General features: G+C 40.8%; 5 protein-coding genes across 9 annotated transcripts; 3 read left to right on the top strand and 2 right to left on the bottom strand.

The window, feature by feature from the left end:
• Window positions 1-12,156: 12,156 nt before the first annotated feature.
• On the bottom strand, window positions 12,157-26,170 carry galm (galactose mutarotase). Of its 3 annotated transcripts, none has more exons than XM_076742581.1 (9): window positions 26,083-26,170; window positions 25,574-25,767; window positions 24,219-24,373; window positions 21,604-21,717; window positions 21,102-21,194; window positions 18,397-18,478; window positions 13,400-13,550; window positions 13,118-13,292; window positions 12,157-12,584 (listed from the first exon to the last, which is right to left on the bottom strand). In XM_076742581.1, the coding sequence occupies exons 2-9, from the start codon at window positions 25,758-25,760 to the stop codon at window positions 12,507-12,509; spliced, it is 1,035 nt and encodes a 344-aa protein (XP_076598696.1). In that variant the 5' UTR covers window positions 25,761-25,767; window positions 26,083-26,170; the 3' UTR covers window positions 12,157-12,506. The 3 variants fall into 3 exon arrangements, with proteins under 3 accessions (XP_076598696.1, XP_076598697.1, XP_076598698.1); XM_076742582.1 differs by having other exon boundaries at window positions 25,574-25,761; window positions 26,083-26,155; XM_076742583.1 differs by having other exon boundaries at window positions 25,574-25,761; window positions 25,973-26,122.
• A 3,633-nt stretch (window positions 26,171-29,803) lies between these two features.
• Window positions 29,804-53,190, bottom strand: LOC143327920 (rap1 GTPase-GDP dissociation stimulator 1). The gene is made up of 14 exons (XM_076742580.1): window positions 52,854-53,190; window positions 47,322-47,426; window positions 43,098-43,220; window positions 41,339-41,464; window positions 40,898-41,026; window positions 40,245-40,370; window positions 38,381-38,524; window positions 37,174-37,305; window positions 36,011-36,145; window positions 35,517-35,642; window positions 34,634-34,773; window positions 33,751-33,877; window positions 33,070-33,198; window positions 29,804-32,034 (listed from the first exon to the last, which is right to left on the bottom strand). The coding sequence occupies exons 1-14, from the start codon at window positions 52,864-52,866 to the stop codon at window positions 31,907-31,909; spliced, it is 1,683 nt and encodes a 560-aa protein (XP_076598695.1). The 5' UTR covers window positions 52,867-53,190; the 3' UTR covers window positions 29,804-31,906.
• Window positions 53,191-58,729: 5,539 nt separating this feature from the next.
• Window positions 58,730-61,378, top strand: LOC143328535 (calcium homeostasis modulator protein 2-like). Its single transcript, XM_076743719.1, has 2 exons — window positions 58,730-59,281; window positions 60,123-61,378. Exons 1-2 carry the CDS (start codon window positions 58,730-58,732, stop codon window positions 60,534-60,536), a joined length of 966 nt encoding a protein of 321 aa, XP_076599834.1. The 3' UTR covers window positions 60,537-61,378.
• A 2,878-nt stretch (window positions 61,379-64,256) lies between these two features.
• Window positions 64,257-95,217, top strand: ncapd3 (non-SMC condensin II complex, subunit D3). Its single transcript, XM_076743340.1, has 34 exons — window positions 64,257-64,329; window positions 65,659-65,828; window positions 67,025-67,187; window positions 67,977-68,143; window positions 68,528-68,698; window positions 68,793-68,854; window positions 68,937-69,024; window positions 69,320-69,453; window positions 71,067-71,139; window positions 71,373-71,498; window positions 75,909-76,161; window positions 76,478-76,516; window positions 79,515-79,607; window positions 80,446-80,519; window positions 80,674-80,808; window positions 81,054-81,274; window positions 81,496-81,687; window positions 81,772-81,869; window positions 81,995-82,104; window positions 82,788-82,895; window positions 84,296-84,410; window positions 85,627-85,722; window positions 85,887-86,125; window positions 88,446-88,525; window positions 88,839-88,976; window positions 89,708-89,841; window positions 90,110-90,318; window positions 90,758-90,868; window positions 92,522-92,689; window positions 93,321-93,442; window positions 93,708-93,772; window positions 94,192-94,239; window positions 94,921-94,983; window positions 95,165-95,217. The coding sequence occupies exons 1-34, from the start codon at window positions 64,263-64,265 to the stop codon at window positions 95,215-95,217; spliced, it is 4,185 nt and encodes a 1,394-aa protein (XP_076599455.1). The 5' UTR covers window positions 64,257-64,262.
• A 13,942-nt stretch (window positions 95,218-109,159) lies between these two features.
• LOC143328377 (uncharacterized) lies at window positions 109,160-117,869 on the top strand. 3 transcript variants are annotated; one of them, XR_013077810.1, is made up of 5 exons: window positions 109,188-109,597; window positions 111,210-111,433; window positions 114,838-114,997; window positions 115,941-116,267; window positions 117,221-117,289. XR_013077810.1 is itself a non-coding variant. In XM_076743481.1 (4 exons), the coding sequence occupies exons 1-4, from the start codon at window positions 109,315-109,317 to the stop codon at window positions 117,409-117,411; spliced, it is 858 nt and encodes a 285-aa protein (XP_076599596.1). In that variant the 5' UTR covers window positions 109,160-109,314; the 3' UTR covers window positions 117,412-117,869. The 3 variants fall into 3 exon arrangements, 2 of the variants coding, with proteins under 2 accessions (XP_076599596.1, XP_076599595.1); XM_076743481.1 differs by lacking the exon at window positions 115,941-116,267 and having other exon boundaries at window positions 109,160-109,597; window positions 117,221-117,869; XM_076743480.1 differs by having other exon boundaries at window positions 115,941-117,869.
• The last annotated feature ends 12,312 nt before the right edge of the window (window positions 117,870-130,181 follow it).

The following is a 130,181-nucleotide window of genomic DNA, read 5'->3' as shown; positions in this document are numbered from 1 at the left end:
AATCTTATTTGGGGGGATTTTGATTGTGCCTTTGATCGTTATTTGGACAAATCCTCACAGATAAATCCCAACACAGCAGAACTGCTTAAAGAATTTGCCACCAAAACAAACTTGGTGGATAATTGGAGAATACTAAAGCCCACAGGATGAGAATACTCATTTGTCTTGCCGGTACATTGTAATCTCAGATCGCACTGCCCTGTCTTTCACAGTTAATCAACAGTTGATTTTCACAGTTACTGTTCACATCGCATACAATACTAACATGCATACAATTTCACAGTCTGGTGATCCTGTAAGCTTGTGCATCTAAAAGGCTTTTTGTTGTAAACATCAAACTGACAATAGACCTTTCTCAAGCAGATGTTTTGACAAGACACAACAGGAATATTAATTATTAACCTTAATAAAGGCAGCATTCCAGTCAAGTACATGCTGGCTCACTGAGGTGGCTTACAGAGGCAACCAAAGAAAAAGAACCATAACTAATGTTATTAATAACACCAGTTAGCTTTTAGTGTTCCTCCTTTGACAAGTTAAGCGTCTGCTATGTGAAATTTGAAGCAAAAGTGCTATACCTAAAGGTCAATATTCATGACTATTTCCTGTTACATCAATGCAACAGATCACCAAAATTATATCTGTGCATCGATACTAACTAATCACCACTAATGACAAACTTATAGCTAAGTTACTCTCAAATAACTGCAACTTTATTAACACCACTGACTTCAGAAAGAGAAATCAAAATGTCTCACTGAAGTTGGAAGACTTTGTTCTTTATGTGGACTTTCTGATGCTGTCTGACCACCATTTTTACAATTTATTGGATATTTTTCTTTTTGTGGCCAGAATTAATCTCAAGTTCTATGACGTTGTTGAAGGGCACTTGTTCAGCAGTGCATCAACAACAAGTTAAAAAAAACAAAAAACAAAACATAGGTGATGTGAAATGCACAGTATGTGATTTTACCTCTGCCCTGTATTCTGAAGTTGAGAAACCTGCAAACATCTCAGCTGTACATTGTGGTCAAAGTTGTTCAGCAACTGTCAACAAAGATGATGAACATGATAAACATAACTGACATAGTCATGGTGCTTGAGGAAGTATTCAAATAATAAACTCAAATAAAATTAGCATTACCTCTCTATAGAAGTACTAAATTACAAGTGAAAGCCCTACATGTAAGATTTTACTTAAGTAAAAGTACAAAAGTATTATCAACAAACTTTACTCAAAGCACCAAATGTAAGAGGACTCATTAAGCAGAATGGTCCTTTTCAGTGTTTATATTATTGATGTAATACTTTCGTGTTGTAGCTGGTCGAGATGGAGCTAAGCTTTACTACTACTGTTGGGTATTTAAAGTATAATGAAAACACACAATCATTTGTATGTTTTCCTACCTCTACTTGCTCCATGTTGGATTTGTTTGCATGTTTGGACTGCCTGCTATGATTAGGATTTTGACGCTTGCCTGTCTCACCATCCTTTTGTAGTCTGCATTTTGGTCTTACTTGTTTTTTCCCTGTATTGTACTTGCACAAGAGTGACAGCTTTCTTTTATCTCTCATATTGGCTTCTTCTTAACTTTACACTTACAATATAGACGTTTTCTAAAAACTACATAGTTCCACTGTTTAAGGAAATTACTGAGGTTTCATTAAAGTGAAACTCTATATTAGTGAGCTATTTTAAAGATGTATGGCTTCAGCAGGAATCAGTGGGGTTGGAACTGAGAGCCACAGACAGGGTAGAGGAGTCAGAAAGTATTGTGAGATGGATATTGTTGCTTTGAGTTTTCATTAGATTTGACAACAAGAGCAGTGTTGAATACTGTTGGCCTATTCAATATCCTTTTAAAGCCCTTAGAACTAACTGACATGCAGTATAATATTAAGAGTTTGTTTGTTATTTAAAGCAGGATACTAATCATGATGAGTGAACTGGTTTTGATGTGTAAAAATTGGAGGAGTGCCCCTTTAAAAAATTGTTTGACACAACCATTCGAGAAATCTTGCAAGCTTGAAATGTGTCAGTGATGCAATATACTGGCTCAAATAACACATTTGTGTGACAGTGGTGTGAAAGTCACAAGGTTGCAGCCTCCCAACAAGCCTCTATGTGTGTGTGTGTGGGGGGGTGTGTGTGTGTGGGGGGGGGGGGGTCGGTTGTGTGTGTGTGGGGCCTGGAAGTGAAGTCAGAACGGAATAATGCAATATAGCAGTCATTTCCTGTTCCTCTCTGTCTGACACACTTAATCTGCCTCTGTGTCTGGTCTTTTACAGGTTGCCTGTTTTCACAGTGACGCTGTGATTCAGATCCGCTTTCAGGCAGCTTGGCCTGTTGGACTACAGGGAAAGAAAGATGAGACTATTCAAATGATCCTTTCACTTAATAAGTGTGATTCACACATGCAAATTTACAAACATTCATACACACAAACATTAACAATGGGTGAGGAGTAGATAGGAAATGATGTCAGCAATATCTATCAGCTTACATGTCTTGGTTTTTTTTTCTTCTTCTTTTTTTTGTTTCTGGCAGAAAGCCAGCCAGTGTTGAGCACTAAAGCAGTGTCTAGATGCTATGTCAGCATCCAAAAGAGAGAAAAGAGATTATAGTAATGGTTTTTAATAGACATATTACTAATAATAAAGTAGTATATAATACTGTCAAGACAAGAGAGCACAGAGACTTCTGGGAAGAAGTTAAGTTAGTAACATGCATTAATGGGACTTGAATGCATACAGATGGAGACGAGGAGAGAGGAGCTCAGTGTAACATGGGACAGTCACTGGTAGTGTAAAAGTACAGCAGCATAACAGGGGCTGGTCCAAGAATGGAAGATTAGAGGAGCTTAGTATATGAAAGCTCTGCATCCCATTCTGCTTTTGGAGAATTTAGGAACCATAAGTAAGCCTGCATTCTATGAGCACAGTGTTCTAGTGGGGTAATAAGGTGCTATGAGCTCTTTAAGATATGATGATGCCTGATCATTTAGGGCTTTGTAGGTTAGAAGTATTTTAAATTTTATTCTACTATTACAGGGAGCCAGTGCAGTGAGACTAGTATGGCAGAATTGTGGTCTCTCTTTCTAGTTTTTGTCATAACACATGCCACAGTGTTCTGGATCAGCTGACGCGTCTTTAGCATCTTAGAAATGTGGAATTGCGATAAACCAGCCCAGAACTAACAAATCCATGGAGAAGTTTTTCTGCACGTTAAGAGGCAAGATGTGCCTGATTTTTTGTAAAGTTATGTGTGAAAAAACCAATCCTTGAAATTTGTATTATGTGGGAGTCAAAGGACATACCTTGGAAAGATAACTCCCAGATTCCTTACAGTGGTGCTGGCCAAACACTGCAACTTTTTTAGTTTGTCTGAGTTTATCAGCAGAAAATTACAGGTCATCCGGGTCTTTAGAGTGAAGTGGAGTGTTTCATGATAATATTTCCTAAACAAAGCATATATAGGGTGAACTGTATCAGTCCAAGCACAGAACTTTTTGAAGCTCCATGATGGAAGAATCATCATTAACATATTCAAACAGAAATCAATCTGATAAGTAGGACTTAAACCATCTTCATGTGGTTCATTTAATTCCAATTAAATCTTCTAGTCTCTGTAATAGAATGTGATAGCCAACGGTGTTGAATGCAGCACTAAGATCTAACAAGAAAAGTAGAGATGCAGTTAGAGGGTTCTTTGTAACTGATTGGTGACTGCTTTCTCAAGGATTTTAGAGAAAAAGTGGAGGTTAACTATCTATAATTGGCTAAAATATGCTATCATTAAAGAAGCTCATTGCTTGTGAGGACTGTAGGAGTACATGGCTCAGTCGAGTTTTGACTCTCTGTCAGCCTGCAGTGTCAAAAGAAATCTGGGGTTGCTCATATTTACTTTAACGATGAGTAATAGGCTGCCCTGGCATTGTGGAGGGAAGTCCTACAGTTTATGTTTTAAGACTATCTAGTCAGGCTAATTGAAATTGATCCATATTGGTGGAATGCCATCTCCTTTCAGGTTTTTGTGATGTTTGCTTTAATCAAATATTCAGTTCAACTTGCTAGTTAGTGAACAGAGAATGCAGTTGCATAAAGATACCATTTGCAAAAAATACTACTCCACACAAGAGGGTGGGAAAGGGGCAATTTGAGTGACTCAGCAACTTCCTCAATGCCTCCCAAATCTCTGAATATGCACCAGTCAATAGCAGTGCTTTACCGGAGCACTGACTGCAAAGTCCCACTCACTGAACCGAAACATAGCAAAATGTTCAGTTCAACTTGTGAACTAGTGAACAGAGAATGGTCTTTTGTGAAGAGTAAACCAATGAGCTGAGAATTTAGTTGGTGGAAGATAACATTTGCAAACTGAGGTCCTACCCTCTTATGTACAGTCACTCAATGAGTGTTGTTAGTGTGAACTGAATCAGTTACTCAGTGAGTTCCTGCACCTTCGCTCACAACTGAGACCTCAATTTGAACTGAGACATGACAGGATCTCACTCAAAAGATTACATACATACATGTGCTTGTTTTTGCAGCCTCCCATTGACCACTCTAACCAACAGCCACAAAGCAATAACAGCTGTGTGTCATACTCCAGCACCTCTTTAACCTCAGCCTACACCTGAAGAAGGTCCTGATATTGTTAAAGACATCCTGCCTGGTTCCTGTACCAAGAAGGACCGCCCCAGTGCTGCCAGGGACTACAGTTAGTGCTGACCTCACACATCATGAAGGCTTTCGAAAGAGTCTGGATTCCATCCGGCCACTGGTCAAGCCATCAATGGACCCCCACCAGTTCCCATACCAACCAGATAAAAGTGGATGATGCCATCATACCATATCTGTTCCATCATGCCTACACCCACCTGGAAAAGCCAAGCAGCACAACCAGAATCATGTTCTTTGATTTTTCCAGCGCCCCTCTTTCTTACTGTGCGTTGAGCAGTTTGTACTGCAACAGAGTAATTTCCCTTCAGAAATCAATAAAGTTTTCTAAATCTGAATCTGAATATTTTCAGTGCAACACTTACACTACGAGGAGATGGCTTCCAGCACAACACTGTTGTTCATGGATACACAGTAGCTACAGGCCATGCTTCTTCATCTCTTCTGCAGAAAATGATTTCGACTTTAGCAGGGCACAGGGCAACTCCGTGATAAAGTATGTACATAAACTGGACAATGTTACATGTAGATTGCTAACTACTGGTCCCTTGAGTTCTTGAGCAAGTATTTTATGCACCATCACTGCCATGACTATAAAACAACAGAAAACCGTACTGTTTCAGACTGTTGATCATGGCAATGTGCTCTGAGTCCCAAAAGTAAAACTGAAGCAGATTTTTGGTGGACACTTAAATATAAAGAGTAATGTGCCAAAGACATAACAATTTGAACAATTATTGTCAGGCATTAGTGTCTATAGACAAAATTATAACATGGGTGGTGGTGTTACAATCTATTTTAAAGAAGGCAGAGTAAGCAAATTGATTTGATAGTCTGGAATGCGTTGGAGAAAGTGTTGGAGTAAATCACTGAAATGTCATTTAATGTAATTGTACTGTATCAACAACCAATTGGAAAGGGTGTGTTTTTTGATAATTTATCTGATGTTCTCAAAAAATGTAATGGCAAATAAGTGCTGTTAATGGGAAATTTCAATGTGAACTGGTTTGATAAAACAAGCAGAAAGAAGTAAAAGGACAATGCTAGTAAGTTTCCATTGATTTAGATGATAGAGAATCCAACAAGAATAAGATCTGCAACAACCTTGTTGAATTTAATGTTCAGAAATATAGTTGATCTTATATCAAAAACATATGACCAGACAAAGGCTAAACATGTGCCTCTCTCAGTGCAGCCATCCAGGACACAGGTCTGTGGCTCCACTTGTCCAAGGCTCTCCTCCTGCTTGACACCTAACCATCAGTTGTACTGTACCGAAGTGGTGGTCTGTGGTTGCAAGAGAAACTTGGGCGGGGCTGCCTCACCACTTAACCTAAGCCTCTCCAACAACTTCAGGGCCCTAACTGATGACCCAGTTGACTGAATTGTCCCCAGCCAGGATCCACCTCCAAAAACTGTGCCAGCGGACCATTGGTGCTAGCAGTGTTATGGTGGCTTGCCATTCCACTGTGAAGCCAAATCAGTGGCCTTCATCCTAGACAGCAACAAGCAAAATTGGCTCTCAAGGCCGGATGGGGTATTGGTGCCATTTCATTGTTCAGGTTTTTGTTTTTACATGTGGTCCTCTCTTTAATTGCCCAGGTCCCAACATTGATCATTTGGGATTATTGTTACACCCCGTGCAGACTTCCGGTCGTGCATCAACAATACACGCAGTTAAAACAGACAAAAAAAAAAAAGAGAAACCATTTAACTACGAAACCTACTGAAATCAAAGTAAAATGACCAAATGAAAATGATTTGAGCTAGTCAACAAAGCTTGGCAGGCAAAAAGGGTCCGCTTCTGAAACATGACTGGTGGGGATTGGAGACACATGGAGGACAGAGCAAAGTCACAAATAAACATGCAGTGGAAATTTAGATGGGAGAAACAGAGCACTATCTCATGTTTGTGGTGAACCTGCACAAATTCTAAAACCATTGCAAAATTGAGCCCAACTGAACCTGTTAACCTTGGATGTGCATTCTTGTATGTGTATGTAGTATTATGTAGTAATGTCAAAGACATGTCATCAGTATATAGGCCTATATTTACTGTTAAATCATACAATTAATGTTTATTATATGTACTGGATCTGATTTCTATACACACTTCGCAATTGTAATAATCCATTTTCCCCACCACATCAAAAATTGGCTTGTTTTCATGGACACTGAACCTGATCTGAATCTAAGCAAGTATGCAATAATGTACCAACTTAAGGGTTGTATAAATGTGTAAACGCACCCTTAGGATTTTTTTACTTCTGAACTGTTTAGTGTGGTTCAGACGGGATGAATAAAGTCACATGGCACAGTATGACTTTGCTTTCACCTCTAAGTTCATGCAGCCTGTTGATACAGGTGGGAAATAATTTAAGTGACCTTTCAGTCCATATTATTCAATGCTTACACTCACTATTTCATTTGAAGTATCTAGTCTGAACAGGAAAGAGTGAGAGGAAATGGACCAACTGAACTGAACTACAAGTGGGATGCCCAGTGGGGCTAAATATAAAAGTTTCTGTCTATAAGGGGGCACAGCCAGGACTGGATGATAAATTATTTTTAACCTTTACTTGACAGCACAAATTTGATCTGGCAAAAGTATTTGTGTATAAGTCAACTTAATTACCAAGCTCAACTCACTTGCAGCTGTCACTCTATACCCTACAGTGCACAACTGTGCACTAAGCTTTGAGTTGGTGTCAGTTGGTTTAGGTTTACAAGTTGACAAACACAAACTAAACCAAAATACTTAAGCAATGAAGGTTATCAGTTATTGTGAATCACGAACAGCAGCATGCCACTCTCCTCTCTTCTTTCTGTCATCTGGATGAGAGCCAGGGCTCTCTTTTTGAGAAACTCACTCATCATACTCACACAGACACACACACATTCACACCTGAGGCTGCCCAGTACAATCACAGACTGAGCAGTGAGCAGAGTTCAAGGCCTCTCTTATGGACACCACAGTATTGGTAAATTTCCATTACCTTTTGGCCACTACTGCATTAAGGTTACAATTCTGGTTACAGTAATAGGCCTCAGTCACATGGTTTGATGATGTCTACTGTGTTATTGTTTTACAAAATTCTGTTGTTCAAATTATTCATTCAATACAACTAGTAATTCAAAAGTAACAAAATTAGTTACTATGCAAGACCAATAAAAGTTCTTGTTTTAGATGCATGCATTACATGAGTTTTGTCCTTTTTAATATGGAACATTGCTTTGAACATCATGCTGATTTTGTTATATGTGGTTTTGCATATATTTGTTACATAATGATATTCTGTAAATCAATGACAGAGAAATGTTTTTATTGATATTGTGATATTGGTTCTGTCCACCTGATGTATTTGCCCTGCAATCGATGTGCAGCTCCTTGGTTGCGACATGCTCCTCTACAGTCACCATCTGTTTGAAAACATTGTCTGTTTGCTGTTGCTGGACAGGCAGTGTGGCAGTGTTGCCATATTGGTTTGATGTTTTCCAGCCCAATAACTGCTTGCATAGAGGTTTCAGTTACAATGATGAAACGGATTTGTAAAACCACTACAGCTCATGTGTGTTTATAGGATAAGCCTGAGGTTGGTCGTGCTGACGATCTCCTATCAGCGAAATGAATTCTGTTCTATCAAACCTGTGCTGAGTGATTGTATGTGTTTGCATCACTAAGGAATGCAATTAATTAGTAATTTTATCAACAACTTCAATTCCAAATGAGGAAAAACTTGTGCTGTTTTAAATTCTATATATGTCAAACAGGATTAGCAAAATGATCACATTCTGTTTTCTTTTTGTCTGGTAATGCAGCATAGACATAGACCATTGTATTTTGGAGGGTTGACCATACTTCATCAACAGACTGGCTGACTAGCTCTTGTTTGTAAAATAATGTGGAAATTAAGAATTGAACCATTTATCATTGCAGACATTGACTTGTTTTGTTCAGTGTGAACTCTGTTAATTGGGAAAAACCATGTACTGTTGCTAATTTTAAATAAAATCTTGCTTCCACCACAGTTTGCTTCCATTACAATTTCACATGACTCATTCATAGCCGCACTCTGTTTCTCTTTCTTTGTTATGTCTTTCTTTGTTGTTCTTTGTCTCTTTGTTATAGAGTGCAGCCAAAAACCAGGTTCTCTCTCCCCTCACATCATTCCTCATTTTCAATATTATTTTTAAGGCATGTGTTGTTCTTTGTAGAGATGTACACTGACATTTTGGCACTGATTGGTGTACATAATCACTTTATTCTACAGCAATTTACAGTGCAACAGCACTGTAAGTCAATACTCATGTATTATTAAAGATTGTCAGCACTAAGGAGCAGGTAGCACAACACACACACACACACACACACACACACACACACACACACACACACACACACACACACACACACTGTATTGCACCGCAACATCTCTAAAGAAATGTACAATAAAAAGGTTTTAGTCACTCCAGTGTAGTTCTATTCTGACTGAAATCACAATCAAATTTCATTATCACGTCTGACAGTGAATCACTACTGTCAAACACAACATTCTGTCACTACTATCAAATTGAAATAAAAGTTCTGCTGCCAAATAATTTTCAGTGCCAAGGTGCCATCATTATAATTAAATTTAATGAGAATTTGAAATTTGCATCATGCGACTTAAAAGGGACATTGTAAACTGAGTTTTAAGGCCCACTGAAATGACACAGTCATCCCTTCTTGTAGTCAAAAATAATGTCAATATGTTTTTAGAATGTATTTGAAATAGTTTCGTACTGCTATTAAAGGAAGAAAGTCTGAGGGGAAATATGAGAAATGTTTCTTTTCATCTCAGCTGGCTCGAAGGACATGGTGTGTGTTTGACTGACTGCAGCTGGTAGACAAAGTAAACAAACGTGTGCTCTCGCACACGTTTGTTTACTTTGCGTTTGGACAGACACCATGTATTTAGTGGTATTGAGGAGTCATAGATATTTACAAGTAGATGCCACATTGGCTGCTGCTGTTCATTGGAGAGATGTGTCAACATAGCCACCATATTGGTGAGAGGAATCCTTGGCTCCCAAAGCATGTAAGTCTATGGAGGCAGAAGGTCTATCCACAGTATCAATTATCACAACTTTTTTCACTCATAATTGAATTTTAAGCCAAATCTAAACCACATTTGGTGTGTTACAAATGGCAGATATGTCTTCATGATACAGTATTCTTAAAATGCAAAATGCATACCAAAATACTTCATCTTATGTACAGCTAGATAAGTTTATTTTTAGTATCAGCAAATGTCTTCATCTACTGTGAGCTTTTTTATATATTGTTTACTGTAGTGTTAGGATATGTCTGTTTTTTATTCTTTGGGGCTGTGCACTTGACTGTTTACTTTAGTGTCAGAAATGTCTTGTGTCATTGCGGGATAGTGGGAAACTTAATTTCGATTCCTTTGTTTGTCTGGGACATGTGAAGAATTGACAATAAAGCTGACTTTGACTTTGTAACAACAAGTTTTATGCATATTATGAACTTGACCAACATAGTTAGTCGTCAAGTTCATTCCTTTTCCTTTAATGTTCAAAAAACACTTACAACTTTTACTTACATGTGCATACTCATTACACAACATGCTCTGACTGTCTTTCTTTGTTTTAGTGTGTCATCTGCTTTTTTGTTTCTTCTGTCACTAGTCTCGATCGAACGTGTTCGCCTACCAGTGTACAACTGGTGAGACTAGTGATATGCTTTCTACTCTTTTTTGGACTTTTTAAAACTACACCAAGAGATCCATTCAGAGATGGCTTGATTCTGTATGTCACCCCGTAGACTGCAAGTTCCTACACAATGTATTTTCTGGAGACCGGGAATGGGCAAATGAACTGAATCTGTTTTTCAACAGATTTGATTCTACCCCTGTTCCTCCCCCCACCCACCAGATCCCAGACCTGATGGTGTTACTTCACCACACCCCCTCGTTCTCCCCTGGAGCATCCCTGATACCAGCAGCACCCTCCTCACACCACGTAACCTCCCTCCACTCCACATCAGAGACTACAGACTCTGATGTGGAGCCCCCTCCCCCGACCTCTCCATAACTGCACATCAGGTGAGGAAGGAGCTCAGGAGGATGAAGGCAAGGAAAGCTACAGGCCCAGATGACATCAGCTCCAGAATGCTCAGGAACTGTGCAGATCAACACAAATCAACCATCACTGCTCATTAGGGAGCTGGAAGGAGTTGGAGTAGACTGCCACCTGGCTGTGTGGACCATCAACTACCTCACCAACAGACCACAGTGTGTGAGGCTTCGTGACTGTGTGTCCGATGTGGTAGTTCGCAGAATGGGGGCTCTGCCGGGTACAGTGCTCAGTCCTTTCCTCTTCACCCTCCACATACTGGACTTTAGATACGTACAACACAGCTGTACAAGTTCTCTGATGATACAGCCATTGTTGAATGTATATCAATGGAGAATAAACTGGATTACAGGGAGGTCATCACCAACTTTGTCGAATAGTGTGAACTGAAACACCTGCACATAAACGCCAGCAAGACAAAGGAGATGGTGATAGACTTCTGCAGGAAAGTGCCACAGATCACGTCCACAGAACTCCAGCATCATTTAATGTATCACTGCACTGATGTTGTTTCACATCACATCACAAACCTGTTTTGCATTACTGCATTGATATCTACTACATCCGTGCAAATATCTTGTGCAATATTACATATTTTTAACTATGCTTATGTAATTTTTCTACTGTGCAATAGTACAAAAAACTGTATTTTATTATCCATGTCTTAACATGTGCAACTCAAACTCTATTAACTCTATTTGTATACTCTCTTTGTACATAATGTACATATATATATAGATATATATCCCATTTATTCTTGCTATTATTGTGCCTGATGCCACAAAATAGAGCTACTTTATGGAAATAAACAAACTAAACTGAACTACCTGAGAGGCTGGCATTGTCAGCGTTCCTCCTTCTGTGTCTGTGAAAACATTAGCAATGGAAATCAGAGGCCTGCTTGAATTTCAGCTGCAGTTTCATGATGCCAGCTGTCTCACACTCAACTCCACACAGTCGCTGTTTGATGGAGGTGAGTTTTCTGTTCTTTTCTTCAGTTCTGGGGCACACAAGTGAGGCTCACAACCGTTTTATGAAATCTCAGCTGTTAAAAGCCTCTCTGAGTGATAGATAAGAGGTTGCCATAGCAACATGTCCTGTCTCTTGGCAGAGTAGCGGGATGCCCTCTCACCCACACCTGCCCCCTCACCTAATGTTCTAGTTCAGCCTGTGTAAAGAATCACACATAATACAAAGTTAAATAACATATAAAACGTGTACAGCGTCTGACTACTCTGATTCTTAATACTACATAAACAGATGAATGAACTACAATCAGTCAGTCGACAGGGAGCAATCTTATGGTAGAACGAACACATGAAACAAATGGCAATAACCAGCTTGAGTGAGTTAACTCTTTATTACATTTTTGTTTGATGTAAGAGGATCATAAATCACATTATAACTGACAGTGTTTGGTCAGGTTGGACTATGAGCTTCATGCCACAGGTTGTAACTATTCTGCCTGCACAGCCCATAAGAATACTGTGCAGGAAAGTTCTTCAGATTTAAAGATCTACATCAAATTACCTAGTCAGGAATTAAACTTTCACTGAAAGGCAGTAGCTGCTCAACTGTATGGTCCATGATTCTACACTGTATATTGTGAAAATTCATTATTGAATTCATTAATGGACTTCATTTTCTGTGTAGTGATCATCTTTCCTGCCCTTCTGCTGGTAGAGGTCAGATCACACTGTGGTGAAGGTGAATCGAGTGATGTGCCGGTACTCCTCCCCAGGACGCAGAAGACAGTCAGGAAATGATGCCTGAAGACACACACACACGCACGTGCACACACACAGTAGGCTCAGTGGTACTCAGTGTTGGGGTACTGCATTACAAAGTAACTCTGAGTTAGAGTACTCATATTTCTTTTTTGTTGTAACAAGTAACCCATTAGTTTTGCAATTCAAGTAATCACTTATGTCGTTTGTGAAAGACAGACAGAAATTGGCACCAAAATCCAGGAAAGTCCAGAGATGACTTAAGGAGAAAAGACACCTGAAACCATGAAAATTGACACTTGATTTTGAAGGCTTTAGTTTTAAAGAACCTTTTTCTCCTCCAGGATGTTTTGAGTTTGTTCATGGACTTTAATCTGGATTAAAAGAAATTACTGACATTACCTTACTTTGCTTGTTTTTCCACTTATATTCCATAAAACTTTTTCAGATGAGCAATCTGTTTTTTCATTTTTGGTCGTGCAAAAGTACAAAAGAGTTACCTTTTTCCGTCAGTAAACAACATACACTCATACAACAACTTTGAATGAGTGAGTTTCTATCCATCATTCTCTTACCTGGTTGACAGCATCAGGCCAATTCTGTGTCTCCAGACAGAAGGAGCTGTGCTTTCTGTACCTAGTCCCACCCTTTCCCACCATAGAGCCATCCAGAAAGTTGGCAGTATAGAACTGGACACCTGGTTGGCTGGTAGAAACCTCGAGGACACGTCCACTAGCTGGGTGACACACTCTGTGAAGAAGACGGAAATTTTCCTGCTATGTTATATTGAAGACAATGGTATGTGTGTTGTGTGTGTGTGACTGTGTGTAGTGTGTCTAAGAGAAAATGCAGCAAACCTGGCAGCATGCCTTTCTGTCCAGGCGTCCCCGGGTGATGACAGACAGAAGTTGTGGTCAAATCCTGGACTTGGAACTTCCTTCAGCTGGGGGCCAATCACAACAGGCTTCCTGAGGTCAAAGGGTGTGCCTTCCACTCCTCTGATCTCTCCTATGGATAGATAAGGCTATTGATTGGTGATTGTGTATCACTGAACAAAGGTTAGATAATGAGGCACAGGCCATTCTCAGAAAAAAGGTGAAGGAAAACAAATCATCTAAGAAATCTCAGCAACATCTCACATCATCAGCTGTGGTTTACTGTACATCCATGTCTGTCATCCATATCCAGTGAAGGTATTAATAAAAGGTATTAAGTGCATTTTGTGACGAAATGGAAGTTCTCACTATATTGACATGTATGATTCCAGTGAATCATTTCTAGTGAGAGACATGCTGTCTTCACTTAGGGACTATTTTTCCAGAGGAGTACAGAGGACTGACAGAGAGCTTCATCACATGGTGCAACGACAGTCAGATGAAACTCAACATCAGCACAACCAATCAGCTTGTGGTGGACTACAACTCTTCAAACATGGATGCTCCACACACATCTTCAACCTGGTAACACAGAAGATCTGTAAAATCAGCACAGTTTCAAGGTGACACCCAAGATTAGTGTCATCAATTCAGTATCTGACCAAATGTGAAATATGGTCACCTTCTATTCCTCAGTTGTTTGTTGAATAATGACCAGAAAAGTGTTTTACTTTACTTTTCATTACTTTAGAAACAAAGGCTTTTAGAAATATAGCGTAGCATGTAATTGCCATTACATGTGTCTGAAAATAGTAAAAATACTGTTACACAATATCTTGGTCATACACTGCAAGAGTATACAGTAAACAGGACTTCCACAGACAGTGTATAATTTATAGCTGCTCTGACTGGCTGATTATCACACTATTATATGCAGCATCCAGGAGAGTACACGTGTTTAAGTGTTCTATTTCTCTGACAGATTACTAATCTGTGCTCTATCTAACACCCATAATTCAACTGAGCGTTCCTTTTGTCCTGTGTCTGTTGCAACCAGTATCACTGAGTACACCCCAGAACAAAAAGGCTGGGTAATAATCTACTGACTTTCAGTGGCATTGTAAGGTGATGTTTGATCCGATCATGTCATTGGTTTAAATTGGTGTTGTCCAAATGAAAGTTTCAAAGCAAGCTGTAATTAAAACAACAGGTTCCACCGTTTCATCATCTACAGTTTGAATAAGACTGATGCAGTGCTCTTCCCACTGTCTCTCTGATCCTGTATGTGCATGAGCAGATGGATGTAGAGTATGTGGGATTTATCACTGTTGCGTGGTGTGAAAAATCCCAAGCTTCTGGTGGTTATGTTACACCAATTTAAAAAGGTATTCTATGCATGTTTTGATCTATGAGGCCTCAGGTAAGGATTCGGGTCTTGACCAACCCCACTGAGCAGCAGCTGCCCTGGGAGCAGCCTCAGCTCTAAAGAGCCTTATGTTGTGTGGTGGTCTTTTAGGCGACACTGTCTTATGACTGGAACACACAGTTCAGCACATAGGATCTATGACTGTCTACACTATGCTTCCCAATTTTGAAAACAATGTTTCATGTGAAAACCATGTGCTGATCAAATCATTATTTAATGGTTGCTATGTTTACTGACAAAATACACATAAATACAGTTTGAACAGCGTGTGATCAAATGTGTGTGTTTAAAATGTGTCACACAGCCCTCATCTGTGGTTATGTTACATACTCTGCCTGGTGTCAGTTTAGCCTCCTGCTCTCGGACATGTTACCCTACATGTTAACATTCCCAAGCTGTTGCACTGCAGTGACAAAATCCATCTTTTAATAATCACTGTGATGTCTGACAAAATCAACATGAATACAGGTTAACGACAACAGCTCTGCTGTGCCTTCAGCTCCCACCAAGCAGAGAAAGTGAGAGGTGAGTGAAGGTTATCTTCTGACTGAAAGTTCATATTTATACCCATTCCAAGAAGCTGCATGTTTGGCTGAGGGCTGAAACTGGCTTGGTGTGGACACACTCTGCGATAATACTATCCCATCTGTCACCCTCAAACTATCTTCCGGCAGAGGATTGGACAGAAAGAGCTGATGCTGGGGAAACAGGCAGGACCAGCTTGTCGAGACTTAAGTGCAGCCCTCTACATTTAACTGTGCATGACACAGAAATTGATTGTATAGTTTTAAGTCTTGTCAGGCCTTGAGGTGGATTTCCATTCCAACAGATTTTGTCATTAGCTGCTCTGTCTCCAAGGGAAACCAAAGCTAATTGCAGAGTAATGAGAATGTTTGCCTGACAGAGCATGAAGGAACACACTCCCACACAAAAGCTCAAGTGTTCATGCTTCCACACTCCTGCATTACCAGTTGCATGATGGCAAACACACACAAAAATTAAAGATTAAATTGTACACAGCACACAGTAAAGATAGATTCCACACACACACACACACACACACACACACACACACACACACACACACACACACGCACAGTAAATAAGGGCGAAACTAACACTTATCTCGAACTGCAACAAAGACAATAGGTCTGACCTGTGGAAATAGCAACAGAGGCAGGGACACAAAGACAAATAGAAAGACTGCAGCACAGAGAACACAAAGAGCTGCCTGCTGTGGAGCTGAAGGAAAAGAGCATGCTGGAGGAGGACAAAGTTAAGATAAAAAAAGAAAGATGAAGAGGAAACACTATGTCTTTAAAGAAATGTTGTCCAGCTGGTGCTAAGTTTCTATCTATTAAAATCATATGAATACTAAACTTTTAAATTCCCCAACTGAGCAAACCCAAAGTGAAATGCAGAAAATCAAAACACCTGCTCCAAATGGCTACAGCTCTGGAAACCATTTTGGAAATGCATGTCTCCTGTTCATCAGTATTGTACAGAATCAAATTATCAGGAAACATAGCACCACACATGAATACTGCCCTCAATTCATGCACCTACAGCTCACGTGATGAAAAAAGCAGCATTTGACAAGAGGTTTCTGCATTATAGTTAGGGCTGGCTCAGGCTTGCTCTGGACCAGCCCCTAGTTATGCTGCTATAGCATTAGACTGTCGGAGGACCTCCAAAGACACACCGAGCTCCTCTGTCCTTCTCTCCCTCTCCACCTGCACGCTTTCATGTCCTACCACAGTGTGTTACTAACTTAGCTTCTTCCCCGGAGTCTCTGTGCTTTATCGTCTCGCAGGTTCCCATGGATAGTGGCTGAATCTGGACTGTGGATTACATCTACGTCTCCTGCCATGGCCCTGCCTGACATCCACTGCAACTGCTAATTCTGTTATTAGATCCACTGTCATTTTTACTGTGACTACATTTCTGTCTGTCTCTCTCTGTCTGTCTGTCTGTCTCTCTCTCTCTCTTGCTCTCTCTCTCTAACCCAACCACTCAAATCAGAAGGCCGCTCACCCAGAGCCTGGTTCTGCCTGAGGTTTCTGTCTGTTAAAAGGAAGTTTTTCCTCACCACTGTCACCAAATGCTTGCTCATGAGGGAATTGTTGGGTCTAGATAAAAGAGCCCGGACAGTACCAGCTCTATATGGAAAGTGTCCTAAGACAACTTCTGTTGTGATTTGGCGCTATACAAAGAAAACTGAATTGAATTGAATTGAGTTTCTGTTCAGTTTATCAGTTCATTGGTTCAGTATGGTGGTCTTTTAGGCGACACTGCCTTATGACTGGAACACACAGTTTAACTGTCTACACTATGCTTCCCAATTTTGAAAACAATGTTTCATGTGAAAACCATGTGCTGATCAAATCATTATTTAATGGTTGCTATGTTTACTGACAAAATACACATAAATACAGTTTTAACAGTGTGTGATCAAATGTGTGTGTTTAAAATGTGTCACACAGCCCTCATCTGTGGTTATGTTACATACTCTGCCTGGTGTCAGTTTAGCCTCCTGCTCTCGGACATGTTACCCTACATGTTAACATTCCCAAGCTGTTGCACTGCAGTGACAAAATCCATCTTTTAATAATCACTGTGATGTCTGACAAAATCAACATGAATACAGGTTAACGACAACAGCTCTGCTGTGCCTTCAGCTTCCACCAAGCAGAGAAAGTGAGAGGTGAGTGAAGGTTATCTTCTGACTGAAAGTTCACAGTTATACCCATTCCAAGAAGCTGCATGTTTGGCTGAGGGCTGAAACTGGCTTGGTGTGGACACAGTCTGCGATAATACTATCCCATCTGTCACCCTCAAACTATCTTCTGGCAGAGGATTGGACAGAAAGAGCTGATGCTGGGGAAACAGGCAGGACCAGCTTGTCGAGACTTAAGTACAGCCCTCTACATTTAACTGCATGATCAGTTCATTGTTAAGTCCAAGTAAACATTTGTGCTGAATATGAAGGAATTCCTTCACGGCTTTCCTGAGAAATCGTGTTCATGAGAATGTTGCTGGCCTGGAGGCATAAAAACAAATTCTGGGCCTTGACAGAACTGGCTCACTCGCAAGGGTTTGGCCCTGGATGGGGCAATAAGTACCTGCAACAAGCCGGCACCATCCTAAGGGTCTAGCAGGCCCAATCCAGCTGACCCCTGTGAGAGCCCGAGAACCACTGCAGTCCATTATCTGGTGTTTTCACACACGTGCACCCTAACCACTCTTAGCAACTATAACTGGCATGCATATTATGATTATTATATATCTACTTTTTTATTTGATATCTATTTTCTTTTATTTTTCTTTTGTTGTGTTTTGTCTAGTTTTCTCTTGTTTCTTCTGACTGAATGGACTCATTATGGTATATGTTCTTTAGAAGCCCTTCCCTCTATCTAATTCTATGGATTGTATGACTCTATCTCTGCCTGTCTGACAGTCACCAGAGTGCTTTCAAACTCAATTAAAAATACAGTACTTCCTGTTACTGGGTTCATTTTGTTGTGACAGAACACATGTGATGTAAATCTTTTACCTTTAGGAATGGATGTGTCATCCACAGGCAAGTAGGACTGAGCACTGATGGACACTTGATGATCGTAGATGTCTGCTGAACCCTACACACACACACACACACACACACACACACACACACACACACACACACACACACTTCAGTTCATCTGCCAATTCATCCATCCACCCATCCATCTATCCATTCAACACTTTTGCCCTGAGCAACATATTTTTACTGCTTATTTCAATGAAACATGATACGGATGTTCATATGCAGTAAAGGAGTCAGAACATCCCTGCAAGATGACAGTGGCAGAGATGCATCTCACAAGCCCAAGTACAGCATCTACTGTATATATCTATGGCGTTACATGTACCAGCAGGTCAACCTCAACATGGAGTCTGGTAGCTGCTAAGTGAAAACTCTCCTGTTGTGCATCATTTAGTATGTTTGAATTATGAATGCTTGCCAAGTGTTAAGTGCCACATCACTAACTTAGCAAGGATTCATCACATTCAACAGCTACCAGACACCAGGCAGCTGTTTGAAGTTTGTTATCTCTTTGTGTTCTAATTCATAATTGTAGACTACCAGATGTAACGCTATGTGATCACATTAAATGATTCCCTCGAATCTCTGCTTACATGATTGGCTGAAATGTAAGGAGCCATCTGATTGGCTACAGAAAATTCTGTGATGAAATATGCATTTGTGGATCAAGCTACGTCTGCTGCGGTGAAGTACACACATGACAAGCAGTTTGCAAATGCAGGTTCAACAGTCTGTACATAAATGTAACAATATCCAAATATGTCTTTCACAAAAACTGCAATTTAAAAAAATGTTTTTGTGGATTGTGGATTTCTGACATTTATTTAAAACAAGAAAAGCAAAGGCAAATCCAGCAAGAAATCAAATAAGAGAACACAAACGCTCATTCCATATGAATGACGAAAGGTGTGATAATACTATACTGAACCCTGGGACACTAATCACGCCACTTACATCGAACCCCAAAATAGCCCCAAAACCACTGCTAGGCCGAGGGCCAGAAGAAATACTGGTACCCCCAAACCTGATAATCCAGACATCATTCTGACTGGGGACTGAAAATCTAACTATGGCTCACATATCTGTCAGGGAGCCAACAGGGCTGTTGCCTCCTCTCTACACATTCATGTCAAAGTAAGAGTATCATTCACACTGAATCGTTAGCCATTCTGTAGGAAAACTGGTTCTGAGGTCTTGAAAAAATATTTTTGCCTGCTACTGGAGAAACTGAGGAACTGTCATTTGCAATATGTATTAATTTCAGACCTCATTCCAACCTTGGGGAAAGAAATTGAAGACTTTAGCAGACTCCTTGCCTTGAATACACGGGTGCCATTGCTGTGCCTTAATTGTTGGGTAAAGTTTATTGACAATTTTAATATCTTTTAGAACTCTCAAGACCACTTTAAGCCTGATGGGATACATCCAAACATCAGTGGTTGCAGACAGACCGCCAGCCTACATCATGCTCTTGGAATACCATCCCAAAACATGAATGCACAGATAAGTGTGAGTGCCCCCTGACCCGATCCTTTGCTACACACCATTCAAGGTGGTTGTCTCTGTCCCAGTCAAGAATCCAACAGAGCACCCTGCACCACTGCAAGGCTCTGCAGAGAGTGATATGGTCGCCTGAACGTACTATAGGGGGTGCACTTCCCAGCCTACAAGACATTTCTTTTGACATGGGAGAAGTCTGTCTTCAAGGTAGGGGTGGACGATATGGCCTTAAATAATATCACAATATTTCAGGGTATTAGGGTATGTAATAATGATGAATACAGAGTACAACTTTCCAAAGACTTGGCGATGCTATGCTAAGCCAGTGTACTGAGTGTGCTTGGTTTAAATCTCACCACAGCGGTTGAGCTCTCCTCACGCTCTTGGGGTGTTTCTGCTCGAGGTGGTGAAATATGTTTGTTGTATTGCCTGCTTCTGTTGGTACAGTCTTATTGCACCTCTTGCATATGACCAATGTTTGTTGTACATCTCATCTTTTCTAACCAAACCACTTCCACACTACTGTAGTTATTCCCTTTTTGGAATTAACTCCTCCACTGCTGAACCGGCAGCAATGTTACTTTTGCTTCCAGCCATGCTTGTCGTTGATGTGATAACAGTATGATGTCCTTATGCTAACAAGCTGGCATACTGCCATTATTATGATCAGAATTTTTTTAATTCACATTAAAAATTCTACAAATATTATGGTGAATGATACGGCATAACACTGAACTTTCACCCAGGAGACGACTGTTCATTTATGTCATCTCTTTATCTATTGATCTATTGTTTTTTCACAATTTTTCATCTCTTGTTGTTTAAATTGTTTGAATTAAATTTTGTTATGTTGTATATATTTTGCATTGTTGATATTTTCTACTACAAACTCAATTCCAAAAAGGATGGGATGTCATGTAAAACCCAATTAAAGACACAATGCAATCATCTGCCAAGAACGGTGTTTTAAGTTTTATGAAGTGTTTTTGTTTACCTATATACAATCACGTATGATACCCTTTTCATATCCAATCATGATACTATCACCGGTTACCAATAAAACTGTTTATCTGTGAAACGTTCATATCTATTTTTCCTTCTGTATGTCTTCCACCTTTGCTACAACAGCACTGATATATTAGATGATCATACAGCTGATCACGTGCCCTTACCTGTCCAGCCAGGTTGAAGTAGGAATGGTTGGTGAGGTTGATGGGGGTGGTTTTGGTAGACCGGGCTCGGTATTCAGCAGTTAGTGTTTCCCCCTAAATACACAATTTAAATCTTACTGAACTGACATCTGCAAACCATTTAGTCATATGTAAAACAGTGGAGTAAACAGTTTTTGTTTAATTAAGCCTAAAAATGTTCTCAAATTTCAGTGAAACAATTCAACAACTAACAACAAAGTCAACATGATGTGGGGGATACACTTAATCATGGAAAAAAGAGTAAATAATGTAATTATTCAACATCTATCCATCCTGGGACCTATTTCATCCAACGTTGCTTGATTTTAACCACTAGTTGTTGGCTTCCAGAGCTCTGTGAGCTCTGACCAAACAGGTGATTGGTGAGCCAAAACTCTTTAGTCTGATCATTGCACCCAAAAACAAGGATGCTACAAAGGTGATTAGCGACAGAGCTGTCAAGTTATGAATCAAGTGTATTTACCTGTAAGGTGTAGGAGACAGAGACCTGAACCTCTCCTGGATAACCCTGGTCTCCATCTGGACTCGTAAGACTCAGTTGTACACCACCTTCCACTGCTGAAGCAAGCCAGACAGCCTGAGGAGACACTTACATATAGCATTATACAGTAAACACTGGATCCACACCTGCAAATCTGAACGTGCAAACTTCACACCCAGCTGGGAATCAAACCCAGGACCTTCTGTCTGTGAGGCATTAATGCTAACTACTGAGCTATCACACTGACTGTGCTATACAATGTGAATATGGGCTGAATAAAGCTTGTGACTGGATTTTTTTAGACTCTCAAAGATCAATATTGATATCAGCCTCAATCATTCTGTATTAGATGAGTGCTTGTGAGAGCGTAGCCAAAGAGGAATTTTAGTTCCATGTGTGAATAGAGACTGTATAGTGACTACTAATTTATTTCAGTTTCCATGTTTCAACAGGAACCTTTTCTTCCTCTACTTCAAGGTTCCCTAATAAAGCCAAACCAGTCCCACCACCAGCGCAGAGCTATTCTGCTGTCAGTTGCTCATGTGGACACTGAATACCTGCAGTCTGTTGCATTTCTCTCTGCTTTTCAGCCATGGCTTAAAATGATGTGCATGAGGTCACCTCAAGCAGTGCAATAATAAAGTTTTGGCCTCATGAGACAGCTTGATCTAAATTAGATTGATGATTAGAAGCCAGTGGAATTGTGCCACTCATATGTGAACAGCTAAATGCATGGTGCAAAACACACACACACACACACACACACACACACACACACACACACACACACACAGTCCTCAGAGTATACTAGGTGTAGAGTGTTTATCTGTGTGTGTGTGTGTGTGTGTGTGTGTGTGTGTCGTGTAGTTGATGATACAGCTCACTGGATTCTCAGTAATTGGTCAGTGCTGTGTACAGTGTAGCCCTCAGGCTGAATGAGGAGATGACAGCTTTAAAAACAAACCAATAATTAGAGCCCCACTGATGCACTTCGTTTAACCATTTAAACTGTGCGTTGCAGAAAAAGACAGCAGACATCTGTTGAATATGTCATTTTGGCATCAGTGACATGTATGTAGAATGGCATTAACACTTGGAATCTTGGTTGCTGTCTTTTCTTTCACTGCTTCATTTTTTTTTTTAAAGCCATGCTTTTGGAATGGCATTTTTGGCCTATTGATTGGTCAGTCCACAACTTCGGTCCGGATTTAAATACCTCAAGAGCTACTGGATGGCAGTCACGGTCTAAAGGGGATGAATTCATCCAATGTTAGTGATCCCCTGACTTCTCCTTTCACACCACCAGCAGATAAAAATGTTCTCATATCTGGTGAATATCTCAACATCGACAAGATAGATTGGAACACAATCTGGTACAGGCCTGGGGTGGGCTGTATACTGGTTTTGTCACCAGAGTCACGTTCTGCCATGACATGGATTTTGCAACACCTTCATTATTGTGATAAATATCTTAGCATATTAAAAATAATGTGCTTTACTGTGCCTGCAATAACACGCAGGTAGAGGGCTATGAGTGGACTCATAGAACTGGAGTTACATCTGCTCACTACTATTTTTGCTATGAAACTGACTGAAACTGACTAATATTACCAGCAACACATGCCAACTTCTCTGTTGTTGGCTGTAAGAACCAACACAAAAGTCTTCATCTACTCCCACCACCTGAGGAAGTGAAGACCCAGTGGATCCAATGGCCCCACAACAACAACTGGAAAAAATGTTGTTATATTTCAGTTCTTCATATGTGTATGCTAAGAATTTTACTTTGGACTGCTTTGAGGGCCTATACAAAGCAGGATTCACTTGTAAGGATTCAACCTGTAAGTTTGCAATTTTATGTTGCTTTTCTATTTGTTTGCTGGTTAGTCTGTTGAATTTGGTGTTAGCATGCACCCTGGCTACTGTGGCTAGTAGCATCTGGTGTAGACCCACACACTGGAGCAACGTTGGAGCATTTCATATTGAGAGAAAGTGCAAGCGCTGAGCCTCATTTGAAGCCAATTAAATAGAGTAGCAGGTTGGATGAGGGAAAATATTTTTTCATGTTGCTTTTTGTGTTGTCTCACATTGCCAGAGCTAAACTTATCTCCACAACTTATACTGCAACATAAGCTCAGCTGGTTTTGTCGTTGCAGGAAAGTCTGGTCTGCTGTGAGCTGCCTCAGTATGTGAGTCTGTTGCTGCTGTATAAAAATGTAGTTGATAGACATGCCCTGTGGCATAGTGGCTGTTGTTCCTAAATAATATATTGGGGGTTTTCTGCCAAATAGATGCTGTTGAGATACCTTAACTTACCCCTTATCTAAATGAATCAAATTACATTTATTAATTTATTGCTATTACATTTGGTAGTAACATTCGTGTTCCTCTCAGGATGAAGAATTTAGCATTTGACACGCATAAGTCTGACATCCATTACGGCCATCTGCTGGACTGACCCTCCCTATGCAGGTATTGTCAAGGCATGTGTGAAAAGGTGAAGCTGCATGTGTGAATAGTGAAAATCGCAAGCAGTGTCTGAAAGGCTATGCCAGTAATTTACTGGGCACTATGTGTGAAAGAGGCTTAAGTCTTACCTTATTGAAGCCCCGCAGCCCTCCATGCAGTGCATTAGGTCCATTGTTGATATCTAGTTGGTACTCTTTTCCCTCCACTACAAAGCGTCCCCGTGCAATCCTGTTGGCCACGCGGCCCACCACAGCTCCCAGGTACCGCTTATCTGACACATAACCTGACAACACAAAGCAACACAACACTGGTTATTCTGATTCCCCTTCACCAGCGTAATGCCTCCCTTATATTCACCTCACTTACTCTCCCTCAGCTCTTTGCAGAAGCATCTCCCACTACTGTCAAACTACTATCAAATTCAAGTTCATATACTATCACCATGAAGGATACATGAATTTATGCGGTGCACGCTAAGGTGCTAATCATTAACATGCTCAAGGGCAGCCTAAAATGCTTATACTGAAATTCAAAACCAAACAAATGCATTGTCTGAATACTATCAGATATGCAGTCCTATGTCAAACATAATCAGTTTTAACAAAGCAATACATTATTTCTGTGATTTGATTGCTATCATCAATGGAATCTTTTTCTATATGTAAAACAATAAAAACAAAATACAACCTCAGGCTAACTAAAGAGGAAACTTTGCCCCTCCAAAATCTGTCATCTTAGCCCCTATTTGCACAGGAAAAGCAAATTTTTACTTTTTACTTGAAATGACTGATGTTATCCCTGGATACGATGTCATGGCTCTGCGTAACATCCGTTTCCTGAACAACAAGAGCAATGAGCCTGGATCCAAAATGCTGTCAAAACTATCATTTCTAATTGCCAAGGCAGCCTCCATAATTCTCCACCAGAAAAGAGGCAGACAAAAGCAGGAAGAAAACTAAAATCACCAAGATGCCCATTTACTCGAGACTAAAATGATCACATGACCTCTGCCTTTGGCAGAGTGTGGTCAGTAGGTAATATGCAGGGAATCTTTACAAATTACAGACACAGATCACAAACAACCTCCACAATTATTCTAAATTACCAGAGGTCTCAGGACAAAGCTGCCCCATGTAAATAGGGCTTTACGCTTACCATGAAGAGTGATGCAAACATTTTGTGTTTACACTCTGAAAGCCACATGTGAGGATCCCATTTATACAAAAGTTACGCAATTTGTACATTTCAGTTTTGAAATGAGAGAATTTTCCCTCAAATCTTTTACTGTGTGGAGCAGCCCTGCAAAACATCCCCACAAAGTGTTCAGTGTCTGGCCCAAGTTATGTGCTCGACTCAGATACAGCTACGACAAACAGAAGTCAATTATCATCTCGTTCTGAAATCTGACCATTTCATTTCTTTTGACTCTTTTTATGCAGTTTATGGCTGTAAGTGGAAAAAAAACTATTATTTTCCTTCTTACCCTCCAGGTCATCGTAGCCCAGGACTATGTCTTCCATCTGACCGTCCTTATCTCTGCTGTACACAGACCTGATGATGGCTCCCAGAGTAAGAACCTCCACCCGCACCTGGGGGGACTGCAGGACCCACAGGTCGACAGTGCCCAGGCCGGACACCTCTCCCCACTGCTGATGGCTCACCTGAGTCATCCTGGATCTCACAACCACAAACAGGGCAGAATGGAACAGGACATCACGTCATCATCACGGTTAAAATGTTTCTTCTACACTCCCATCCTTCAGCAAAAGTCACAGCCGTGTTAGCCAACAGGGTTATTCTGTGAATTTCCAGTGCACACAGGTGCATACACTGTCGATGTATTCGAGTATCACACACACACAAACAAACAAACACACTTAACCTTTGGAACAGTCCAGTGCTGCTGTGTTAAAGTTGCTCGTTGACCGGTGTTAACTGACCAACGAATTGCAGCGATCAGCTGCAACAACTGACGTTCGCACAGTGTCTCACCTCAACACTGTCGTACAACTTTCTTGTTGTTGTATTCTTCTTCTTCCTGTTCTCCTTCTTCCTCTTCTTCTTCTCCTCCTCCTCCTCCCTCCTCTTCTTCTTCTTCTTCTTCTTCGCAAACCAACGTAAACGGTGTTTTCCGCCACCTACTGTATCGGACTGTGTGGATTCCTGACAGTAAACATGAACACAGATTGGCTCTAAAACCCCTTGTCCGCCTCTGGTAGACTACTATATATTTTCAGTGAATGATAATGTTATCACTACTGTTATCACTTCATTATCCTGTAATCAAATACTAATTTGCAGAAGGCTAAAGTGATACTCCACCACAAATCTACCATAAGATCATAAGATCAGCTTAATTTATAGCAGCTATAAATCAGTAGCAGCTGATTACTGCATATACATTTGATGAACTTCAGACAACAGCTTGCTAGCTTGTCTGCATTTTTCTATTATTGTATTAACACTCTGTCTCTGCCATATAATAATATAAATGGACTGTACATGGCGCTTTTCTAGTCTGACGACCACTTAAAGCGTTTTTACAACACAAGTCTGCGTTCACCCACTCACACACACATTCGTACTGCAGCTAAGCCACCTGCTCATTACGAGCGTTTTCCATTCACACACACTCACACACCGATGGCACAGCATCGGGGGCAGTTTTGGGGTTCAGTATCTTGCCCAAAGATACGTCGACATGTGGACTGCCGAGACCAGGGATCAAACCGCCGACCTCTTGAGCCACAGGATATATGCTTGTTCACTTAAATATACCCTATATCTGACGGACTGAATAACTGCTGTAGACTAAATTTGACACATCTTATTTTTGAAAAGCTACTTGATCCAAATGACTGTCATTATATTGCTTACATCATTCGGTGACGGTTGTGGCTCAGGAGGTAGAGCGGTCGTCCACTTATTAGGAGGTCGGTGGTTCAATCCCAGGCCTCGGAGGTCTACATGTTGAAGTATCCTTGGGCAAGACACTGAACCCCACAACTGCCCCTGATGCTGTGCCATTGGTGCGTGAATTCGTACGTACGTCGCTTTGGAAGAAAGTGACTGCCAAATGACTAGTTGTAATTGAATAATTTGACAAGTGTCATAATTGATCATTTATTTAAGCACATTATTTCATTTAGTACAATTCAAGGATTGGGTTAACTAGTTCCTACATTAAGTGACTACAGTTAGGTGGTCAGAATCAGATACCTGGTTGAAAGTGAAATGCTGTCAACATCCCTGCATTATATGAATGAAAAGACAAAAGGACATTTAAATTCAGCACTTAGTTTATTTATGTAGTACTTGTGATGGAAATGTACACATCACTTACATATTATGCTTCACTTGTGATTTTGAGAGAAGCCACAGGTAAGAGAGACAAAACTGGAGGGCAGCAGGAGAGAAGGTTAAAATTGGGAGGGTTGACAGGTCTGACAGGGAGAATGTGATTCTGTAAACTGAAGTGACAGTGTCATCTAGAGAGAAAACAGATCACTCCATAAGAGTTGTTGGAACACCAGAAACACTCACTCACTAGTGGTTATGCAGTGAGGTTACAGACTGGAGGTTATTCACTCACAAAAGATCTTTCTGCTGAATCCAGACACCAGCTTGCAGAGAGCACTTTTACCAGACAACAGAGTTTTTCAATAGTAGTAGAGTAGGATAAGAGTAATAAGGATAAAGGTTAAGTATCTTAACAAATGACTACAGGTCAGCAAAATTTGTTTTCGTTTGTTTCAAAATGTAAGAGTTTGACTTTGACTTAAAACTAAAAATTTGGTGAATTTGGTTGAAACCTGCAACATCACTGCCAGATGCAACTAAATCATCCACACTGGACATTTAAACAAGTTATTGTTTTTTATCTGACTTTTGATATTTTAATCTGTATTTGACATTGTGCAAAATAAACAATAAAACATGAAACAATGCCACGCACACAGCACACAACCAAGCCAATATGAACAGCAGGGAACAACACCAACAGCACCAATAGCAGTGGTGCTCTAACAAATCAATATCTATAAAACCAGTTAGGTTGATGAGATACCCCAAAATGAACAGACTCACTGGCTAAATTAAAAGGGAAATTAGCTCACAAATGACTGGATCCTATCATCTTAAAAATAAAATGTAATGCTCCCTTCCACTCACTGTGCGCCAATGCACAAGGTGAGATTCAAACTCCTCCCACTTACTGCTGTAAAGACCACAAAAAAGATTCAGTTGATTTCTGCTACAGTATGACGTCTTTTCATCTTAACTTAAAGAAAAGATCAAAGGTTAAATGAAACACACAGCACTAGTTAGTTGAAGACGTTACCTGCTTAATAAGCTAGCATCTTCAGTCAAGCTAAGTAAAAAGGGGAAGAGGTTAACATCTATGAAACCAGTTAGTAAGAAATGTGGCTTACTCATGAGGGCATGCAAAGAGGAAACCACACACAATCCTCAGGGACACAAAAGACCTGCACCCTACTGATACAGTGGTGGAGTTCTAAACAGGTGGGGTCCTTACAGCCTTGAATGATGACATGGTGAGTAAGGCAGAGAAGAGGAGGCATGTTCACTCAGATACATTGCAGATGGTGAGCGAGCCGTCTGAGGTCAGTCAGTGATTTTGATGATATATGGTCTTAAGGATAGGTAGATAGGGAAGGTATCATTCATGGTAAAGACCCTTTGATGGTAGGTTGAAACGTATCGCCCCTCATTGTTCCATGTTATTGTATGGAAAATTACTCACACCATGCACACACCATGAGATCAGAACATAACTATAGGAACTTGGGATACTATTTACTTTGTGACCTTTTAACAAAACACTATGATGTCATTGATCCACTCAGCTCACTGTTTGCTGACCTACTAACACACCAGTTGTTCCTCTTCTGTGGCAATGCTAAAACAATAGTTGCTCAAGGTGTGTTTGCTGTCACCTCATCATCATGGTTAAAATGTTTCTTCTACACTCCCATCCTTCAGCAAAAGTCACATCCGCACATCCGCCAACAGGGTTATTAGAGATATTCTGAGCACAACTTGCTTTTAGGCTACGACTAATTGACTGTCTGACTATGTAGAGGCTATATAGACTTCACTGTCTGTGAATTTCCAGTGCACTTACAGGTGCATACACTATTGATATATTCGAGTATCCAACAAATACATTCACTCACACTCACCCATACACACACAAACACACTTAACCTTTGGAACAGTCCAGTGCTGGTGTGTTAACTGCTCGTTGACTGGTGTTAACTGTACAGAAGGTGGACTACTGACCAACGTATCGCAGCAATCAGCTGCAACAACTGACGTTCACACAGTCTCTCACCTCAACACAGTTGTACAACTCAGTGGTGTTTGGGGAAGATATGAAGACAACTGGTTAAAAACAATGTCGGAATGTGGAAGAAAGAAAGGGAAAAAGAAAACATGTGAGATGTTTTTGTTATCTTAGGCGTTCACTGCTGTTTATCTCAGAACTTTGACAGTGGCAGACTGAAAGCAGTGCCAATGTGTCCTGAGATCACAGTTGGTTGAAGTGGCATGTTAAGAAGTGGAGGAGATCAGGAGTAAGGACTGAAGGAATGTGGTAGGGACAGGTTTGATGGAATGAGTGACAGGACAGCAGGGATTCATTCCCTGCACAAGTGTTAACCTCATGCATTACGATATAAGCATCTCATTAATGTGTGGCTCAGTGACCAACTTTATTTAAAGGCATTTTCAATCATATCATGAGCTGACAAAAATGAACTATTATTCATCTATGTGTCACCCATATCCTATTACCTACAGTATATCAGTATATTAAAGAATATTACAGAGAAAATACATTTTGACACCAATTGGGGAAGACACAACTTCATTCTCATCTCTCTAGAACAAAGCTCAGAAAATATCACATATTTCCTCCCTGAAAAAAAAAGCAGATTTGTACACGTCAAGTGATCTCTAGTGATGTATACACAATAAATGTCAGATATTACAGATATTACATGGGACATTATAGCAAAACTGTTGCCTCATGTACATTGCCAGATGACTGACTCTCTGTTATATAGAACACACATGCTCACCCGTTCCCTATGATTACCCAGCTATAAATGCAGACTGGATTGCTTAGAGCACTGTTGTACACTTGTATTTGAATTGTGGTACACTGTATATACAGATGGTTGCAGTTCAGCATGTTGGGCAAGTGGCTTCTTCACATTGTGCTTCTAGAATTCCTCTGTCAGATAGAAAACTTGCTTTGTAGACTCATCCAATACACTATAAAGGTTCTAGTACTGGGCCACGCCATTCAGATTCATTGCTTGTTAATGTGGCTCCATTAATAATCTCAACCAGGTTTCAGCCTGTCAAAAAATCCCCAGTCTCAAATTTTACACCACTGATTTGCAGAGATACTGAGAAGGCAAGCATGAAGCGCAGTAGTTTTATATCAACTATCTTAACCGGCCATTGCATTTGTAATTGGAGTCATAACAATTAAAATTTGTTCAAAATATTTTAGGTCAAACAAGATTGCTGCACAATGCCATATGTCACTCGTTTCATGAAAATGTTACTCTGCAGAAATTATTTAATTTTACTTAGCATTACTCCTTGAGTTCATGGTCATTGTACACCTTGGAAAATGCTTCTTGCTGTTAGTTTTGTTACTTCATATTCTGGGTGCAGTTTTAGTAGTATTTTAGGTCATTTCAGATTTTTTTAAACTCCAGAAATAACATACTTGCAGCTGAGCTTATATCAAAGGAATAAACATCTGCACTGAAAGCTGTCCTTCACTGTATGCTTCATTGCTAACATGGGCTTTCATTGCATAAGGTCCATCATATAATTTCCATTATTATTCAAGGATAAGGGTCATTCCATATCAAATCAATATCATTTTTTTAACTGTATGTACATGCTATTTAACACAAAAAAAGAAAGATTTTCACTGAATTTTGAAACTTGCCTTGTCAAAGTGCCATGATGTGGTAAATCATAACAAAAACACCCATTTTGCACTTTTTTCCATTTCCAAAGGCTGGAAATGAAAAATTTCATGGCTCTTGGATTTACAAATTCAGCAAAAATATTTCATACAACTAATATAATTGTTTTTTGGTGTCAAATAATGATTGATGTCAGTCCGTCTCTCCATCCACCCACCTACCACTTTGGTCCAGAGCAAGATACCAGAGCAGTAACTACTGGATAGACAGTAAAATTTGATAGATATTTCCAGATTCCACAGAATGATCATATTTTGCTTTTCTCCTTGACCTCTTCTTTTAGATACATTGCAAAGGAAAATTTGTTAGTTTGCAGAGCCCTTGACCTTTCCTCTAATTTACTGTACGAATAAATCTTGAATAAAAGACATTTACAAATCTAACGGACAGGCTACATTTATGTTCCCCAGACTCAAAGCCTTTCCATTTTATACACTTTGTGAACTTTCCTCTATGTCCAGTCTCAGTCCAACAGGGCATCTTTGTACATTGGATTATAGGATCATCACATATCTGGTAGATTAGATACTTTTGGTAAGGCTTTAAGCTCTGAAAATCTCTCATTGTGCTGTTTATTCTTTCTGTAACTGTTGCAGCCGCTCAGGACCATAGAGTCTTAGTCTTGCTTGTCTTTTATTAGGAATTGTTGCCACTAAACAGGTGACATTTTCAGGGGCCAGTTCAATATTTAGCAGTGGAGTAAGATCATTTGAATGAAAGTATGCCATTGGATAAGGTGGACAAATCCACACAGCAGACGAGATCCTTTGTTGTTGCATGCTGGTTTAGCTGGTGTCTCCGAGAATGGCCAGTATGGAGCTGGCCTGTGAGGCAAGTTTACTGCTGCTATGATCTGTCAGTTTACTGAGGCTTTCCTTTATATTCACAGAGTTCAACTGCTCCTTCATTACACCTAGAGGATGGAAAGAAGATGGGAGAGGTGTGAGATGAATTTAACTAATGCTGGAGGTAAACATGAGCAGACAAGATATATTCAGGTCCAGTGTATTCTCTGAACATCTCTGTGCATGAATGTCACTATTGGTGGCAACTGTGTGTTTTGTGTAACTTTTCCACCTGTCTCTTAAAATGGGAAACATAAAATGAGCTACTGAAAGAGAAGAAAAAGAAACAGGATTGATGGCCATTATTTAATGCATTAGTGCAATTCAGCTGGCCATAGGAAGACCCAGTGTCTCAAAACTCTTGTAACATGTCTTCCTAAAGTGGAAGTGGCACACAGCTCAGACCTCATAGCTGACTACTGAAGTTGCTCAAATGACTGAAACTGCAGTCCTTCTAATGATCACTGGATGCCAGCTCCAAAGAGACATCGACTGTACTGAAATCTGTGTAAAAAGTTGCAACTTCTTTCTCAAGATGCAAACAGAAATTTTGATGTCTCAATAGTTAATCTCAATACCTCCATATTTGTGGTCACTTTATGTATCATAGCTTCATTATTTAAGTTGAAAGAGGTAAAGTATGATGGCTGCTGCTGGAACCAAAGCACCTTAACGTATTTTTTCTTGTCATATGGCACACATGTTTGGGCCACTTTGGTGCTGGAAAAAAAGTCCAGGTGTGTTGTTTCTAAAATAAATGCTGATAGGCAAAGAAAGGGGACTTAAAGTCCAAGCTGTTAGCAAGATAAAAAATCTGCAATGAGTCATCCTTGTGAAGTCACTTCACTTTGTCACTGTGCCCTACCTGCTGTATGACCACAGCCACTCTGATAATCTGAGATTCTGGGCTGGAAGCTGAATGGTACATGAACATAATGTGCAACTACAAAGCACAAAACACGCATATTGCACAGATGTTTTGGGCATGGATCTGGTTCCACTGACCCTCCCTTTAAAGTTTTTCTCACAGTCAGCAACAACATCTTGAAATTTGCAGTGGAACAGAATTTCTGTGAATGTGTGTTGTAAAATCAAACACATACCAGAGTTAGCCAGGCTGCAGATGAGACCTAAAGCACTGAACTTGACTTCGACCACCCCCACAGGATCCTCCAATATCTTCTTCAGCATGGGCAACAACTCCGCATCACTGAACGTATCCCTCATAGACTCTGTAGTGTTCATACACACCCACAAACACACAACATATAGGTAAACATGCATGGAAATGCATGCATTTCTAAATGACAGCAGTGGAACATGCAACCCATTGGGTGTTATACATGTTTAATATTGTTTGTTTTTTGTCATGGGCTAATAAAAAACCCTGGTTTGTTTGAGGTTTAAACACAGTTTGCAAATGAGTGAATATTGCATAGGATTGCAAAAACTGTTGCAAGCAACGTAGAGCACATTAACAGTTAAAACTTTGGTCCTCTGACATGAGGAGTCTATGGAGTAACAACATGGCTCATATTTATCAATCATCTCAGAGTGGTAAAATCAGTGCTAATTGGCCAGCAATTCTCAGACGGATGCATATTTTGGTCCCACTTCTTTGGTATTTAGAGGAGCAGCAGAGCTGGATAGAGGATAGACACGTGCATACTTCTCGACCTTGCTGCGAGTCCACATTTAGTTCTAGCCAAACTTTGTAAGCAAAATTCTGAAATATGTGATAAATTCAGGGCCAGAACTTTACATTATCTTCGAAATTGCTTTACCAATGTCAATGGCAGATGCTATTGCCAAGGAAACCAGGGCCTCGTTCTGCATGATGACGTGTTCGCTTGTTGCCATGGAGATAAGGTGCCGAACCCCAGCTGCTTTGACTACAGCACTGACAACTTCCTGTCAGAGAGAGGAAATCAGCCCATTACAGATATTCAGTGTGTGAGCATATATGTATATAGTTGTCAGTGTTGGGCAAGTTTTTATTTCAATATATAATATATTACATATTACTAGTTATATTACGACGATCACTATTAGAGCCTCTGCATAACCTGGTCCCTATGACAGTGGTAGCTTACCTTATGTTTTCAGCTGCGTCTCATGGGTGTAACAGCGACCCCTTATGTTTATTTATGCTTCAAGTCTGTTTTTTTTGACAATCCGCTCATACCCGCGGGGTTGATGCCTAATGCAAAGTTACTATAATAAGGATACATATAATTATTTACATTTTGCTACTGAGACAGAGCAGAGTGTGCTGCTCTGTGGACAGAGACAGCGACGCACAGACATACACATACTTCTTTTGAATCAAGTTTGCTGAAAGTTGGAGCCATAGTAAGTGCCCAGTTTTCCCATCATGTTGTGCTGGAAGGGGTAGTTTTGCTAACCACTAAACGCTTAACAGCTTGTAACCCGTAATGTCATATATGAATTGTAATAATATTACTAAAATCTTATCAGTAACTCATTATATTGCTTTGTTACTTCAAAAAAGGTTATTACTGTAGCATGCTGCGTTTGTAATGTGTTGTCCCCAACACTGACTGTCACTTGTTAAACTCCAACAGACTGGGTATGAATCTCAAGGAGAAAGAAACTGTAACTTTTAGTTCAAACTTCTGGTAACTTTCAGAGAATAAATGCACTCACGGGGCTGCGGCTGTGTCTGATGAGGGCAGCTAATAGGCGACTGGCTTCTCCTCTGACTCCTGCATGGTCTTTGGCTTCACACCACTCCATGACCCGAGCCAGCAGCACAGCATCTCTCCCTAACACCAAGGCTGCCTCCTCTGACACATACAGCATAGCAGAGAAAAGGAAAATACATTTACAGAACATTAAAAGGAAAGGTGTGAAATGGTCACATGTTGTCGCTGAGTTGTACTGGAGAAAAAAAATACATGTGAAAAATGTTAATGAGGATGGTGCTTGAGGGAATGTATTAGAATCAAATGGATTTGTGCCCCTGCAAAACCAGTTTGCACTGGACAAATGCCTCTGGGAACTTGTGATGGGCATTTTTCACAACTTTCTGGTATTTCTGGTACAGAGTAAATATAACTAATATAACAGACTAAATAATTTATTGATTAAGCTAAGGCTAAGGCAAAGAGAGTCATAGACAGTCAAGGTGTCATATCTTGGTAATCTGGCTATGAAATGTTCACTATTCTTCGTGGATTTGAGATTACAATTAAGTACTAATATTAAATAGAAGAAGAAGAACTTTATTAATCACACGCATGCACATGCCATGCTTTTTAAAGAACACAACAAACACATCATGCACATTCTTCAGTGAGATGAATTCCTCCGTGTTTGACCCATCCTGGTAAGTCCTTCTTCCGCGGCAGACCAGGAGCGGTGGGCTGCCAGCCGACAGCGGCTCCCAGGGACCCAGTTCCTTTCTCGTTACTATTGGTCAGGTGGTGAGGTGCCAATCGAACCCGGACCTTCTAGCTGTGAGCTGTGTACCACCTGAATGCCGTTAGTTTCATGCATGCTTTACTGCTTACTTAACACTTCTGCTCACCTTGTCCATCCACCATCATGCGTAGTGTACCCAGTAGTTTGAACTGAACTGGTGGCATGTCAGAGCGCAGCAGGGTCTTTATCCTCTCAGTCACGCCGTCCTCCAGCATCCGCACTTTGTTGGTGGCTGGAAGACACAGACATCATACTGATGCACTTCCCATGTGTCTCCCATGTGTCCATGTAAGTGGTGTCTGTGTTTGCTTGCTCTATATGGTTTATAAGGGCAAAACACATATGGGCCCATTTTAGCACCCATTTTAAATAAAATTTTAATTCTCTATAAGCCTTTAGAACTATGTTCACAGTTTGTTGATTTTTCATGAATCACCCATGTGAAGTATTTTCTTAGAGATTTGCCTATAGAACAGTTTTTGAAAATGGCTCAGTGAGTGTTCTTGGTGTGAGCATGTATATGACTGTCCTTTAAAAGGTAAGGCTCAGTGTTAAACTTTCAATGGAACCATATTTCTACTGCTTTGCTTTAATCAGTACCAGGAATGGCCAGGTTTCTGAGTGCGCTCAGTCCAGCATGTTGAACAGACACATCTCCTTCGTCGACATGCTGCTCCAACAAGGTCAGGATGTGAGGAACCACACCGAGGTCCAGCATTTTCACACAGTTACTGTCTGAAAAAAACACAGCAGGCCAACAAAGATACCTTCAAAACCAGATTCAAGTATTAGAACATTACTTAAATTACTTTGTGTAGCCATGTAAATGTCCAATTTCATTAGCACAACTGGTTGATGAGCAGAGAGCCTGAAGCCCCTGGAGTTCTGAGGCCCAGGGCAGTTACTTGCATTGCCTAGTTATTGATCCAGAAAGAAAGCATTGTTTACATCAGTGGGAAAATCTCCCTTCCAGTCTGAAATGAAGACATTTCTTCTACAAGAAGCTAGGGACTCCATACATAATATCACTTATTTCCAAAGTGGTGACTTCGTATGAAGATATTTAGTCTGCAATATTTGTTTGACCAATTGGGAAACAAGTTATAAAAACAACACTGAAATATACACACAGTACATTTTATAAGTTGATATGGTGAACATTGTTAGCAAACAGTTACTTATTTACACATCTAGCATACACTGAGCAAGATTAGGATTCATTCAGTGTTTGTGTCCACCCAATGAATGTAAGTCCTGTATTCACTTTTTTATCTCAGTTTTTACTCCTTTGACAACTCCTGAGGGAAATATCTTCCTCTGTGTCTGTATACTGTTCGGTGATGAGCAGGTAGTGTATAGTGGGTTTACCAGAGCTATTCATTGAAAAGATCAGCCTTCTGTGAATGATGATTTGATAGCAGTGAGACAGAATCAAATCAATAAAGCCAAGGGATGGCAAATATCAAAACAATGAGCTCAAGAAGCCAGAAAGCTTTCTAGAGCTGGATATATTGCAGAGTTAGTGATAACTCTCTCTGGTTTCATCTCTATGAGTGACACCTTTAACATCACACAGTCATTTGATCCATTCATATAATGAAAATACTGGTTATAGCTGCTATGAAGATAAGTACTATACATAGGTGCATTTGCTTCATTGACAAATGTCAATCATCGAATGGCAAGTAATCTCTTCAGGAACCTAAGGGTGACATCACAGAGATTCCTTTATAGTCTACGTTCTTTTCTAACAAATATCTCACCGTTCCTGGCGAAGTTGGCAATGGCCAGCGCTCCGGACAGCTGCAGCTGGGTGTTGGGGCTCTGCAGCCAGGACAGAACATCCTGATACACCCGACCTGATCCCTCACCAAAACACTTCTGCATAGATTCATCTGAGACACACACACACACACACACACACACATCATGTGAGGTTTACATCACTTTAGGGCAGTGATTCTCAACTGGTGGGTCATGACCCAAAAGTGGGTCATGGACCCGTTTTCAGTGGGTCAGGGGCCTTTGCCATGCCATGTGCTTTTATTTTGAAGGGTATTTTTTTAGAGAAAATACAGAGTGCAGAGTGCAGTCTTTTTTCCTTGATTTGGGGCATGGCTTGTCATTAAGGGGTGATGGTAGGTCCCAAAGCCAGACCAGTTGAGAAGCACTGCTTTAGGGGACATTACAAACACTTACGTCCATTTCCTAGAGAATTACCATAGCCACTACTTGCCTAACCCTAGCCTTAAACTAAATCTAACCTTACCCTGACCTTAATCTAAACCTAACCTTAAGCCAAGTCTTCACCCTAAAATCTAACAATTTACATCACCGGGACTTGCATTGTCCCCCATAAGGAAGGTGAGTCCCCATTTATATCCCCACAACGTTAGTAATACATGGCCACACCTACACCTACACACACTCTCTCTCTCTCTCTGTCTGTCTCTCTCTGTCTGTGACACTGCTGCTCAGAAAGGTCACACTATCTAGATAAATAAAGCTGAAAGGTGCTGTTATACTGTAAACTACAGCTGCTTGGTTATGTCATGGCTAGCCCGCTCCCTCAGTGCTATTATATATCTTCTTCTGTACCTTTGCTTAGATTACAGTTGGATAGGCAGCACCACATTTATCGTGTATACAGTCTGAGCACAATGATAGAGGACAAGACAACAGACAGTAAACTCTGGCCTATCAGAGATGAATATGCACACTAAATTGCATGCACAAATTCTTCTGATTACCCTGATTATCAGACCTGTCACACCACATTCAGCACATTCATTTTGGAGTGCGGGACAATTTCTGAGATTAAACAGAAAGTTTGACCAGCTGACTGAGGTGAAAGACAGACACAAAGAATAATAAGACAAAATAAATGGATACCTACACTGACACAAAGTAGCTGCTTTATACAAAAACACATTCAGAGATGTCCCACAAGTTTTCATTTGCATAACTCACCTCCTAAAAGCAGGGACACTATGAGGTTGGAGGCGATTTTGATGCTGCAGAGGTCGTGGGGGTCAGAACCTCCCTGCAGGCCCCGAATCATCTCTGATAAAGCCTCTGGTACTTCTGACTCTGCGAACTGCAGCTTCAGCATATCTGGTGGTACAGCACAACTTGGTAAGCTTTACTATAGATGATTTCATTGATTTATTTTACCATTATTACAACACTGTCTTTCAATACAATTCCAAAATCTACATCCCTATGAAAGAAAATAAAAACAAAGGTTCTGACTTTATATAATACATGGTATTGAGCACTATTTAATGTTTAAAAATCTGACATTATACAAGTAGAGGGTCGGCGTATGGGTCGATCGACTGGAACTAGTCTCCTCATAGGGGCTATTTGGCCATAGTTCATTCTGGGTACTCTTTGATTGTATAGTGTTTCTGGTCATGGCTGAATTGTCCATTCTCCCTTAAATCCCCTTCTTTGCATACTCTAATCAGACACAAACAGCCTTGCAGCTGCACTGTGACCAGTGATTGCCTTTGATTTATCATTAAGAAAAGTTGCCATAAATATGATTCTAGCTTTTTGTGTCATGTGTTATTGAAAAGCTTTAGCTACTGCTTGTTAAATGATGAGAAAACTGATGTTTTATTGTTTTAATTTGAGTTATACTTTCCTCTCGTATTTTCATCAAACCTGTTTTTTTATTCTTTTGGGGTTTTTTTCTTGGCTGCATTTGAGAAACATGTATAGATGTGTTTATATATTTTCATAAAATTATAGAGGATTCAGTGATTTTTGGTCAAAAGACTGTCTGCAGTCCACTGCCAGATGGAATCACTGTCTTTGCTGATGAAGCTACAGCATAGTCACATTTTATGATAATTATGTGCTGGTGATCAGTGACTGCTCTCTTACCTCTGATAATCAGAATTGTGCATTAATTTATTTAGCACTGGACAACTAGGAAATCCTCTATTGGGTTATTATTTATGTGTCTATTTGTCATGCTGTGCCCCAGTCTTTCCCCTTGTGTTCCTTATATTTTCCCCTTTTCTGCATCTCCTGTCTGTCTCTCTGTCTCCCTCTCTGCCAGTGTGTCTGTGTAAGACAGGTGTGCTGAAGCCAGAGCGGCTGCATCCCATCCTTTAATCAAGCCTTATTCAAAGACTCAGCTCTGCCACTTCCACCTTCCCAGATTGTAGTCTACGCTACGTTACGGTTGCTACACTTTGAGCTTGCTCTTTAGAAGTTTTACTATTCGGCATCCAGTTACTGTCTATTCTCTTGGACTAATCCTATTTCTCCTCTTCTTGCAGTTCTGTCCACTCTTTTGCAGCCCCTGTCTCCCCTCTCAGATTGAAATAGTTTTTTAGAGTTTTGTCTCTGTAAATGATTTCTTGATTTTCATTGCGAGTCATCCAAAACGTGACAAAGAATTGGTCTCAAAACTTCAAGTACATGTTCCAAAAATCATGGAAATTTCTAACACTTCCATAAAGCAGTCCTGATCAGTGGTTCATAATCTATTTATAATTAGCATGTTCTTGGGTAGGCTGAGGCTGGTCTGACTTGTCCAAATCATCCTTTGTTCATGGACTGTAAGCTACTTCCATCTGGTCATTGCTTTAGGGCTCCAGCTGTAAGGACTAAAGACTTGGCTGTAGACTGAATTTCTCATATGGGACACACATGGGGAAATCTCTGATGGCTCATCATAAAGCCTGACTTTCTTAAACCAATCATGAGAGATTTAAAAATGGATCTAGGATGAATATCAAGTCATGCTTAATGAAACCAGAGATTCATCAGTAAGTCCTCCCTTTCTAGCCTCCTTGCTGAAGCACACTGCAGGTCTTACCACTCTCGCCCAGCGAGCTCAATATTTCTAGGATGACATGTCGGCGTTCAGCATCTGGCGCCCGTTTCAGCTGAAATGTCAGTACGTCTGCCACATCCAGCTCTGCCAGAGCATCCCGCGCAGAGTCTGCAAACACAGGGGTCTATAACTATAGACAGTGTTGGTGGTAACTAATTATCCTGACTACCAGTTTGAGTCATCACACATCTGACCTCTACAGCTAATTCCACACAGTAGTTCTTTGGAATGATGAATTTCCCCTCTCCTTGTGAGAAGGGTTTCACTTTAAACATTTTATATTCCACAAAAAATGAGTTGGAGAAGCACCAAAGAATGACTTCAGTCTGTATTTGTTCATTCTTCACACTGATTTCTCTCATCACTGTACACAAGCAGTTTAAAAATGACACAGTATCAGAAGGTGTGTGTCAGCATTCACTGTACATTGGTACCTGTGAGCAATTTAGAGTATATTTTATTTCACTGATGAAAGAAACCCAGTAGAGCATATGTTGAACATGTACACACAACACAGAATTAAAAGGGCAACCGTGTAGCTGTGAAGAAAACCTCTAAATTTGGAAATAATGTGATTTAAAGCACAGCTAATTAATAATCAATTAATATGATAAATACAATTATTAAACAATCACCCATGTCAGCCAGGTTACAGAGGGCCAGCAGGCAGACGTTGACCAGGGGGTCGTTCTCTGGATACTCCCTTATTATGCACAGCAGTCTGGGGATTACACCACTCTGGACTAACTGGTCCTGTTGGTATGCTGGATGAGAGGTCAGACAGAGAGAATGGAAGTGATCAAGAATAAAGTGACACACATAAACACAATGTTTTATTATTGTGTCATTTGTTTTTAACTTTGTATTTAGTGTGTATGTATTTGTGTCTCAAAGGACTTAAACTTTAAGGTCATTGTTTCATTTCAACATCATGTCTCACTGGTTTACTGTCATAATCAAATAACTTATGTGGAAATGATAATCCCATGCCATCAAATACAACAGAGCAATACTGAAAAATAATTTTACTAAAGACTGATTTTCTGTCTCTCCATCTCTGTAGCCAACCAACTCACAGTTGTCAAAGCAGATGCGTCCGATGGCCCTGCCGGTATTCAGCAGCATCTCCTGGTTATTGCTGTTAAGATGGGGAACCAGCACTTTGACCAGGCCTGCCTCAATGCACGGCTCCCTGACTGCAGCTACAACACACACAAACAAGGATAAAATTTTACGTCTTGAACTCTAGTCCTTTGAACATCTGTAGTGAATGTGACCACACCCAGCAGTGATGTAGCATGATACTATAGAGCCATGCTACTGTATGTCACTGGAAAAAAAGTATGGAAAAAGCATATTGTTGCCACAAGATGGCGTGGAAAGCCAGATACACTGGGTGTAGTTACAGTTAGCAGTTACAGTTTCAGTTGCTGTTAGCCACTAGTATAGAATTTGAAAATATCTGACATTGGTGCCCAGCATAATATTAAAAAAGATATAAAGGTAAAAGATAATTTTATATACATACATTCAACATTTCTCTGTAAATCAGAGTGTGACTTCTGAAAAGGCCAACTTCTCTGTGTATAGCAATAGCACCATGAACCTTAGTTAGTCGAGGGACAAAGAAGGGACAACTATTTTTTCAATCCAATTACTTACAAAAAGCATATTATTTGTGACTTAACTGATGAGAGCATCCAGCTGTGTTTCAGTCAAACAAACTTTGATGAGAAGTCATTGAAGTGCTCAGAAAAATGAAAATTTGAACATTTACAATTCCATGACAACATGTCATAACCCATCTGTTGAGGAAGACCATGCGATATGATTGAAAGCCCTTGACTGGCCACTAAATGGACGTTTTGTCAACAATATTGAGGTAGTAAAGTGCTGTGGTGATAGGAGAAAGCCCTAATGGCCAGTGCTGTAGTGGTGCTTGAAGAAGTGGGTATACTCTTTATTTATGCCTTTTTTTTTTTTTTTTTTTTTTTTTTTTTTAAGCAACCTGTCCAGCAAAGGATAGATGGCCTGACATGTAGAACTACTTTTGCATATTTACTTCACCCAAAAATGTGCCAGTAGTATTTGCACATTGTCACTTAACTTCTACTGCTTGACTTAAGGGAGTAACGATCATTATGAAATTAACATTCGCCACAGAAAGACGGAGGGTCAGCAACAGATCCACAAGCAGGAACGGGAAATGAGCTATTGTTAGCTGAGCTGCTGGCTAATAGCACCGACGTAGCATTGTTTTTTCTGAAAGCAGATTGTTGTTTGAGTTTTTCGCTTCATATTTGCTTCATTTCCTTCTTTCTGTCATTAATTTAATTATTGACTTTGTGACCCAACAGGACAAGCAGATAGACCACATAGGCAACATGTATTTTCCTAGGATGGCATTGGCAATGTATGACCCGCCCTACTCTGTCTCTGATTGGGTTACCCTTACATTCTTATCCAACCAACCAACAACAAGTACAACAAGTAGTAGCCAATCAGAGGCAGAGTAAGGTGGGTCATGCCTTTGCCATCCTAGGAAAAAACAATTGCAGCAGGCTACTAAATGGTGCGCATCAGAGGGGATTTGTAAGAGGGTTATGCAATGCCAACTGAAAGATAAGGGGGTATACGCTGTATACCTGCGTATACCCTGCACTACACCACTGCTAATGGCTATGAAACAGATATCATGCTGGTGTGGTAATCCTCTAAAATATTCTAAATAATAATTTTTCTGCTATATTTTATTATCTGTTGCTGAAACAAATCTTACCTTGTTTTATATTTTCCAAAAACACAACAACTGATCTCAACTACAGCATATCCTACCTTCACGGGCCATCTCTGCAACTACCAGAGCCACCTGACAGTTCAGGTTGCTTTTACCACGCAGGGCCTGAGCTAGTGTGGGTAGAATCCCACTTCTTGCAATCTCAACAGCAGCATCTTTCTCTGTGGGCACACAAAGTCACTTGTTTAGAATCAAAACAATGGCAGAATATCTAATCACAGAATACACAAGAATTATGTGAAGTTAGTTTTGGCTAATGTTTCTTAATGTACACAGTATGTGATTCAGACTGATGACTTCTAGCGTTTGCATTAAATGCGATACTGTCACAGATATTTTTTTAATGGCCTCCTGGCCTTCTTTCCACTGCCACCATCGGTTTCATTTTCACCCAACATATGTGACAGTTGTGCCACCCTTAGCCTGAATATCCAATTTGCACACAAAATCCAGGGTAATACATTGCACCCCTCAGACATGCACCTTGTAACATACACTGTATGTGATGGCAATTTTAGATGTTGGTCATGTGTATGAAAAAGGATCCAAGTTTCTTTAAGGGTTCTTCTCCTGACATTGATTGAACCTCTAAAAACTTAGATCTGTTCATCAAAATCACATATTTAGTGTTTCCATGAAAAAAAGTCCCCTCATGCCTTAAAATGGCTCAGCTGTAACTCTGCACCTTTGACTTCATTTGGTATGCATGGATGTATGAATATTCAAATACTGCATTGCTTGCCTGCAGCTGAGCATACCTGCTCACCTTCGACTCTGCTCATCAAACACACAAACCTCTGCTTATTTTCTGTTCTGCTAGCTACTGTAGCAAAGCTACTGGCTATTGGTCTCACCAATGCTCCAACCATTTTTCAGGCTCTCATAAATGACATTCTCAGAGACTTCATAAACAGGTTCTATCTGGACAACATCCTGATTTTCTCTTGTTCAGCCAAGGAACATGAGACTCATGCCCAGCAGGTGCTCACCTGCCTGCTGGAAACTGTATGTGAAGGCTGAGAAGTGTGAGTTTCATGCTAAATCTATTTCCTTCCTTTCATCATCCAGGAAGGAAGCCTAAAAGCCAACCCCAAGAAGGTGAAAGCGGTGGAGCAGTGGCTTGTCCTGGAGACCGAAAAGGAGTTGCAGTGATTTCTGTGTTATGCAAATTTCTATCAAAGGTTTGTCCTGGACTACAGTAAGATTGTCGCCCCACTAACTAAGCTAACTTCTTCCACAGTGAAGTTTAGCTGCTCAGCTGTCATGAAGTTCACGGACTCACTCGATGTAACTTCACGCTCGTTTTATTCAGGAGCTACAACACAGCTAATAGCCAACATGTCAACACAACTGTTGCTATTTCACTAGTCACAACGATGATAGCCCCCACTTCTCTGAGCCCACAATACACACAGTGACATCTTGTGGTGTAATGCAATATAACATCCTACAACTAAATCACATCACATCACATCAGCTGAGGCAGATAAGATCTTTCAACAAAATCAAGGGGCTTTTCACCTCAGCCCTGGTACTTGTACAGCCTGACCCTCACAAACAATTTATTGTTGAGGTGGATGCCTCAGATACCGGGGTAGGGGCAGTGCTGTCTCAACTGGCAGGTTCAGAGAACCGCTTGTACCCCTGTGCTTTCTTTTTTGCTCATCTCTCCCCCACAGATAAGAAATTACAACGTGGGAAACCGGGAGCTGTTCTACAGACCTGGATCCCAGAACACAAAACCCAACGTTCTCTCTCGTCAGTTCTCCCTGTCTGTGCCTGAGACCTCCCGGATACCATCCTACCTGCTGATCAGGTAGTGTCAGCTCTCAATTGAAGGTGTGGTTCGGCAGGCCCAACGACAGCACCTGGACCTAGGTAACGGACCCCCAATAAACTTTTTGTCCCTTCCATCAGTCTGTTCTCAGGTTCATCATTGGTTACATTCCACTCATCTCACCTGTCATCCCAGAGCCAACTGCATCTCCCTATTGTGTCGACACTTCTGGTGGCCATCTCTGGAGGCAGACACCAGTGAGTATGTCGCCACCTGTATGCCGCCACTGGCTGGCCTCCTCCATCCTCTGCCTGTCCCTGGAAGACCCTGGTCCCACATTGCTTTGGATTCTGTCATTGGTTTGCCTCCATCTAAAGGTAATACTGTCACACTCACCATTGTCGACCGCTTCTCTAAGGCTGCACACTTCATTGCCCTTCACAAACTTCCATCTGCCTTTGAAACCACTGAACTATTAACCCAACATGTCATCTGATCCCCACGGACATTGTTTCTGACTGACCCCAATTCTTATCACAGGTCTGGACCTCAGGAAGGCTTTTGCCAAAGCCTTGGGGGCAATGATCAGTTTAACTTCTGGTTATCATCCCCAGTCCAATGGCCAGACAGTGAAAGCGAGTCAAGACCTGGAAACCACTCACCGTTGTCTCACCACAGAGAAACCTGCTAACTGGAGCTCTCCTCCGCTAGATCGAATATTCACACAACTCATTTACTTCCTCCGCTAATGATCTCTCTTCCTTTGAGGTCTCCCTCGACTATCAACCCCCAGCCCCAAATGGTGAACCGACGATCTACTGATCGTCACAGGAACCCAGCCCCTCCCTACAGGTCAGGTCAGTCTGTTTGGTTTTCCACTAAGAATATCCCTTTACGGACTGAGTCACGTAAACTTTCCCCCAGATATATCGGTCCATTTCCCATTGTTAAAGTAATCAATCCTCAAGCTGTTGCCCTCAGCCTCCCTGCCTCCATGAAGATTCATCCCACTTTCCAGGTCCCTCAGTTGAAACCTGTGTCCACCAGTACCCTTTGCCCTTCGTCCGAACCCCCTCCACCACCCCAGCTCATCACAGGGGGTCCTGCCTTCATGGTTCGCCAGTTGATTGACGCCAGGTGGCGAGGCAGGGGTTGCTAAAAGCTGGTGGATTGGGAGGGGTATGGTCCTGAGGAGCACTCTTGGGTGCCACCACATAACACCACATCAGTTTGATACAAGATCAGAGAATTTCAACTACCCGTCATGCAACTTGACAGAGACTCCACTGAGTGAATGAATGCTCTTAAAGCAAGCAGGAAAATGCTTGGCAGCTTTCTCTGTGCACTGTGACTTCTTAACAGTAAACACAAGCAATCCAGATTGTTACTCCAACATCAACAAGGTGGTGAAATTGTCTTTAACGCTGCCTTTGAGCAGTGCAACATGTGAGAGGGGATTCTCATGTCTCAACACCAAACAGGAGTTTTTGAGCATTCCACAGCTTTGCCTATTTTTTGTTGACCCTTTTGTTGTTTGAAATGTGTTGCTGGCATTAAATTCACAATAAGCGTACAATTACAAAAATCACTGAAGTTTATGCAGTAAAACATGATTATTGTCTTTGTACTGTTTTCAATAGATTATATGTCAGAAAATTCAATCTGTCCCCATTCTGTTTTATGTATGTTATGTTTGACACCGTGTCGCTATTTTTTTTTTTTTTTTTTGGAATGAGACTTGTAGGAAATGAAGACATTGAGGAGAAAATTCATGAGTGGGACGGTAGATAAGATAAGTGAGAATCAGGGGTGAATGGCCTTTGTGCTTCTGATGGTCATAAATAAGCCACCAAGATAGTCATTCAACTGGAAAAAAAAAAAAAAAAGAAAAAAAAAAGAAAATTCATCACTTCATATTATTTTCCATGAGAAAGAAGTAGAACTGGAAGCATTATCAAACATTTATGCTCTACAATCCCGTTTGAGTTCCAAACCACATCATTTTAACAGGTAAACAGGGCTAACAGTGTTGTATGTTCCATATCTGCAAAGGGCTTACTATACAGGCACATTACTATGACATTTGCTGAGCACATTTATGTGCCCCACAACACTCTTTTTATTTTATTGATTCTGTAAACTGTGCGGCCTTTGTGATGACAGTAATATTTTTTACTAGTAATAAATATGACATACTTACACAGTGAAAAAGGCTGAGCTGTAGCTGAGTAATATAGCATGATGAACATCCAGTGAAGAAAAACTATCATGGCCTATTTTGTTTAACTCGCATATTAGAGATGAACTGTTGGAGGTAGTTTACCATTTGATGACCAGATCTGGGATGGGATGACAAACCAGAGTAAATTGATGGATGGGTAGAAGGTAGGTTTGTGTGTGTGTGCGTGTGTGTGTGTGTGCGTGTGTGTGTGTGTGTGTGTGTGTGTGTGTGTGTGTGTGTGTGTGTGTGTGTTACATGACTTACTCTTTTCCAGCAGAGCCGCCAGCACTGTGTCCAAATGTGGCCTGAGCTCCTCCTCAATCAGCTCTGTACTCACACTGATAGCCTTTAGTGCCTCGCTCAGGGAGTCTGCAACACACACACACACACACACACACACACACACACACACACACACACACAAACACACACACACACCAAACATACACCACCACGATTAATAACAATAAAAATTAAGATTATGCCCGCTTCAAAAGTCTTCCTTATCCCAACTTAATAAAACCATAAATAAACAAAACTAACAAAAAGTAAAACACATTAAGAGGAGGCACATGGGGAGCAGAAAATTGTATTTGTGTATCAGAGTGATACTGAGAAGTTACTGAAGACATTAAAAGTCAGCTGATAGCCTGTGAATCTGTGACTCAGACAGTGATTGTGAAACATGAATGAAACAGCTGATGCCAATCAGCTATTGCAAGTGCAACTTTAGCACTCTGCCTACACTAATGCTACACTCAGTAAAAAAAATGGCAACTGTCCAGTTTGCCAACAATGGAAGTCCATGGTACTGGTTAGCAGTCCGAAAGGAATCTGAAGCGTTGTTATTATGAATAGAAAATCCTCTATTAAATGATGGATAAGCCAATGTATTCCGACTCTCAGGTTATCCTGATGGAGGCTCAAAACTGAAGTCAAAACGACTTTGGCCTCTCCTGTACAGAGAGGGCCAAAGTCATCTCCACCTGCTAAGAAGACTGAGGTCCTTTGAAGTATATTGGGCACTGTTATTTTATGACTCTGTGGTGGCATCCGCAGTTTTCTATGCAGTGGTCTGCTGGGTCTTTGGAAGCTCAGAGAGGGACAGAAAAGACTAAACAAACTGATCAGGAGAGCTGGCTCTGCCCTGGACTGCCCTCTGGACACCATCGAGGAGGTGGGTGAGAGAAGTATGTTAGCCAAGACATCAATCATAGACAGCCCATCCCACCCCCTGCATGGAGGTACAGTGGGGGGCTTAAGCAGCTCCTTCAGTAGCACTGCTGCATCCACTCTGCTAGAAGGAACACTACCACAGGTCCTTCATTCCCACTGCGGTCAGACTGTCCAACTCTAGTTTTGTCTAATGCAGCACTGTATTCACATACTTATTGCTCTGCACTGTTTTTGCACTGTGTGATTCATGGTTTTCATCACCATGCCATTACATCTCATGTAATATCTAGTGCAATATTAATTTTTTTCTTCAATATTACATTCCTGTCTCTTGTATCAAGTCTATGCATATACATATTTTTCTTATATATACTGCTTTTTAACCAGTGTGCAATAGTGAAAACCACTGTCATTGAACCATGTGCAAGTCTAAACCCATGTGCAATTTTCCATTCCCTGCACATTTGTTTTTTATTTTTTCCATTACCAGTAATATTTTATACACTGCTGCATACTTTTTATCCAGTGTGCAATACTGAAAAACACTGTACTCCCTTGTATAGAATGTATATATACAGAGTTTAGATTTTTATTTATTTATTTTGTATTTTATTCCTTTCTCTGTCTTTTTATACTTTTTGATATTACTGCTGCTGCCTGTAACATCCAGATTTCCCCTATGGGGGATTAATAAAGTTTTATCTCATCTTATCTTATTTTATCTTAAAACCCTTCAATTGTTAGTAAGCTGGACAATCACTATATTTTTCATTGTCACTTGACTACTGACCCTTTCTTCAAAGAACACCTGTTTTGTTTTCCTCAGTATAATCAATAGCCAGCCAAGAGTTTTCATTGCTTTACCTAAACATTACCTTAACCATGATTTATTGGCCATAAACATGATCTTTCCTCAACCTTAACCATACTCTATTTGCCATGGGCAGAAAAAGAAATAGAATGCAACAATATAATAAATTAACATAATTTGGGATTTTGTAGAATTGTCCGATATCAATGTTCTTATTAGTAAAAGGGCTGAATAAACTGATCATAGTCATTTTGTCCCAGTTGCCATTTAACCTGAGACAGCTTCAATACTTCTTCCACTGCTAGCATGGAATATAGCTCAGCATAGATCTGCCACATAAACAAATACTCATACAACACAATGCATTACATACAAACACACACACACACACACACACACACACACACACACACACACACATTTGTAATTCTATCCTTGTGAGGACACTCAATGATATAATGCATTCCTTGGCCCCTTACCCCTGCCTTAATCATCACAACTAAATGCCTAACCCCCACCCCTACTGTAATCCAAACCTAAACCTAATTCTAAGGAGGTGGAGCAGTCATCCACTCAGGAGGCGGAGCAGTCGTCCACTTATCAGAAGGTCAGTGGTTCTATCCCTGGCCTCAGCAGTCTACAAGTTGAAGTACTTGTGCAAGATTCTGAACCCCAAATTGTATTGTGTGTGAATGGCTAATGCTGGTAATGAGACTTGTGTTGTAAAAGGCACTTTGAGTGATGGTCAGACTAGACAAGCGCTATATAAAACAATCCATTGACCATTTACCTTGAAACCAACACTTAATCCTCAAACAAAATGTTCTTTCTTTCCAAAAATGTCTTCACTCACAAGGTCTAAAACTCAAACTGTTTCAACTGTTGACAAAGGTAGCTGTTCAAGTACACACACACACACACACACACACACACACACGCACACACTCACACACACACACACACACACACACACACACACACACACACACACACACACAGTGAGGAGAGACCTGCAGATGGTAATCACCTCAGCTAATCCCTTTTAAGTAGAATGAAAATAGCCCGAGTGGAGGGGGATATCAGGCTGATAGCCACACAGCCTAATATGCCAGGATCTAACCCTCATGTCCGTCTATGTGTGCGTGTGCCAATGTGCATCTTTCCATGTGCCTCCGTGTGTTTGACAAGAGAGCAGGTCAGCAATTTACTAATGAGTTCCACAGAGTGCCGCGAGGGAGTCCCCAGGGTACTTATTACAGATGCTTCATCATCACTGCATGTGCATTTACTTTAACATATATTTATGCATAGAGTCTCACAATACCTGAAATGACTTTACAATCAATTCAATAGAAAAGTCCAACAATAAATCCCATCATTGTGAAGCTTATGGTATTTAGTGTTTCCTTGTGCTTAGACTGGATTAGAGAGTTGTTGATGATCATCATTTTTTAAAGCTGTACATTTATGATGCTACCTATAGAAACTCATTCCTCAGACCAGCAAGATGAATAAGCCTGGTCTCATTCCCAGAGCATCAAATACCAATGCTTTGTCCTGCCCCTCGGCAATGCACTGGGCTTTCTACTAACTCCACTGTAAACCCATTCGTGGCAAAATGAGATGCTCAGAGCAAGGTGAGGTAGTGTAAAGAGCAGGAAAGTCCACACACGGAACAAGGTGGGGTGGATGGATGGGTCAAACAAACACACAACCTTCACCCAGGAGACCGGGCTCTAAAGTGAAAGTGAACATTCTTTTTCCTTTATCTAGCCGAGTAGTTTTGGTGTCTGTGGCCCATACACAGTCACCTTTTTTCAGCTCTGGAAACCCAAGGACAGGCTGACTTCTGTTGTACCCCTATTTGACACTAGTGTGTCAAAGTTCATCTTTGTTCATTTTTGAGGCCATGTTTGCTGTTATTTTTGAGTGGGACTGTATTACACTGTTCTTTTTTTGTCTACCAGTCTACAAACATCAGCTTCAGGTAGAATTGTAAGATGGACAAGAGGGAATTTCAAGAAGACAGTAATGAAAGATGGCACGTTATGTGAGTTTGTCCCACAAAAAAATATGGATAATAAGGATTTAATGGTCTCTTTTACATGAATTATAGGATAAGATTGTTTGGTTTTGTTGAATCAGGTCTGTAACCTGAACACTTAGTGGCTGTATTCAGTAATGTGAATGATGACCTATGTCCTGAACATCAAAGCAATTCTCTGTGATTTCTTGTTTTGAATGCTGAATAATGGCTCATGTATGCCCCCTGTATGTGCACAAATAGATCCATCTATTTCAAACAACGTAACATGCCCACATACTTGAATGTGCTTATATTGGGATAGATATTAAGGGGCAGCTCTGAGTCAAAAGTTTCTGAGAACAACAAACATTGCGATAGTGAGGGAGGTTGTAATAATGTACCTCTTAAGAAAGAGGCAAAAGTGGAGTCATCGTGTCTTATAGTCATCTCGTGTGAACTGTTGGTTGCACTGCCCAGCACAATTTCCAGTAGTACTGCTCCACTTAGTGCGTATCCCTAAGCTCTCAGAAACCATGCACAAATACAGAGAGGGCTCCATCTGTATCTGTTTAGGTATCTAACATTAAGCATAAATGAGAGTAAGCCCTTGCTGGCCTTTAAAGTTTTAAAAATGTAATAATAATAATAATAATTATAATAATAATTCTTATCTATCTGAATGTTGTGTTCTCTTTCTCTTCTTGAGTTTGTGGGGTTTACTCGGGTAATACAATATAAATTATGATTTTTCATGTCATTTGCACTCATCTTAAAATCATTTTTTACTTTTTTTGTCTTTTGTTATCTTTTTAGGACTGCACTGCAACATATAAAGAAAGATATTGCAGCTGATCCTCAGAGATTCAGGGAAGAGCACTAGAGAGAGGGGCTGAGAGGAAGAGGACCGGAGAAAGAAAACAGCATCAGATGAAAAATAATTATCTATGAGTGTGAAATCAAATGAGGGGATAGTGTGATAGTTTTTTCACTTTATATACTTGATCTGTAATGATTGTTTCATACATATTCCATGGCACATTTAATCATTTTGTTCGCAAATATTGTGAAAGAAATTGATCATTTACTTTTTGGAAACGTTTATGAGTTAGAAAAAGTACATTAAAATAGTTAAATTATGAATTAAATTAAATCAATGAAAATAAGCCAATTAATATAAGCAAAAGAATGATATTGTGTTGTACAAATGTTGTCTGTTTGGTTTCTAATTAATGTAACATTGTCCAAAATATAAAAATCTATAAATATAAATAGAAAATACTGTATATATAAGTATAAATATTAAAATTTAATCCCAGGCAATGTTTTTGATAATACATGACACACTATTGATTCAGTGTCAGTCATGATTGAAAATCTGTTTATCCAACGACAATGCAACATTGGACATAAGGAGACAATTTGGTTTCAATGTCAGGCATCAATGTAGATTCAATACATCTGCCTGACAATATTTCACTGCTGATGAAATAGACTATCTATCTATCTATCTATCTATCTATCTATCTATCTATCTATCTATCTATCTATCTATCTATCTATCTATCTATCTATCTAATGCTCTCAAACACACAGTCAAACACATGTTCATATTCTCTGATGTGTGATGTCTAAAATCACATAACCACAGCTGGTTTTATGCGTCATAATTCGTATGAAACCCAACACACATATACATAAACATACATATGCACACACACACACACACACAAACACACACACACACACATACACCCAAGGGGGTGTTAAATATGTAGCTACTCACCGGTATCTGTCATGGCTGCTGGTCGGCAGGCTCTCTGCTGGCTGGCCCACTGCCTCTGCCTGTTAGCACTGTACGTGTATGTGTGTGTATGTGTGTGTGTGTGTGGCTAGCAGAGGAGCTACCCTCCCCTCTTAAGGTCAGGTGTACCCTAACTGTCTCTCACTCCGTTTGTTTTTTCTTCTCACTCTTGTTCCCTCAATCCCATTATCCAGCTCTCCCTCCTTCCCTCCCTCTCTCTATATATAAATCTCTCTCTCTCCCTACACCCTCCCTGCCCTCACTGCGCTTGCGTTTTCTCCCTGCTCATTTGCTCTCTTCCCATCTTACTCTCTCTCTCTCTCTCTCTCTCTCTCTCTCTCTCTCTCTCTCTCTCCTGCTCTCAAATTCAAATAAACTTTATTGTTCAGACAAGGGTATGTCTAAACTTCTACTGTATATAATGTAAATTAAAAAAATTGTTTGATTTTTTTTTTTTAAATATAAACCATTAGTAATGCACATATAAAATATTCTACTGGGTGGTGAATTTTTCTCACTCATTTTCAAAAAGCCTTCTTTCAAACCACTGGAAAAACCTAAAAGATTCTGTAACGAACTGGCTCAGGGATTGTGACGAGGGAGTCACTTGAAGAGTAATTTATTAAAACTAAGGTTAACACAAATGAATAATGAGGCGTAGAAGACAGTGATACCGACAATGCAAGCAGTGCGTGGATGCATGAAATGAGGCATTGTGGTGCAAAAACAAAACAAGGTGATCCCAGGTGGTTGCCAGCTTAGGAAGGGAGCGACAGTGACATATTGGCCAGCTTTTATAGCTTAAGGGCCCAGGTGAGCTTAATCAGATGACAACCCTCCCATGTCAGCCAATTGCCTGCTGAGGTCAGCCAGGCCAGTCTCCACAACAGTGGTGCTACAATATAGCATTACCCTCTAACACCAAATGTTTTTTCCCATCGAGCCTCTGCCTCTGCCTCTGCACCCTGCAGCACACAGATCTTTGCACTCATCACACAGTCAAGTGGTAACATGGATGCCTGATAAAACTGCAGCTCACTTGTTAGAAAGCTTCCTTTTGAGCCTAGTAACAGACACCAGGGGTCAGCTTGGCAGGCAGGTACTGGTTGCATGTACTCAGAGACTGGGAGTTACATCCAGGAAGCTATTTCTTCTATGAATGTGCTTCGCCCTCTATTGGTAAACACTGGAGGCAAAGGATATTAGGGATGTGATGTACTGCCTGCTGGGCCCGTATCTATGAATACAGCAACTCAAACCCAACTGCTGACTGAGCAAAAAGAGTTTTTGTGGCCGGGCCACTGATCACTGCCCACACAGTCCCAAACACCTGCCTAACCACACACCCTCTGGTTTAAAACTGAAAATGACCTGAATGCAAATCTGAATTGGATAGTGCTCCACAGATATTGCACCAAGCACAGAGTAGTGTTAATTTCATAAACAAAAACTTTGACGAAGTTTGTTTGTCAACAACCTTTTTTAGTAAGACAAGTCATAAATGAGACAATACCTACGCCATTAAACACAAACTGACAATATCAACATGCAATATTGCTGATGAAAGAAGAGTGTAAAATGTAGTTTAAAAAAGAAAAAATGTACTAAAATTTACGAAAACCCCTTTTTTCCAGGTGGCACGGCGATACAGTGGCAACACTGTTGCCTCACAGCTAGAAGGTCCCAGGTTTGATTCTCGTCTGGGGAGCTGTGGGAGCTGGGGGTAATGTTCTCTCTGTGTTCACCTGGGATATCCTCCATAAAATGAAGCCCCCACTAAAAACAAGCAAGAAGATCACCACCTGACCAATGGTGACGTAAAGAACTGGGTCCCTGGGCACTGTCGTCGGCTGGCAGCCCACCACTCCTGATCCACCGTGGAGGAATGAAGGACTGACCAAGGATGGTCTAAATGCGGAGAAATAATTTCACATGAAGCATGGTGTGTGCATGTAGCGTGCATTGTGTTGTGTGTTGTGATGAATAAAGTATGTCTCTTCTTCTGATTATTTACATTGACAAGAAGAGGAGACAGTGCTTTCTTCGATGCAGAAGTTCAGTTTCCTGTGTTGTGCACATAGCAGGACTACACCAGCACAGCACAGGACTCTGTGACTGTGTGTGAGAGGGAGCGTGTTATGGTTTCTCAGGTTAAAGGACCCAAGACGCCACTTTCAGACAGAAGACAGGAGGCAGATGAAAAGTTAACCGTTTTAATGAATGTCCAGGGAATGTGCAAACAGATGAATCCAGATGAGACAGAGTGTCAGATCCAGATCCAGAGATTCCTTAGAGGGAAAAGGCTGGCAGGGTGCAGTCGAGGACAGGTGAGGATTTTGTTCCTGAGCACACACACAAATGAGTCAGAAAGGCAGATTGCAGACAGCAGCAAAAAACCAAAACAAAGTACTGGTAGACTGACTGGCTGAAATGCTGGTGCTTATTTACTGTGAAGGCAGGTGAGTCTCGATGAGCACAGCTGTGCTCCGGAGGAGAGGAGACCAGACCCAACCTGTCAGCCACGCCCTACAGTGAGGGGCGAGACACACAGGGGAGAGACAGACAGAAAACAAAGGGAGAGGAAAACACAGGGACTCAATTGGGAAAAGGAAGGGAGAATGCAGGTCTCCACAGTAGGGAGTCTCAGTTTTATTATTAATAGAGTCAACAGTATAGGGACCCAAGGAAGAGGGAGATAATTTCTTGAAGTGAGTTTTGAGGGGGATATTTTTTGAAGTAAGACAAACTTTCTTACCTTGTTTGTACTCAGAAGACTTTCTGTGTTGGCGATCCGCTTATTCTCCTGTGCCAATTGGATTACTGCCAGACAAGCCTCTTTCCAGATTCTCCAACAGCAGCAGAGATGGAGCTGAAAGGATGGGATGGAGATCTCCTCCATCCTCGACTGGGAAAACGCCTCAAACAGGGATATGCCTGTGGCTGACCAGTGAGAAAGTCGTGAGCTTATTCTATACATGGGAGATGGCTACACCAGTAAATGAGATTGGAGGCTGAGACACACCTTAAGACTGACTCCAGGTCCTGATTGGTCCTTTCTAACTGGCCATTGGTTTGGGGATGGAAACCCAAGGACAGGCTGACTGACGCCCCCCGTGCCTGGCAGTACTTCCTGCAGACTTGACAGATGAATTGTGGCCCTCTGTCAGAGACTGTATCTACTGGGATGCGATGCAGACGGAACACGTGAACCATCATCTCCACAGTCTCGGCAGAGGTGAACTTGGACAGAGCAGCAGAGTGACCATCTTTAGAGAAACGGTCAACAATGGTTAGTATTACTGTGTTGCCCTGGGATGGAGGTATGCTGGTGATGAAGTCCAGGGCAGTATGTGACCTGGGACAACCTGGAACAGGTAATGGTGTGAGGAGACCAGGAGGTGCCTGATGATAAGTCTTCCCTTGAGTGCAGACTGAGCAGGCATTGACATGCTGTGTGTGGTTGAGTGTTGTTTGAGCACCCTCAAGGTCTGATTGGTGCCGGAGTGGCAGGTGAACCGGCACGTGTGGGCCCATTGCAGCACCTTGGAGACGTTTGGATGCATTCTCTCACATAACCACCACCACTGCGCATGAAGAGGAGAAGGATTTGGGCTCGGGACTGGTCTCATTCGCACTCTTCTGGCAGGAGAGGGTGTCAGGTTTGACATTTCTGGACCCATGTCAATAGGTGACGACAAAATTGAACAGGCTGAAGAACAGGGACTACTGTGCCTGGCAGGAGTTTACTCGTTTTACTGATTGGATGTAGGTTCTCACGATCAGTTCAGACCACAAAGGGTTACTCAGAACCCTCCAACTGACGCAACTCCTCTAGTGCCATCTTAACGACTAGCAGTTCCCTGTCATTGACATCACAGTTTCCTAGAGAAAAAAAGCACAGGGATGAACTTATGATGTCATCCAGGTACACAAACACAACACAAACACAAAGGGGTTAAGGTAGTCTTGCAGAACATCATTGATCCCGTTCACCACTGGCGAAGGCAATACCCCTTTGTTGGCTGGTGGAGCTCCTCTGGAGAGGTAGGAGTGCATCTTGAATGAGATCGACCATAAATTCAATTCAATTCAATTCAATTTTATTTGTATAGCACCAAATCACAACAAAAGTTGTCTCCAGACACTTTCCATATAGAGCTGGTACAAGCCAAGCTCTTTTTTTACAGAGACCCAACAGCGAAGGAGAGAAGGACAGAGGAGCTCGGTGTAAAACAGACTGTATGTTAGAGAGTTTAGGCATAAATATTAGCATAACATTATGTGGCAGAGATATAACTAATGCCAGCAGTACCTGAGGCAGCAGCAGGATCCTCACAACATGGCGATGTAAACAAAGTGATGAAAATCTGAATATAATTTCTGTTTTTACAATTTCTGGCTGTGATAAATGGTATAATTTTGGCACTTGCTTGAAAAACACATGCCTTTCAAACCTGCTGGTGGATTGTGGTGTTTAAAGGGTTGAACACTGCATTCAGATGCTGAACATGAGCTTACCATGTGTCACTAAACACCACAACATCATCTGAATAGCAGGAACATCTCTCAGCCCAAAAGGCATTACAGAATACCTTTCAAAAGGTATGACAGTCAAATTTTGTAACACCATTAACCTTGCGGAAATTTTAACAAAATCTATCTAACATACCAGCCTTATCTACCAAAAGACATTGTGAGGGCAGGCTAGAGCATGCTGGTTCTGCTATCCCACCTTTGGTTACGTTTTGGCCAGCTGGTTTAAACATTGTTTAATAGGAACATACCCCACATCTGTGTCATGTTCAATCAGGCTGGTGCATGATGGAGTATCAGAGAAGAGAGACAAGTGACAATTCAGCAACTTTACTAGATTTGCCCACTGAATGTCTTAAAGATAATTCAACTGACGGTCTAGATGATGTAGGTACTCAGAAATATTAAGTCTTTCTGGAAGAATAGGCTACATGGAACATCAAATTTTTCTGAAGCAAGACTCCAATTGTGACTATTGATCTTATAAAGGCCTGCAATTGAAAGTCACAATCTTTATCTTACCTTTTAAGTCTACATGCAGACAAGCTGGCAAAGCTACCAAAAATTGCCAGTTGATGTCTAAGACTGTCTTTACTTGTCATGTGACCTTGCCTTGCAGGTTGTGGCAGCCTCCATTCGTGTTCGTGTGATTCATACAGGCTTTCAGTTCCGGGCTGCCCCGTATTGTTGAAAGCTCTGCTCTGTGGTCTGCAGCACATGTTTTCACTTACAGAACTTTTTTTCCACTGGGGAGGAAACTAGAGGGCACTTCCTGACTATGAGTCATCACTGGTTTCCAGACTGCTAACACAGACTCAAAGTGCACGCGAAAAGAAGAACCTCTCTTTTCAGTCCTACATGTATGAAGTTGATGCTTTGGATTCAACATATTTCCAAAGTTTTTTTCTGTGATGTCAGTGCGCTGGATGTTTAGAATGGATTTTAAAAGCTGAATCACATGTCCCACCTCAGGACACTGGCAGCGCGTGAGTTTGCATGACTGTGTTCTATAACACACCATTTGTTTTCAATCAGAGGGTGTAATTCATTTGTAAAAGAAGCTAAGTCTGACTCTTTTTAACTGTCTCTGGCTTCTTTTCTTACACCTAATTTTTGTAAGCAAACGGAATCCATTGATTACAAAAGAGTTATTCACACTTCAGACTTCTCTGATAATGAAAGCAGTGTGTTTGTTTGAAACAGAAATTTCTGAAGCACGTCTCTAATTTATATCTCATTTCTTTCTCTCTCTGTAGCCTGACACTGCTGTAAACCAAACTCACAGCACTTCAGTATTATTTTCAGTAAAGACACAGCATCCCAACATGGCTGCTTTTGCACTCGTCACAGAGAACTTCAAGTTTTTGTCCCTCTTCTTCAAGAGTAAAGATGTAATGATCTTCAATGGTCTGATCGCTCTGGGCACTGTGGCCAGCCAGACTGCATACAACATTTTTGCTTTTAAGTGTCCATGTTCCTCTGGGAGGAACTACCGCTATGGCCTGGCTACCATTGGTGTTCCAGCACTGGCATTTTTTCTTGTAGGAATAATAATGAACAAGAGCACATGGGACCTGGTGTCAGAGTGTCGGCTCAGGAAATGCCGGAAGCTGTCGGGAGCTGCAGCCTTTGCGCTGCTGGGAACCATCATCGGTCGAGCTGTGGTGGCTCCACTAACTTGGGCAGTTATCTCCCTGCTGCAGGGCCAGGCATACACATGTGCCTTCAGTGAATTTGTTGACACCAGCACACTGGAGGGCTTCCCCTCAGATCAAAAGTCAGAGGTCATGGCGAAATTCCCCTGTCAAGGAAGTGTTCCAGTGGAGCTGCAAGGCTTCTGGGCTCAAATTGAGCGACAATTGCAATATGAATCTCAGGTAGTGGAGTACTTTGTTTTGTTTTTCCAGAACTGTCTTAATACTATTATTATTATTATTGTTGTTGTTGTTCTTCTTCTTCTTATTATTATTATTATTACCAAACATTTATTATTTATTATCATCGTACATTTTACCTAATGTCAACAAATCCCATGTGTAGAGCCAAAGCAACAATGAATGCATCCTAAGTATTATCATATATTTAATTCCTCTGTGTAGTAGAGCTTTGTGGTTCTCTGAAAATTCTTAAAATAGTGTTACACTTTGTGACATGTTCCTTCATTACAGTGAACATGCCACTGTAGTTAATACATCAAATATGGATTCATCTGCCACTGAAAATAGTTCCCAGCAGATACATAATTTTGTCCCTTCTACACTTCAGATGGAACCAGTGGACTTGGAGTTGAGAGCCACATACAGAGTAAGGACGTTAGAGAAAGTATTGAGAGACAGACGGTGGTGGTTGGTTAGTTTGGGTCTTCATATGGGATTTGTTTACATGAAGAAAAATTATTAGAATTTTACGAGCTTTGAGAAAAAAATCTCCTATTTCCTACCTTTTCCGTCCATTTGGATTAAATTAATTTCATTTGCTTATTATGGAAGACTGGATTGCCACAGCTGGGATGGTAAAATAGATGATCTGACAGAGAACAGCGGTTAAGGGGCTTTGATAATACACCACACCTGTGTAACAGAACTTTTCATTGATAGATATAAAGATGGTTAGAGCAGACAAAGGTATTAATATACAAAAAGCAAACACAAATGTAACTGATCCAGTACCTTAGACCCTACACAAGGTTTTGACTTCAAGACTGTCCATTCTTTTCAGCTGATAGGCTGGCTGCTGGTGGCCGGAATGTCCCTGATGGTGTTCCTGTTGCTGTGTTTGAAGCGCTGCTTCTCTCCCCTTGGCTACCTTCAGGAGGACTACTGGTCTCAGTACCGCTCAATTGAAAAGAGCCTCTTCGAACACACGGCAAGTGTCCATGCCCGCCTCCTGGCTGCAGAGAACATTAAAAGCTTCTTTGGCTTTGTGGCACTAGAGAAGGAAGAGATGGAGCAGCTGGCTGTGCACCAGAGTGCTAGTCCTATCTCCAAGACTGATTGGAACAGAGTGACTGGTGTCTACCTCTACAGGGAGATGAATGGACTGCCCCTGTACAGCAGACTCAACAAATGGGCCACTTACAATCTGCAGCATAATGTGGAGGCCATGGACAAAGAGATGGACGTGCTTAGCTGACAGTGTTCTTCTGAAATGTGGTCCAGTGACACTGAGCATGAAAACATTAGTATGTTTTAAATAGCGTGCTTGTTGGATTGTTCAACAGCATCTACAACTTTCTCCCTCTACTTGTTTCCTATTTCAGAACTTTGACAATTTTAGAAATTTTCTTAGACACTCACCCACACTATTCCTGCCACTTTGTCTTTGTTGACATGTTTGGATGATACTTCATAGGAACTAGTTTGTTTGAAGCATATGGAACTGATCATAACACAACCTGCTAGAAACTGAAGGGAGGTCAAGCGGCATAGCAGTCAAGTTCAACTAGAAGGATAGAACAACAGACAAAGGACATAAGACCCGAATTTACCATCACTAGTTAGTAGGGGTTTAATGGTATTTTACCTCTATAACTCTGTTGGAACCATTGTTTTAAGTCAGATTGTATTCCAATGTTAGAACAAGCAGATAAAGAATCGATATTTTACTTATATAAGCGCCAAGTCACAACAGAAGTTGTCTCAGGACACTTTCCATATAGAGCTGGTACAGACCATACTCTTTATCTACAGAGACCCAACAATTCCCTCATGAACCTCATTCAGCTCCTTAGCTCCTTGAACTGGTGGCTGTGTAATCCTCTGCTTTTGATGATATTTATGGTGGAAATGATTGTCATTACACTGCTCAGCTTCAGGGAACGTGCACAGAGACTCTCTTGACATATGATACATGGCATACAACTAAATCACTTTTATCACAACTGAGGTGACTAATTTCTTCTTTGACCAATGTAGTTAATCCCTTTCGCATACCAACCATGACTGGGGCTCTATCTGTGGCAAGGCCATTTATCTTCTCATTGGTAGTTCAAATTCATTCACAGCCAAAACAACTTGCTTCAAACAAATCCTCACCTTTTGTTAGTCATGCATGCCTTGTAAAGGACACCAATAGTTACAGAACTCATCACCAAATGACCAGGTGGCCAAAAGGAGGTACTTTGCATAGACCTATAATGGTGGAAAAAATCCAAAACATGGATAAAAAAAAAAAAAAAAGAAAGAAAGAAAGAAAGAAAAAAAAGAAAAGAAAAAAAATTATAAATAAGGTTATGGGAGACTTAGAGATGAAACTCACTTGAAAGGTGCTCAGCAAAGGTGCAAAGGCATATAAGGCAGAAGAATCTGTTTGTACTTCGTCTGTTTGTACTTCGTCTGTGTTCATGAACCAGCCTTGGTTTTGCTGTATTTGGATGCTTAATACAGTGAAATCTACAGAATTGTGCCAGACGCTGCTGGACTCTTGGTCTTCCTTTATTCTCATCTGGTTTGATAAAACATGACACTGGAGAAACCTTAAAATATAATATGTTGTATTTAAAATATATTATAAGTTATATGTTGTGGAGAGGTCTGGGGATCAACTGGCCCAACCAATTTATTTTTTTCTGTGACACAGGCTACAGAGAAAACTTGAATTTTTTGCATTGGCCTTCAAAGGTTTTTCACTGTCTTGCACAATAATAGTAATCAATCTGTGATGGTTCCTTGACACAAACTGACACTTCGAAAGAACTTAGGTTTTTCTGGTGCCAGCAGTTCTGCAGTGGAAACAAGGCACTCCTTCACAAGTTCTCCCTCTGAATGAGATTTCAGCTTTTTAGCTATTCGTTTGCTTATCACAAAACTTGTCTGTATAACATTGTCTCTGTCAGAATGTGGTCTTTTAGAAAGTTGTTTGTTAGGCCAACCTGTTATCATTCCCAGAACTTTCAATTTCACCACTTTGTCTCGCCCCTTGGCGTCTCATACAGACACACAAGGTGCCCTTCAGCATCTGTATGAGATACACCAGACTTTCAACTAACTCTTTATACTTCTAATGGGCAGTATCCGGATAACAATTAGGACAGGTACAACACGTTTCACATGTAGTAATTTTATTTCCAGAGTTATTTATTCTACAAGGAGCAGGCTTGGCTGTGTTGGCCACATCAAACAGGCTACTTTAAGGTTTGATCTGGAATTAGTAACGATAAGCATATTCCCGTAATTAGAACCAGGAATAATGTTATGACAGCACAGCAGCTACTTGCCTGGCTGATGAAGTGCTTTGCTCTTTCTCGCTAACATTTGTCTTTTTTGACTCGGTCATGGTACTCACTCGAGGAAACGTCACAGCTCAATGAACTTTCCTCTCTTTCATTGTCCCACCTGACAGCAGCAGCCTCCGCATCCCTCCTCCTCCTCTTCTTCACCATCATTACATCATTGTGGTCTCGAAAGAGCACCTGATTGGTCAGTGCTCAGGAACATATCATGGGAGATGTCACATTAAGTGTGTCAAGACAAAAAATAATCTAGCATGCTAGACTTTGCGTTGCAGTGTCCTGGGGCGTCCCAGACGCTGCACAACAGGTTGTTCAACATGTCACACTACACGAGTACAGATGACCAACTGTTGTTCATTATATCAATGCAATTAATTCCTTCTGTTTAATGATGAATGTCGTATTTTCAGATTTTTTGAGGCTGATGTTGAATCATGAGAACACCTTAACATCTGTAGATTTTCCTCAGCTTTTATCACACGCTGCACTTGTGGCTGTCCTATCAAAACTGAATGCTACCTTCTTTGTGAATTGTCATGAAGGACAAACAGGTTGAATAACAAAACAACAAAACAATTTGATTCTGTTGGTAAAATATTATTTACACACATGATTTATAGAATCTTGTCTTTGAAGCGTTTAGTGTTAGGATCTGCCCTCGTGTCTGTCCCTAGTGTTTTCCTTTCCCCCCTTTACCTTCGTGTTATTTGTCTGTCTGTTTGTTCCCCTGTCTGTCTGAGGCTGGGTGTGGTTTTCTCCTCTCCCTGCTCTCACCCCTGGACCTGTTGTGCATCAGACTCATTAGACCAACAATATATAGCCTGGCTTTCTCCTCTAGTGGTTTCCAGATCGTCCTGATCCTTCCCATGTGTAATAGTTTTTCTTCGTGTGAGTATCGTTGAGATGACTTCTTCAGAATTCCTTTAGTGATTCCTAAAATAGTGCTAATATGTTGGATTATATTTGTTTTTTTGGAGTTCCATTAAGTGTTTTCTCTTTTTCAGTGCTTTCCGGCAACATCCAGTGTCTCGCTCTGCCCTGGCCCCTCCAGTTGTGTGTTTCATTTCCACTCCTTGAGAGTGCGCTTTCAGTTTAAGACTTTTTGTATAATACATTGACTTTCTTTCATTCATTCTGCTTACTGCATCTACATTATTTTAGTAAAGAAAACATTCCAGGGTTAAAATCTTAACATTTAGAGACAATTTGGCTGTTCAATTAAAAATAATTGTGATATTAATAGTTAAAACTCTTTAAAGCCACTTGACTCCCTAAAACTGTATTTTAACCCCTCTGTTAGACATCTATAACGTCGTCATGTGATTTTAGTCTGATTTATTTTACCTCTCAGTTTAACTTATTTATGTGATGGTTCTCGTATCTGAGGCAGTTCCCAGTTGTGCTGTAGTGAACTTGAGTCGTGATCTACACTGACCCGTTTGAACTTTCGTATTCAGGAAAGAGAGAAAACATCCGTGGGAATTTGTCGCTTTGGTGCAGCAAACTAACCGCCGCTGTTCCAGACCAGAAGATGGCGGTAATGAAAGCCGAAAGATTTACCTGATTACAGGCCGAGGAAGAAGAAAAGTTTCTCCGCGCATGTGTAAAAGTCTGTAGTTTCGGGCGGGATGATTCAAAACAACATGGATTTTGTGTCAGCGCTGCGGTTTCTGAAGTTAAAAGAAATACCAGACTGTAAGTTTGTGTATTTTGTCTCTGATGTAAACGACATTTCTATTACATGGAATGATGCCGATTAAATGAAGTCTGATATTTTAAAATCAATTAAGGTTGGCTTCTAACGTAACGTTAGCTTTTTTCCGGGTTTTGTGCCCTGTCGTGTTACAAGGACTAACAGCGGTGCGCATCACAGTCACATATCTTGCAAAAAAAACAGTGACGCTTGGTTTGAAAACAAAACGCATTTTAAGCAAAGTTTCAGTTTGTGAAAAAATTGTTAGGAGACGGTGGCGAATTCGGCAACCAAACAAGTGGCCACACACACTGCGACTTCAGATGTCAGTTATCTTCTGTCAGTAAGCCCAGTTTTTAGAGCCATGTTGTAACGTTACCAACGCTTAAACGCCTAAAGTAGACAACGTTAAATTAGCAAGTTTGCAATGGGAGTTTGGCGCTAGATTCTCCAGACAACGTTACGCATCAATGTAGTTACTACGGGAGAAATTGGAACGTATGTATAGTGATTATGGCCGATAGGTTACTTGAACATTAATTTTTCTGTAAATATAGCATCAGTTACGTGTCTGTCTGTTCTGGAGGTGATGGTGTTATTTTTACAGGATCCAGGGATTAGTGGTCAGTCAATCGTAACTAAATTTAATTGGTAGCTATTATGATGATTGACTAACATTAATCGTTGCAGTCTTTCAAGCAAAAATGCTTCTCAGACTCAGATTTGATGGTTTTCTTTGTTATGAGTGGTATTAAATTGAATATCTTCGGACTTCTGGCCTTTTTTCTACTGTGAGACTAAGCGATTTAATCAATTTATTGTGAAACTAATCTGCAGATTAATCGATAATGAAAATAATTCTTAGTTGCATCCCTACTTCAGCGGACAAAACAGGACTGTCACTGTGGGCTTTGAGAAACTGCAATGGGCGTATCTGAGATTTGACAGCCTAACATGATGTTGAGAAAATCTCGAAAATTGTAGTCAGATCAATAGATAATGAAAATAATCACTAGTTGCAGACCTATTTAAATGCCTCTGAAACTTCAGACAGACATTCAGTCATCACCAGCCTGCTGATGGTGTTCCTCATGTGTTAGCATCTGTTTCTACAACTCTTGAGTGGTTTAAGTTCAAAGGAGCAAATGCCATTTTTCCAAGTGAAAGAGACAAAAAAAAGAGAGAGAGACAATGAGGATTCCAAATTATCACCCTCAAACATTTGCCAGCTTTTAACTTCCCACAGAAAACAGAGTTCTCCCAGTTGTGACATACTGTCTCCCGTGGTCTGGTATCACTTCATTTAATGGAACAACTGTTGTGTTTTTCAGCCTGGGTGGACGAGGTGTGGGACTTAGAGTTCACAGAAAGGAAACCACTGGATGACACCACAGAGGAAGAACTTGCAGCCTGTGGAGACAAGACCTTCAGAGCCCTGTACCAGTGTTTACTGGCCCATGCTATTGACCAACAACAGTCTGCAGGCAGAGATGGGGCACAGGTAAATCTGATCTTGTATAAAGCCACTCCTGCTCCAGAGAACACAAATAGAAGGATTATTTGAGTTTTGCTCGACTAACTTGAAATCATTTATATTTTACAATTCTGTTCTTCACTTTCCAAATTCTTCTGCAAGTTTCTAGAATGATTCCACCCTTTACAGACTGTCCTTGGTTTCTCTTTGTCTGTTTCGTTCTTTCTTTATTTCGTAAAGAGTTTTTACGAGTGATCAATATATAAGACCAAGCTGCAACAGGTCAGTGCAATAGATTTGGATAAGATAAGATAAGATAAGGTAAGATAAGACTTCATGGATCCCACGCTGGGGAAATTTAGTTGTTACAGCCAGCAAGTATTACAAAGAGCACAGTGGCATAAAGAGGTCAAAATAAAAAAGTATACATGGTACAGAATAGAAAAACAACTATGTATATGTATATTTTTATAGATAATAAAAAACAGTAAATGCCATAAAAATCTTACTATTGCTATCTATTACTATCGTACTATTGCTAATATTCTTATGAGAAAACCAACTAATGACGTGTTGTATTGCACTTGAGAAACACTAGGTCTATGTATATGCACAATATATACAGTTTATAAATGCACTGTTGCCAAAATGGATAATAAATTGTGTTACTGCACAGTTGAGATAAATATACAACTTAGAAATTGCACCAGATGAAATGGATAATGTGAGCAGATATTAGCATTGATATAAGTTATAGTATAGATATAAGCATAGTATATGTTACTAAGGTGTTACTGGCCGGAAAAAGAAGCAGCAAGCCCTTCAGAACAGACACTCTACAATGACAGTGCTTCCTGTCTTAAACTAAATTAATTGCTGCTCTGGTATGTTCAAAAGTAAATTCAAGCACCTCTTAAACAACATTTTTACACAAACTCTGGAAAGGGACAACAACTTTTGACCCCTGCTTCGGCTCTGTGAGTTGGTAACTTCAGCCTTTAGCTTAGCATTGTCTTTGCACAGGGCAGATCCACAACTCGTTGACTGAGGTTCTGTGCTGCAAGTTCCAGGAACAAGGGACGTTAGCCATGGTCCTCCACTGTGAGCTGTGATCTAGTTTTGAGTCAAGCAGGATGTGTCGCTCTAGAAGCATGGTGATAGGTATATTTTTTCAAGTCTGGTAGCAACAGTAAGTGCGAACTGTTCCCCATGTTGAACTGCAGACTATCTGGGCGACACTGGGGGAGAACGGGCTGTCAGTCAAGTCTCTGGTGGCTGTGCTGTCTGTCTTTGTCTTGGCGGGAAAAGCTAAAGGGGCCAACGTCCAGCAGAGAGTGAACAGTCTGCACGCTGCCTCAGTCTACCTGCTACTGCTGGGAATCCCAGGTGAGGAAATCTGAGAAGTATACACATAAAATGGTCCACATTGGATTAATGAAGCCACAAACTCACATTTTTGAAGACTGTAGCAATAAAGTCCAGATTATTGTTTTGTCTTCGGACTTTTGAAGCAGGGAGCACATACTGTATAGCTTGTTTTCTTCACCAAACTGCTTGTGTGTGAATCAGTATACATTGTATTGTATATTTACAGTTGATTCATGAAAAATACTTGAACAAAAAACATCAATTTTAAAGAATGTAAGTGTATCAGTGGCTCCTATAATGTATTCCTACGAAGCAGATTGGATTTGACACAACAGGTAATTCTATTTCATGACATCTTGTGTCTTATCTCTTAGACTTTGCTGTCATTTCTGTCAGATTTCTTGACATTTTATTCATCAAGTTAGCTGCTGAGGTGTGGGAACAGGGTGCTATCACGAAAACAAAGTCTGACAGGTCAAGAAACACAGCCTGTTTAAAATCTAACATTGTTTACATTCATATTTACAAGCTAGCAGTCTTCTTCACTGCCTTTATTGATGCGTTGCTGTGCTTTCTGTTGCATTACTGGCACCTGTATATTAGTGGAATAGTGTGAAACCAATGGCAGGAATGTGTATCTGCATACACGTGCACAAGACAAAGAAAACCAGAACCCCCTCAGGAGAAAACAGCTCCATAGAGCTACTAGAGGTCAAAAACTCCACAGGCAACCTTAAGTTCACAAGCTGTTCCCTTCATGAATAACTTAAGGGGTTGCCCATGTCTCTGTGCCTGTGTTCATTCTAGGGAGCATCGCCAACAAGGTTTTTCATGAGGTCTTATTGGACACGTGTGCAGACTTGGCCTCTCACTGCTGGCCTCAGGACTCTGGAAAGAAGCGCAAGAAAGATGGTCCTAAGAGTTCTCAGGCAGAGGGCAAACGCTCCAAACCACAGCGGAAAGACCCTCATGAGGTACACTGTTTTATCAGAAATCACTCAAACCCTCGGGACAAATAAAAGAGGTGATGGCATAAAAATTGTTGTCTAGCAGGATTATTACTATTATTTTATTTATTTATTTATTTTCGGTTCTGTGAAATGGTTGAAACATTTCTGGATGTGTCGTGATGAAGTGAGAGATACCATGATTGTGCCACCAAGGACACATTTTTAAGATAGTCCTATCTTGAAACTTTTCGTTGATGCAATGATAATAATAATCTTTCAGTTTCCCCTCTGGAGGATTATCTTATCTGACACAGGTGGATATGTACAGAATGTGATGAGCTTTGGTGGGATGACAGAGGATGTGTTGAGGGTCTGTGGAAATAACGGTGCCTGTCACTGTTACCTCAGATGGAAATGGATGAGGCAGAGGAAGAGGAGGAGGAAGAGGAGCTTCATTTCACTGGCCAGGACTTGATGAAGATCAGAGATACTGTGGTTCTCTTGGTTCAAAGCCTCCTCAGACTCCTGCAGTCATTTCCACTCAAAGACCATCCACAGAGTGCCAGCAACTGCATGCATGTAACGAACGACTCCACCATCACGCCTGTTTCATAATCCATACTGCTGTATCTTCATGTTTGAGGAGTTAACATGTTTACTTTTTTCTCTGCAGATCTTCAGTAAGCTGCTGTACTTTGAGCCAGTCATCGGAGAGCTAACCTTTGCTGCTGTGCAGTGAGTTTTCTTACGTCTCTGTCTTGTTGAAGAGCATTATCCAGGACGTGAAAGAACTGACACTGATGTTATTTCTGCGTAGACATATCACCAAGCTGAGGAGTGTTCCTGAGATGGCTTTCTATGGTCTGCAGCTGCTCTGCTTGCCAAAACACGGAGACCAGAAAGACGTAAGATCCAATAATCATGTTGCTGGTTTACAATGTAAACATGTAAACTAATCTCCCTAAATACCACCTTCAGGAAGCAAAGATTCTAAACATTTTCTGTTTTCTATGCAGCTAAAAGCACTGATTTGTGCTTTAAATGACTACACTTGCCATATGCTGAATATGACATGTTGCTTCACTCGTGCTTGAACAGTTACTTGCATGGGCTGTGGATAAATTCCAGATGTGATGGTGAATAACATATTTTGTGCTTAAATACTAAGATAAATACTAATCTAAGCTAATGTCTGTTCAGTCCCTGCGGAGAGTTTTCCACCAGCTTCTCTATGTCATCCTGATGATGAAGAAAGGCAACAGAGGGAAGCCCTCCCTCCTCGTACCCAGCCAGGCCATCCTCTCGACCCGTGACCAGGCCATCCATTTTGTTTGGTAAACATCTGTGTTTTGATCAAATGTTACGGCAAACGTTTGGTTTACAGCAGTTTTGTTGAAATTTGAATCAAGGGAGGATCATTTTATTTAGTCTCAGAGTCTTTGAAATAATGTGCTGAGCATCATCTTCACAAGCCTGCAGTGAATGACAGGTGCGAAGGTCGGCCCACACATTTCAGCATGAGATGCTTGTTGTGTCATTGGTAGAAAATCATCAGCCTTTTTTCACAAATTGGAGCTGGGACAGTCAATAAACATACTGAAAGAGATTCTGAGTGGTTCAGTGCTTAACTTTAAAATGTAATGCTTAACAGTAGGGATGTCCCTCTTGATCCAAACACAGAAGGGCCTGATTCAAAATGATCAAATTTCTTAACTTATTGATGATATGAAATTGTAATAAATGTGGGCAGAAAGCACTGCCACTAAGTCACAATCGTTAAATAAACACAGGATACAGGGATGCATAGAACAACAGGATCATCCTTATTAGTTCAGTAACAACTATTTGACAATTCATAAAAGGGGCTACAACAGCACAACACCAAAAAGCTCCCACTGTGAAGTCCTCTTAACATGGTTCAACACAGGGCCGGACTCCAATCTTAAGGCACAGTACTGAAAAGTCACTGTTGGAGTTGCGGGAACTGAAGGAATACTGTTGGAAAGGCAGAACAGAGCTTCTTCCCTCACAAATGGTCTTTGTCAGAGTGGGAAAACTGGCCTGCAAAGAGGAACCAACAACAGACAAGTTTATTTTGTTCTGTCATGTTACTGTCTAACATGAATAAGCATCAGCTGATCAATCCGCCACTTTACCTGGTGAACGCTACAGGGTTGGACTGTATCCTGTAACCACAGTGAAGTGCTGTTACACAGATCTTATATTGTACCAGAGGTTTTGCTATTAACATTATTCAGTCTGAAAGGCCAAGTACCAACATAATATTTAGATGCTGCATTTTTTTTTCCCAGTTTTGACAGTAAGGTTCAAATTTCTGATGACCTTTTATTAGAAATTGTGACCTTTGTTTTGCTTCTATTGACCTGACAATTGAGTACTCGGCACTAGCCTCTCTGACTGAACTCACAGTCACTCATTGGTCTGCCCATATCATGTTAACATTCTCACGCTGATTCCCTCTGCATGGCGGAAAAGACTGTTCTCCCTGAGGAGACTCAGATCCTTCAGTGTTTGCAACAGGCTGCTGCAAATCTTCTAGCAGTCTGTAGTAGCCAGTGGTCTGTTCTTTGCTACAGTGTGCTGGGGTGGTGGCACAAAAGCTGGTGAGGCCAGCAAGCTGAGGAAGCAGACTCTGTGGTCGGGCTGGAACTGGACAGCACATACAGTACATCTGTATTAATTAGGTCAATTACATCATACATTGTAATTGTCAAAAGCATAATATGAAAATGGTGACACTAAGCACCTCTAGCTTCTAATCATTCCTTTATTTTTGTAGATGGATAGAATGTAAAGATTGGAGCTAACGCTTCACATCAGAATCACTTGGATGTTGATCAGTTGGTCAGATTATGAGCTGTTTAACTGCAGATATGTTACAAACCATGTATAACTTTATACACGACTTATGTGTTTGTGATTACAGTCATCTTGTGAATGAGCTGAAGGAGTTGGTGCTGCCTTTTCTACAGATCCTCCTGCAGCATATCTGCTTCCAGGTGAATTCCCCAGCAAACACTCAGCATGATGCACTTCATACAAAATACAAATGACTGTTTGTGTAAAGGTCATGTAGTCAATGTCAACCATTTATGCCTTAAAGTTTTATGAACACAGTCAAATTCAAGAATATTAACAGATTGCATTGGTAGGTACATAGTTGGTTGTGATATTTTTATTAGGTGATGCATTAGTATAGCTGTGATATAATACCTCTGCTGTGGATGTTTAGATGGTGGAGAAGAGTGAGTTTCGAAGCCATGGTGCCCAGGCTGTGGGTATGCTGACGTCTCAGATGGAAAGTACAGACTATGCTAGCTTCATCAAGTGGCTGTTTAACTTCTCCAGAAGCTCAAAGGTAACGTCCCAGCGGTGTGAGAAATGAATTTCAAACGCTAGATGTTGGTGTATACTCTATATATATATATATATATTTATATTTTTATATTTTTATATCAATTATGATGATTGCAGGTTTTTGAACAAGCTCAACTTACACAGCATGACTTCCTCCTTAAATTTAGAATGCAAACATGAAAATTCAAACAATAATGCATCACTGAGATCAAACAACTGAATTTCAGAACCCCGTCTTACAAGATATTAACTAAATATGATCTGATGCTGTGCTGTTGACACATTTTTTCTGGAGAGAATGGAGCACAAACAGTGTTTTCTGCAGCTGACCTTGAAATATTGGTCTAAGAGAGGACACTTTTGGGAAAACGAAAGCATTTCCCAGCTGCATAATCCAACAATAGCCAACTAAAAGAAAAGAAAAATGGGAAGCACGAGTTACTGATTTTGTCATTAAAATATTGCTATAACATTCCCAATAACATCCATGTCAGGACTTGGACAGGACACGTCTGGTAGGTTTAATGATTTTACAGTGACCTTAACATACCTTTAATGCTTGTTTGTAGTTTCTGTCGTCAGTATTATGTTACATCACATGAATTCAGCTGACACTTTTCTATTAAAGCTCATTAAGTCATTACTACTGAAGGCTAAAGAAAGACAGACAGACTCAATAAAGGTTGGATAAATGAATGAATGAAGAAGTGACTTTGTGTAGAGAGAAAAGCAGGCGGATGATATGGCTTAAAGTTCTTCTAATTACATGTCTATGGAAAATATTCTTGCATTTTTTTGTATTTTGCCAAAACACGGAGACCAGATAGAGGTAAGATCCAATAATCATGGTCCACAGTTCGCATTTTGTTTTGTTTATATTTATCTATAGTCATTAAATTGTGTATGAAGAAAGTATACCTACTTTATTAATAAAAACGTTTGTTTATACTTTAGCAGCACTGCAATAAATAGAGTATTTGTTTTCATATCATTATGATGATCTTTTGAACTCTTTTACCAGTCCTTTGACAACAGTAGGTCGATTATGCTGCATATGCTTTTTAGTAACCAATGAAGGAATGGCATTTGAAGAGTTTGAAGGATTGGCCAGGCATTGAAGCAAGTTGTTTTTAGGGCAAAGCCACTTTGGCCTTTGACAAACACAAATAGTGTTTTAGCATTGCAGCCCGAATGTGGGGCACCGAGGCCAAAACCAATGGTGCAATAACAACAAGTGATAATTACATATTATGAAGGTAAAATGGTATCCAATCAACAATTGGGAGTCAGTGTATTGAAACAGTATTGACTTCATTAAAACTGTAACTGAATGTTTGGCCTTCCCACAAAATGCTGTCTGATTTATTAAAATCTGAACAACTTATTATATTAATTTTATTATATTTTATAAATAGATGGGCTAAGGGTAATCAGTTAATCTATGTCAAGTTTCAACACCCATGCAACTCTTAGCATTTGAATCTGAGCTCATAAGAGCGTCACAAAAATGACTTCAAACACTTTTAAACATCAAACACACTGATGAGAAACTTTTGAAGGTGAGACGACTCGTCTCCTCATCACTACAAACACTGCAGACCCACAGCGGCTGACAGAAAGAGGAGGTCATATGATACAGAGGAATATCAGCTTTTTCTAGGAGAAGAAACGTTAATGTTACTTATAAAAGGGAGTTATTAGTAACACCATCAAACACATCATGTTTAGGAAAGTAAACATGCACATAAAGGGAACTGTTTAATGCATACTGCCGTTATAAGCTGAATGCAATTAGCTGAGAATTAGCCTGATCAGCAACCGTCAGTAATCGATTGAAACACACATTATTTATTAGTCTGTGAATTAATCAAGCCATAACTAACCACAGTTAGTGACTGTCTGGCAATCTTAAAATCTTGATATATAGGTATAGATAGATAGAGATGTAGATATCAATAGATACAGAAAAACATTGCCTTCTGTGGTGGTGTGTGTCTTTCTTTCCTCAAGCTTGGGTGAGTGTCCTCAGAGACCTGGGAGTTTGAGGGTTCTGCTCAGTATCTTAGCTGTTCCTAGGACTGCACTCTTCTGGACAGAGACCTCAGATGTTGTTCCTAGATTCTGCTGAAGCCTCTCTCCAGTTTGTAGGTCACTGCCTCCAGTGCTCTGATTACCACTGGTACCACTGTTGCCTTTACTCCCCACATCTTCTCTTGCTCCTCTTTCAGCCCTTGATATTTTTTGAGTTTCTCGCATCCCTTATTCTTGATGTTGCCATCACTCTGGATCGCTATGTCTATCATTACTGCCTTCTTCTGTTGTTTGTCTATCAGCATGGTGTCTTTTAGCATGGCCACCACCATCTTGTCACTCTGGATCTGGAAGTCCCACAGGACCTTGGCTCGGTCATCTTCCATTTTGACCTTGGGGCTTCCGGCCCATACTCAATACAGATGGTCTTGTACACTATGCCTGCCAAATGGTTATGGCGTTCCATGTATGGTTTTCCTGCCAGCATCTTACACCCTGCTACTATGTGTTGAACTGCCTAAGGAGCACCTTTGCACAGTCTGCACCTAAGATCCTGTCTGGTGTGATAGACCCCTGCTTCTATTTGGGCTGTTCTTGTGCAGCCATGATCAGTGCTTCTGTGCTTTCTTTCAGTCCAGCCACTGGTAGGATTCAGCCACTTCTCCCATCTGGCGGTGGTACATGCTGAGAAGGGGCTTGTCCCTCCATGGTGGTTGGTCCTCCACTTTGGCGTAATCAGGTTTCTGTTGCGTGAGGTATTTGCTTATCAGCTCATCTTTGAGGCTATCTTCATTATGTATTCCTGGATCTTAGTTGTTTCCTCCTGGGCAGTGGCTCTGACCTTCACCAGTCCTCAGTCTGCTTAGCGTACAGTTTCAGGGTGCTTGGGATGAAACCCTCCATGCATTGTGAGGTGCTTCCTTGTTTTGATATTAATGGCTTTTATCTTCTCCTCTGGCCAGCTGATTATACCAGCGGGGTCTCTGATGACTTGTGTTGATAGCATGGACCTTGTTCTTTCCATTCAGCCATGAGAGTTGGCTTCCTTACTCGTTACTTGTTGTAGGCATTTGGCTGTGGCTTACTTCCTTGCGGCCTCCTCATGGTTCCCATTTGCCTGTGGTATCCCAAGGTATTTGTAGCTGTCCTGGACATCTGCAGAGAGAGAGAGAGATTATAATTTACCACTTTTATCTTAATAGAGCAGTTTACCTTAAAGTATTTACCACTTTTATATTATTTACCAAGTGCTATACTGCACCATATGCAATGATAGCAATGATGCTGAATTCAAACTGAGAAACAGAGTTTCATCTTGAAATGAAACTCCCAGGAATACCCATTTAAACAATTTCCCATGTACCGAGAAATATAATAACAGGAAAAAGGGAGAAGCCCCCCCCCCCCCCAAAAAAAAACAAAAAAAAAAAAACATTAGGGCCTACAACTTTCTTGAAACACATACAACATTCAGCAGTATGGCAAAATGCACCTGTCTCTGAGCAGCTCTGAAGTAAACAGACATAATCTCCTGAAGAATCTCACAGAGTGAGAGCTTTATTAGGATTTATTTTCAGATAGGTGTTCAGTCGTAGTGTTGTCATGTTTAAAAATTCATTTTTATAAACACACTTACCGCTTGTATCTTCTTGCCCAAGTTTTTTGAGCCATGGACCACATGTCAAGATCCACAGAAGTGTCCTGGTCTTTTACTGTGCACACTGGTATTAGTAGCAATGGATACAGATCAATGATGGATGCAGGATGACTGACAATGTCGTCCTCACACTGGTGGTTGTTCTATTGGCTCTGCATCTACAATGTCCTGCTGATGGACTGAAGAACATCCATTTTGGTTTGAGTGGCAACATGAGTGCCATAGGAACCGAAAAAGGCAATGAGAAAAAACAATTTTCATGAAACAGAACTTTTTGAAGAAGAATTTAACAATTGCTGCTATACCGTTTCCTGCCACAAGGTGGCTACAGTGCACTTAAACTGTGTTTTCCATCTGTTACACTAGCATTTTTAACTTGTTTTTGTGTTCATTTTTACTCTACTTTTATGTGAAGCACTTGTCATTGCGTGTCATCACTTTCATAGCATCTTCAACAACATGCACAGTGGTGATAGACAGATACTCTTAATTATTACCACTCAACCCTTCTGTGCAGTCAATACTATGTAGAAGGCCAAAAAATATTAGAAAATGATACTGAACACATCGAACCTCATGAAAAAATTGTATCCTTATGCACTGAGTTTTGAATATTATAGAAGTCATCTTCAGCAATGCCATCATGACTGTTCAGTGATGGCATATGAAAAAAGTGTAGAAATGTACATTTCTGAGACAAACCTATTGTGCTGGCCTCTGTAGATGGTGCACCGGCTGTTCTCCATAGACGTGGTGATGGTTTTGCTGGAACAGCCAGAGAGGGGGCCGGAGGAGTGTCAGGACCCTGAGCTCACCTGCTTCCTGCCACACAAGTTCCTGATCCAGAGCCTGCTGTTCGCTCGGCGGATGGACAACTCTCCTACTGTCCAAAGCCATGCCTTGGCATGCCTGGCCCAATGTCTAGAGCTGTCATCCTTCAATGTCACCCAGGCTGTCCACAACCTCTTCTCTGCCAGTGAGAAAATGCGCATGCATGCGCGCGCGCACACACACACACACACACACACACACACACACACACACAAACTGAACCTGACCAACAGAGACACCTGAGTTGAATTTATCCTGTAAACTTAATGTAAATGTAATGAATTTGGGCTAAACTAGAACCAGTTTCAGTAGAACTTTGTAGAGCTGAAGTATGAAAACATGTTGGCGAAAATCACATCTTTGAATTATTAGATAAACTAACAAAGCATTTAATGTATTTTTAGAGCTGCTGTTGTTTGTAAACTGCTAGTAGATGTAACCTCTATATTCTCTTTGTTTAGCTGGAATCCAGACAGTGTTGGAAAGTGAAATCACAGAAGGTATGCTCTTTTGTTTCATTATTATTGGTGTTTGTTGTTTGTTTAACCACAGAAACCGATGGGGAAAAATGTAGTGTTTCTTGGAATAGAGAAGAGAAGTTTGGTTTGAGACCTACCACAGGAAAGATTGTTACCAGACAAATTTTAGCCATTATTGCTGTTAGCCTTGTACACCTTGCTTTTAAGGGATTGATTGATTGATTGATTTGCAACTTGACTTTTATTTCTGTGGTTTTGGCCATCATTCCTATTAGTAATCATCACTTTTTACTCACCAAGTTAAAATCTGAGGTCTGCAAACATAGTGAGATCACTAAAAAGAAGTCTGACAGGAAACAAGAAGAAGAAGAAACCAGAGCTGTCAGATGATTAGACAGATTAGAAACAAGCCTCCAGGTTAGTATTAACTTCTTTGGAGAGTATTACCTATTGAAAAATCCATCACAGGTTATTGACCACTGCCTGCTTTGACTTTGACCTACTGTACTTACTGTAGTTCAGCACACAGTTTTTCAGTTCAGTGAGGGATGATTAATTACATGCTCACCTTCAGTACAAGGACAAATAAAGAAGCCAAGTGCTGAACACACACAGTAGGTCCAGGAAACGTTAAGATGCTCTTGAAGATAAAAAAATATACATATGACAGAAAAGAGAACATTCTTCAGGCACTCTGAGGCAGAGCAAGGAATGAAGTTTTATTTAAAGCCTCATTTTAATTGGACATATTCAGGGTCCCCACGTCTCCTTGAAAACCAGGAAAACAGTTGACCAATACATAATGAGTAAATGTTGTTAATATACCTGGCAAGTCGCAAAAATGTTGATACTGACAACGTATTTCATGTAATAGACAATCTTGCGATGCACATCACTCATTGCGATTCCAGCATTATTTGTGTTTTTTATGGTTATGTTTGCACTTTTTGATCATGGTCCATTTTAATAGCAACAGAAACAATTCATCACTGAGACATAAGATTTTCTTTTAACATTTAACTAAAATCAGGATCTTTCCTTAACCTTAGCCAAAGTGCTTTTGTAACCTAAGCCCAACCTCAGTAATTACTGCCTAACAGTACTTTGTTACTTTGCTAGCACCGTGTCTTCAAATGCAGTGCTGCATTGTTCAGGTAAAATGGACCATAACATAAGATGAAATGTTAACGTTTGTCGCCGTTGCTCACAGTGGGTGTGATTAGCCTCCACTTAATACTGCAAGTAAAGGGGCTAACTTATATTGTAATACACTAATCAGAGTCAGTTGCAGTTAACTTTGCTTTTGTAGTAGCAGCAGAAGGTGGGGAGAAACAGAAAGTGCTTTATGGATGTCAATGGCGTGTTGTTAAAAGCTCAGTTTATTGTCCAGGGTTATGCCGAGATATTTATAGCTCTCCACGAGTTCAACAACTTCGCCATTAATGTGAAGGGGTGTCAGTGGGGTTGGAGACTGACCTGCGTGTGCTAGAGGAGTTGAAGACCAGGTCCTTTGTTTTGGAGACACTTAATGCAAGTGATTGTCCGTGCACCACTGTGTGAGATGAGAGATGGAGTCATGGTGGCTTGCAACCAAGTTGTTATTGTTGAGTAGCGCGAGTGCCGTAGTGTAGTCCGAGTATTTGAGATATGTGATGATGGGTGAGGGACTGACACAGTCATTGGTGTAGAGGGTAAACAGGATGAGGCTCAGAACTCCACCTTGTGGGGTTCCAGTGTTGGTGATGGAGAATGAGGATGTTGTGCTGCCTACTCTAACCGATTGTGGTCTGTCACTGAGGAAGCTCTGTACCTAGTGGATGAGAAGTGGTGATGGAGTTTCCTGCTCATCTGGTGCTGCTGGATTGTATTGAATGCAGAGCTGAAGTCAATGTGGAGGAGTCTACTGCATCCTCAGTTCCCCTTTTGGCCTTGTAGGCGAACTGGTTTGGGTCCAAGCGTGGTTTGACAGTTGGAAGGATGATGTTGAGAACCAGCACTTCGTGATTTTTGGGGTGAGTGCTACCGGGCGCTAGTGGTTTGTTTCTGATGGGTGGGGTTTCTTGGGTACCAGTATGATAGTGGATGTTTTCCATAGGGTGGGCACTGAGACATTCCTGTAGGACTCCCAGAAGAGGGAGTGCATGATGGGAGAGAGCTCCATGGTACACCTTCTGCACCCGTGCCTGGATATCATCCAGCCGTGGAGCCTTGCCCGATTTACAGTGGCTCAGCTGCCAGCGAACATTCTCCACAGTAAAGCGAACATTGAGTCGACAGTGTTGACTCAGTGATTGGGAGGGTCTCCAGTAACACCTTGCATTCCTCTGAGCAGTCCATGGTCAATCATACGTTTTGGTGTGAAAGTTCAGTCTACATTTGTCAGTAGGTGAAATGAGTGGGGAACACTCTAGGTAAGGGGAGGCACTGGGACACTTTTACTCTGCGCGAGTGGTGGCCTGGTTGTGTGAGTGCGTTTGGGGCAGGGAATGTGAAAGCAGCGCAATGGCGTGGGCTGGGAACCCTCACCATCTGAGCTTCATCAGGGCAGAAACAGTAAAAACTGATTCTTGATGACTAAAACTATGAAAATTAAACCAAAGTTGTAACAAGCCAGTGTTAGTCAGTACAATCGTCAAAGGAGTGTTGATGATTGCAGCAGTTCTCAGTGAGGTTTGGATTATCCCAAGTAACAGGGACACTGTTTGTGGAAAGAGATGTTGTTGAGTACCACAAACTAAATGCCATTCACCTCCCTCAGGACCAGCAGCAAAACCTTACAAAATGAAACCAAAGCTATCTTCATAGATAATGGATATTTCACAAGCTGGTTAAATGTTTTTTTGACGGAAGTAACCAGGGCTTACAGTCTGATCAAGCATTCAGTGCTAGCTCTTGGTACTTTTAACAGTGTGCCACAGATATAATTCAGTTAGATGATGTATGATACCCAGACCTGTTTCACAGTAGTTTATGTTGTTTGAAGTGTTGATTTTTTAATAGAAATGACTTTGTGTTCCAGGAAGTCTCAGTTCTCAGCAGACTCAGAAAACCTTCCGTACTCTACCATTCAGGACTGTGGAGATCAGCACCACTGACAACTCCTGCTGTGACGGTGAGACAAACAAACCTCAGTCTGTCAGTCAAATGATTTTCATAACGTGCACTGGGTATTGTTCAGCATTTTGTAAACAGATGTGAAAGTATGGTTTATACCAGTGGTTCTCAGTATGTGGACTGTGGTCTGTGCCCAGATGCAATCCTATCTGGACCTGGACCTGTAACCAGTAAATGGTTGAGAATTATTACATTTTGATGGAGTATTTCTGTTTTAAGCAGTGCAGTTTTTCTAGCCTTTACAGCACTGGTTTAGGGTCCAAGGAATCTCACAGACCAATTGCACGTGTTCTAAATCATCTTACATGATGCTACTCAGCAGATCACTTGTTTGCATTCTGCTAAGTATTGCAAATAGTGTTTGTGAGTGAGATGTAGACTGCGACAACAGAGTTTTTATTCAGGAATGGAAGGCCTCTTACATGTTTATCTTTCCCATGGGCAGTTAAAACCACTATGTCTGTAATGTGTTCTGACACCTTGGTGATTAAAAGTGTCAATGTGAAGCACCATGATGAGACAAAGCATAGAGCATCTTTTGATGCCTAATCAAATCTGAACGGAGGGTACAAAAAATAAAGAAAGTAAGAGGCCAATATGATCGGTCCACCAGAATCCTAACACATTCATTCAATGTCCATCAACGTGCTAAAAAATTTTAGCATTGATTTTGGGTCAACATAAAAAACCATTAACTGATGGAGAGGTTGTCAAGGAGTGCATGAGTGCAGTAGCCGAAATCTTACTTGAGGGAAAGCAATATTTGGTGGGATCAACATTTCCTCGACAGTACACTCAAGGTCTGAGATTGACATGTTATTGTATTTTCAATGCAGCAAAAGAGAACCTGGCTCTTCTTTTGCGCCGTGTAGAAGACTCGAAGAGTAACGTGAGGAAATCAGCACTGCAGGTATCAGACTGTGACATGTTTCTAATCCAAATAATTATGAGTACACTGATAAGTCATCAATGGACATTTTTACCCTGGCTTTCTGTCCAGTATGTGGTAAACCAAAACTTGCACAGATGACCTTTAACCTCCATGCTCTGCCATCTCTACACAGGCTCTGGTCAGCCTCCTGAGACATGACGTGATCCCCATGAGCATGGAGAACTTAGCTACACTGTCTGAGCGCTGCAGAGACCCAGCTGTGTCTGTGAAAAAGAAGGCCCTGCAGTGTGTGGGGGAACTGCTCAATGTGCGTCTTGACCAGCTGCTCGCAAAACTGACAGGGGAACATTGAAAAATATTTTCAAAAGGACACTTACAGGGCTCTCAGTTTATTGACAAGTGAAATTTTAGCTTTTCTCTTACTGCTTAAAGTAACATTTTACGTGTTTATTATGTCTAAACAATGTAGTAACTAGAAAGAAAGGAACAAATGCATCTTACGTTTTACAATACACAGTTTAAAAAGTTTTTCTATTACGTTCCTATCGCCAGGCTAAACCACAGTGCAGTGTGGTGCAGAAGGCGTGGCTGCAGGGTGTGGTGCCGGCGGTGGTGGACTCTGAGAGCTCAGTGCAGGACAAGGCCCTGGAAGCTCTGGACCTGGTGCTGCTCAGCCAAATCAAACCGTACTCTGCCAGCGGCCACCTGAATGCCAGTCAGAGGCTGGCCTGGGATCTGCTGGGCCTGCTCTCTAATGAGTGCCAGAACCTCAGGTTGGACCAACGACATTTAGTCCAGTTTGTGTTTCATACAAAAAAAAGAACACAACACACAGCAGCATGAAATACTAAATATTTTTATTGTTGTATTTAGATTGAAAAAACTCAAAACATATTGAGTGCAGAACATCAGCACAGAATATTAGGCATTAGTAGTCATTTCAAAACTAGATTTTCTGACCTTTGCCTGTTATTTTTTTGTCCTGGATCTCCAGTCGATATTTCAGCAGGGCCTTCACCATCTGGTGCAAACAGAACAAGTTTACACCGACATTCATCACAAACCTGATCTCACACACGGAGGCAGAGCACGCTGCCGGGGCCTGGCTGCTGCTCTCTAAGGTTGCCGCTTCGTCCCCCAAACTGCCCTATGGCAAGATCCTGGATGCGTGGAACAACATGGTCAAGTGAGAGGGACACAAAATATTTATTTCCTTTTACATTGACCTCATGTTTTCTTTGATTTTTGGAAAATTTATTTTTGTTCTTAGTTCAAAGGACATAAACGTGACAACCTGCTGCCACATCCTGTGTGTGATGGGAGACATTGCGTCGCACTTGAACGAAGACACCAAGGACAGGATAGTTAGTAAGTGTTTGATTGTGGTATGGAGTGATGAGAAATGAAGAGTCTGTCATCATTTTTTCACAACTAACTCTCTCTCTCTCTCTCTCTCTCTCTCTCTCTCTCTCTCTCTCTCTCTCTCTCTCTAGATGATCTGATGTCTTGGTTGAAGAGTTTTACTTTATCTCTGGAGGTGATCTGCGCTGCTGTGGAGACTCTTCATCAGTTTTGCCGCAGTGATGATGTCAAACAGACTCAGGTTGGACTTCTCTCTCTCAAATTATCAGCACAAAGGAATATAGCTCTGCATAAGACAGGCAAGAGCAGCCTTGTATAAGTGATGTGATTAAATGGCTGTTTGGGCATTTAATAAACAGAAACATTAATGGTCTGGGGCTTGACCAGTAACAATCTGATATTCACGATCATAGTTTTTTTAAATAATGATATTGTGGGTGCCCCTATAGCTCAGTTGGTAGGGTGTGCACCCCATGTATTGAGGCTGTCAGTCCTCTGCAGTGGCCGCAGGTTTGACTTCCACCTGCGGCTCATTTGCTGCGTGTCTTCCCTTCTCTCTCTGCCCCCTTTCCTATTGCATCTTCAGCTGTCTCTATCATAAAGGCTAAAAAGCCCCCCAAAAATAATATAAAAATAAATAAATAATGTTGTTGTGTGATTTAAATTTGAACTGGGCCCCAAAATGCTTTTGCTGGCTTTATCAGTCTATTATTTAGAATTCCACAGAATGTTAACTTGTAAAGTTCCAGCAGGGGGCAGTCACAGCCCATCAGCCAACGTTAAATACATACTCCCAATATAATATCTGTAACATCAAAACTTGTTTTGTTCCCCATTTCCCGGTTTCTGTTTCTGTCATGTCATGTCATGTCATGTCATGTCATGTCATGTCATGTCATGTGGAATTTCTTTTGTTTTGTTCAGGATTCTCTGAACCAGCACTGTGGTGAGTTGGTGTCTGTCTGCGAGGCTTATTTAGCTGGCATCATCCTAAATGAAAAGGGAGCCCAGAACCTCAATGAGAAGCTGATGGTGAGAACTAAGCTTTTGCTGACTTTTCCTCCTCTGTCATGAGTCCTTACCTATAGCCTGAAAGATGTCTGTTTTTTTAGCTAGTATGTTACATTCTGTGTTATTTTATTTGACTTCAGAACACACTGTCAGGAGACAGACCAATCATTTTGAGCTGTGCAGTCCATCCAGCATTCTTGCTTTCTTCTACATGAAGATCATTTGAGCCCCTTGGCTGCCCTGATGCCTGGACTTTCATTTAGCTGCTCTCTGATACAGATGTCAAGTAGAGGCTGACAGTTTTTTAGGTCACAGGATTCCTGTGGGATTCCCGCAAGGTGGGAGTCAGTTTCAGTGTTCATCACGTGACAGCTGTAGGGAAGGAAAAAAGTCAACGGGAAGGGGCAGGATGGGAATCACCATAACAGTTTTTCTATGTAAATATGCAGTTCTAACATGGTTAATCAACAGAATCAAAATTGATCCATGAAGGGAAATTGGGTCAGTTGCAGTTGCTCCCATCATAGAACAAGTAAATAAAATAGAAATAGGAACTAAGACATTTTTAGAGAATATGTAAAAAATCTGTATGAAATGTCTAAAAATATGTACATGATACAACAATATGACTGAACTATAAATAATAGACAATGTGAAATATGTAAATGTAAATATGCTAACTATTGTATAATGAACACTATTATTTTAAATGAGAGACTAACATTGCTAGTTGCACCTCTGAGTTTTTTCCCCTTTTCTGGTTAATCTAGTCAGGTTATGCAGAGGCAAGCCATTGTACATTTATAACTGATAATCAGTGATATGCAATGCCTGCAAAATCTGTCTATACAAATTGAATTTATTGTTGTTTGTCAGGATGTGTGATGACATTGAATGCAGTTGCAAAACTGTGTTCTACAATTTAACAGTAGCATATATATTATCAATAATTTCCAAAATGTACACTAGATGGACACTTTTGTAAAATGTCTTTAAAGTAACAGCACTTTTACTTGAGTATAATATTATAGTACTCTTTCTGTCTCTTCTAGAAGTAATCTGATAAGGAGAACATCAAGTGAAAATAAAAAAATAAAAATAATAAAATGAACAAAACAGAGAAAATTAGAGGCAACTAAATGTTGTCTTCTCTAATTTACTGCCACACAGCCCCCATCCTCACTGATCAACTTAGGCCATGGTTTTGTAAAAGCTCAGTTTTTGGGTAAGGAGAACACCATTTTAGTGTGGACATGGGGCTCAAACGGAGTGAAAAATATGCATGTCCAAGTCTAACCAGCTTAGTATTATCATACTCAAAGTGTTAATTTTTTATTTGTAAAAATCACAGACAGACACAGACCACATTGGTGCTTGTATAGCTGTTCTGGAGATATAACTGAAAATGTTCTCTCTTCCAGGTAAAGCACCTCCACACTCTGGGTGTGGTGTCACTCCACTGTCCTGCCAAGGTTAGCAAAAGGACAGTGCTGCTGGTGGAATCTGTCCTCACAACACATTCTGACAAACTGGCAGGTAAGGAGGATGGACATGTAAGACGCAGAGATACTGTCATCTAGAAACCTTGTTTGAATGTTAGAAGAAGGAATTAGTGACAGTAGTGGTGTTATCAGGTGTATCCTCTGTGGAAGATCTTGTTGAGGAAAACTTCACTAACCCCGAAATTACACTACTGTGTTGGGCACATCACAGCCACTGGAGATGATTCTAGACAGTGCTTGGAATTCCACCAGGCATGCTGTGGCAGGAAGTCAGACACAAGAATGGCACAGAGACCGTTCAATTTTCAAAATAAGACACCCTGTGCAGACTCCCGATCAAACATCAACAATAAACACAATTAAAACAGACAAAAAAAAGAAAGCATTTAACTTCTTAAGCTTCACAAGAAAACAGATGGTTATAATGAGAAACACACATGCAGGTTGAATCAGTACTTCTCTGACCATTATGCTGACGCAGACAATTAATATCCTTTGCCAAACACACAAGTCTGAGTGGATTTATATAGGCTCAATACACATCTGTTTCACAAGGCAAAAAGTTGCTATTTTAATGGAATAATGTAGAACGTGACTGAAGCCATTTTATACAGCATACAAGAAGACAAGAATTCATCCATAATGATGACTGTTTTGTCACTGATGTGAATTCTACATGTATTTGTATGTATCAGCAATATGATTTAAAGAGTGGAAAGCACTATTAATACAATACTATACTTGAGACAAATCAGTTACATTTTTGTTTGTTTTGTTTTTATGAATACATCGATTCTGCAATGGACACACAGTAGTTTAGCATTTCTATTGTAGAATTTCAAGTTACTTTTCAGCCAACCTACACACTGATGCCAATATATCTGAAAATAAGGTAATATTAGCCAATATATGAGCCTGGACGATTTATCAGTTTAACTCTAATATAAGCTATAATTGTTTTTATAGAGTTGATATAGTTTTCTTTTTTTTAATTGGAACAACAAGTTATGAAAACAGGTTAAATAATCAGATTTCACTGGATGAATCACAGCTACCCTTTTGAAGATTAAACTTCAGTTTCTGAAAAAGTTTCTTCCTTTTTGAGCAGCACAAATTCTTCTACATAAGAATCTGATATTGTAAAATATATTTCTTAGGATAAATGCATTGCTCTGTGCCACAGCGCTGCTCCTCGATGTGGTATCCAGGTGAGACATGTCTAACCTGCTTTTTGTATTGGTCATTGACAGAGTACCAGGGGGAGTTGCCAAACTCACTGCCTCTGTCTCAGTTCAAAACAAACTCTCTGCCCACAAAAGTCAGAGCACATGGAGTCATCACTTTAGGTAAGCTCTCTCAGTTTATGTTTGCCTCCTCTTGGTCTCTTTCAATAATGTCTACGAAGTATTGATCATAATAGGACACAAAATGGTAGCCTCAACTTTCATGCATTTCTGCCATTTTAACATACATGCAATGTCTCTTCTCTGTTGGTGTCTGTGTGGTTCAGGTAAACTGTGTTTGCAACATGAAGATCTAGCCCAGAAGTACCTGCCAGTGTTTGCCAGGGAACTGGAAGTCGGCACAGAAGTTGCTGTGCGCAACAATGTGGTGGTGATTATGTGTGATCTGTGTGTTCGGTACACCAACATTGTGGATCACTACATCCCCAACATCTCGGCCTGTCTGCGAGACAATGAAGCTGTCATCAGGAAACAGACTCTCATCATGCTGACAAACCTGCTCCAGGTAGGAACTGTTTTATACATTCTATGCTAGGCTATAGTTTGAAAATGTAGGTAATTATTCATTGTAGTCTAATAAAACAAGAAATGGGCTGATAGCAACATCTATAATTAAGTCCATGTGATTTTTGCTGCCTCAAGTAAAGACCACATTCATTCTTCTATCATCAGTTGGTTTGATATGAAAGAAACACTAGTTATTGGAAAAATATGGAAAAATACTGCATACTCCTGTGTGCACCTTTGACAGAAGGTCTTTAGTGATATGGTGCACAAGGAAGTTGATGGCAGTCACCCCGGACTGGCACTTGGCCGGGTTGTCAATCGGCTCTAACTGAGCTGCTCTTAAAGAGTCCCAAAGTGAGACACATGGCCATGAGGATTTTGTCAAGACAGACAAAGAGGAAAAGCGGGACGCTCCCTCCATACCCCTGTGTCACACAGAAAACACAGCACAGAGATGGCATCTTGCATAAATGGCAGGCTGCCCACCCAGCAGACACTCATGATAGCTACTGAGCACAAGCTCCAGTATTTCCTGCCCTGCTAAAACTGAGTGGTGAGTGGCACTTCTTGGTCTTAGGTCCAAATCTTTTGTGGTAGAAGCACAGGCTGGTGGGCTGCTGCGGTTGTGCTGCTGCTGCTGCTGCTGCTGCTGCAGCAGTGGTGGCAGCCACTGTCTCCCCCAACATCAATGAAGTTAGTTGTTATCTACCAGCTATCTAAAACTTCCCAGATCATATCTGTTGGTGTGTTGTCCAATGTCGCCTGTACCTGAGAAGGCAGCTGCTGCAAACAGTTTCACGAACAAAATGTTGGTTTGTGTCTACCCAGAAGAGCTAGCAATATATCCATTGAGCTCAGATGGCTCGCTGTCACCGAGGCCATGCAGAGAGAGGAACCGATGGCAATTTGTTTGTCTCTGGAAATGTCCAGTAGAAAGTAGCTGGGATTAACTACAACTGTTAACTACTATTTTTTTTTGGCTGCACGCATATGGCCGCTTATCTACAGTGAATACAGAAACTCCAATCTGCAACATGGCGCCAGCATCCCATCCACTTCTGCCCCCAAATTTTGCTTGTATTGTCACGGTTATACCACAACCACTTAAAGGGAGCAAATCACACTTACTGTGAATGTTGTTGGAATCTCACCATGTGGATGAACAAAAAAACCTGCATGCAAAAATTAAAGCCTAATAAAGAACTAAGGACAAAGAACAAAGAAACAGGGCCAAAATCCTGTTAGTCCTGGCAAATTTCACCAGAGTACAAGATTCGGTTTGAATCCAAGCCCTGGTTTCCCATTGGACAAAACTCAGGGGAATCAGCTCGCTCTACTCTACCTCGCCTTTCCACTCCAACATCCAGTTGTTAACATGCCATCTTGTTGTCAGAGCAGTGTGAGCATGTCCTCCATCGTACTTCTCAATTCTCTTTGTCAGGTTTTGTGGTCTTGAACTTTTGCGTGACGTGGCCACTGACATGGTCAGTTCTGCCATCTTTCCTTCTCTCTCTCTCCCTTCTCCCTCTTCCCCTCACACTCAAGCTCAAGCTCACGCTCACAAACACACACACACACACACACACACACACACACACACACACACACACACACACACAAGCATTCACATGTGCCACATGCTTGCTTGCTCCCTTTTTGCTTGCTAGTGTAGTTGCTTGTGTTATAGCTACTTGTTGTAGTTGAACCATAGATGTTTCTTGATTGAAGGATTATTGATTGTTGGTCAGTATTGCTGAGGTTAAATAATGCTTTTGTACATTTAAAGAGCTGTGATTATTTATTTTGTTTTTCTAACATTTCTAAGACTGCATCCGTGGTTGGGTGATTGACCCCTAATCTTAGGGTCGTGCCCTGTTATTATTAATTCTTTTTAATCATTTTATTGATATTAATATGGTTACAACAAACAAGTTTTGGTGAGTTATGTGCTTGTGTCCATGTAGGGGCAGCTACAGAATTGTAACTTAAAGGGCAATATTCAACAGCAACAAACTGTTGACTAACAGTTCAACTGAGATTTAAAATAATGGCTTAAGAAACGTGATTGCTGGTTAAACACAGGAATCTGTTTTCATCAATGTTGACAGATTGGACAGCAAAAAAATTGTTTTGACAGATTGGACAGCAAAAAGATTGTTTTGACTGTTTAATCTCTTAATCTTGTTTGACTTGTTTGAATATTCTGCACCGATCGACCCCACTTTACTCCATGCTACTAGGTTACTGTTCTCTGGGAGTGTTTTAGAAGGTTGTGTTTTCAATGTCTGTCTCTAATTGCCTTTGTTATTTTTATAAAGGAGGAGTTTGTGAAATGGAAGGGCTCCCTCTTCTTTCACTTCATGGTGGTGCTGGTTGACCCAGTTCCTGCTATTGCCAGGTAAATCATACTGTGCATAGACAGACAGATGATAAGTAAATTACACTAAATATTAGAATCTACAGTGATAAACATCTGCTTTCAAAATGTTGTTGACCTTTTGGCACTGATGTGCTGGCAGTTTCAGTGTCTGTGACTCTGTAGTATCTGGTTCTACCAGGGCTGCATGATGTCTTGTTTGATTTTTAAAAATAAACAATAAGCAAAGGACTGTAATATCACAATACAATTTTTAGAAATTGGAATATCTATGACATACCTGAAGAATTCCACGATAATATCAGATCAAAATGTCTCCTGTTTCCTGTCCCAGTCTGTGTGAATACTGCCTGCTTCACCTGCTGCAGAAGAAGAACCCCGAAATGTTCAGCCAGCACTTCATCGAGTGCATCTTCCACTTCAACTCCTACAGCAATCACAAGTGCTACAACAAGTTCCCTCAAAGTGAGAGGTAGGAAGCTGTGGGGATATCATTTCTGTCACCCACTCCACATTTGGCCTTATTTCTCATCATGCCACTGGATGACTGACAGCTGTGACCGGAGCCGTTGTGTTTTCTGGTTGTTCCCATGAGCACAATTTCTCAGGAATGCCTTGAGGGAATTTCTTTAAATTCGTCACAAACATACACTGTTTATGGGTTAGCCCTGATTCTTTTATTGGAAGCCAAAGAATAAACCGGAGAAATCTTCAGTTCACAGCCGAAGTATTTATTGAGGTTGGGCCCCGAGTGACAGAGCTCACGCTGGAGTTCTGTCAGAAAGAGCACAAATCGTTCACATTTATCTTCTCGGGCTGAGCCAGCCCTGTACAGAAGGTGGACTTAAGCGACCGAATGTAATTGGCCAGTTACCAAGACATGGACAGCCCAACTACTGTCCACATCTTTTCCACAGTAACCTGTGTGTGAGTGTTGTTTTAGCGTGTATCTAATGCAACAGACCTAACTGATAGAACAGAGACGCGTCATCTGCCTTTTGTTATCCAAACTGGCTTTCACCAGTCATGCTATCTCACAGCTCTGAACAGTGCAAGGACATACATTAGGTTACACAAGTACAGTAAGAAAGTACAGAATAAGAACACATAAAATCACTTGACAGAGCCAGTTGTAACATTTGGAATTTATTTAGTTGTTTGTTCATTTGTTTACTTGTTTTTGTTTGCTTTTTATCAATGCAGAGAAAAAGTTCGGTTCTCCCTCAAAGGAGCTCAGCACCGTGACAAGCGATTTCGGATCTACCGTTTCCTCTTGGAGCACTTTACTGACACCCAGCGCTTCAATATCACCAACAAGATCAACCAGACCGTCTTAGGTGAGCATGTGTGTGGACTGGAAAGTAAGACCAAAGCTAGAAAGCACTAAAACATATAACCACTGATTCCTTTTCCAACTCTTTCTGGTGTAAGTGTTTTTCTCTCTCTGGTGATGACTTGAATAATAAAAGGAACACTGGTTCTTCATTAAAGGGTGTTTGGGGCATCTTAGAGTTTCTGTGATTTTTGGACTGTTGGCAACCACCAAATTTAGACCACGAGCTGTAAAAAAAATCAATTCTAACTGCTTACCTTTTGCTATCCCAGCATGCTTTGCAGATGAGGAGCTACCTTTAGATGCAGATGGTGCTGAAATTTTGTCAGAGACCTTCAACATCTTGAGTCTGAAGGAGATGAAGCTGCAGGCCATATCTACTACAGAAGGAGGTGCTGCAGGGGAGGAACCAGAGGAGGAGAACATGGCCACCATGGCTAAGGCAGTCCTGCAGGCCGCACAGAGTAAGGTGGTGTCACAGGTGAGAAATGTTTACCAAGTTTCTTGAAAACTGTAATCAATTACTCACGAAAGAAGTCCCAACTTCAGCTGCTTGGTTCACATGCCCACCAAATCTAAAAGAAGAACTAGGTGACTCTTGATGGTGAACAGTGAACAAGCCAACCCCCAAATGTCAAAATAACAGTGTTTCTTAGATTAGTAACTGTAATACAATTACTGAATAATATCATTGTAATTTTTCACACTAATCATTACAGTAATGACATTACTGTAACTCGTTACTAAGTAATGCATTACTGCCAAACACTGCAGGTAAGTGGCTGTGGTCAATATCAGGCTGCAGGTAGAATACAAGCTTGACAAGCTTCCTACTGGAAAGTACTAACTGTTAAATCCTGTTAGAATATTCTGTGGAGTATTCAGGGGAGTTACTCTCAGCTTCCTGTCTTGATCCACAGGTCCAAAAGAAAGCCTTCATAGAGAACACAGTTCCTCTCATCATCAGTCTGAAGAGCCTGCTGGAACAAAAGCGCTCTCCTGTCCTCAGAGACCTCATGGCCTACCTCCAGGTGAGCCGTGCACATTCTCTGTGTATTTATTTCATTAATTACAGCGGAATTGGTGTGAAGCAAGTTTTACATGTATAGGCAGTATTTTTTGCAGGACTGCTGTCTGGAATGACATTAGATGTTTCTGGGTGCGCTTGAAGTGAAGTGCAATGCAGCAGTAAAACAGGCTGAGTGATGTTCATTTTCCACTCATCCACTTTGTAACAAATAACTCATCTCCTAAAACAGTAGAAGCAGATCAGGCAGGTTAAGGGGAAGCGGAGTCACCAAAAAAAAAAGGGAAAGAGAACATAATGGAAAAATAATGTGGCCCTCAGGTGCTAAATATTTTGTCCACTGCTGAAGTCAGTTTTAGGGAGGAATGCAGTTGGTTATTAAACACCTTGTTCCAGGAACTGTTAGTTTGTTTCCTTTGGGTTTGAGAGCAAGCAGCTCCTGTAATAAGTCTAACCAGAACTTTACTCCACACGACGTGGAAAGTATATGCATCGTCTTGATATTTTCTCTCCAGATCAATGTGGCAGGTAAACAAAATCTTATTTTTTTAAGTCATTTTAGGTCTTGCACTGAGGAGTTTACTTTCATTGTTAACTACTGCAAAATACTGGTATCCAGTACGCCATACTGGAGAACTTCCCAACTGCAACACAAGCACAAGGGATGGATCAAAGTGACAACATAATCTCCATCATTCAACATTCCCAGTGACTGGAAAAGGAAACAGACCTTTGCATTAGTGATGGTGTCTTCATGTCAGCATTAGCTGCCAGAGTAACATTTGGGAGCTAGCTGGCAAGCCTGGTAGCCACCAATGAAAAGAAATTATTCAGAAAGATCTAAAACAATTAGCAATTCTTATAAACATTACGTTTTGATATTTTCTCATCTCCTGTCTTCTCACTGCCACTGAGCAGCATGGTGACATCACAGAGAAGGAGAACCTGATTGGTGCCCTGACTGGCTCACAGATAGAACCTCACAGAACCAAGATAGAGTTTGACTTTGTAGATAGAACCTTTTGTGTTCTTCATAATGTGTTGTTAATTATGTTGTCACAGAATAAAAATATGTGAATAACGACATTTTGACAAAAATGTCCGAAATGCATAATTCCAAAGTGATGAAATTGTTGGATGGAGATCAGTTTCGGAGGTGGCTGGCGCCAGCAGGAAGCGAAGGAAGGCGTAATTTATGCCAAAAGACATGTGCATTCATGTTGGGGACCGTGTGGGTGAAAGCCTTTGAATCCCTCATGAAATCTGAAAAGTACCGGTGGCATGCAGCACCAACTAGTGGGGTTATGCCAGTGCCTGCAGTGTTTGCATGTAGCACACCCTTAACTTCATCTGACTCCCTTGCAACTTCTCAACCGTCGGCAGTGAGTAATTTTGTGTCACCTTCAGAAATGCAAAGGGCTGAGGTGCTGTGATTTACATGGTGAGCAGGCACCATTCAATCAAGTCAAATCATACCTACACTTGAACTCCATTAATTGTCTCTTTTCTATCAAGGAAAATGTATAACATTTTTGGGTCTTAAATTATATTTGTTGAGGTCTTAAAAAAGGTCTTTAAAAGTACTGAATTTGACTTTTAACATTGTGCAAGAACCCTGAAGTAGTGTTTTATAGCACATCATGCGTGTTACCATCAGACGACAATGCAAGACTACCGTAACGAGGTGAAGGAGTTTTTCTCTGGAGATGAGCAGCTGGCAGCTGAAGTGGAGTTTGCTCTGAAGACCGCTGAGAAGGAAAGAGAGATGGAGGAACAGATGGACAACTGCAGCCTGACAGGAGATACCAGGACTCCCACTGCACAGGTCAGAACACACCACATACACAACAACACTGGCAGGTAAGATATTGAGTGCAACTGCAAAATAAACTTGTGTATAAGAATAATCGAATAATAACTATTAGAATATATATGATATAAGCATGAATTGGGTTAAATCTTGCAGTTGCCTCTATTTAGTAACAATACACAACAGCCTTTAGATTTGAAAAAAAAAAATCTAACGATTAAGTCAAAGCATCAGGGAGAAAACAAGAAATATTAACAAAACTATTATCTAGTCATATGCCTTCACTGCCAAAAAGCAGAAAAAGTGAAAAGCACTCTACAGACTTTGAAATTGCAGAAATTGCAAATGTGGACACCTTTAGACATTGTACAGATTGAAGAGTGTGACTTGGCTTAAAAAAAAATCCAGTCTTTTTTTTTTCCTTTAATCCCTGAATACAGTACATAATAAAATTATCATTGCTGTTGTGATATGTTGGAAGCAGTGCTTTCAGTGTTTAAGAATGATTGTTTTTTTTGTTTGTTTGTTTTTTAAAGGTTCTTGTACTTAAATTAATATTTTCTGACATAATTAACAAGTGCAAGCCAGTGTCTTGGAGTTCCCCACAGTCATTGAAGGTGTCATGTTGATTCTGCTCTTTCGTCAGTGTTCAGTCCAGGGCTCTCCCATCAGGTCCAGGCCCAGGCCCAGGCCCCTCCTCCCGTTTAGCTTTGCCACACCACAGCCTCGTCCAAACCCCCCCTCTGCCAGACTGGCACACACTGACAGGTAGCTTTCCATCCTAACACCAGGGACTCACTGCTGTGTTGGTTTCCTCTCTCTGATGACTGTTGATTATTCATGATCCATCCAGGGCCATCATGTGTTCAGTGAGCCATACAAATTGTGGAGTGAACCATTAACATTTGGCTCAAACTGAATCAGCCCATTTTTTATTGTTTTCTTTCACTTTTCACAATTTCCACACTTTTCTTTTATTTCAGTACAACATGCATACACGTTGGAAAAACAGTGTGTTTTTGTCTCTTAACAGTCGTGTGCGCAGATCCAGTCAGGAAGAACATGTCCAGTCCAAGTCTATCACTCTGGACAGAACAGGTACGACACGCTGGAGATTTAAGGAAACTCATCAGAACTTCCACTGAGTGCAGCAGTGAAAGAAGTTTCAGTGAGGAGTTCAAGAGTCAGAGGTCACACCATGCAGAAAAAAAGAATAAGCCAGATGTTAATTTGAAGAGCCACTACTGTCTGAGCATCTGTGCACGCACAAACTTTGCATGTATTTTTAAGTTTAAGAAAGAATATACATGAGTAACATTGAATTACTATTATATAAATTGATATATTACATATATGTATGTTATTATAATATAAATTATTTGCTATTATTCCCAGTCTGATTATAAGAAACACTTAGTTTTCATATGTAATGATGATTGAAGTTTTTCTATCCAACGTCAGTATTTTACAGACAGCACTCCACCCTGACTGACTGTCTTGTGTGACTTTGTTTCCAGTGATGCCTAAAGGAGCAGTGAATGACAGAGCCATCAGCACACCCAAAGGTACAAGCTCACAGCACCGCCTGAACCTCTGTGACACATCCCACACCACATACCCCATATTCAATGCATGCTGTCTTCTACATTATCTTCCATCACCACAAGAGCAGGTTAGGTGTCTGGTATAGATGCTCTCAATGGCAATTGAACGCACAACCATTTGCAGCATAAGTGCTTTGTCGTGGAGCTCAGGTTCCAGCTGGTTTCAGTTCAAAATCTGTCAGGTCCTATTTCCAGACTGCAGGTGGAAGAATAATTTCTATCTATGAACATTGTACTCTTTTACACATGGTTATATCCACTAAGTCTGAATGCCTTTTGCTTTAAGGTGTTTTTTTTGGAAGTTTTAATAGTTAAACATTTTGGGAAATATATTTGTTTACTTTCTTTTCAAGAGATGCTCAAAAAAATACAACTGCCAACACCTTTACAGCTTACCGACAAACACGTCATGTCTCATTTGTTTAATCTGTATGCAAACAGAAATATAAAAACAGCATTCATGGTTTTACGGGGAGTTGCATGTTGGAACTATTTCTTGAATGAATTTTAGACTATTTTCAACTGAGTTTCAGCATCAACATGGTGCAGATTTGGTCATTTTGGTATTGTTCCCTTTTTAAGAAGAACTTTTATCTTCCCCTCACACTCTCAACTCCCTTGTCCTCCTCCTTGTAAATCCAGGTGTCAACGTCAATTTAACATTTGATGAAGGAGTCAGCGCCATCTTCAGTGACCGAGGAACAAGTAAGCCACTCTGACTTCTCTCTCAGTCTCGCTGATCAGGTGATCAGGCAGCAGTTCATGAGTATCCTTCTGTGATAGAAATCAACCACAGTTCCTCCAGAACTAAAATATCAATCAAAGTGTGGGGTGCACAGGGTTTAAGTCGAGGTTTACATTATGTGTCTTTACTGTGTCTTTGCAGGTCTTGGCGGGGAGACCAGTGTTCTTCATGTGCAGTCAAATGAGCAGCAGTGAGTTCACTGCTTTTGTCATTGCTTCCACACCGTCCATGTTTCATTCACAGTTTTGGTTCAGTAGTTCAATATGGCACTATTTTATATGCAATGTGCAGGGAGTGTTTGGGAGAATGTTTCTGAAGGTGTGAAGAAGGTGTGATCTATAACTCAGCTCTGTCTGTTTCAGAGCTCCTGGACTGAGGCAGTGGAATGTGCAGTCTCCTCTCCGCCAGAAGAAAAAAATCATCTAAAGCTTAGTTGCTTTACAGCTTCATTTCTTTGATGTTTTTTGTCTTTGCCATATCTACTACTTACAGTTACTACTTCTTACATGTCCATATTTTCTCATCTCTATCTTTTTTTCTATGTTTTTGTCACTACAGGTCTTTTTGGTAATAAAGGTGATCTTGACTTTAAAATAGACTGTTTCTTTTTTCAGCTCCACAGCAAGTCAGATGCAGTGGAAAGACTGGACAATTTAATTTAAACTCCAGATCATTAAATTCCAACCAGTCCTCAAATGAGCTTGTCTTTAAATAATTATGTCAGCTCAATACTTGAAATCCACTTCGCTGAGTCAAGGTATTTGGCCAAAGTGTCTAACAGGGTCAGACTTGCCTCCTCTAGCCATGTTTTGCCTTGTAGGCAGAGTGAAGTGGACCCAGTCACTCTGCCACCATGCTGGAGAGATAATCACACACTACTCTCTCCATGCATTTACACAGCACCAATGACAGGGCAACTGACCTTTAGTTATTTATGTACCTAGCATGTGTCTTTTTAGAAACTGGGATTATGGTGGATTCCTTCCTCTGGCTTGGAACACAGCCAGAAACCAGAAGACACTGAAAGAGCTTGGTGAAAACCCCACTGAGCTGAGGGGAGCAGTCTTTGAGCACCTTGCCTCTGTGTGTGTTGACTGCTCAGGATGAAAGTCATTAACCGTTTATCTATGGTGAGAACTTGGTGGGATGGGCTGAGGCTGGGGAGGGTCCAGTTGTCTGGGGTGCTGCAGCTGCTAAATCCAGTGAATAAGTTGTTGAGCCACCCTGCACCCTATGCCTCCTTTGCATTTCCACATGTTAGTTGCTCCTCTGCCTTGTTTATGTAGTGGATTGGCAAACTTAGACTTCTTTCTGAACTCTTTTTCCAATTCCCTCAGTCTGAGCTTGTCACCATCTAAAAAAGCCTGGAACTAGGCAGATTTTCAAATCCAAAGTTTGTTGCCCACTTTTCAGAGAGCCATACAGAACCCGGCCCCATAAGGTTGTTTGCAGTCACGTGACGTTAAATTCTGGCCCTCCATCTGCAGTTCACGCCACGACAAAAGAGTGACGTGACGTCATGTGCAAACAACCTGTTGACTTCCATGTTTTCCTTGCATCCCTGTCAAAGCATATGATATTAAAACCATCCAGATAAAAATCTACATCTCCATAAAGCCATTTCTCTGTCAAAGAGAAAAGAATTCTTTGCTGGTAGTCCGAATCGAACCTCATGATTGTGGAAAACTGCTCAGTCTTGTTCTGCAGTGATCAGACGTTTGACAGGGTGATGGCAGATAAAGACAGTCAGCTGCCCCTTCTCAGTCTGTTCCATATACACAATACAAAGGAAACTTTTGATTTGATTCCACCTGTGTCCTTGAGATAATTCCAGAGGTATCTTGATAGTGAGGAGGGATACCAGTGACAGGTCTGGGTGACAGCGGTTCAGCACTCACAGGTAGCCCTGCGTTACAACCCAGCTCACTAGGGGGTAGGGAAGTAACTCTATCTCTCCTGTGCCGAGGACTGGTCACCAAAGATGCCAGCCGCAGACTGCCAGGCTGAGACGACTCTTGTAGCCGGCAGGAAATGTCACACTCATGCAAGACACAAGCACACATACACAAACACACACCAAGAACGGTGGCAGCCGTAACACCCTGTGAGTAGGTGAGCCTACCTTGGTTGGTAGGTCCTGACCAGAGTCTGTTCAGGTGACATAAACTGGACTGAGGCATGTAAGATGAAACAGTGACATTAGCATAAAATAGAAATTGTCCATTAAAATGCCAGACAACACAAGATACAAATTTCATCAATCACAATTTCAATGTTGGAGTACAGTCTCTCATATGAACTCATCTTCCCGCATCTTCAGTATCATCCCCACTACAATGCTCAGGGATGCACTGTTAACCCTGTTATTTTGCAGATTTTTAAAACTCTGTAGCTTTTGGTACTTCTCCAGAGAGCTTAAAGCTTTCCAAGAAACACTAATATTCTACTGAATCTACAAAGTAATCATGGTCTAACACATTTCACAGTTTCTATACAAAACTGAAGGGGTACCGTAGAAAGTAGTCTGTTTCTGTGTGTGAGCCAAGGATCACACTTACTTGATGAACAAACTTGTTTATGAAAGAGTAAAATAAAGCGGGCATAGCGAGCAGACATAACGTGGTAACATCCATATTAGCAGCATCAGACACCGTGAAGAATACTGTGATTGGCTGACAGATCTACAGGTACAGTAAACAAAAAAGAGCAATCATTTAAACAAATGATCTACATCCTTTCCCTTTAGCTTGCACCTTCTATGTAAAACAAAATACTTCTGGAAGATGACAATAGTACTCCTTTCTTGCAGTGTTGCAACACAATTTTCAGTAAGAAATCCAGAAATGGTATTTCTGGTTAAACTTAACACTTAACACACACAACAGCAGATCAATATGGATTAGCAGTTTACCACTAACTTTAACTTACTGCAACATGTGGGCATATTCATAATACTATCACCATACCGTGAGTGCATAAATGAGAGAAAATAATGCAGTAATCCTGTGGATATGGCATTTCAAAACACTGGTAATTAATTACTTAAACAACATTAGTCACAGGGAGGGAAAAAAAAAAAAAGTTTCTTCTCTCTTTCCATTAGGAAAGTGTGGTGCGGGCAGTGGCTGGAGGGAGGATGTGTGTTTTGGTTACATGGCATTTGGCTCTGGTGTTTGTGGTGTGGGTGGCACTCTGATGTTTCAATGTTTCAGCCTGAACACTAGGTGGTAGTATGAGTACAGGTGTTGTAGTAATTGAGTAACACCAGATGAAAGCAAGTTATTAGAGAGAGAAGAGGAAATGCCCGCCTGTCTGCAACTATCGTGTAGCGGCTACGCCGTTGGTTACTTTTGAAATAAAGTGAAGGCATACAAAGTTGTCTTATTCAGTGACACAACACACTTGTGGTCTTGTGGTTGAACAGTCCATTGCTGGGGGAATAGAGTTCTGTGAGTCTGGGTCCTCTGCATGAAGCAGTGGTGGTGGGGGCTCTGCAACAGGAAGAATGTGGCAGTGGTTTCTCCTGTATGTCTTCCCGTTGGACTCGATGACATAGGAACATGGCTCCTTACTTATCTCCTCACAGTCCCAAGTTGGTTGTGTTCTTTAGGGGTCTGTATGTGGACTACTTGTCCCTGCGTCAAAGGCTGTAATGGGTGACTCAACTTGTCATCAACTTGTCATTTAGTGTGAGCTGGTCAGGGCTGCCGGTGGTATGGATGAAAATCCCATTGTTTGGCAAAGTCTTTGAAATGCTGACTGGCATTCTCAGAGAAGAGTGTGTGCGTGTGTTGTGTACTGAGAAGTGTCTTTTCAATTTGGAGATCACAGCTGATGACGTTATGTCAAGGAGAAGGTCAATCTCAAACCATCCAGAATATGAATCCACAAGGAGTTGGTAGTGTTTGCCATGCCCCTCGAAAATGTCTGTCGTCACTGTGGACCATGGGAGGTCTGGAACAGGGTGGAGTTCCAGAGGTTGTTTCTGTTGATGGGGCTTGGTGCTGTTGCATACTGCACATGAGAGTAAGTCCTTGGAGATATCATTTGACATATTTGGTCAAAAGATGATGCTTCGAGCTCTGCGCTTGGTTGCTTCAGCACCTGGGTGACCTTTGTGCACGATATTTATTTCTTTTATTTCTTTTTTTCTTTTATCTCTTTCTGTAGAGACTGAGGGATGATCGCTTTGTGGCCTTTGATGATGATTCCATCCTCCACTGTGAATTCGTCTCTGTAAGGAAAGAAGGGCTTTACAACAGGTTGGAGGTGGCTTTCTTTGGTAGGCCAACCTCTTTGGATGACTGCACTGACGGCTTGAAGCACCTCACCCTCTGCTGTGTGTTTTCTGAGTTCTTCAAGGCGTGCTGTGGAGATGTAGTTTACAGACATGACTTCAAAAGCATCGTTGTCAGCAGGACTCTGGGAGATCTGTGTGTTTGGGGCTCTTGAAAGAGTGTGTGCCAGATACATGTGTTTACCCTTTTTGTACACCAGGCTGATGTCGTAGCACTGCAGTCGGAGTAACATTCTCTGAAGCCAGGCAGGGGCAGTGTGAATGGGCTTCCTTAGGATTGTTACTAGAGGTTGGCGATCAGTTTCCACAATTGTGGGCTTTCCATATATGTACTCCTTGAACTTTGTGCAGGCAAACACAACAGCCAAAAGCCCTCTTTCTATTTGGGCATAGGTTGGCATCGTGTTCAGCTACTCCGTGGCCTCCGATGATGATGTCATTGAGCATGACTGAGCATGGATAACCCATGAATAGCTGTTCCATTGTGAAGTGAAACACCTCACTTGCAGAGTTAATGCCAAAAGGCATCCATAGCAATCTGTAGCAGCCAAATGGTGTACTGAATGTGGTCAACATTGAGGATTTCTTGTCAAGGCCAGAAGGAGTTCTTGTCGTCCAGAACAGAGAATACTGTTGCTCCTGACATCTGCGCTGCCACCTCCTCCACTCTGCACATGGGGTAGTGGGGCCTTTTCAATGCTGTGTTGAGGTCTTTGGATTGATGCACAGTCTTATTTCTGCCTTGTCCTTCTTATGTGCTGCTAAAATTGAGGAGACCCAGTCTGTAGGTTCAGTGACAGGTGTTATGACACCTATGCTTTGCATGCGTTCGAGTTCAGCTTTAACTCATCCTTGCATCGCGGTTGGCTGGCCGCACCACAGGCTCTATGCTGGGGTCAACCATCATGGAGTATGTCCCTGGGAGTTCTCCAAGCTTGTCACTGAACAGGTCTTTGTACTGTGTGAGAATCTGTGTGCTGAAGTCCGTGTTACTCTCTGTAGTGAGTTGATGGACATCTGGACTCATTTTCACAATTCCCATGTGTACGCATGCACAAAATCCAAGCAGCGGCTGCATACCTATGTCGCCTATATAGAAAGCAGTGGGTGTTGCTGCTCCTTTAAACTGCATGACAGTGTAACTATGCAAGTGGTTTTAAATTTGGAGCCTCCATAAGCAACAAGGTTTGTGGCTGTGTTTGGCTTCACAAGTTGCTCACCAGTGTCACACGTTTGCTCCTGTTTCGACTTTCATTTCAGTGGGCCTGCTGTTTATGTGTATTGTGATGAATCCTTCATCCTTCTCGTCAGCTTGAGAGGATACACAGTCAACATCACTATCAACTTTGACACCATTGACATAAAATGTCTCACCTTCTACTGCAACTTCATGCACAGACTGTCTGAAAACCTTTCTGTTTGGACAGTTTCGGCTGTGTGGTTTAGACTTGCCTCAGATCAGAAGGCTGGACACTTGTCCTGTTTAGCTGCGTGGCTACCTCCACAATTGTTGCACTTTGTGATGGTCTGACAGACTGCTTGGGGTCTTGACTGGTGTTTTCTATTTGCAAATGGCTTTACTGCATCAACATTGATAGCTTGTGTGGCTAGTGTCTTGCTATTTTCCTCTGTCATCTCGTGGATGCGGCAGGTTGAGATGGCTTTGGCAAGTGTTAACTCACTATCTCTTTCTTAAAGAGTCACTGACAATGCCACACGATCAAATTGTCAGTCAAATCTCCAAAGTGGAAAGTTTTAGCTTTGATCCTTAAATCACTGATGAATGACTCCCTGCTCTCACCTTGTTTTTGGTTTCTTGAGTGAAACTTGTGTCTTTCCATCGTCTTATTGCTTTGAGGATTGTATATTTCACGGAATTTCTTCTTAGGCAGTCCGGATCTTCTCTGGACTCAGATGGGGTAATTATTGCTCCGTCTTCTCCAGGAGTGTGCATTTCAGCTGCATAGATGAATGACCATTCCTGTTGAATGACTTCCAGTCCTGCAAGGTTGAGGAAAATATAAGCCCTCGTCTTTGCAGGCTTTTTGTACACCAGGCTGATGTCGTATTTCAGCTGTCAAAGTGTGCCGCAGCAATAAAAATGTCGTACTCCTGCTTGAAATTTCACCAATTTTCGGCGACACTGTCATCAAAAACAACAGGGTCGGGTCTGCGAAAAGCCTCCGCCGTGTGGTCCTCAAAAAATAGTAGTGAGTGTCGACAAAAATACTCATGGGCGAAAAGTCTGCACTATCTTCTGATACCATGTAGAAACTAGCCCGTTTCTGTGTGTGAGTCACACTTACTTCAGGAACCCGCTTGTTTATTAAAGAATAAAATAAAGCGGGCATAGCGAGCCGACATAACGTGGTTACATCCGTATCAGCAGCATCAGACACTGTGAAGAGTACTGTGATTGGCTGACAGATCTACAGGTACATTGGCTTACAGTAAACAAAAATAGGAATCATTTAAACAAATGATCTACAGGTACAGTAAAAAAAAAAGAGGGGGGGATATATGGGGAAATATGTCAAAACAATATTATTATCTCAAATTTTGAACTGAGTTCAGAGTGAGATTTTGGCGGTGGCGGGGGCGGGACGGGGGTCTGATCTGATAAATGACACATAAATTTGTACATATAAAAATATTTATTTAATTCAGCATTTCTTAGTGCAGGGGTGTGTGTACTCACGTGTGCTGTGTCTGTAACCCCTGCCCCTCCCACTCCTGCTCAGTGTCTACACATAGAAGCCACCACACATCATGCAGTTGACCAATCACGTGTGGCTTGAACAGAAAAAAAGCTGAGAAAACAAAAAGAATTAAAAAAATAAAAATACGGCTCCCGCTCCTGCTCCCAGGCAGGAGCTGACTCTAAGAGCCATTTCATTCGCGGCCGACACGTCACTAATTCCTCTACCTGTTCCACTGTTATAAAAAATAGCTGCGCAACTTGGTGGACGTTATCCTGGTGATTTCTTTGCTTGAGAAATTCAAGGTGTGGCGTGTGAGCGTGTGAAGGGATTGAAATGCGTATCTCTCACGCCCAATGCCTGAGATTTGAGAGCTTTGGTTTGAGAGAGCTGTTGATTCAGTTGTATTGCGTTATACAGAGAAGTGTTTGTGTTATTTAGCTTACCCTCACTGCTATAAATGACACTGCTAAATATGGCTAATAATAGATTACATGTCAGTCAGCAGTGTCAACCACCTCCTGTATTCTGTATATGTTGCTCAGATGCCTGTTGGTCTGTTTCAACATGTGACTGCTGTTCCCTTTTCTTGAAGCTGTTTTCCAGTGTTTAAATAATAATATATGGCTTGCAAAACTGTTCCCTTTGATATTTTGATAAAATCTGATTTTTTTTACATTAAGTATTTATATAATAATTTATTAACTGATTTGAGGGCGTCCAGCAGGGGAGGCCAGTTAGGTGCATGATGTCATTGAAGGATCCAACCAGATGTTAGGGCTGACCTCCTACACAGGCATGGTCACTGGAGCCTGTGTGTGTGGCAGCTGCACCTGGACCGTCTACAGGTGATGGGGCATCATCACACCTGTGAGTGCACGGGGCCTCTGTCACATGTGTCCTGGGTGCCTTTCTCCTGTCTCTTTTCCTCTTTTTGCCCTGTAAACAAAAACAAACAGACCATCTGGTGTCATCTGTGAACTGTAGGTTTTAGATTCAAATGTGTTTTAGGGCTTCATCTGTATCTGTATCTGTTTCAATACAGGTATTGATCTATTCCTAATGACCTCATCTATGTTTAGTAGCTTACCTGTCCCTGCCTATAAGCCTGATGATAGAACAGGTGAGCTGGCTGCACAATGTTGTTTGGGAACAGTGGTGGTCCATAGTTCATGGTGGGAGCTTCCACGAATAGATTTTGCTGCTCAACCACCTGAGGAACTGCTCCTGGGGGGAAACACCCACCATACCCTCGACCCTGGTCCTCTACTGGTTCAGGGGAGATGTTGAGTTCCAGCCCCACAGGAACAGCAGGAGGAGGTGTCGATGGAGTAGGTGGAGGGCTGGCCAACAGGTCATAGACAGCCACCTTGAGAGTGGAAACCACCTCTCCCCACTCCATCTCCTCGACAGCACGGTCGACCTCTGTTCTGAAATCCATTTCAGGAGCAGAGAGGATTGTCCCGCTGTTAGCTGTCCCTGATTTATTCCAGAAGAAACTGTCTGGTTATCTGGTTACTGGACTCCTGTCACACACATGGATAAAAAGCTGCTTTTTAGACACTTGACACTTTTATGGGGAGTAACATCATATATTATAGAATATTTTATACTCATTTAATTCAAAACATTTATGCAGCAGATATTGTTGTTAGTCTTTGAAAGGAGCAAGTGTGCATGATGAGAACTTTTGCTTTTAACACTGCTTTTACATTTCTCTACTTCTAGCTCAGTAAGATTTGAAGGCAGCTGGAACATTTACTGGTATAATGAAGTATTTTCACATTATGGTATTAGCAAATTTGCTTCAGTAGAAGATCTGAATATCAGTGATGTTTTTACAGTCAGTACAGTTTTGAGGTGCTGCTCCATTTTCTGCTACTTTATATTTCAGACATTTCAGAGGCATAAATTCTACTTTTTATACTACATTTATGTACCAGCTGTAGTTACAAGTTATTTGGCAGATAAAGATTTAACATGAAAAAGTAAGGATTAATTAATCAAATATAAAGCATTGTTAAAGATTTAACTGGATCTGTTCCTGCATGTGAAAGTATGACTGTTAGTGCTGTTGAAGTACTTACTGAAAAGGTTTGATGCTCAGGGATCCCTCAGTTTGCTTCTCTGAACTTGTCTTGATACAATGATTTCTGTGTTTCTGGTGAAATGAAGCGACTCTCTCTATATATACACATGGTTTAGGATGGACATTATGATGTCATGAGTTCTGTCTTGTATTCTGTTTCTGATTCTGAGTCCATTCTAAAGCTTCACCTGACAACCAGAGATCATTTGTAAATACGGTGACCATTATCAATGTCCCCATGTCCTTCTCTCCCCAATGGAAAACTCTTGATTTCAGTCCATGTGCATTAAAATTTGTCCACTCTGAGCAGCAGGGGCAAATATTCACACTAAACCTTCATCATATTTAACACTTCATACTTGAGCTGCAGCTCAATGTGCTGAACATAACATTGATATTAACATTTAAAAACAGTGAAACAGATTAACAAACAATTTCAAGCACAATAAAGCAGAGCAGAAGATAAAACATTTCAGTGAGATTTAATGGGAAACTGACCACACCATTTAACAATGAGCCTTGAGCACGTTGAGATGTTTATTAACGCCATTTTCAACAAGCTGCATGTATTTGCCTCCATAAAAATGAAACATTTGTTTTTATAACACATCTGTGGACACACGCACGAGTAACACCTGATAAATCCAATATCTTACATATAACAGAGGCTTTCAACAGTTTAAAGATGAAGAAATACATTTCAAAAGTAAACTTGAGTCATTTAATATGCAGCATGAAGAAGCAGCTCCTCTGTGTGGAGGCACAACACTTTTCGGCCGTAAATCATGTCGTGTGCTACAAAGCGAGCTGGTTAGCTTTAAAACACAAGACAAATGTCTAGAGACACCCTCTGGTCACAGGTTGCAGAGTCAAAAGATCAAACTCTATTATGTTTAAAGCTGTTTTTTGCTAATTCTCATTATGAGGGGTCGCAGTGGAGGAAGTCACAATTTTTATTGAAACATCCCTGAAATGACTAAAACATGTTTCTGATTTAATAACTTAAACAAAGATCAGTGGAGTACTATTAGATGTATCATGGACATGAGTTTGTGATCAGAAAGCTTTGTAGTTCATGGTTATATTTGGTTTCAGATAAACAAAACACTTTTCATATTAATAGAAACTTATTCCAAACTTTTCTTCTGATATGAAGTCACATCTTTTTGCATGAGCAAGATTTTTGACTTTGACTTTTGAATGAATGAGTTGGCAGGCAGTGTAAATATTTCACTCAGGCCAAGCCTGCATCATCAAATAGTCAACAATTCATTTCTATCACTATCAATAATCTCAAACTCTGCGTGTATATTTATTTGTTTTTTTAACTCTATGTGCACGTTTTTACTCGTGTGTTTATCTGTGTGAACTACCTCAAAAAAATGTGTGGAGAAACACACAAGCACACAAACAAACAAAATTTGGTGTTTCCGGTGAGAATTTAAAAATTTAAAGCATCTTTGAATGCGCGCACACACACACACACACACACACACACACACACAGTGCAAGCCAAGCCAGGTTCATGTACCTTCAGTTCCCTCAATACACCTCATGTGTGTTTTTCCTTCTGTGGAGTTCTTGCCGATGGAGAATTCCAAAGTTTGTGTCTCCTCTGTCTCTGCACATATGTGTAGCTGTGCTTGTGTTACAACCAGGGCGAGGTAGGCCTTGGTGACAGTGCGGTCCTTGAAGCAGCGCTACGCTCGACCAGCAGCGGCCTTATTGAGGGCGATACAAAGACTTGTGGAGAAATCCAGCTGATGACAGAACCTGTTAGAATGATTTGAGGCCATGACTCTTGGTGAGCGTGATGTGTGTGAGCTGATCTGGTGTGTTTCTGACCTGAATCCATAGAAGGTGCGAGGGTCTGCCAGCTGAGGGAAGTGTTGCCAAAGTTGTGCCTGCATGGTGTGTTTCTCGTACCACATCTTGCTGTCAGTGCGTGTGTCCCAGTGCTTGTCCACCACGATGTAGTCATCACTGTGGTACAGCACACGCAGGCTCTCCAGGCTGGCAGGCTCCATGCTCATCATGCTCAGCCTTCAACTGACACCTCTCATACAGCCCTGCAGAGACAATGTGGCTGTCTTCATATTTCACTGTGTAACTCTCATTTTGACTGAGTCAGGCAGTGGTGTCATAAGTACTTCAATCAAAGTATAAATACAACAATTCAAAACGAAATAAAATGATCGTCAGCAAAATTAACTTGAAGAAACAAGAGTAAAATTCCTTGTTATGGAGAATGTCCCCTTTCATACTGTGACGTTATCGCTTTACTGTCATTGACGCCTTCATGTGTCGGCACCATTTCATGTTGTAGCAGGTTTGAACTTTTTCGTATACTGTTGGTTGGTTTAATCTGTAGCAATATGTCATAGTTTATAAACCAATGAACTGTTTTGATTGTAACATGACAATATTAAGCACAGTGTCAAGTTTTAAACAAATGTAGCCGTAAGTGGAGTGAAAACTACAATATTCCTCCCTGAAATGTAGGGTACAAGCAGAAAGAAGCATACAATGGAGGTAAAGTAAAAGTACCTAAAGTTAATCCCTCCCCTGAATTATTTAAGCAGCGACTTGATCTGCAATCTGAGTTTGACCTCATATCCACTCGTGATGCAGAGCAGACACTAATAAAATCACGTAGCTCCTACTGCGAACATGGTGACAAGCAAGGGCGATTATTAGCCCACCAATTAAGAAGAGGCACAGCATCTCGCTTGATCCCAAAGTTACAGACCCTTCTGTGAATCTAGTTTCTGATCCCTCACAAATCAATGATATTTTTAAAGCCTTTTATTCACCTCTTCACAAATCTGAGTTTCCGTCAGACACTTCAAATATGCTACAATTCATGGACCAGATTGAGACTCCAAAGGTTGACCCCTTATGTGTACAGGATCTCGAGTCTCCTCTTACAGTTGCTGAAATAGTATGTGCTATTAAGGCAATGCAGACAAACAAAGCACCAGGCCCAGACGGATTCTCCGTCGAATTTTATAGAAAATTCCATGACAAGCTGGCTCCAATTCTTCTGTCTGTATTTAATGAGTCTCTTATTGGTGGCACTTTGCCTCCTACTTTAACACAAGCATCAATAATTCTGCTTCTAAAAAAGGATAGGGATCCTACATCCTGTCGCTCCTACAGACCCTTATCTCTTGTAAATGTGGATGTTAAAGTGTTGGCAAAATTACTCGCTACCCGTTTGGAAAGGGTCCTTCCTGATATAATATCAGCTGTCTTCCATACGCTAAAAAGTGGCAACAATTTAGATGTCACTTTAAGTTTTTATCTGCATCAATCAGGCCCCAATACACAATAATCACTCATTTCCCCCTTCATTGTTAGACTCAACTTACTTGCAGTGGTACGGAAAAGGTATAAAGAATTTTCAAGATGTATATGTAGATGGGGTATTTTCTACCTTTTCTTCTTTGTCATCTTCATATGGGCTACCTCAGTCACATCTTTTCAGATATTTTCAAATTAGGAAATATATGTCCTCCACCTTTCCTAACTTCCCTTCACTTCCTCCTAAACCTCCATGGACTGATGTACTTTCTTTGAATATACATCAAAAATCATTAATTTCCAAAATTTACAGCTCATTCAAAGATGGCGGTACTATTATTGCCAAGGCTAGGTGGGAACAGGAGCTGGGAACAGAGATAAGTGTGGGATGCTGGGAGGCAGCCATTAATAGAGTTCAAACTACTACTACGTGTGCTAGGCTCAGCCTGATGCAACTCAAAGTACTGCACAGGGCTCATCTCTCCAAATCTAGGCTTTCGGTTATATATCCAAACGTTTTAGACATCTGTAGCAGATGCCAAAATACTCCCTGCAACCTCAGCCACATGTTTTTCTTATGTACAGAGTTGCATGGCTATTGGAATGGATATCTCAAAACTATGTCTACAGTACTTGGTCTCAATTTGCAACTATGTTATCATGTTGCCATCTTTGGTGTCTCTTGAAGACACAGCTCTTCTAGGCACTGAGCAGGAGGGGGAGAGGCGTTGGTTACAGACACAGCGCGCGCGCGCGCGCGCGCGCACACACACACACACACACACACAGAGAGAGAGAGAGAGAGAGAGAGAGAGAGAGAGAGAGAGAGAGCCGCGACAGGAAAGGTGAGAAAATGAGTGACTGCAGGAAATGCAGTAAAATTTCTAAACTTAAAAAACATGTTTTGTACATAAGTAATTCATTTTACACACAATTTTACATTATTTTGGCAATAAATTAATTTAAGCAACACTAATGATAACACTAAATATGGTTTGTAATAGATTACATGTCAGTCAGCAGTGTCAACCACCTCCTGTATTCTGTATATGTTGGTCAGTTCAAGTTTTGAACTGAGTTCAGAGTGAGATTTTGGCAGCGGCAGTGGTGGGGTTTGGGGTGGGGACGGGGGTCTGATCTGATAAATGACACATAAATTCGTACAAATAAAAATATTTATTTAATTCAGCATTTCTTAGTGCAGGTGTGTATGTGTGTGTGCTGTGTCTGTAACCCCCTCCACCTCCCCCTCCTGCTCAGTGCGTACACACAGAAGCCACCACACATCATGCAGTTGACCAACCACGTGCGGCTTGAACAGAAAAAAAGTCGAGAAAACAAAAACAAAAACTAACTAACAAACAAACAAACAAACACAGCAGCTGCCGCTCCAGGCAGGAGCTGACCCTACGAGCCGTTTCTTTCGCGACCGTCCTCTACCTGTTCCACTGTTATAACAAATAGCTGCGCAACTTGGTGGACGTTATCCTGGTGATTTCTCTGCGTGAGAAATTCAAGGAGCGGCGTGTGAGCGTGTGAACTGGTTGAAGAGCATGAGCATAATTTGGGTCAAGATTTGACTTTGCGTTTCCCAATGCGATGATTAGAGCCAGCAGTCAAGCAGCACGACGGTTGATAAAACAGTTCCGCGGTAAAGTCTGAAGTGTGCCGCCGGCGAACGTTCCTTTAACAGTGAGCGCTTTGCCGTCTGGGAAATGTTGTTCTGGACTCTCCCTCAACGTTCTCTCAACATTTCAGTGACGTTTGTGCAACGTGATAGCATACGATGGAAATTTCTGTTTAATAACAACTTCCGCCCCTTGAGTGAGGGAACAAACGTTATCTAAAGGTTGGGAAAGGCTTTCAGGGACGGCACATTGGTTCATAGTGTGTTCAGACTTAAATGGAGCACAATAATGGAGAAAATCACGACTGGCCAGTGCAGCGACGACTGCAAGGTTTTGTAAACAGACATATGGCAGACATTGCTCTGGAAACCCTCCAGGAGAGGCTGTCTGCTATGTCCGATGAGATGCATAATCTGGCCGAACACGTCTCCAAACGGACAGGCGAAGAGTTGAAAGACGAGTCGCGGCGAGGAGACGTGAGCTTCCGTACGGTGCCGCCGCTCTCTTCCGCCTGCAGCTCCGGTGCGGCTGCCAGGTTGATTAGTGCCCCATCCACAGGTAGACTCCGGCTGCCCGCTTTTATTTACCCACAGCAACACCTGGAAATAGTCTGAATTTGTCTAAAAGGTCTTGGAATAGAAAAGTTATTAACTTCCCCTATGTTAAGCCGGTAGATGCACGTGAACTTTAGAGCGTAAAAAAAACGTGATGTGTGTTATGGTACAATTTCTGTTCTTATCAAAACGCGACCACCGCTATTTTCTATGTAAATTTACTTCCATTTTTTTACTGTATGCTATTGTCTGTTAACTGTATAATTTTCCTTGAACTATATCTTATTTTTATATTATTATTTCTGTTCTACGAATTACTGTTAGTATTTTGAACGAAACTTTTTTTTTTTTTTTTTTTTTTTTTTTTTACATTATATAGTGTTATTTATTTTAGTTGGATCAGGTAATAAAAAAAAAAAAAACGTTGACAGCATTACTCTAAATATGTCTAACAAAACATTCAAAAGCACATCGTAAAACAATTAAACTTACGTTCACCGCTTTGAATTAGAATAGAAAAAAAAAATCAAATGCTGTATCATTGCTGGTCTCTGACTGTGACAGATAATGATCAAATATCAATCAATATCATGAATGAAGACAAAAGAACTGTGAACCCAGTTGTCCCAGAGAATTTTGTGATGATAATATTTCATAAAACTGAACTATAGTTTGATATTTCATAGCTTTAATAACTTTATGATATTTTACTTCCATTAAACATCTTTTCGTTCTCCCATGCCTCTGCGCCTTTTTGTGACATCAACATTCCACTTCTCAGACAACATATATTTATTCTTTATTTGGATCCCATTAGCTTCCATAAAGTGGTCGCTAGTCTTTGTGGAGTCCACACAAGAACATTAGCAATAAAAAAAGACAACAATTGGAAATCACTGACTTAATAAGACCAGAAAATGCAATACAAGCTAAATATAAAGATCAGTAAAGTAAAATGACTCAACACACAAAGCAATACATAGCAGTAACCTATAATGAAAATCAGTCAATCAATCGTTCACCCACAACAAAAACCAGTACAGTGCACAACTTTATCACAAAAGAAGTGTGGCCTGTTCTTCTAGAAAAGTTTAGGCAAAGTTCAAGACTAACTTGTTCATTTTCTCTCATTTAGTAATGGCATACAAAATGATGTCAATTCTCTCCCAGCTCCACTAATGTTGGTGTTTGTCCAAAGCTCTACTTTAGAACCTATATCCTTTGACAACCAGCTCAAAATTGTCCAAAGTATTGTCCAGGTGTGTTTCTGATAAAGATAAAACATGAATATTTTCTGAGGAGTAGATTCTGGTAATCTCATGAACCTTGTTCCTGAGGCTGTGCATATTTGAATGAGTGAAAACTCAAGCCTTTGTTGGCAAACTTAATCACAAAGATGCAGTTTTGTTCTTTGGACACATAAAACCTACAAATACTGCATGAAAAAAGAATGTGTCATTTGACATTAATCTATCAGACAAATGTCACATGACACTATCAAAACAAACACCTCATGACACGTGTTCTTCTGTAGTTCATTCACCCAATATAAACCATAATCTTTACCTGTACCTCATCCTGTCATGCTCAGCTTCTCTGTATCACTTACTCTCTAGAGACTGCTACTCAGCGGAAGATTATCGCCCTACTGGTGGAAATCAAAGAAGAGCAGCAGAGGCAGTGGACAGTGCTAAGGGATCTTCAGGCCCAACTGCAGGGTCAGACTGGCTACGGGGAAGAGGATGAGGAGGCTCTGGACATTGATCTCCCCCTGAGGACCCTCGAGCAGCTGGATGAGATGGAAAGACAACTGGAAGACACAGGGATACAGAAGAGAATGGTAGTTAAAATGGAGCTGTGATGTGACTTATAACAATCTGATGGCCCTTCCACAAGCCACAGAGTGTTAAGTACACCATCCGACTATGTACATAACTGCTGCTTTGAAGTTTGTAGTCATGCAACATATTATCGTAATGCAAAGAGTCTTGTGATTCGGTTGATGCAAACCATTTCAAGATACAATCTCAACAGCAGGTACAATCAATACCGCCAAGAACCAAACAATTCCAAAATTGTGGCAATTAACAGAGGAAGTCTCATAGTAATTTTTACACACACATACATTTGCTTGCAAAAGTTTGGGTACCCATGGTAAAAATTTCTGTTACTGTGACTAGGTAAGCAAGTAAAAGGTGAAAGGTTAAAGATGACACATTTCTTTAATAATTTCAGTGAGATTACTCTTTATTTTCATCTTTTACGGTTTTAAAATAACTGTATACAATATAACCAAATATTAACTTCCGTGAACAGATCTGCCTCCCAACCAAAACCATGATAAGGCACAATAACCACAAGCCCTGGTTCACCAGACAGCTCACAACCTCCTACCTTTGCCTGAAAAAATCTAGCAAGGGATGATTTAGGAAAATTCTGAGTGAAGTGACTGAAACTTTTATCTTCATGAGGAGGCGTGGTTTTACCCATTGCTAGGTATAACACATACTTATAAAAGGTGTGATTGGTTGACTAAAAGACACAACATTTTTTGTAATAATGGACAGTGAAATCAATAAGCCTAATCATAGAATTGAGTCTCTGTTAAAATATTGTGTCATTACAAATACTTTATTATGTAATTAACATCTGTTGAATAAATTGTAAGCCATACTTTAAAAATAGCCAACAAAATGTTTGAAAACACCGACCTACCTGTGCAGTAACCTGTTCACATGCTGATAGTTGTTATATTCATTTGCTTTCGTTTGCTACCATGCTGGTAATTTCAGTATGTGATCTATTCGATAGGTATATTAACAGGGGAACAATGGCTCAATGGCTCCATGATTGTTGGCCATCTTATATAAGTAACTATGTTAATTGACATAACGCTACCATAAACATACTATAACTTTCCAATCAGTTACACCAACAACACTGGGGAAGCCTGCTACGTCCATGAATCCTCTTTTGTGAGCCTGGGAGATTAGATTAGATGAGATTAGATTCAACTGTATTTTCATCGTCAGAGTGCGGCACAGAGACAACGAAATGAAGTTTAGCATCTAACCAGAAGTGCAAAAAGTCATAATATCCAAAATATATAAAAACAGAGTAGCAGCAACAGCAGAGTTCAGCAGAGTAACAGCTCTGGGGAAGAATCTCTTCCTGTGCCTGCTGGTGTGGGAACGGAGGCTCCTGAACCTCCTACCAGATGGTAGGCGGGGCAAACAGTCCATGGTTGGGATGGGAGCTGTCACTGCTGATTCTGCGTGCTCTTCTTAGACACCACTGCGCTGGAGGTCCTCGATGGCAGTTAGCTGGGCACCGGTGATGTACTGGGCGGTTTTCACCACCTGTTGCAGAGCCTTCTGCTCGGAGGCTGTGCAGCTGCCGTACCATGCTGAGATGCAGTTGGTCAGGATGCTCTCAATGGTGCAGCGGTAGAAGTTAATGAAGACATCCAGTGAAAATGAGATGAACTGTATCACAATATGAGGCTACAAAAACTCTGTAATTGTTTGTGTGATGATTCTGCTGATGAAAGGTTGCAACAAAACCCAAGTCATCACTGCTGCACTGCTGCATTTTCCCAGTTGCCCAATATCTTAGTGTTGGGTGGGAGATTTGAACGCATCTTGAATGATATCAACCAGAAACATTATCCCTACACCATCTAATCTTTAGTGTTTCGTTAACTCACTGTCATTCATCTTTTGGAGAATATTTCTCTGTCCTGTCTCTCTTACCACCAATTTCTCCTCTGCTTATGAAACTCAATCTGCTTAAAAGTCCTCCTCCCTACCCCCAACAGTTTTAAATCTTAGGAGCTCTCTTAAGAGCTAAGATGCTTTGTGAATAACTTTTTTCTTTACCAGGATCTAGTCTGAACTGTAAGTGGAAATTCTTAGAAAACGTCATCATTCTAGTAATTTTCTTAGAATTTTGTCACTGAGAGCAACTCTTTGCTTTATGAATACTTCCCCTGAATTCAGGGAGGGTGACATGGACACATTCAGGTTGGCTAGACAGAACGTCCAGAACCCATCAAATCTGCCAAAGAGGAATACAAAGCCAGGCTGGAGCGTGATTCATGCACCAACGACCCTGTTGGTGACCCTGCTATCACCTCACCTCCCAGACCAGTTGATCATCTCAAGACCTTTTACACCATATATATTCTTCCATGTTTTCTGTGTTATAACTGTGGTAATCATGTATGCGTAGGAAATATGTATGTATAAAAATGGCAGCTGCACTCTGACCTTTCAATTGACACCTTACTTGAACAAATAGAATCTTCCATGTCTTGCCCACAGCCTAAAATAGCCAACAAGAGTCTGTGTTGAAAATAAGTGCCTGCCCCTCTTCCTTCAAGCCAACTGCAACTGATTGTGCAGATGACTGGCGCTTTGTATAGCGAGGATACGCAGCTTCAGTGGGTAATTTTACAGTAATTGAGTGCAAATAGGGATATTATTCAGGGATTAAAATGAAAAATAGAGTAAATAGCCTAAATGTAAAGATAGATAGACCAACTGTTAATATAGATGGCCTAAATCTAAATTTATCTAGATAAATTATATAAATAAATAAAAAACGGCCATTGTCAAAGAATGTCGAAGTAGTCATGGGCACTGAACGCTGAATTGCTCCCGATGGCTGTGCCATTGGTGTGTGAGTGATCATTACTAGTATATGAATATGTGCTTGAAAGGATGAACGCTGACTTGCGTGAAGTACTTTGAGTGGTTAGTAAAACTAGAAAATAGCAGTAGGAATGCAGTCCATTTACCATTTAGAATGCCTAGACATACTCTTTGATAAATGTGTGTAAATTATTCATTATCTGCGGTATTGTAAGCACATTTTATTGAATTTGGACTAGGTTAAGGCTTCATGCTGTGGTCCTGTTGTATTTACTAGCTTATAAGGCCCATCATCATCTACAGGCATCTATTTACAAAAAAGTGTTCAGGGAGAAATAAAAAGCTTCTACTTAAGTATGCTTATACTTCTGCTACTCAATGTTAGTCGCACTTACAGTTACACTTATAGTTGTCTCTTTTTTTTCCTGGAAAAGTTATACAATAAAATTGCTTAGGGTATGCCTTGGAAAGGTGTTTTTGCTAATTGTACAGGAATGGTAAGAGAAAAGGCTCCAAGTACCTTGAGTTGCTTGTTGTGTGAATCCTCAGTGCTTGTTGTGAAACTGATGTTGATACCTCATCCAAATTCAAGGTGTCTTACCTTTCACGGATGGGCGGGGCTACTGTGGATGATGCAGTGAGACGTCTTATGCAAGCTGTCCTTTCATTCGCTGTTGGTTCTGAGCTTAACTGGGTGGGTCGTGGACAGAAGAGAAGCTTCAGGAACACCCGTCTCCAAGGGGTCCTCTTCCGTAAGTACACTTGCTACTTGAAACTACTTAATAAATGACAAATGTTATTGAGACGTCACTGCAGCAAAAGAAAATGTATGATCTGATGCATAATATACTGCAGGTCAATAGGCTTAAACTCTCTATTTTTCTAATTATCAACAAATCCCATAAAAAGACTAAAGCTATGAATGTTTCTCCAAACAAGTATTGTGTTTGTATCCAAATCCTGATACATCCTTGATTCAATATAGCTCCATGCTTGTGCAAAAACTATTATAGCACTTATTATATAATATGATAACACTTTTGCACTGGCTGACGTGTTCCTTCATTACCTTGAACACACACACACACACTGTAGTTTATTTTGAGGCAATCCCACCATTTTGCTACCAGAAATGTGGATTTGTCTGCAGCTGAAAATGGTCCCCCCTTCTTGGTTAAATGTTTAGATGGAGGGCAGTTTAACAAAGGGCTCCCTCCATCCAAAAATAGAAAGCCCAACAAACAACAAGCCAAATTCAATATTAAGTGAAGCAAGGAATGACAGAGCTGACAGAGAAGGCAAAAAACCTGAAAAATACAGAAGAAAAAGCAAGGACAGCTCATTATGGAAGCAAACTCAGAAGGAGAGGAAAATGGCTGTGGAGCTGGAACCCGAGCAGAGGCGCTACACAAAGATTTGGCTGATATTCAACAACTTCAAGAAAGATATCAATAACAATGGTGGTGAACTATAACGAATTACAGTGGACACTTTCAGTTACATTGCAGTGACATTTTCTTCATTTTTTATCAATGCCACCACTCACCTCTCCTCCGGATAACTTCGGCTAAGTCAAAGGTTGGATTTCTGATCTTCACCAGATTCAAGTTGAGGAGCGACTCCTGTACTCGGCCGCATAAGCCTCCCACTTTCCCGCCAACAACACTAACTTGCTTGGTTCCTCTGTAACCACAGAGTCACAGTCACCGAACATATTAGTCCACGAGGAGGACCCCTGGTCCAGGCTTGGAGCCAAACCCAAGGCACAGATCTGTTCCACACATGCTTTTCAAAAACCCTGGATTGTCATCAGAGGTGAAAAGAAACAAGGTAAGGGGAAGCTTGAGCAACATCTGTCCACGGTTGGCCTGGAGCCGGTCCCACAAAGTACAATGGTTCCGGTACCAGTACCAGTCCCAGATTATAGAGAGCAGCTCCTTGATCGGCAGCTTCTGGCACCGTGACCGGCACTTTGCCTCCAGGATGACCAGCCTCAAGTCCACAAGACAACACCCACATCAGGTAAAAACCCTGGTAATAGGAGACTCCGTCATCAGGAATGTTAAAATACACTCAGCAATGACCTGTTATGCCCCAGTTGCCACTGTCTGAGACATAGAGGACAAAGCTAATGAGATCCTTGCCAATGAACTGGATGTTACCAAAGTCATTGTACACATCTGTAAGGAGCAATCAAATCTGTTAAAAAGTGACTTCGTGCATATGTTCCGCTCACTAAAGATATCAGTGAGGCGTGTTTACGTATCCGGCCCCATTCCCTCCTGTGCTCGTGGTTTCAGCAGGCTGCTGTCTCTGCACACCTGATCAGCCTGCACGGACCACAGTGTCCCCCACATCAATATTTTCAGCCTCTTCAAGAGTGACTGGGATAGTGTGCAAAGCATAAAAGAATAATACTGGAAGAGTGATAGCAGAACTGTATCAAGGACTAGTGATGAGCAGAGGGATCTCTACACTCTATATTAGAGATAAGTGGGAAACAGAAAACAGTTATCCAAAGAGACTGGTATAATATATTTAACACACAACAATCAGCCACCAGCTCCAGGATGTGGAAAGAATTTTGTTGGAAAAACAGTCAGATCTTCATTACCCCAAAGACTGAAACTAAAACTCAACAGACATGTAGGAACCATTGGGCTTGGTGTTGAGACACACATGGTAGGGAATTCAGCATTGAGAGACTAACTAATTCATTGTTGGTGTTAGTCTTTTCACAAGATTTGTTGACAAAAAGAACAATATAGTATCACTAGCCTTATCCTTTAAAAATCTAGAATACCCCTGTAGTAAATGATGAGCATCTGCTATATAAAGATGCTTTTTACACTTGGAATGTCCTGATCAAGTTATTTTGGTCACGATCCTAATCTGGATTGTTTAAGTTTAATGCAGATGTTAAATAAATAACACTGACCTGTAGAGAGAATAATCCTTAGCTTCTCTTCTTCTAGGTGCTCTGAAAAGAACGCCAGTGGGTAAGGATGCCACACATCACCAATATGCTGACGTGGTGAAGAAATGGCTGCGGTTTGCTCCATTCAGACAGGGAGGTTCTGGTCGTCGCTGCTGCAAACCTTCTGTGGAGTTTCCAGATTCTGAAGAAACTGAGAATAAAAGTTTCAACCAAAGCTGTACACACTGATATTTATCTAACTTGTTGGTCCCGAGATACATAGACATTAGGGTTTCCAATTCTGTCACATATAGCCACTTGTAAAATAAAACCTGCAGTGTTCATGAAAAGATTACTGTTGTGGTAACAATAGATTTTTTCTCTTAAAGATACCTCTGTACTGCAGCCTGACAGCTATCGTGGTAGCACCACATGTTCTTAGACTGTGTCCTTACTGCAGCATCTTGGGTTCAATTCCAACCTGATGCTGCATGTCATCCTCACTTCACCTATTTTGTGTCTGTTTAGTTGCACTATCAAATAAAGGCAAAAAAAAAACAAACAAAAAAAACTGCCAATGGTGTGCCTTTTTGAACTAAAACAGTGAATAAAGAATGCAGTATTTCTTTTTAAAATATTGACCAGTGCTTGGAATGAAATCATTCACTGTATGAATTATTCTATATGGTAAATTGTTTAACTCGCTTTGTTCACTTAATACTGTAGTCGGCAATGAAGTTAAAGCATTTCTCCCAACATACTAAGCCGTTAAAGTTAAGAAGAGCTTATTTTCTGTCATCCCTATCATTCCCTGCCCTAAGATGGAACAGTAGCATTTAACACTACAATTTTTTGTGAATTTCTCTTGGGGATGAATAAAGTATCTATCTATCTATTCAGTAAATTGAATGACATGTTGCCCAGAAAAGTGTCTCTATGACTTTTGCACATGTTCTTGTGTAGCTGGAACCACAAAAGAATATCCAAGGAGTCCAATTTAGCTACAAGTGATAAATGGTTTAAGTCATGAGTAGGTAATGATTTTTTTTTATGCTTCATTGATTCCTTTAGATTTTGTTTTAACTTTGATTTCAGTAAAGATGCATAATAATTCATTCCAATTATCTTGCAGCACAAATGTAACACATTGAAGACAAAATTATTAGCTCCCTATGAAATTTGAAGTTTCTTCAAGATTTTCCCAAGCACTTTTTTAAAAGAGCAAGAAATTTTCAACATAGTGTTTTTGAACATACTAGTTTTCTTTAGAAGACACAAATTATTTATATTTGCACACCAAAACAGAATTATTTAAGAAAAAAACTAAAATGACCAGGGACATTATTATTAGCCCCCTTTAAGAAATGACCATTTATTAAGTCATTGCACAAACCACTTTTGTGCAATGATGTGCTTCAACTTCACAGGTGATGTGCTTAAAGGTGATCAGGTGAATCAGGTTATTTCGCTCAACAATTAAGTTAAAACATGGTATAAAAGCCTCAGTATAGGTCATTGAGCTGTCAGTTGAGAAAGCACCATGCCGAAAACTAAAGAAATCAGTTTGGACTTGAGAAAAAGAATTATTGATGCACACAAAGCAGGAGAAGGATATACAAAGCTATCCAAGTGTTTCCAAGTGTCAAGAACTGGAGTTAGAAGTATAATCCAGAAATTCAACGACAGCCACACCATACAGAACAGGCCTGGTGGAGGTAGGAAGCGAAAGATTTTAAAGACCCTGGAAAGAAAACTAGTGAGAGATGTGTCTAAAGACCCCAGAACAGGCATATCAAACTCTTTCCACAAAGGGCTGTGTGGCTGCAGGTTTTCCCTCAAGCCAATCAAGAGCACGCAGTCTGACCAATCAGCTGTCTGAAGACTGAGATCAGCTCATGAAATGAGTCAAGTCTGGTGTGATGCTGTTTGGTTGGAAAGAAAACCTTCAGCCACTCAGCCCTTTGTGGAATGAGTTTGACATGCCTGCCCCAGAACAACTGCCAAGACGCTTGTGAATGAGTTGGTCACATCAGGAATCGTAGTCTCTAAGAAGACAATCACTAGAGCTCTGCACCGGAATGGACTGCGTGTTGGTTGCAGACCAAGAAAAACTCCACTTCTGAAAAAGAGACACCTTCAAGCCAGACTTAAGTATGCTCAGGACAACCTGGAGATAGATTATGCATACTGGAAGTGTGTCCTGTGGTCTGATGAGACTAAACTAGAGCTCTTTGGCCATTGAGACACTGCTTATGTTTGCAGAAAATGGGAGAGGCATATAACCCAAGGAACACCATGCCCACAGTGAAACACGATGGTGTGAGTATTATGCTGTGGGGATGTTTCAGTGCATCTGGAACTGGAAATCTTGTCAAGGTGGAAGGAATCATGAACAATGAAAGGTATGTGGAGATTTTGAAAGAAAACCTTAAGCAGTCAGCAGTGAAACTGGGTCTGGGTCGTCGCTTCATCTTCCAACATGACAGCGATCCAAAACATACGTCTGTCTTGGTGAAGAACTGTCTCCAGAAGACCAAAGTGAATGTAACTGAGTGGCCTGCACAAAGCCCTGACTTAAATCCCATTGAAAATATGTGGGGTGACCTAAAGAAGAGCATCCATGCCAGAAGGCCATCAAATCTGGAGGAGCTTGAGAGATTTGCCAAAAAAGAATGGGCTGGGATTCCTCAAAAGAAGTCTCAGAGACGTGTTGAAAACTACAACAAGCGACTGCAGGCTGTTATCCAGAAAAAGGATACACAATTGACTATTAGGGTCCGGGGGGCTAATAATTTTGACCCTGGTGGTTTTTCCTTTTTTGTGGAATATTTTCATTTCTGTGTGCAAACTAAAATAATGTCAGCATCCAAAATATAACTAGGATGTCTAAAAACGCTGTGTTGAAAATGTGTTGCTCTGTTTAAAAGCACTTGGAAAATACTTTTAAAACAATGACATTTTTGTGGGGGGGGGGGGGTAATAATTTTGTCCTCAACTGTATGCCAGGAATAGTCTTCATTATGTCCAGTACTCTGTGTGGTGGAATCAATGCTGACAGGCTTTAAGGCAAGTCATGTTTTGAGAGCTAGCCTTCAAAATTTTGTTGTTACCATGTGAAAAGTAAGTTGCTTACTAAAGACAACTTTTATTTATTATATGTATTACTGCTACAGTTACAGTTAGGTGGTCATAATGAGATTGTAGGAGCCGTATTGTGTCACTGGTGGATTATTCGTCTCTTGATTTGCTTGGTCTGGTTGCCACGGTGATGCACAGGGCTTGGGTTACGTGGGCACTGGGGATGATTGCCGTAGGTGATATAGGGAGCTGGTTTACCTGCACGGGGCAGGAGAGAGAGGAGTGTAGGTAGCCGCAATTTTTGTTGACCGCCTGTTCAGTTTATTGCTTTGTTACATATTCGCTGCCAGTGCACGTTTACCATCCTTTAGGCGTGTGTAACCTGAAAGCCGCTGAAGTAGCTGTGATGTTTTGAGGTATTAAATGATTGAAACTTAGACTCAGGACTCAGCGTGCTTATGAACCAGCAGCAGCGCGTCACACAAACATACAGGACCTCATCGTCTCAAATGACTTTAATGACAGGCAAGTCGTTACAGAGATACGTGGATGTAAGTGAAATGTTTGCATTATATAAATGAAAACACTAAAGCACATATAAATTCAGCTCTTTGTTTATGTATTACTTGTGAAGGATATGTACACATCACTTACACATTATGCTTCACATGATTTTGAGAGAGGCTACTGGAAAGTGAGACAATTGGCAGTGGTGCCAGTGGGAAAATGTAGGTTGTAATGTTGAATTCTTTAAAGAAATGTTCAAGCTATGGGAGATTTATGGGAAAATATTTGAATGGGAGGACAATGGGAGGGAAGAATAAAATTTGTCAGAATCCCCAGTGTCTGACTAGCTTGGTTTACAAATTAGTAATTATATTGCTTTGTTGAAATGGACATAAATAAGTGGTTTAGCAACAAGAAAAGTTCACCTGTTGGGGATGATCACTCAGCAGGTGCAGCCAAATTCCAAGAATCATCTATTTAGGGCAAGTTTGTAGATTCCAACAATAAAACTTATATAACTAGCATTGACGTCACCATCAAACTAGCAACTGAGTGCAGCCACCACCGTGCCATCTCTCTAACCATTTCCTGTCCCCTCTCCACCACCACCTCCACAGGGCCACAATTGGGCCATGGCCTGGGTCACCATTTTTGCCATCAGCAGTTTCCTCAGAAATGGATGGCATTTGTGCATCTGTCACCCCCATTCTAAAAAAAACCTGGACTCCTGGAGTTCCTGTTTTTATTTCAATGTCTCCCCTTATTCTTGGCAAAACGTTTTTTCAAAACCATTGATCAAGATATTTCCTCCTTTTTATGGTGTGGAAAGGCACCTAGAATCCGCAAATCAGTACTTCAAAGGTGCAAATTCAGTGGCGGATTGTCTCTCCCGAATCTTCAACTGTATTATTGGGCAACACATATCCACAAAATTGCTTTCTGGTTTAAATTAACGGATCCCCTATGGTGTAGACTAGAGACACAGTCATGCGTTTCGTCATCTTTGTTAGCTCTACTTACCTCTTCTTTTCCAATCAACCCCTCTGGCTTTACAAATAATGTAGTGGTAAGTTCCACTCTCAAAATCTGATACCAATTCAGGGGGCATTTTAAATTTATTTCTGCATCTACCTCAGCTCCTTTATTGAAAAATCATTTATTTCAACCTGCCTTAACAGATTCCATCTTTTCCATATGGCATGACAAAAGCTTGAAAAATTTCAAAGACCTGTATAAGGATGGTATTTTTAGTAGCTTTGCAGATCAATCAAACAAATTCCAGCTCCCACCTTCTCATCTGTTTCGCTATTTTCAAATCAGACATTGTGTTAAATCTTTGTTTCTGACTTTTCCCTCCTCACCTCCGAGTCAATGGTGGGATGAAGTTCTCAGTTTTGACCCCCTTCAAAAATCATTCATTTCGAAGGTCTACAACAAACTCCTGTCTTATGACGGTTCAACAGCCACAAAAGTCAAGGCTGACTGGGAGTGTGAATTAGGGTTGAACCTGGAGGACAACTGGTGGGATGCTGCTCTTAACAAAATGCATACGAGCTCAACTTGTGCTCGCCTCACACTCATACAATTTAAGGTACTTCAAGTACTCAGTGGCTCAGGGATGTTATGTCATTTCTAAAGCTAGAGAAGATTAAATATTCAGTGAGAGGTAATTCTGAAAAGTTTTACACTAAGTGGCAATCCTTTTTAATGTTCATCAACTCTCTCCAATCTGTCTCCTAATTGACTGAATGCCCCCCTTCTCTCTTTATCCCTTTTTTCTTTTCTACTCTTTTCTCTCTCTCTCTCTCTCTCTCTCTCTCTCTCTCTCTCTCTCTCTTTTTTTACTCTTTATTATTATGATTATTATTATTTTTGTTTGTTACTCTGTTCTTGTGTGTTTGACCCTCAAATAATATGGAAAACGTGGCTTGTTTCTCATTTACTCTATTGAGAAACGCAAATTATTTAAAAATATTATTATTATTTCTTTTCTAACTATGATTCTCAATGTTTATGTGATACTGCTTTTTCTCATGTGCCATTTTTCTTAATAAAAATATGAAACAAAAAAACATAATGTACCTGTTTCCTCTCAGTTCTCAGTCACATAGTCCGTCAACATAGTCTCCAGTTCCACTGCTTCACCAATGACATCCAGCTCCTCATCTCCACCAAGACAACCTCTACTGCCACCGACTCAACCCTGACAAACTGCATCACTGAAATAAAATCCTGGCTTCAGTTCCTGTAGTATAATTTTTCTCAACAGATATGTGAAGAATTGAGTCAAACACTGTAATCAATGGTAGTTTTTAGCAAGCAAGTGTTGTAGCAGAAGTGTAATAGTTCATTTGCTCAAAAATACAAGAGCAATGGAGAAATGGAGAAGAGGCACATAGAGGAGTCGAGATGGTGATGCTGTGCGAGGCTGGTATTGTCTGTAACCTTGCATAGCCCTGTGTGTCCTTATATAACCTTACTGTATTCAATCTATGTTACGTATCTATCATCACTCTATGAAAAGATAACAATGTTATCAATCACACTATGATTTGTTATGTCTTAATGCATACTGATTTCTGGTGATTATTGTGATTATACTTATTTTTTAAAAAATAGAGCCTATGACAATCAGAAGCTAATGGTGTAATTGTAAGAGGTAAATACTTTTTTAAAAAAACAAAGCCCATGACAATCAGAAGCTAATGGTGAAATTTCAAGGGAATAAGAAGAGTAAAAGTACCTACAAGCCCAGGCTAGCGGTCAAAAGATAACGTAATGGTGTATAAAAAATAGAAGGATCAGAAAAAGAGAAGATGCCCCAAGGGTGGGGGTGACCTTGAGCAAACTGTATAAAAGACAAGCACTGACTCCTGTAAGTTGGAGAGACTTGGAGAACTTCACTGGAGTTACATCTTGTGTGTCTCTGAGTGTTTTCCCCTTTATTATCGATAATAAAGTTGCTTCTCGGACTTCGACTCCTGCAGCCTCTTTTTGAGCATTTTTCTCGGACAGCTGAATTTGATTTACAACATTCCCTCAAACTCAATGTGACAAATCAGAAATCATCATTGGACCAAAATGACTCTCTAAATCTGGCCACAGCAGCACCCTAAATATTGATGACTCCACATTGTCCACCTCCCCTCACATCCGAAATCTTGGCATCATCTTTGACCAAACCTTCTCCTTCAACCAGCATGTGAAACACATCACCAAAACAGCCTTCTTTCACCTCAAGAGAACAGAAACCCTCATCAATGCCTTTATCACCTCTTGCCCCCTTGCTCACCCACTCTTGGACCCGTGACCATATCACCTCCGTCCTCTACAAGCTCATCCCACATCCGTCACTGCTCCTACCCTCTAGACCTCACTTCCGAAAACCATCAGATACTCCTCCTCACTCTCCATTTTCAAAAAATCACTTAAGACTCACCTGTTCAACACTGCTTTCTTATTAATTCTTTTTTCTCCTTATTTCATTATTTTTATTTTTTGTGCAGCGTCTTTGAGTACCCTGAAAGCACTACATAACATCAATGTATTATTATATTATTATTATTATTGTGGTGGATAAAGCCAAACAAGTACTCACAAATAGTTTTCCATTCTGTTCATTTAATTCAACTTGCTTTGAAGAAGGACCTGACCAAGAAGTCGAAAACAGAGTGGAAAGACATCTCAGAAATGCCAGCTGCAGCTGTATTAGGCCCAGCCTAAGGCAGTAAAAAGGCCACAGTCATATTAATTGTATCATTTTCATGTTTGCTGTTTTCCTGACTTGTCTTTCAGATTTTATGTGCTTAAAAACTTTTTCAGTTTATGTTTGCCAATATTGAGTAATAGAAATGTGAGAGAGAAGAATAAAATACCCCTTGATCTACATGCTGCTGTAGTCTTGCCTGTTTGATGTGGACTGTAGTCCATGGTACTAATGTAACTGTCATGATGTTGCTGATTTCGTGACTTTGCTTTAAACTAATAACTGACTTAGGCCTCAGACTGTTGGGGTATCAATTTTATAGTTTAATAGTGTGAGACTATACAACTTTAGCATACTGTGCCATTCTTATAAATATTAGGCTGCACTGTTGGGTCACAATTAATTCATGCTGACTGAGCCAAATTAAAATGTCATTAAAATATACAGTACATATGCACATTTTTAGTCATTTTTAACATACAGTATAAACCTGCATTATATTGAATTGTTCAATATGAATCCATTGTTGCATTAAAAAGCCTGAAAAAAATTACTTTGTCAGAGCCAGGGTTCTAAATTAACACCCGCCAACCCGCCAAATGCGGGTTAAAATTCATATTGGCGGGTGTAAATAAAAACTTACTAGCCAATTTGGCCGCTAATGCATTAGGCAATCATGTCAGTCAGAGCCGCTCTACAGTTCTTGGTCATTTGTCCCCCTGACAGTCCGTCCTACATTTCCCATGAACACTGTCGTAATGCTACGTGATGACGTCTCACTGAAATGTACTGTGTTGTAGGTGCTAACAGTGGCTTCATGTACATGATAATGTGTTGTACTTTCTGTGCATTTTTCATGCCAACAATGTAAATAAAATGATCAAATGCATTCAGTGGCACTCATAATCTCTCTTATTTTCACCGGGAAAAAATTTGGCTAGTGGAAATTCTGATTGGCTGGTAACTTTAGAAGGTCACCAGCCACATTGGCTGGTGATCAAAAAAGTTAATTTAGAACCCTGGTCAGGGCCCACCCATAAAAACCAAATGCCTGGCCAGTTACTTTCCTCTGGTGCTGGAACTGCTAGATATCACATTTCCAGTGGTGTTAAGATGTATGAGTCTGCAGCGACATTCAGTGTCTTACTGTAATCAGCACTGCATGCACATTTTCTATTCTGCCAAATGTTTGATCAAACTTCAGCAACATATTTCACATTGCACTGAAAACCAGCAGAATGATGTGACTTTCTGACTCTTCTACACACTACTGCAATGCGTCTATATTCCTGACAGCAGAAACATGAGAGAGGTGCTCTCATATGGCCTCACCTAGTAACACACACACTCAAGGTACACTCTCTTTGGTATCTCCCCTTTAAACATCAAACACACTGACTTATTGTCCTCCTCCCCTGCACCCTTGCCTCTACTGACAGTGGCACGTAACTTAACATCCCCTTCTTCCTTGCTTTTGATCCAGTCCAAGCTAACTGCTAACTGCTGCTAACTGTTCATCAGGGTCATCTGTAGCACCTACCAGAGGGGAGAAGTTGTAACAGGTTGTGTCCATGATGTGAGGGCTCTGTAGTGATGCAGTGATTTACTCAGCAGTCTATAGTCCATTGCAGTCTGTTCTTGTTTGGTGGCAGCCCCAAACGAGACAATGATGGATGTGCACAGAACAAACTGGATTATTCCTGTGTAGAACTGGATCAGCAGCTGTTGAGGCAAGTTGAACTTCCTGAGCTGATGCAATAAGTACATCCACTATTGATCCTTCTTCATGATTCTGCTGTTAGATGTCCACCTTCGTTCCTGGGAGATAGTGGCTCCAGACACCTGAAGGGTTCCACAGTGGAAACGGTGCTGTTGAGGATGGTGATGGGGGGCAGTGTTGAGGGGCTCCTCCTGAAGTCCTCTGTCATCTCCACAGTTTTGAGCATGTTCAGCTCCATGTTGTTTTGACCACAGCAGAGGACCAGCTGGTCGACCTGCCGTCTGTATGCAGACTGGAGACGTCACCATCTTGGATGTGGATGAGGCAGATGACTGTTGTGTAGTCTGCAAACTTTTTTGGGAATATTTTACTTTTCATTTTCAGATTTGAACAGTGTACAGAACACTAGAAATACCCCAATCACTATCCCTCTGCATGAACACACTTAGGCAAAATAAAACCCTAGTCACACAAAAAACAAAACGAAAAAAGGGGGTCACTGCATGAGTAAAACACAAGGAGACACTGCACTAGTAAAATGTTGTAACTTGACACTCTGATTTACCAGATATAATCACATCTCTATGGTGACATTAGTGATGACATAAGGGTAAGGCTGCCACATTTACTACATGTGATCTTTTCAAGAGGAATACACCTAATCGTTTCTAAGATTACCGAGGAGAGGAGAATCAGATTTTCATGTCACTGCATTGCAGTGCAGGAAGGTACCTCCACACCAGATCTAAAGCACAATTCTGATAATTCAGGTTTAGATTTATAGATTTTGTCTGGGGTGAGGTACAGTTGATGGAGAAAATGACAACAAAGTAGTTTGTAGCTGTCAGCTTGTCCCTACATGAATCTGACCAGAGCTGTTCATCAATTGTTGTATGTTTAGATCTGATTCCCACCTTGCTCTGGACTTGTGCTTGGCTTTGGGCCCTCATTCAGCAGTAAGGAGTAGATTTTAGAAATAAATATGCATATGCTTCCCTCAAGTAATTTCTCCACATCGTCATACACATCATGCAGGTCGACGTAAAGTCATTCCAGGGCCCAGTTTGGATCTCAGAAAAGATCTCTATTCAAGGTAGCAGAAGAAGGTATTACTAGACCAGTTATAGTTATATTTCCTCTTGAATTGTTCGAAGGACATGAGAAGTCCTCTCTAACAGTCTTTCAAATGCCAGATCTCTTCATGATGCAATGTCTCCAGAATCATGTTTTTTACATTCAAAGGTATGAACTCATTTTGTCTCAGAGCTGTTTTGGGTGTTTTTGAAGACTCAGCGTAATCAAAACTCATCAGTGGAATAATATCACTTTTTTCCAAATTCATCTTCTATCCTGAAATGACACCATAAGTATTTAGCAGAATCTCGAACTTGGTGAGGGAGTTACGAGGGTTTGCTAAACACAAGATTAAATCATCTGCTAGGAGATTAATTGTTTTATTTGTTTGATCTACTTTGAAATGCTTTATATCAGGATCCTGTCTAATTGCTTCGGCGAGGGCCTCAATAGCCAAAACAAAGAGCCCTGGAGAAAAAAGGGCAGCTCGCTTACTCAATCTACTTCAGGGGAAAAGCTTTTGAGATCTGTCCATTAGTTGGAATTTTGGCCTGGGCCTTATGATAAAGGGTTTTTACCTCATTAATGAACAGCTGGCCAAACCAAAACGTGGCCAAGACTTTAAATAAATATGGCCACACAAGTCTGTTAAAGGCCTTTTCTACATCACAGGCCACAGCAAAATAGGTCAAGCACTTTCATGGGTCTCTATTTTTTTAGCAAAAGAGAATGACTTGGCAAGAGTTTGTGTATACTAAATTTATTACATCCATGATGAGTGGGATGACTAAATCCTTAAATTCTCTTTAAAATTCTGGGGGGAATCTGTCCTCCCCTGGGATTTACCTGACTGTAGTGAACGTAAGGCCTTTTCGTTTTCTTCTTGAGTGAAGGAAAGATCAAGATTCTTTTGATCTTCTTGGCCAACTTTGGGCAATTCAGCAGTTGACAGAAAGTCATCAGTTTTGGTCAGATCCTCTGGTGATTCCCATGTATATAAATTTGCATAAAACTGTTTAAATGTGGCCGGAAGAGAACTTCATGTGCCTTCTCCCCCAATTCATAATATCTTTGTTTAGTTCTTAAAATGGCCTTTTCAATTTTATATGTGTGTAATATATTGTATTTGAGCTTTTTGTCTACTAGAGATTGATATAATTCATTTTATCCAGACTGTTGGAACTCTTTTTCCAATTTCAATATTTTTGTTTCCAGTTTGATTTCAGCCAGGTATTTCCTATTAGTACCTTTTGTATATAAGATTAGTTGTCCCCTTAAATAAGCTTTTAGTGTATCCCATAATATAAAACTATTAGGAGAGATTGTCTGACAGAATAGTTTTATCTGCACCCTAATAAACTTGCAAAAATCTGGTTTTGAAGAGGGCAGGATTCAGACATCATCTATATGAATTAGCTGGTTTCTCCGGCATAGATAGCGTTAGAGGTGAATAATCGGACAGGATTCTAGATAAGTACTGAGATTCTAATGTTCTATGAATTTGATGTGATGACACCAGAAAAAGATCAATATTAGAGTAGTGTCTAGTTTTAGTGTGCATATGTCTCCACACCTCTGTAAAAATTTAGATCTTTCATTAATGCTAAAGCAGTTTTGCCCCCCCCTTATAACTTATACATATCAGCCTGATAGATCAATAATAGTTTCTCCAATCATTACCAGGGTGTTATTTGTCAAAATGGCCACTCTTTTAACTTAGGATTTAAAAGATGATGATAATACATGTCCTACTCAATCTCTCCTCAGTTTCTTGTGTTCCTGTGTGGTAAGATGGGTTTCTTGTATAAAAGCAATATCAACTTTCATTTTAATCTGATGTGTCAAGACTTTCCTTTTTAACCAATTCACATTAAACCGCACAAATTTCACTATCATCGTCATCAATGATACATGTATACATCTATCAGAGTGACATGAAATCTTTCTGAAATCACCATGCAAGCAAGAGTGTGTCTTCTAAAGTAAAATAACAAAAAATAGTATAATGCACTGACAATGATAAAAAGAAAACACACACCACCCCAACCACCTCTCCCCACCCCAAGTGCTTATTCCTAAACATTTGGTTCCATCTACCCTATCCAACTAGAATGTGCACTTTGATAAAAAAAAAAAAAAAAAAAAATCATGTAGTCTGATGCACACATTAGAGACTGTCAGTCTCCTGAAGAATCAGACATCTGATGATGACATCTTAGGTGTTTTACCGAACTTTCTCTTTCCATTAGGGAGTTTCATCCTCTGTTTTGTGGGGTGGAATAGGGCAAACTGGATATCCTTAGATTGTGCCCATGACGCCCAGTGCTCCTTTCCCCCCAGCCAGAGAGTCCCATGCCTTTAACCAGGTGACATGGAATAATGTTGAGGTTTTCTCTTGCAATGCTCCACGATGATGGAAGATGGCCTGAACTTGTTCTTTGTCATCCTTAAAGAACAATTAATATTGGAGCATGCCCTGGAACAATGACTTTAAAGTGCTCCCACTCCTTGTACTGACCTCTTATAGGGAGTGCTGAAAAGGAGAGGTGTGGGATAAAGTGCCCTGGAGGAGGGTAGTTTGAACTCCTGTACAATGGACTGTGGCAGAGCACTCTTGAATCATGGACTGACCCAGGCTAGGCAATGTAAATATCATAAACAGCCTGCAGGATGATTGAGGGAAACGGCTTCCTGTTCCTGTAGCAGTAGCCATCAAGGCCAGTCAGTGCCTTGATGCAGACATGGCAACTGTCAATTGCTCCAGCTGCTTTCATGAAGGCTCTGTGTCTTGCCAGCCCTGCAAATCCACAGGATAATGCCTCTTGGGCTTCAGGCAGTAGATGACCTTGTGGTGAACAGCCACCAAACTCCCTGAGCGATGTGGTGGAGTGAGGTATTCTAAACAACCCTGTATGATGCCCCACTTGTTGGCAG

This window comes from Chaetodon auriga, chromosome 11 (assembly GCF_051107435.1).
Source record: "Chaetodon auriga isolate fChaAug3 chromosome 11, fChaAug3.hap1, whole genome shotgun sequence".
Taxonomy (NCBI): Eukaryota; Metazoa; Chordata; class Actinopteri; order Chaetodontiformes; family Chaetodontidae; genus Chaetodon; species Chaetodon auriga.
Note: the sequence above shows the minus strand (reverse complement) of the source record. Positions and strands in the feature narration are given on the sequence as shown.

Excerpts from the sequence above, each read along its gene's own strand:
- ncapd3 (XM_076743340.1), top strand. The coding sequence starts at position 64,263 with ATGATTCAAAACAACATGGATTTTGTGTCAGCGCTGCGGTTTCTGAAG. Across the intron at positions 64,330-65,658 it reads GTTAAAAGAAATACCAGACT|CCTGGGTGGACGAGGTGTGG; the intron begins GTAAGTTTGTGT and ends TGTGTTTTTCAG. Across the intron at positions 92,690-93,320 it reads CCAGGACTCCCACTGCACAG|TGTTCAGTCCAGGGCTCTCC; the intron begins GTCAGAACACAC and ends CTCTTTCGTCAG.
- galm (XM_076742581.1), bottom strand. The coding sequence starts at position 25,760 with ATGACTCAGGTGAGCCATCAGCAGTGGGGAGAGGTGTCCGGCCTGGGC. Across the intron at positions 13,551-18,396 it reads TGACACATCCATTCCTAAAG|GAGAGATCAGAGGAGTGGAA; the intron begins GTAAAAGATTTA and ends ATCTATCCATAG. Across the intron at positions 13,293-13,399 it reads ACAGAAAGGCATGCTGCCAG|AGTGTGTCACCCAGCTAGTG; the intron begins GTTTGCTGCATT and ends TCTTCTTCACAG.
- LOC143328535 (XM_076743719.1), top strand. The coding sequence starts at position 58,730 with ATGGCTGCTTTTGCACTCGTCACAGAGAACTTCAAGTTTTTGTCCCTC. Across the intron at positions 59,282-60,122 it reads AATTGCAATATGAATCTCAG|CTGATAGGCTGGCTGCTGGT; the intron begins GTAGTGGAGTAC and ends CATTCTTTTCAG.
- LOC143328377 (XM_076743480.1), top strand. The coding sequence starts at position 109,315 with ATGGAGCACAATAATGGAGAAAATCACGACTGGCCAGTGCAGCGACGA. Across the intron at positions 111,434-114,837 it reads CAGGGATACAGAAGAGAATG|GTGTCTTACCTTTCACGGAT; the intron begins GTAGTTAAAATG and ends TCCAAATTCAAG. Across the intron at positions 114,998-115,940 it reads TCTCCAAGGGGTCCTCTTCC|AGTCACAGTCACCGAACATA; the intron begins GTAAGTACACTT and ends CTGTAACCACAG.
- LOC143327920 (XM_076742580.1), bottom strand. Across the intron at positions 35,643-36,010 it reads CAGAAACCTGGCCATTCCTG|CCACCAACAAAGTGCGGATG; the intron begins GTACTGATTAAA and ends TGTGTCTTCCAG. Across the intron at positions 33,878-34,633 it reads TCAGACACAGCCGCAGCCCC|GAAGTTGTCAGTGCTGTAGT; the intron begins GTGAGTGCATTT and ends TCTCTCTGACAG.